This window comes from Macaca mulatta, chromosome 1 (assembly GCF_049350105.2).
Source record: "Macaca mulatta isolate MMU2019108-1 chromosome 1, T2T-MMU8v2.0, whole genome shotgun sequence".
Lineage (NCBI taxonomy): Eukaryota > Metazoa > Chordata > Mammalia > Primates > Cercopithecidae > Macaca > Macaca mulatta.
The window spans coordinates 10,619,439-10,763,617 of record NC_133406.1 but is presented as its reverse complement, the minus strand read 5'-3'; positions in this window follow the sequence as shown (position 1 = coordinate 10,763,617).

Here is a 144,179-nt window from a genome sequence, read left to right as displayed (position 1 = left end):
TGGGTTGTTTAAAAAAACACACATTTAGAAGCTACCCCAGTCTTCCTTCTATGAAATCTAACAATCCATTTGTGTCGCTTGCACACTTTCAGTTTTTCATCTTGTGAATACGTACTAAGATAGGTTGACTGCTGAGAGAAAATGCTCAGCATCTCAGTGGCTTCTCCCATGATAGTTTGCTTATCACTCACACGAAGTCCATGCATCTGTTCCTGGTCATGTGGCTTTCCTGGATAGCTTCTCTTCAAGCAATGCTTTAGAGATACAGATCACTTTCTTGATGTGAGGTCATCTGCAACATGTGGCTTCTGTGGTTACCATAGAGGCAAAAGAAGATGGAGAAGGCATAACTGCTTCAGCTCAGAAGTGACACTTTCTTTCTTTATTCCCTTCGTGGGAATCAATCTCATGGCCCTACCTGGAAGAAAGACAGCTGTAAGCAACAGTTGTCTGATGGGGAAGAGGAGCTGCCTTGGTTGCATGGTCAGTCACATTGTGAATGAATTCTTGTTCATTTAAAGTGCAACTCCTTCTTCACTTGTGTCCTGTGCTCTATTCTCACTCAACTTCCTGGACCTTTGTTCTGGAAATTATTACTTCTCCCTGTTGAGCAATTTCTCTTCTTCTATTAGTTCATTACTATTAGTATATAAACGTGCTCTAATATCACCTATCATAAAAGACAAAAACATTGAAAAAGAATGCTTATTTAGTCCCTTTTTCCTTTCCAACTACCACTTAATTTTTAAATAACACTCAAACTTCTTCAAACATAATCCCATTTCAATGTGTTTTTTGTTTCTTGGTAGTATGCTAATTTACAGAAAAATTTTGTCCGGTAGAAACCAGCTTTTAATTTTTCCCCTCGTTCTCACTTGGCTACATTTTAGAACTTACATTTTTTCCCCATTTTGTCTCTGATTTCCATTGTAATTTCCTCACCTGTAAGAATAAATCAATGTCTATTTTTATCTTCATAATAAATTGTAGCTTTTAATAGTTAAGAAATAAGAATTGCATAGGAATCCTTCAATATTTCTGCTAAAATAAATGTTATATTTACTTGTTTTCATTTAAACAAATCAAAGTAAAACAAATAAATGACTAATTTTTCTCTTCTTAAGCTGACTTTCATGTGTACCTGTGATATGGTTTGGCTGTGTCCCCATGCAAATCTCATCTTGAATTGTAGTTCCCATAGTCCCCACATGTTCTGGGAAGGACCTGGTGCGAGGTAATTGAATCATGGGAGCGGTTACCCTCATGCCGTTCTCGTGATAGTGAATGAGTTCTCATGAGTTCTTACGGTTTTATAAGGGGCTTTCCCCCCTTTTGCTTGGCACTTTTCCATGTTGTTGGCATGTGAAGAAGGACGTGTTTGCTTCCCTTTCCACCGTGTAAGTTTCCTGAGGCTTCCCCAGCCATGATGAACTGTCAGTCAATTAAACCTCTTTCCTTTATAAGTTACCCAGTCTCGGGTATGTCTTTATTAGCAGTGTGAGAACAGACTAATTACAACATGGTATGCTGGACCTTTGGCCTCTCCATTTCTTCCTGCTCCCCCCACACTGGCCAGCATGCTACCCTTTTGCATGTTTAATAAGTGACATATTGAAGAAGGAAAGGTACTGACTATTTGCTTCTTGTTGGCAAGACTAATAAAAGTCACTCTAGTGATGCATTTGTCTAAAATGAGGCTTTTTGGATTACTAGCAGATTTCATTTATCATAATATCCCTGTCCTCCATAACCATGAGTAACATAATTGACTCTGATTTAATCCTCTATTTCAAATATGCAGGTCATTCCAGAGTTAAACTCCTGTAAGTAAGAAAAATGAATATTGCTGTAATTGAATAGCTAAATTGGCAGAGCATTCAACATGAGATAAATTAGGAAGAAATTGACAGTAAGAACTATCTTTTCCCTGACACCAGAAGCACAACATGAAGAAAGCCAATTAAATCGAACATCTCATCAACCCATTAACAAGTGTAGAATTACACTTTAGGGTTTATTTTTCTAACGCAACACTTCATTTAAAGCACAGTGTTAGGGAACTGGAGAGATATTTTTAAATAGACATACATATACGTGTGTGTGCATATATATCTGTATTTGAACTTATAATAAACATACATATATCTATATTTTAAGTTGACAGTCTAAATAATTTGTTATTATGCAGCTTGGAGATTTAAAACAAATTAAGTCAAGCTATGAAAATATTATCCATGATGTACCAGATAAGGGTAGCATGCTACAACCTTCCATTATACGTTAATAACATGTTGTTCTCTGACCATACCAGGGTTAAAACCAATTGGGAATCTGAGTGACTTTAAATAGGACATGCACTCTTTTACACCCTCAAATTTCATTCATTTATATTCTGACCCCTGAAGTTGTTTGAGTTTATACTGTCTGTTTCAGATAATTCAGGTTTTCATGAAATAATTCAAGGCCCCATCTGCTATGTCTTTGGCCGGGGGATGTGGGGGAGGCATCAGTTGAAACTATCACAGTTCCTCACCTAACCCACCTGAGGTGTAATTTTAATAGTCAAAAGATGAGAGTAAAGTATTATGTACTAGAGCATGGCTTAGAAATAAAAGGACCCGAGGGAAGAAAAAAGAGGACATAGCAAAAGTTTAATTCCTTTCTTTGAACTCTTCCAAACCAAACAAGACAGAACAAACTCACTTTTCCCTTGATAAAAATGTAAATAGTATCATTAAACACTTATCCAGAGAAAATATAAAATACAGGAAAGATGCTTCCTATTTCCTTCTCTGTTTCTAAGTTCTAGGTATCATCCTTACAGCTGAGACTATAAAGACAAGCAAGACGCTCATTCATTCAGTCATCATTCAATCATTTACACATATGTATTTACTATGACTAGGGTTTTGGAGAGCACAGTGAGCAAAACTAGAAATGGATCCTGCCTTTGTGAAGTATACAGTCCCTAGGGACTTGGGAGGCTGGGATGAGGGAATGACTTGAGGCCAGGAGTTTGAGACCAGCCTGGGCAACATAGTGAGACCCATGCCTCTAAAAAATATTTTTAAAACTTAGCTGGGCATGGTGGTGATGCCTGCAGTCCTAACTGAAAGGAGTTAATCAGCTTACTTTAGGCAAATAGTGAGGAAAGGGTTCCCGGAGAACCTCCAGTCTGTGTTTTGTGCAAATAAGGCACCTTGCACAGGGGCTTGCCTTAACATGCCCACAGCCGACTAGGTCCCTTATATGCACTGGGGGGATGGGGGGGAGCCACCAGGAATTCACGCCTTATACAAATAGGGAACCCAGCCCCATCAGCTTGTATGTAAAAGCCCTTGTATTCAACTGTGCAGGAGGCAACAAGGACCCTGCTTTCAGGTCTGCACTCTTTGCTGACAGCTTTACTTTCACTTAATAAACTACTCCAGGACTGGGTGCGGTGGCTCACGCCTGTAATCCCAGTACTTTGGGAGGCCAAGGCCGGCAGATCACGAGGTCAAGAGATTGAGACTATCCTGGCTAACATGGTGAAACCCCATCTCTACTAAAAATACAAAAAATTAGCCAGGTGTGGTGGCGGGCACCCATAGTCCCAGCTACTCGGGAGGCTGAGGCAGGAGAATCACTCGAACCCTCAAGGCAGAGGTTGCCGTGAGCCAAGATCACGCCACTGCACTCCAGCCTGAGCGACAGAGCGAGACTCTGTCTCAAAATAAATAAATAAATAAAATAAAATAAATAAGCTCTATTCCACTCACTCTCCAGTGTCCGTGTGCCTAATTTTTCCTGGTTATGAGACAAGAACCTGCACCTAGCTGAGCTAAGGAGTAAAAAGTCCTGCATAATTTGTACTTGAGAGGCTGAGGCAGGATGATTGCTTGAACCCAAGTGTTCAAGGCTGCAGTGAACTATGGTGATGGCACTGTACTCCAGCCTGGCTGAGCAAACAAGACCCCTACTCAAAATAATAATAATAATAATAAGTCTAGATTGTGAACTCTATCTAGGGGGATACAAGTGAAATTACCATATGCAATGAAATAAATGCTCAAATGGTGGTCAACTGAAAATCTCTAATAGGGAGATTTGACTCATGGAAGTCAGAAAATGTCTTCCTTGAGAAGGTGGTACTTGAGCTGAGAGTTCAAGGATAAACAGGCATTGAGCAGATAAAGCCAGGTTTTTGTTTTTTGTTTTTTGTTTTTTGTTTTTTTGAGACGGAGTCTTCTCCGTCGCCCAGGCTGGAGTGCAGTGGCGCGATCTCGACTCACTGCAACCTCCACCTCCCGGGTTCACGCCATTCTCCTGCCTCAGCCTCCCGAGTAGCTGGGACTACAGGCGCCTGCCACCACACCTGAAAACCAAGTATTTTTGATGAATAGACATTGGCAGGTTGAGCTCAGAATTTGGATCTCCATCATTAGATTAACGGGAAATAATTGCTAGAATTTAAACAGAAGTAATAGTAAAGTTTTTTATTTTCAGAAAGAACACTGACTGAAATGTTGAGAACGGTCAGAGTATCTGCAGCCAGCCTGGTTAGAATGCTGTAGATTCAGTCCATATGAGAGATGGCTATTGCTTGGACTTTGGTGGAGATAACAGAAGTGAGGATTCAGAAGGTAAAATCTAAAATTTTGTGATAGGGTGAAGTGGGAAAAGGTGAGAGAGAGGGAAGAGTCGAGAATGATAGCTGGTTTCCGACTTTTTCAGCAGAAGCTCTTGCTTCTGTTCTTTGAGATGGGCACTGCTGGAATAGGACTAGGATTTTTCTTGGAGGAGGCTGAGCTCAAAAAATATGTCCTTTTGGACATATTTAAACATATTCTCAAAGATCTGAGTCTGATGAGGGACACAGATAAACCTACATATACAGTAAAATGCCACAGACGCTACAATGGAGGTGTGTGTGAGGTGCGCGCTCACAGAATAGGAGTGAAAAGCTTATCCTCCCTGCGTGGAGAAGGCCTTTAGTGAGGGTAGCACCTGATCTAGGATTTCAAGGATAAGCTGGAGCTTTCCAGGTGGATAAATGAGTATAGGGTTAGGGATGAGAAAGAAGACTTAAAGGCTGTCAAAATAGTGCACGTTGTGCAAAATAAAGAATACAGAAATGGAACTACTTGGTGTGTTCCAAAATTATGACACATTCCACATGTTTGAAGGAGTTTCGAAGAAATAGCAGGATATGAGGCTGAACATGTTTGAGATATTAAAGTCTTTACATTTGTGATGACTATATGATTTATATCCAAACTGCTCTGCTTTTTAGGGTGAAAGTGAAAGCTATAAGTAATTTTGACAAGATAGTCAGTGTGAACGGAGACTGTCTGGGGAAAACTGGGATGTGAAGCTACTCTACACTCTGAAAGTGACTGATTTCCAGAAGCCATGGGGAGCTGTCAGAGATCTTTTAAGCAGGGCAGGGAAACAACTTGATGAAAATTTTAGGAAGGTCATGTCACTGAGACGCCTTTGTGCAGGTGGATACAGAATTGGCTTGGTCCTTTTGAGATCTAAATTATTATTATATAAATAAACCTTATTTACCATGTGGCTATCACATACTTTCTCAGGTTCTATTTATTGTGATGAAACCAAAATTAACACTTGTTTAGGCCAGGTGTGGTGGCTCATGCCTGTAAGCCTAGCACTTAGGGAGCCTGAGGCAGGTGGATCATGTGAAGTCAGGAGTTCAAGACCAGCCCAGCCAACATGGTGAAACCCCGTCTCTACTGAAAATACAAAAATTAGCCAGGTGTGGTGGCAGGTGCCTTTAGTCCCAGCTACTCTGGAGGCTGAGGCAGAAGAATCGCTTGAACCCGGGAGGCAGACATTGCAGTGAGCCAAGATTGCACCACTGCACTCCAGCCTGGGCAACAGAGTGACACTTTCTGTCCAAAAACAAAACAAACAAAAAAACTTGTTTGTTGTTTAAAGTGGCAAGATTATTTATTAAGGTATTTGAACATTAAGAAAAAACGTGTATGTAAACTTGCATAAATCTTAGGTATCTGGAGAGGACAACACAGTTTTAACCTACTTTGGGGTTCTATAGCCATCTGCCACTCTCCATTGTGGCCCAGGCTAATCTGTGTTTTCTAGTCCTTCTACATAAGCACCCTTTGCCCAGCCGTAGAGCAAGCTTTCATATGTCTTGAATACCTGTGATTCTTACCCACTGTTCTCTCCATAATCTGCCTTCTGCCACTATTCTGGTATATTGTAGCATCACACTGATGCTATTTTGCTCTGTGTATTAGCCAGAAGCTGGGGAGGGTAGAGAGGACGCCCAAGCAGAAAAAGAAACATGAATCAGAACCAGCTAATACAGGATGGGAGAGCACATGTGCCATTATCAAACACACAGAGGTGTGAATAAGAAGCAAAGGTAACAGATATTAAGAACTAAGCTTTGAAGATACTGGTATACCTTGAGTCCAGAGAAGGAGCTAAGATTAGAAGCTGGGAGGGCATAGCTGGGTTGGCGTGTGCTTTCACTCTTTCACTCTCAGTTTCTGCCCTGACAGAGTGTTTGCACGCTTTCACAGTTCCTCCAATTCTTCAATTTCATTCAAACTCTGTCCCTCAGTCAAGGTGCCTCCAGGGACCTTGGCCACCCCCTTGATTGTGCCATAAACTCATCCCTCCTTTTACCTTTCTCAACTGTTTTCTTCCATGAACTCTACTCTTTATTGCCTCTCTCACCCGTGATCTATCAACTCTATTGCTCTAGTCTATCAGTTACCATGTCTATATTTTACCACAGGTAAGCACCTCTTCTAACTGATAGTCATTTAAAAAAGCATTTTGCAGCATTTCTACACCATGCCTTGTAATTGTTACTCGATTTGCTTTTCACGGCTCTCAAAGGACGAATCCCATTTTCCATGATAGCATATTTTACTATCCCCACAAAAAGAGAATGAAGCAATTTGATTTGAACATTTAGAACTTTTTCCTTCTTCTTAAAATTCCCCAGTATCATTACCATTAATTACTCTACCTTTCTTGTTTCAAAAAAAAGAAGGAGAAAAAGAGAGAGAAAGGTATTTTCCATTCTAAAGTTTAGTCACCTGCTTGTGCTTTAGCTACTCTGGACCTACAGCCACCAAACATTCTCCTTTTTTTCTATTAAATCTTAAACTTTGCCTTGCCCGTGGCTCTGTACCAAGTTGTTCGAGTTTTCTCCCTCCTTTCCTCTGTACACAGGCACAAAAACTTCCCTTGATTTTAGCCAGCTTCCCTTTGAGGCCATCACTTTTTCTTTCCCTTTAACCACCTGCTTTCTTACAACAGTTTTACATAATGTCTTCTCTTTTCTCTCCTTAGGAAATCAACATAACAGAAATATTTTCCCTTCTAACATTCTCCTCATTTTAACTGCACGTTCTCATTATATCAGCAAGTAAGATTGTTCCTATCTTTTCCATTTGTTCTTTCCATGTTTTCAGGGCTTTGGCATCTCTCCTAACTGAAGTGGGAATTGTCATGATAAAATATGACAACATAGATAGCATTTGAGTTAAAGAGAAAGGAAACATATGGTTAGTTGACAACACACATATTTCACTTACACCAGGACCACACTGGAGAAGCCAGTTCTCTCAACTATGGTCACTGGTTTTATACAAGATCAAGCTAATTCTTTTTTAAGTCAGTTTGGGAAATGACTTTGAGCAAATGTATTTATTCTCAGTATATTTTCAACAGACAGTTTTGTTTCAAAAAATAATCTTTTGGCTGTTCTTCTAGACAAAGCAGATTCACTAATAGGTATTTTGAGATCTGATCTGCCCATGGCATAAGCATACAGCTGTTGGGCCAACAGGTCTGTAGTTAGTAAATGAGGCAAAGGTCAATTTAAATGTCTTTTATGTAGTATTTAAGCCTGGAAAGAACCTGGACAGAACAAAGAAGACCCGTTAGCGCAGCAGCAATCCCAAGTGGGGATGAGTCCAAGGGCTCCTGACTTATTCCCTGAGACTCTAAGGCTCAACTTCTCTACTTATTTTTCTTCTTATTTGAAAAGCCTCAGTGACTTTTCATTTTCTTTTTTTAATCTTTTGCCACAGGGGAGAAGCTCCTTTAAAAAATATATATGTGTGTGTATATATATATACACACACACACATATATGTGTGTGTACATATACACACACACATACATATGTGTATGTATGTACACACACACATACATATGTGTATGTATGTACACACACACACATACATATGTGTATGTATGTATACACACATATTTTTGAGGAAAAATATATATACACATATATTTTTTGAGGAAAAATTATATACATAGAGTTATAATTGTTACTCAATTTGTTTTTCATGCCTCTCAAAGGATGAATCTCACCTAATCTGCCTGAAGTGCAATTTTAATAACTTTAATGCTCTTTAAGCAATGCTTTAGAGATTCAGATCACTTTCTTGATGTGAGGTCGTCTGCAGCATGTGGCTTCTGTGGTCACCACAGAGTCAAAAGATGGTGAAGAAGGCATAACCACTTCAGCTCAGAAGTGACACTTTATTTCTTTGTTCCTTTTGTGAGAATTAATCTCATGGCCCTACCTGGAAGAAAGACAGCTGTAAACAGTTGTTCTGTTTTTCTTTCTTGTTTTGAGACAGAGTGTCACTCTGTCACCCAGGCTGGAATGCAGTGGCGTGATCTCTGTCACTACAGCTTCCGCCTCCCAGATTCAAACAATTCTCCTGCCTCAGCCTCGCAAGTAGCTGGGGTTACAGGTGCCGGCCACGACGCCCAGGTAATTTTTGTATTTTTAGTAGAGACGAGGTTTCACTATGTTGGTCAGGCTCGTCTTGCACTCCTGACCTCAGGTGATCCACCTGCCTCAGCCTCCTGAGGTGCTGGGATTACAGGCATGAGCCACCGCACCCAGCCTAAAAATTATATTTTAATGTGTATGTTTAAAGTATGCAGCATGACGTTGTAGGATACATATAGACAGTAAAATGGTTGCCATCGTGAGGCAAATTCACACATCTACCATCTCAGAAAGTTACACCTATTTTTTGTGTGTGTGTGGCAAGAGCAGGTAAAATCTACTCATCTAGCAGGAATCCCACATACCGTACAATTTTATTAACTCTAGCCCTCATCTTGTGCCATAGATCTCTAGACTCTCATCCTGGTACTGCTACTTTGTATTCTCTGATCTGCGTGTCCCTACTTCCTTCCCACTACCCTGTCCACTGTTTTATTCTCTATCTCTGTGTATTTGACTTTTTTAAAAAGAAAAATCCCACTTAGAAGTAAAATTGTGCAATATTTTTCTTTCTGTGGCTGGCTTATTTTACTTAGCATAATCTTTAGCATATACTTTCTCTCTTCTCTTTACTACCTCTCCTGTGAAGAAAGGCCTCCTGTAACTTGCAAAAAAAGATTTTAAGAGTATCATTAAGAAAATGTATTGTTGCCTCCAAAAAAGTTAGGATATCGGAGTAGTAAGACTCCTAGAACTATAAAAGGTTCATTTCTTAATCTATTTTACTAAAGGTTATTCAAATAATTAAAGTAGCTGGGAAGAAGTTTTTGGTGAAAAACCTCAATTCACTTATCTCCTGTAGATAATAAGTTTGTCATTTCCCTTAAAACTTTACAGAACTCATTCAATACATTCCAATTGCTTTTTCTTCCTAGCAAGATATCATAACATTGGCTCATTGGCTTTTTTTTTTTTTTAATGGAAACCTCTTTGATTATTGCCCTGTGTACACTTTTCATTTAGAAAATTATTCATTGAAAACATTTTCTAGGGTCAGACCCAGTGCTGCTCTTCTTTCTGTGTTCTTATACTAGGAGAATTTGCCCACTCCCTAAATTTCAAATTCCATGGCCACCTAAGTATGTGACCCTAGCCTTCATATTTTAGATAATTCACACTTTTATGTAATTTTTTTCTCCATAAGATCAATATGTGTAAAATGAGACACCATTCTTCCTTGATTAGTGGGGATTACAAAATTATAAATTGTGGTCCTTAATGAGAACATTGATTGAAACCTTTTAATAAAGATATTTATTAAAAATACTTACTCCTGGCTGGGTGTGGTGACTCACACTTGCAGTGCCAATAGTCTGGGACAACTAGGCGAGGGGATCACTTGAGGCCAGGAGTTCCAGACCAGTGGGGGCAGCATGACGAGACCCTGTCTCTACAAAATAAAGATAAAAATAATTAGCCAGGCATGGTGGAGCGTGCCTGTAGTCCTAACTACATGGGAGGCTGAGGCAGGAGGAACACTTGAGCCCAGGAATTCTATGATCACAACACTGCACTTCAGTCTGGGCAAGAGAATGAGACCCTATCTCTAAAATAAAGTAAACTATGATAAAATAAAACCATTTACTCCTGTAACAAAGGATATTTTTGTTCCATGTGGACGGCGCGAATGTCTGAGGTAAGTCAGTGCTGGGGTTTGGCTGTGCAGCCCCCAGTCTCCTGTACCCTGAAGCCGCATCAGGTCACACCCTGCTGAATGCAGCCCGTGTGAAGTGGGTTTGCCAGGGTGAGAAGTAGCATCGTGTTAGTGAACCAGCTTTTAGAATAAAATGCTCCTGCTGTTAGGTAGAGAGACTACTTGGAAAATCAGAGCATTTTTCCCAAGGTTACCTCTCTATTATTAGAAAATAAAAAATAAAAAAAAAACTCTTGCACATTTGCACCAGATTGAAAGTTAATAGAAAGTTCATCCTCTAGACGTCTCTTTAGGTGAATCTGCCATATATGCTACAAATTAGATTCTCTCTTCAATTTTCCTTGTCTCTTCTAAGGATATTACCATTTTTCCAATTACTTTCACTCAAAACCTAGGAGTTCTCTGTGACAGATCTCTCTCCTTTACTCACTATGTCAAAAATTAAAAATGTCTTGCAGTTTCCCGTGACACCTTCCAAATCCCAGCCTCCAATGATTCATTTTCATGCCACTCAGCAAACCACTTGACTGGATTTCAAGAATGTTGTTCCCACACCGCAACTCTTCTCTAATTATGGCACCAAATAGGAATCTCTCAAGGAACGTGTCACTCCTTGGCTGAAAAATCCAAATTGTGTCTCTGTAACATTTTGAAAGCAAAATCCTCCTTTCAAAGGTCCACATGCTGTCCATTGGTCCTTATTTTCCATCTTATCTCCCCCTGTTTTCCAATGTGAATGTGAGGTTTCTACTCTGATTTGACCACTATCTTTATTCTCCTTGAATTCCGCGTTTTCTCTTTTTCATTAAATTCACTTTAGTTTTATCTCATCTCAAATTTGAAGCTTAGACAACTAGCCTGGTTTTCAACAGTCTCTCATAGCTTCCAACTGTGGTATTAACCCCAGCCGGGTTCTCGTTAGGCACTAAATTATACCCCTAAGATAGTGCTAGTGTTACCCAGTGAAAAGCTTGCCTGAGCACATGTACTTTAACCTGGGATCCGCTGGATACTGGAGGTTTTAGTCCCTTGTATCGTATTTGCTGGTGACCTTCCTCTTGAGCCCTATCTGTTGTTTTTGAAACCGCAGCCTGTTCCTTCTCTTTACTAAATTTGATCACATCTAAAAATAAAATTCCTTTGAGTTCCTCCTTCTCATCCCAGCTTCTGAGCCTAATCTAGAAACATGATTTTACCCTACAACTGTTTCTGATGTGAACTATTTTGGGCATAATTAGTCAATAGGATGGTATGATTGTTTTCCTGTAACTGACCTAGGCTGAAGTCTTGAACAAACTGGATACATTGAAAACAAGACACAACAAAACCCTAATGTGTTAGTTAAAGTCTGAAGCAACACATCAAAATGAGATGAAGTCAGATTAAGAGTGGGTTCCTAATTCAATTTAGATACTAAGTCCAAGGCTAAAATTTGAGACTAAAATCTTGGTATAATTTCTTTAACATAAATCTTGTACGTTGGTAAACTCTTTGCTTTTTGTGTTTGTTTTTGAAAGCAAGAAGCATCCATTTTCCATGTATGTGTCTTCATAAGTCCTGGCACAGAGTGTAATACCCCTTCACTATTTTATATTTTTATATTATTTATCTAAGGTGGATGTTTTTAATCTGTAGCCTGCAACAAATTCTGGCTATCTGATTGTTTTTGTAAATAAATGTTATTGGAACACAGCCATACCCATGTTGTCTGTGGCTGCTTACCCTGGATTGCACAGTTGAGTAGATGTGACAGAGCTGATGTGGTTGCAAAGTCTAAAATTTTTTCCATCTGGTTCTCTAGAGAAAAGTTTGTCTATCCCAGATTTAAGAAGACACTATGACAAAAAAATCTGTATACCTTTGGCCTTCTGAAATTGAAATGATATGCATCACAAGGCAACAATTTTGAGTTGGCAAGTGTAAAATGAATAACAGTGCAAATAATCACTTGGGAACCAAATCAAATCTTTCCTCTTCCATCAGGTTTTCCTTCCTATCATCCCCACAAAGTTAATTGCCCCCCACCTTTGTGCTACAACATGTTGTTGTAACAATGAAAACATTAATGATTGTTTATGTATGTGGCTTCCTAATTAAATTATGATCTTTACAGGGAGAAGGAGCATATTATATTTATCTTGACTCACTCTAATGCCTACAATTGTGGTGTGTAGGTGCTCAATAATTTCTCATTGCAAGAAAAGGTGAGTAGATGGTTTTTGTAAGTAAGAAATTACAGTCCAGTGAAAAACAGCTTTTAGCATTGCTACTTATTTTATTCCCTCAAAATTAATACTTATTTTATTCTCTTGGAACTTTGAGAAATATTCTCAATAAATGGGCTAACCATGCAGGGTTAGAGATGATGATGCAATCTTACTTTTTAAATTTGTTTTAGAGACAAGGTCTTGCTTTGTCACCCAGCCTGAAATGCAGTGACTTAATCCTAACCCACTGCAGTCTCAAACTCCTGATTTCATGTGATCCTTCTGCCTCAGCCTTCCAAGAAGCTAGGATTATAGGCACACGCCACCATCCCTCACTAGTTTCTTTTTTTTATTTGTATTTTTTTTGTAGCGACAAGGTCTTGCTACATTGCCCAGGCTTATCTCGAATTCCTGCCCTAAAGCAATCCTCTTGCTTCAGCCTCTCAAGGTGCTGGGATTATAGGTGTGAGCCACCATGCCTGGCCATACAATCTTATTTATAGACATTACCTGAAGAGAAGACACAGGTTGAAATCACTAATAGTTTCGTGATAAAAGGTTTTAAAAGGCTTGTAGATAACTTCAGTTAATTTAATATAGGATAATGGTAGGATATACCTGTCCTACTTTGAAAATAGCAATTTGTCTTTTTGTCAAGCAGGTTGACTGTAAACATCAAAAGCAAATTACTGTTTGGGATTGAATATTGTTCAATCCTAATTGTAGAAACCTAATGTTCCTATAAATTGGGCCATGTGTCCAATCTTAGTCACTTTCCATTTGTTTCCTTGTCTATTTCTTTATTTATTTAACCATCAAGGATAGATTAAGTATCATGTATCAGAGACTGGATTATGTGCATTTACTTAAAAAATTATCCAAAAAGTCTGTGAAGTAAACATGTTTAGTTTTCGTTTTTAGGTTGGAAACCCTTATAAAATACATAATTTCCTGTAGGTATAGTGGCTAGAGAGAGATCAGATCTTACTATCATCACGTGGTTTTTGCTATCATTGTCCATCAAGGTAAATTCAGTTAATTCATTTAATCCTACTGGAAAGGTACATGTCTCCTACTAGCTCATGCTCATTACTCCTTAAACTGTAAAATTGGTATATTATTTTTACTATCCCTGTTATAACAAATTAACACACATTTAGTTGGTAGAAAAGACACAAATGTATTATCTCACAGTTCTGGTAGGTGGGAATGTTGGATACAGTCTGGCTCAGCAAGGTCCTTTGCTTGGATATCATAAGGCCCAAATCAATGTTCCTTGATTCCTACATTCTTCTGGAGGGTCTGGAAATTAATCTGCTTCCAAGCTCATTGAGGTAATTGGCCGAGTTCAGTTGCTTATTCTCCTAGGTCTGAGGTCCCTGTTTCCTTGCTGGCTGGCTGCTGACTGGGAGGCCATCTCTGCTCCTTAAGGTGGGCTGTGATCCCCTTTACTCATCTCCCCCTCTTTAAATGAGCACTGACCAGAAGAGTCCTCATGCTTTGCATTAACTCTCCAACTTCCTCTTCTGCTGCACCCTTCTTGCATCCAAAGAGAGAAACGTCTTTGTTTTTAAGGGCACGTGTGACTAAATTGTGCCCACTTGGATCATTAACAAAAACCTGCCTTCCTTAAGGTTCATAGCTTCAGATGACATCTGCAAAGTCCCCTTTGTTATGTAAAGTAACATTTTCACAGGTTCCAGGGATTAGGGAACATCTTTGGCACAGACATCTTTGGGGGTCATTCTGCCTACGACATTTGGTAGGACTCCTTTCTTAAAGAATTCTTTGGACTCAGGTATATATGTTAGAAATGACTTGACTGTGCCGTAAGAATAAATGACCTCAAAGTCTTATGAAAACATAGGTTTATTTCCTGTTCATGCTTCATCAAAGTTTGGTTCCTGTTCTGCTCTGCATCATCTTCTCTCAATGCAACACCCAAGGTGGCAAAGCTTCCTTTATCTGGTACGTTGTTAGTAACCATGGCCAAGTTAAAAGGGACAAACCTTCTGGCCAGAAATGACACACACACATCGCTTCTCACATGTCATTGGCTGAGGCGTGTCACATTTTGCATACCCACCTCCCCCATGAAAGTCAAGGCAAAAAGGAAATTTTGATATTTGGTGCAAAATAATATAATCTACCCTAAAAAACAAGCTTCTTATCATTGCTAAATCTTCTGTTGAAGACTAGTATTGTCAATCTACACCAATTCCTTCCTATTAGCTGAGAATACATAGTGTTACAAAGGAATCTTATTTCTAGTACTGAGACTTTATGTAGAATATTCAGACTATTCATAGCAAACCAGTACCCAGGGGATAAAACGATGAACGAAATAGAAGGAAAGACTTCAGTAAGGACACCAAAGAAGTCCAGAGTTACAGACATGTTGCACGTAAAAACAACATGGACATTATTTTGCTTATATTTTAGGAAGTCCTAAATAAAAACAAACCCAGAAAATATCAAAAAATAATTGAGAAAATGCTGACAATCCTCCAAATTAAAGACATTTTAAAATGTTAAGGATTAGAGTTGAGTTGTTCTATATGTTATCCGAATAGTCTTCCCATTTTAACTTTTGATATCAAGACAATTGCTCTAATCTCAAACAAATACTAGTTTTTCTTTACAGAGGGAAAAACAATCCAAAAGGAGTGACTTAACATTTACTTAACACCTCCCGTGAGCCTTACGAATGGAAGGAAAAGTTTTTGTTTGCTCTTTCTGCTTTGCACCAAGCACAGCTGGTATTATTCAAACATTGTGAGATGATTACTGTCAATTACAGTTCAGTTTAGTAGGGTGGCTGCAAGATTCATACCTATTGTCTGACTGTAGGTGGCCATGAGAGGAAACCATTGAAGGAAGGAGCTTCTGTGTATCTTTGTAATAGACAATTGATGTTCTACTAGTATGTGGAAGACCAGGTTGTTGTGGAGGTTGCAGAGATAAATACGCAACTGTCCTAGACTTTGAGAAACATTTTTATCTCTACTATCTTGAAGTCTTTGGTAGTTAATGTCAATTGAGTTACTACCATTTTGTGGATCTTTGTTATATATTTATTAACTATTATCTTCTTGTGAACATGCAGGAAAACCTGGCTCAACTGTTCCCTCTTTTGACGTGCTCTCTGCCTCCCTTGTCACTCTGAGTGATGAAGACTCACATCTTCTCTGCTCCTTTAGGACCATTTATCAGTCGCCTATTGTAGCACCTTTGTCTGACTTGTGAGGTTATACATACTGTTATCTCCCTGCCCAACCCAGAGTGTGAGCTCTTTGGCACAATCTTGGAATCAACATCTAGTGCTGGCAAAATATCTTGTACTTAAAAACAGCAATAGCAACAACAACGTTAGATTCAACTGCCTTTTTTATGGAATCAAATGCCACAAATCAAATATGGAATCAAATTAATGCAGAATTGCAGAGATGGTGGCCCATTTCTGGAGGCACTATCAAATCAAAAGGATTACTAAGTATAGGTCATGATTAACTGTTTGAAGAGCTACATAAGATAGAGCTGAATGCCAAAAATAGGGGTGCAACTGGCCAGGCGTGGTGGCTCATGCCTGTAATCCCAGCACTTTGGGAGGCTGAGGCAGGTGGATCATGACATCCCGGCTAACACGGCGAAACCCTGTATCTACTAAAAAAATAGAAAAAAAGAAAAAGAATAGCCGGCCGTGGTGGCTGGCACCTGTAATCCCAGCTACTCGGGAGGCTGAGGCAGGAGAATTGCTTGAACCCGGGAGGCGGAGGTTACAGAGTTGCAGTGAGCGGAGGTAGCGCCACTGCACTCCAGCCTGGGCAACAGACCGAGACTCCGTCAACAACAACAAAAAAGAATAGGATGCGATATTATGGCCTCTTCCTTTTGGGGCCTTACAGAATAAAAGCTGCAAAGTAAATTCAGAGGTTGGCAGGCCGGGCTAGTGCAGAAACGATCTCTTGTCAGACGTTCCTGATGATACTTAGCGTTGTATGCACTCCAGGATTAACGAGTGTCCAGAGAGTAGGCACATGCAAAGACATGTTTCTTCAGACAAAGTCTCTTAGCTTGGGATTCCCAGGAAGCACATCTCCAGGCAGAGAGTTTATGCACTGCCGTTTTATTGGAGAGTCCACCAATCGCAGGAAGCAGAAGTGAGAGGTGAGAAAAGTGAGAGCCAATACAAATGCTTTTTACTAAACTGAAAACTTCGAACGTGACTGACTACGTAGTCCTATGGCACCACACAGGGCGGGACCATCCCTCAGGAGAGCAAAGGAGAAATAATGTGTCCACTAACCCACCCTCTTTTCCAATTTGGTAAACGTTCACCCTAGGAGATGCTAGCATCTCCAGACTTCCAGACTTCACATGCAGCAACAGGCATAAGCCCCAGGCAGAGTCCTGCAGCGGCCTTGAGAAGGAAGCCCCTTGGTGGATGAGGCGTATGCCACGCAGGCAGGGCGCCAAGGTCTGCTAGACTGCATCTGTGAAGACAATTAGAGCACAATCCGAGTAGAACGAGAGAGAGCAAGGCCAAGTGCATAGAAGATACATGGAATCCGCTTTGGCATTTCACAGGAATAGCTCACTTGTTCATGCCTGTTTCTGTGCGTGCTCATGCAGTCCATGAGTAGGAATCCTTTTCCAAACCCTCCAGCATTTCTTTTTCTTTTTATTGAGAGGACTCTTGCTCTGTCACCCAGGCTGGAGTGCGGTGGCGCGATCTCGGCTCACTGCCAACCTCTTCTGCCCAGGTTCAAGTGATTCTCCTGCCTCAGCCTCCCCAGTAGCTGGGATTACAGGCGCATGTCACCACCCCCGGCTAATTTTTGTATTTTTAGTAGAGATGGGGTTTTGCCCTGTTGGCCAGGCTGGTCTCAAACTCCTGACCTCAAGTAATCTGCCTGCCTCGGACTCCCAAAGTGCTGGGATTAAAGGCGTGAGCCACCGCACCCAGCCCCTCCACCTTTTATAAACAGAAAATTTAATTAGACTTCTGAAACGTATTTCTGAAGGAATAAGTTGTAAGTGTAATGTTTAAGGCAAATACAGTTTAATGCAATTCTAGTAGCAATATCTGAAGCTCTTTAATTAGTGGAAATGAGCTAACACTTTTCACTTGGGATAAGGTCCAAGAGTAACTTCTTTAAAGACTAAACAGTGAGGAAATAGTTCATGTGTGAAAATAAAATGTCTGATTACTTATTTTAATTTGGGGTCTGTAAGAAAATCTTGATTGTAAAGGATAATTGCAGCCATAGGTGTATGATAATACTGTCATTTAAAATCATTCTAATAGGGAAAACTAGGATAATGGATTCGGAGTGTTGACAAATCACAGGTCACAAAGTGCTCTGTCTTTTAATTCATTTTTTCATTAATTATTGAGTGCATATTAAGTCACAGGCACTGTTCTAGGCTCATAATATTAACAATGATAATAAAATTTGGGCCAGACACGGTGGCTCACTCCTGTAATCCCAGCACTTTGGGAGGCCAAGGCTGGTGGATCACCTGAGGTCAGGAGTTTGAGACGAGCCTGATCAACATGGTGAAACCTCATCTCTACCAAAAATACAAAAATTAGCCGAGCATGGAGGCCCATACCTGTTATCCCAGCTACTCAAGAAACTGAGGCATAAGAGTTGCAAGAACCCAGGAGGCGGGGGTTGCAGTGAGCCAAGATCATGCCATTGTACTCCAGCCTGGACGACAGAGTGAGACTTTGCCTCAAAATAAATAAATAAATAAATAAATAAGGCTGTGTCTTAGAATCTGATTGCACGCTCCTGTGGGAGAGCACGTAAATAATTAAGCAATTATAAACCAGCATGGAAAGTGATACAGTGAAGATGATGAAAAGTCTGGGGATCGGTGGATGGAGCACCAATACCAGGCTTTCCAAGTGTGGTCTCTGGAGCACCAAACAGCCAGACATAAACCTGAAGGAGAGTTGGAGATTGGCAGCCAATGGCATTGAAGAAGGGGAGATGGGATGTCTCCTTGGAGAGGAAGCCATTTCAGAACAATGTGACCTCAAAAAACTGCAAATGCACACTGGGGCTGGAAATCCGAGTAGGAGTTGTATCAGGAAGGGCAAGCCATAAGGTGCTTTCATGCATGAAGTCGTGAGTCACTGGAAGATTTCAAGGAAGAGAATGAAACAATCGGATTTGTGACTTTGACAGATCACTTTGACAGTTCAGTGGAGTGAGATGGGAATCAGGAAGATAAATTTTGAGGTAATCTCTATAACCCAGTAAAGAAACAATAAAGTCTTAAACTGAAGTTTCAACAGTGGAAATAGAGATAAGTGATTTGTTTAATGAGAATTCACATCACTTGGGGACATAAAGAACTGAATTTGGAGAAAATGAGCCAAAATTATTCCCAAAATTCTGGCTTGAGCAACTCAGTGGGTAATATTACTTTTCACCAAATACAGGCTATAGGAAGAGATACAAGTTTAGGGGAAGGGAAGGGAGTGTGGGTATGAAGGTAAGAAATAGGATAATTTAAAATAATTTCACTTGTTTAATCATATTTAATAATTACTTGTCAATAGAGTAAACAAGGGTGATTTTCTCAGTACATTTAAAATAAAATAATTTTTATATGGCTCTACTAGTAAAATTGATGTTGACGTGAAATAGTCATGAAATTGTCAACCATTTAAATCCATGCAACTTTTAAACATTTAAACCCAATGTTTGTCACGTATACACAAGTGATTCTGAACTGCCATTCATTTTCCATAGCTTTCTAAACAGATGTTGAATTGTATTTTTGCTGAATTATTTAAACTTACTTATTGTCTTGTGCGACACCACCACAGTGATTTTCTTGTCCTGCAACACTTATTAGAATTGATGTAGCTCAAAATCAGATTTAATTTTTGTATTTATTGCTGGATCTTGCCTGTGGCCATTATTACTAGGATGTTTTAGTGGTGATTTTCTTTTTTATTTTATTTTATTTAATTAATTAATTTTTTTTTTTGAGACAGAGTCTCGCTGTGTCACCCAAGCTGGAGTGCAATGGTGCGATCTCCGCTCACTGCAAGCTCTGCCTCCCAGGTTCACACCATTCTCCTGCCTCAGCCTCCTGAGTAGCTGGGACTACAGGCGCCCGCCACCACACCTAGCTAGTATTTTTGTGTTTTTAGTAGAGATGGGGTTTCACTGTGTTAGCCAGGATGGTCTCGATTTCCTGACCTCGTGATCCACCCGCCTCAGCCTCCCAAAGTGCTGGGATTACAGGCTTGAGCCACCATGCCTGGCCTTTAATGGTGATTTTCTATTTTTTTGTTAACACTCTTGCTCTTCCTCTCTCTCTCTCTTTCATATATCTGTATGTGTCTCTTTCTCTCTGTCTTCTCTATATGTATTTCATTTTTTTAACACTTCCTTACTTTCTAGTGATATATTTTTTTCCTGCTGCAGTTCTGGAATCAGCCACTTCACTTGAGCCCTGGTGCCTTTTGCTGGTGAGTGGTATTTAAAATCAAAGATCCAGGCACCAGGTGTGCTCACTGCTAGAGTGGTACTGCCTCTATCCTCTCTCAGTGAAGAAAGCTGGGACACACATGTAGCTAAACTAACTCATGCATACACACATAACTATATCTGCATCTATGTGTTGACATATATACTTCAAAATATGAGTCCATATTAAGACCTCTGACCACAATTTAGCACTGCAAAGTTCATTCTAGCCCTTCTCCTTTTTTATTTGTAGCTTCCTTCTTCAATAATGAGAAACCTGGCTTTATTATTTATCACATCTTTACTAATCTGTTCAACTCTAGTGTACAACTAAAGCAGTTTCAGAATTCTTAACCAAAACCCCTGTGAGAAACAAATTTATCAACTAGGATACAGTGTTTGTGTACAGTTCCTTTTTTTCCTTAGCCTTACAGTATCCAGTCAAAATAGCATTTTTCCAGAGTTAATTACATCAGTTTCTTCCTCCTGCAGCCCCCTTAAGTATGAGCATGTGGTTCATTTGTAAGACAATTTCTTCACATTCTGGTAAATTTTAAAATTAATGTGTAATAAAATTCACTTGTTGTGGTGTTCAGGTCTGTTGGTTTAGACAAATCCATAGAGTTGTATATCCACTGCAACACTTCAAACAACAATTTTGTTAAAATCTCTGTGTTTTATATAAAGATGAGGTTTCACTTTGTTGCTCAGGCTGGAGTACAGTCATGCAATCGTAGTTTATTGTAGCCTCAAACTCCTGGGTTCAAGCAATCCTCCTGTCTCAACCTCCTGAGTAGCTGCAGACTACAGGTGTGCACCATCATGCCCGGCTCAAACAAAGCAATTCTATCACCCCAAAATTTCTCCTTTGCTATTCTTTTATAGATTATCTCTTGCTTCCATCCCCCAACCCCAGCAACCACTGATTGCCTTGGGATAATTCTTCCTTTTTTAAAGAGTGTCATATAAAATTGAATCATATAATATGTGGTTTTTTTCATCTTGCTACTTAGTTCACTAGCAAAATGCATTTAAGATTCATCTTTGTTACGTAAATCAATAGCATGTCTATTTTTTGCCTACTATAGATGTATTAACAGTTTGCTTTTCCATTCACTAGTTGAAGGACATTGGGAGTACTTTAAAGTTTTGTCAACTATGAATAAAGCTGCTATAAATAGTTGGGTAAGACTTTGCGGGAACATAGATTTTTATTTCTCTTGGTTATATAGTTAGGTTTGGTATTGATTTTCTACAGATCCTTTGAGATTTTCTATATAAACAGTCATGTTGTCTGTGAATAGAGAATTTTGCTTTTTCATGTTCTTATCTGTATGATTTTATTTTTATTGTCTTATCGCATTGACAAGAAATTTTAGTACAATGTAAAATAGGAGTTTAGAGAGAAGATTTCCTTCCCTCATTCCCAAACTTAATAGAAAATTTTCAGTCTCACCATTAAGTATGATGTGAACTCTAACTTTTTAAAATTGTATTTTGTAGATATCTTCATCAGATTAGGAAGTTCCCTTCTATTCGTAGGTTGCTACAGAATTTTGTTTGTTTTACCAGGAATGTTAAATTTTGTCCAGTGATGTTTCGGCATCTGTTGAAATGGTCATTTATTTTCTTCTTCAATAGTCTGTTAGTATGGTGAATTAATTGATTGATTTTTTGAAAGTTAAAGCAGGATGGTTTAAGTTTACTGTTTGCTTTCTTACTTCCCATTCGCCTCTCAACAGATTGCTGTCTGTCATCCATACCTCTCATGACACGTAGCTCTCTTGCTATGCTAATGCTCTTCATTTTGTATAACGTTTTCACTCTTTATTTTACATGATGTCTATTAAACATGGCCACCTTCTAGAAATATACTTTCCTGGTTTTCTTTTTTTGTTTTATGGTCACTGCTCCCAATTTCCCTTGTCCTCCTAGAGATGTGTGCCCCCTTGGATTTCATTTTCCTGCTCTATCTATGTATCTATTTATCTGTCTATTTATTTTATCTGCAAGCCTATGTTTCCAATAATCATATACAATTAGGTGACTGCCAAATATAAATCCCCAGTCTAGAACTGTCTCTGGCGAGATCTATATCCAACACATTTACCTGCATATTATTTGTAATCAATGTGTATAACCAAATTGACCATGTTGCTCTGCCTCAATTCTTCAAAGCCCCTTACTACTTTTAGCCTAAAAGTTATTAACCTGTGAACTCTAAGCCCTATTTAACCTTTCAGATTTATGTCTTGTTTCTTCCCTAGCTATACTGTTGGCTTAATTTTATGGAATATTATCTGTTTCTAGATCAAATCATATTATGCTTTGTCATGACTCTGAGGCTTTGTACATATTGTTTTCTCTCTGTGTAATGCTCCTCCCTCTTTAAATTACTTCTCATTTTTCAAATATTAGTCTATTTCACCCTTTGTGAGGCCTCATATCTACATCTCTCTTTACTGTTCAATGTCAGGCCACTGATGATTTACTTATCTGTGCTTTCATATAATCTATTCACAACCCACACTATTATGCTGTAATGTTGTAATTATTTTACATGTTGTTGTTTTTTTTCACACCCTTCTCCCTATACATACCTCTTGACTGTTGGATTTTGATAGCAAGGACTAGATATTGATCCTTTGGCACCTATAAAGGCCCTGATACATAGTTGGCAATAAATCCACATTTGTTGAATGAATAGTCTTAGACAATCTTGAGTCCTAAAAATTTCAGCACTGTAGGTTTAAATCAGACCTTTGTATAGCAAATATTTGCCAGAATATAACCAGCAAACTAAGGTGGGAGGTTCTGGCTGTATGCTGAAAAAGAGAGAAAATGTCAGTGACAAGGTGGAGTGTTGAGGGCTAAGTCCAACCTTAAGAAACATCACATAAATCTGGGTCAGATGAGGGATTTGTAGGAATTGAACATCACCATGGAAAAATTTTTCAGATAAAGAGGGCACCGGAAATGTGATGGGGTTCTGCCAATGGACAACAGTGTAGAAGATGTCAACAGCATATATACGTCAATTTAAAATGACTGTTGCTCAGCTAATGGCTTCCTATATCGTATTCCTCTATGACAAATTTCTGGAGGCTACGAGTATGAAATGACTCACATCCTAAAGATGAAGTATCATTTCTAATGAACCCTTGATGACTGATACATCGTAAAATCGATGCTGCATTGCAATCCAACTTCCTTCTTGCAAAAGTTTTGGAGGGTCATTTTTTAAACTTTACCCCTTATGCCCAAAGAAAGTTAAACTTTTGGTTTAACTTTTAAAATCTATGTTTTAAAAAAATACAATTTAAATACAGAAGTAACTTTGGAAAGCATTTGCTTAATTAAATTAGGCCGTAGGCCAAAGACAAAATAAGGGTCAAAGAGCTCAGACTGGAAAAGAAGCAAAGCGTGAATCAGCATCTAATTTATAATCACACTCGAAAATCAAGGTCATTTTTGTTCTGGTAGTATGAAGGAAGCTCTGGGTTTCAATAAGAACTGTAGTAGAAACCTCTTAACTGTCCTCCACTTAATCTACTTTCTGGAGTAACTGACGCTTTGTATTCCCTGTTTAAAAGGTAATGACTGGGGCCAGTGACACACTGAAGCTTGTGACTATGCCCCAAAACCGGGGTTAGCAAATATGGCCCACGAAGAAAATCTGGCTCTGGCACACTGCCTGTTTGGCTTTTATTTCATTTTTTTAAAAATTGTGATGAAATACACATGAGATTTACCGTCTTAAACATGTTAAGATACAGTTCAGTGGTATTAAATATATTCATAATATTGAACAACCATCACACCATTTATCTCCCACTTTTCATTTTAGAAAACTGAAACTCTGTATCCATTGAATAATGACTTTCTAATGTGTCCGTCAACCACCATTCTACTTGCTGTCACTGTGATTTTGACTACTCTAAAAACCTCATATAAGTAGAACCATACTACAGTACTTGTCTGTTTGCGACTGGCTTATTTCAATTAGCATAGTGTCCTCAAGATTCATCCATGTTGTAACGTGTGTCAGAATTCCCTTCCTTCTTAAGACTGAATAATATTTCATCATTATGTATATGCCACATTGTATTTATTTTATTCCTTCATCAACAGACACTTGGGTTTACTTCCATGTTTTAGCTACTGTGAATAATGCTGCATGAGTGTACACATATTTCTTCAAGATGATGCTTTCACATCTTTTGGGTACATATCCAGAAGTGGAATTACTGGATCCTATGGTAGTTGTATTTTTAATTTTTATTTTGTTTTGTTTTTTGTTTTTGGTTTTGATATGGAGTCTCACTCTGTCGCCCAGGCTGGAGTGCAGTGGTGCCATCTTGGCTTACTGCAAGCTCCACCTCCCGGATTCACACCATTCTCCTGCCTCAGCCTCCTGAGTAGCTGGGACTACAGGTACCCGCCACCGTGCTTGATGAACTGTCGTGAGTGTTTTCCATAGTGACCATAGGATAACATCCTGATAAACAGTGCAGAAGGGTTTCAGCTATGCCAGGGCTTTCCAATGCTGTCATTTTCACTTTTTAAATTTTATTTTTGATACTAGCTATCCTAGTGTGAGGTAGTATCTCATTAGTAGTTTTGATTTGTATTTCTCTAATGATTAGCAATGCTAAGCATCTTTTCATGTGCTTATTGGCCATTTATATATCTTCTTTGAAGAAATGTACGTTCAAATCCTTTGCCGATGCCTGAATCAAGGTGTTTTTTGTATTCGTTTTTTTTTTTTTTTTAGTTTTAGAAATTGTCTATATGTTGTGGATATTAATCCCTTATCAGATATATGATTTGCAAATATTTTCTTCCAGTCTGTAGGTTACCTTTTTACTCTATTGATAGTGAATTTTTGTATAATATATTAGAAATTTTGTGAAATCCAATTTATTTTTGTTGTTGCCTGTGCCTTTGAATACACATCCCATAAATCATCACCAAATGCAATGTTGTGAAGTATTGTCCTATGCTTTCTTCTAAGAGTCTTACAGTTTAAAATCTTACCACTTAGGCCTTTGATCCATTTTGAGTTAGTTTTTGTATATGGCATAAGGGCCCAACTTTATTCCTCTGCATGCGAATATCCAGTTTTCCCAGAACCATTATTGAAGAGAGTGTCCTCTCCCCATTGATTGGTCTTGGCACACTTGTCAAAGATCATTTGACTGTATATGCAATAGTTTATTTCTGGGATCTCTATTCTATTCCATTCCGTTGGTCTATATGTCTGTCTTCATGCTAGTACCACACTCTCTCGACTACCCTAGCTTTGTAGCTTTGAAATCAGGAAATGTGAGTCCTCCAACTGTTTTCTTCTTTTGAGATTGTTTTGGCTGTTTGGAGTCCTTTGGGATGCCATATGAATTTTAGAATGTGTTTTTCTAGTTCCCCCCAAAATATATGGGATCTGGATAGGAATTTCATTGAATCTATAAACTGCCTTGGTAATGTTGATATCTTAACAATGTTAAATCTTTCTATCATGAACATAGTGTTTCCATTTATGTATGTCCTCTTTAATTTCTCTTAACAATTTTTTTCTTGTTTTTTTTTTGTTCCCTCCTTTCCTTCCTTCCTTCCTTCCTTCCTTCCTTCCTTCCTTCCTTCCTTCCTTCCTTCCTTCTTTTTTTCAGTTTTCATTGTGCATATCTTTCACCTACCTGGTTAAATTATTCTTTTTTGATGCTTTTGTAAACGAAATTCTTTTCTTAATTTTGGGGGGGTTGTTTATCGTTACTCTATAAAAATCCTACTGACTTTTGTGTGTTGACATAGTATCCTACTACTTTTTTGAATTCATTTATTTGTTATAACAATGTTTGTTAAATACTTAGGCTTTTCCAAATACTAGATTTTATCATGTGCAAACAGAGATAATTTTATCCTTTTCCATTTGATGCCTTTTATTTCTTTTTCTTGCATAATTTCTCTGACTAGAACTTTCAGTACTGTCATGAATAGAAGTGACAACATAAAGGCATGTTTGCCTTGCTCCTTTTCTTAGAAAAAAGGCTTTCAGTCTTTCACCATCGAGAATAGTGTTCATTGTGAGTTTTTCACAAATGGCTTTTTTTATATTGAGATAGTTTTCCTCTATTCCCAGTTTGTTGGGTATTTAACACTCATGAAAAGGTGTTACGTTTTGTCAAATGCTTTTTCCGCATCAATTGAGATGATCATGGTTTTTGTTTTCTTTGGTGTAATAACGTGGTGTATTACATTAGTTAATTTTCCCGTATTGCATCTTCCTTCCATTTCAGAAACAAACCCCACTTGGTTACAGTGTATAATTCTATATGCTGCTGAATTTGGTTTTCTAATATTTTATTGAGAATTCTGCATTGATCTTCATAAGGGATATTGGTCTATAGTTTTCTTTGCTTGTTTCTTTCTTTCTTTCTTTTGTTCTTTCTTTCTTTCTTTCTTTCTTTCTTTCTTTCTTTCTTTCTTTCTTTTTTTGAGAGGGAGTCTTGCTCTGTTGCTAGGCTGGAGTGCAGTGGCATGATCTCAGTGCACTGCAACCTCCGCCTCCTGGGTTCAAGAGATTCCCCTGCCTCAGCCTCCCAAGTAGCTGGGATTACAGACACACACCACCAGGCCTAGTTAATTTTTTGTATTTTAGTAGACACGGGGTTTCACTGTGTTGGCCAAGACTGTCTTGATCTCCTGACCTCGTGATCCGCCCGCCTCAGCCTTAAGGCACCACCACGCCTGGCCTCTTTGCTTGTATTTGATTTGACTTTGGTATCTGGGTAATACTGGACACAGCATAAGTTAGGAAGTGTTCTCTTTTTCTTTTTTTGGAAAAGTTTAAGAAGGTTTCGTGTTATGTTTTTCTTTAAATATTTGGTAGAATTCATCAGGGAAGCCATCAAATCCTGGGCTTTTCTTCGTTGGGAGATTTTTGAGTATTGATTCAATCTCCTCACCAGTGTAGATCTTTACAGATTTTATATTTCTTCATGATTTCATCTTGATAGGTTTTATGTTGCTAGGAATTTGTTCATTTCATCTAGGTTATTCAATCTGCTGATATACTTGTTTATAGTTCTCTCTTATAATCCTTTTATTTATGTAGAATTGATAACAATGCATGTCCCACTTTCATTCTGATTTTGGTTTAATAATTCGAGCCTTCTTTTTTTTTGATTAGTTCATGTGAACTAAAGTTTTGCCATTTTTTACATCTTTTCAAAGAAGAAAATTTTGTTTTATTGATTTTTTTATACTGTTTTTTCTCTATTTCATTCATCTCTGCTCTAGTCTGTGTTACTTCCTTTCTTCTACTTGCTTTGGGTTTAGTTTATTCTTTCTATAGTTCCTTAAGGTGTAAAGTTAGGTTGTTGACTTGAGAGCTCTCTTGTTTTTTAATGTAAGCATTTATAGCTGTAGATTATCCCTTCCACTGTGTTCCATATATTTTGGTGTATTTGCTTTTCATGCCTCTCTAAGGACACTGCACCAAAACAACAGAGTTGAGTTATTGTGTCAAGGACATTCTTGCTCTCAAAGCCAAAAGTAGTTATTTATGAACATTAACAGAAAGTTTGCCAACACTTCCCCTAGAAGATTTCCACTTTATGAAATGTATGAGGCAGTTACGTTGTTCCTAATCCTTAATATCACTTGTGTTTGCTATTGGAGGCATGCTAAGTTAAGTAAACATTTAAGAACCTGATAATACATGAGTGCAACAATAAAAACTGTTATTATTTGAACAAAATAAGTAGTGATTTAGAAAAATACAACATAAGCAATTGCCTAAAATATTGATATTAAATTAGGTATAAAATCATGTTAAAAAGCTAAGATTTTAAGATTCCTTTACAACTTTCTCCTATTTTCACTCCATACCATAGATAGAAGCTGAAAATTGTAAACAATACATTCTACATACAATTTGTTGGCACACACAAGAATAATGTGGAATTCAATTAATAGAACTATAGTCAATGAACAAGCTTTGGCCTGTGATTATCGATTGCCTGGGTCAATGTTTATGTTTAACATCAAAATATCGTTGGTTTAGGCATTAGGGGAAGTTTATTGAGCACTAATAAGATAATAAAATTATCCACGGAATTAACTGTGCTCAAGAATAAAATTTGAAGGTGATTAATCTGCATTGAATGTTAAAATATGACTAAATGAGAGGTTCTTCCCTTCCTAAATAATAAAATAAAAATCAAAGCAGAATAAAAAATTATAAATTATAAATCATAGTAGCCACTGAAATCTATGCTGAACTCACAACTTATAGATTTGTTTTTTTCTTTTTTTGTATTGTTATTGTTTTCAGAAAAATCACTAAATCTTAAGGCTTCTAAAACTTTTTATTGTTCATCTTTACCAGTTTTCTGTCCTCACAAAAACAAGGATGAATTGAATCTAGATTATTGAAAGATAATTGTATCCGTCCTGTTTTCACACTGCTATAGGGAACTGCCTGAGACTGGAAAGGAAAGAGGTTTAATTAACTCATAGTTCAGCATGGCTGGGGAGGCCTCAGGAAACTGACAATCATGGTGGAAGGGGAAGGGGAAGCAGGCACCTGCTTCACAAGGCAGCAGGAAGGAGAAGTGCCAAGCAAATGGGGAAGAGCCCCTTATAAAACCATCAGATTTTGTGAGAAGTCACTCACTAGCATGAGAATGTCATGGGAGAAACCACCCCCGTGATCTAATTACCTCGACCCTGTCTGTCCTTTGACATGTGGGGATGATGGGAATTATAATTGAAAATGACATTTGGGTGGGTACACAAAACCTAACCATATCAATAGTCATAGACTTACACATTGTGTAAAACACTTGAAGAAAAAATAATTTCAGTAAAAAGTTATTTCTAATTAGCACTTTCCTGTTTTTTTTTTTTTTACCCGCGAAGAACTAAAAAAAATTTATTTATTTATCATAAAATATAGCTGTTAATTTAGCTAGTTTAAGAAGCCCTGGAAATGTTGAAAAAGATGCTATAAGTATGAATGTCTGAGGTATATAATTTTTAAATTAGAAGAAAATTCTTACAGACGTATTAAAAAGTCATCAAGATACAACACTTTGTTTACTTTTGTTACATTAGTGGAGAATGAAATTCAAATAAATTTGTTAAATCTTATAGAAAACTTGGGCTGAGGTTGAAAACTACAGAAGATTCTACATACAAAGAGATAATCAAGAATGTAATGTAACTAATCTCACATAAACTGGAAGTTCCATTTACAGAAATGTGGCACACAATAATATATTGGTGGTAATACTTTTTTTTCTAAAATTAAGAATGAAGTTGGAATCACGTAGTTTGTGATAGAAACAAATCAAAGTATGGAAAGTAATTAGAAGAAGAGGAATTTAAAAGAGGATGAGGAGAGACCAAATAAGGTAAAAGATTTATAAATTAGGAGCTGAAGACAGTCCAGATATCACTTTATTTTAAATTGAACAAGAACACAAAGCAAGTCAATAATATTCATTTTATAAATGGAGATATTATGTTGGAAAAACTGAATTTAATTCATAAGCAGCTGTACTGAAATCTTAATATATAGAAACAATAGCCAAAATCACCACTTTAAGGTAAGTATGTAAAATATAACTTTAAATCAATCAATTAGTTACTAGTATCATTTAAGAATTTGAAAAGTAGGCCGGGCGTGGTGGCTCGCGCCTGTAATCCCAGCACTTTGGGAGGCCGAGGCAGGTGGATCACGAGGTCAGGAGATCGAGACCATCCTGGCTAACACGGTGAAACCCCGTCTCTACTTAAAATACAAAAAAAATTAGCCGGGCGAGGTGGCGGCGCCTGTAGTCCCAGCTACTTGGGAGCTGAGGCAGGAGAATGGCGTGAACCCGGGAGGCGGAGCTTGCAGAGAGCCGAGATCGCGTCACTGCACTCCAGCCTGAGTGACAGAGCAAGACTCCATTTCAAAAAAAAAAAAAAAATTGAAAACGATTTTCAGTAAAATGCAAGGAATACTAACTATAAAATGATAGAACCTTAGACTGAGTAGGGACTTTGTAAGTCACCTAACTCAATCTACCATATAGTAGTGTCAATACAATCCCACTTAAGTGCTGGCTCTTGAGACTGCGTCATACTTTACTAAGGACTTTCCAGAGGGGAAAGAACCACTGGGACTAGCCCCAGCCCAAAGGATTGAAGGAGAACAAGAAGTCAGATTCTGGGAATGCAAATATTAATATCAAATACAAAGACAGGGACCATTCTGAATGGGAGCTGGAGCCAGGAGTGAGAAACCCAGAATATTTGGAAGAGAAAAGGAAGACTCTCTTGCATTGGATCACAGAGACTTTGTGATGGTGGTTCACATTTGTTACTCAATGGGCACATGGGCATCTGGATATTCTGGGCTGGCTTAAGGAATCTCAAATCAGAGTAGACGAATGTAGTGGTTTCCTTCATTACATCTCTAAAAATCATGCAGCCTCTGCTTTGACACTTCCAGTAACAAAATCACAGCGTTTACTCCTTCGTTAGGAAGCTGTTTGTTACACTGACCCCAAATTCTCATTTTGACACTCCTTTTACCTGTGAAGAACTAAAAAAAAAAAGTTATTTATTTACCTTAAAATATAGCTGTTGATTCAGCTAGATTAGGAAGCCCTGGAAACACTGACAAAGATGATATAAGTATGAATGTCTATCAGATAGACCTGAAATCTGTACTTATATTTTACCCATTGTATAAACACTCTTTGCCTATACTTCAGTTTCTCTATATATTATAAAGAAATGAAAATCATAGAGTTGTACCTTATCAGATGAAGTAGAATTATTACTTATAATAAATTATAGCAGATATTATTAGAAGTCAGTCAAACTGTCTCAGATTAAGCTAAAAGTTCATAATCTTTTTTTTTTTTTTTGAGTTGGAGTCTCGCTCTATCACCCAGGCTGGAGTTCAGTGGTGCGATCTCAGCTCACTGAAACCTCTGCCTCCTGGGTTCAAGCAATTCTCCTGCCCCAGCGTCCTGAGTAGCTGGGATTACAGGCGCGCACCACCATGGCCAGCAAATTTTTGTATTTTTAGTAGAGATGAGTTTTCACCATGTCTCAAACTCCTGATCTCAAGTGATCTGCCTGCCTCGGCCTCCCAACGTGCCATAATAATTTTTTGCACTACGCAGTATGCACACACTGCCACTGCTCAGAAAGCTAAGTTTCTCTCATCCTGTATATATGCCGCTGAACATTTGGGCATATTGATTTCGCTTGAGTCAATATGTAAAAAGCCCTTAGGAATATTAGTTTGTCAAATCCTATTAAAATTCAGAATTTTGATGTGGCTATCAAGAAAGTTAATATGATGAAAATAATTGAGGACATTTTGTCTGGATAAATAGAGAGGAAAATTTGTCTTCAAATATTGAAAGATGAGTCAGATGAAGAGGAATTAAATGTTAAAGTGTCCTTAGCATCAGAGGATAAACATGATAGTAGGATATCTGGGTTTAATAACATATCATGCTCTCTTACCCTCTTTGTACATTTGAACAGCACATGTCCTCTCTGAACTTTATATTTCTAGTTTGCAAAACAGAAACTAAAAAAGATTCATGCCTCAAAGCATTGATGAAATAATGTACTTGAAATTGTTTAACACAATGTAAGTGTGCTTACTTGGGCGTCACATGGCTTCTCTAAGCATGTCTTTCTCATCTGCCAAATATTTGTTCCTTCATTCATGCACCTTTGTAGCACCTTTCACCTCACTGAACAATGCTCTCTGTCTCCTCAAATCACAGAGACCACCGTTTCCTCCTGTGTTTTCTTCCTTCATGGAGTAGCCTGGGATAATGGCAGAAATCATAGCTCCTGCTATGATTTTTTCTTGGGTTACTAGTTTCTAAGGGACGAGAGTAATTCTGACAACTTTTAATCCTTCATGAGCAAAAGTGGAAGTCTCTGGTATTCTTTATTGATGTATATATGTGTAAATGTATGTTTAATGTATTTATTAATAATTCCTTACCAAACGTGGCAGTGTGCTGGCATATTTGATTGAATGTGAATAAGATACAATTTTTTTTCCCAAAAATCTTAACATCCCAGGAAGAGAAGACCAAAACAGGCAAATACAGTAATAAGTATAATATGATGCATTATATACCAACTGGCCTATGTCACATGTAAAATTATTTGCAAAAGGAGTGCCACAATGTCACTTGAGTGAAGAAGATCTTGGAGAAGCCTTCAGAAGGAGGTGATATATTTGATACAGATCTTGACGCACAAAAGGCATTTTAACTGATGGAGAAGAAATGGAAACTTTTCCATTAAGCCTTCCCCAATCCCTTCAGTCAGAATTTGCTACTCACTCTGCTGTATTTTGTTTTCAGATTTATTGTATCAATTATCCATGATGACTTTGTAGTGTAACTGTGTAGGTGGATCACTTTATCACCTCTATAATAGCAGGCTCCTTCAAAGCAGGAGCTAGAGTGAAAGTGATTCATCTTCACTCTCCTTCCAATCTGAGTGTAAAGTCCTCTTAATCTAGTAATGCATCTTCTGCCTTCTTGCCAAATGCAACAAATCTGAGAAAATGATATTTAAGAAATGTGACCGAAACTGGGTGTTGAATTGAATTGGGGAGAAATGATTAGGGAAGGATTAATAGCATAAAATGTCACTAAATTCCAAGTCAAGTCTCATTATAATATGCTTGAAGGGAATTGGCCAAATTTTCTGTATTGTATTGTATTTTGTTATATTAAGAACTACTTGAAATAAGTAGATCAGTGATAGATTTTTGGTATTTTTTTCCTAACCCAGGATGTTTAATGTTGTAGTATTTGTTTGAACTGGTTTGATCTGCACAAAACTTGGTTATTTATGTGAGATGTTTTCTAGAAAAACAGACATATGCTTGTAATGACATGAGAAGGTTGGAAAATGAGGTAGGAGTTCCCTCTAGCATTCTTGAGGGAATTTGGAGGAGGAGTTATCAGGAAAAACATACATACAACTATAGCCTTCAGTTTGTCTAAACTTTGAAGTTCAGGAAAAATGTAACATAAATAAATTAAAAATGGGGGAATTACAGATTCGAGTCCTAACAGAGCAGGAAAATCATGTATTAGGCTTAAAATTGTAACTCACCAAACATCACAATCAGTAAATATTTAGAAATTAGTGCATTTTAGCTAATAAAATGATGCATACAGTTTTGAACAATAATCAATAATGTGATTAATATGGGGTATTATAACTGTGTTTTAGTGAGAGAAGCAGTAGTAGGTTGAATAATGGCTACATTAAAATACCAAGTCTTAATTTCTGGAAAATGTAAAAATTCCCCATTATTAATTTTTACATTACATTTTTAAACATTTTACATCTATAAACATTTTTATACATTTTACTTTTATAAAACTCCCATTCTGAGTTTTATAAATTGAAGATCATGTGAATAATTACAATCAAAATATTAAGATTAAATTTTAAACAACACTGTGTAACATAAACATCAGTAATATTATAGGCTTTTATTATGAAACTTTTGATATAGAGAGTCATTTATTGTATCATGAGTGTGTGGTTATCAGTATGGGATTGGATGAACTGAAGTTTAGATCGGGGAAGCTAAAATGGCCTATAGATCTGACATGAAACTCTCCAATGAGAAGCCTACCTTGTCCTTTTTAGGGCATATTCTTGAAAAGTTATGTATATGTTTAATATTGTCAATCAAATCATGTTTCAATTGTCTCGTGGTTAAATCTGGGGTAAAATGTCAAATATATTGACTATTTAATTTTCACTAACTATATTGTCATTTGAAATTTTATATAAAAATTTTAGGCATAATTAGGAAGATAGATATTTTCATACTTTTGATTAAGTTTATGAGAATGTTAGTCTATCAAAATGGTACCATTTTAACTAGCAGTTCAATAAACACCTGTAAGTTACAAAATGGCTGTCAGTGAATTTGTTTTCTATGAAATAGTTTATTAGAAATCACTTTTATTCCATAGTCCAGGATTAGTTTGAGATATCCAGCTGTGCATTGTTTAAAGGGTTCAAAGCGGACCTGACGTCCTAGGGCTGATAATGCACAGGCTGGTCTTCATAGAGAGGAGGTGGTTGGTATGAAGAATAATGGTGCTTCTACTGTGTTAGGTTGGTATACTTTGCGTGGAATAGGTTGTTTTAATCATTTAACTGATACACGTGTTTGTTTTATTATTATTTTTCCCTTTTTCAACTTTTATTTTAGGTTCAGGGTGTATGTATGCAAGTTCGTTACATGGGTAAATTGCAGGTAGCTGGGGTTTGGTGTACAAATGATGTTGTCACCCAGGTAGTAAGAATAGTACTTGATAGGCAGTTTTTAGACCCTCACACTCCTCCCAGCCTCCATGCCCAACTAGCCCCTGGGGTCTGTTGTTCCCCTCTTTGTGTCTATGTGTACTCAATGTTTAGTTACCACTTCTAAGTAAGAACATACAATATTTGTTTTCTGTTTGGCATAAATTTGCTTAGGATAATGGCCTTCAGTTGCATCCACATTGCTGCAAAAACCATGATTTCATTCTTTTTTATGATTATGTAGTATTATATGGTGTATATGCCCCCCATTTTTTTTATCCCGTCCACCAGTGACGGGCATCTAGTTTGATTTCATGTCTTGGCTCCTGTGAATAGCGCTGTGATGAATATATGAGTGTGTGTATATTTTTGGTAGAACAATGTATGTTTCTTTCGGTAAATACGCACAGTAATAGGATTGCTGGGTCAAATGGTAGTTCTATGTTAAGTTCTTTGAGAAATCCCCAAGTTGCTCTCTACAGTGGCTGAACTAATTTACACTCCCTCCAGCAGTACCTAAGAGTTCCCTTTTTTATGTAAATGACGAGTTGATGGGTGCAGCACACCAACATGGCACAAGTATACATATGTAACAAACCTGCACGTTATGCACATGTACCCTACAACTTAAAGTATAATATTAATAAATAAATTAAAAAAAAAAAAAGAGTTCCCTTTTTTACACAACCTCACCAGCATCTGTTTGCTTTTGTTGTTGGTTCTTTGTTGTTTGTTTTTGTTTTGGCCATTTGATAATAGCCGTTCTGACTTATGTGAGAGGACATCTCATTGTGGCTTTGATTTGCATTGCCCTAATGATTAGTGATGTTTGAGCATTTTTAAATTTGTTTTTTTGGCTGTGTGTATGTCTTCTTTGTAGAAGTGTCTAGTAATGTCCTTTGCTCATTTTTTTCAGAGGTTGTCTGATTTTGCTTGTTAAGTTTCTTATATATTCTGAATGTTATACCTCTGTTGGATGCAAAGTTTGCAAATATTTTCTCTCATTCTGTAAGTTTTCTGTTTACTCTTTGATAGTTTCTTTTGCTGTGCAGAAGCTCGTTAGTTTAATTATGTCCCATCTGTCTATTTTTGTTTTAGTTGCAATTGCTTTTGGAGACTTCATCATGAAATCTTTGCTAAGGCCTATGTCCAGAATAATATTTCTTAGATTTTCTTCTAGGGTTTCTATAATTTTACGTTTTCATTTAAGGCTTTAATCCATCTCGAGCTGATTTTTGTATATGATGAAAGGAGGGAATCTGGTTTCAATCTGCTGCATATGGCTCATCAGTGATCCCAGCACCATTTGTTGAACAGGGAATCCTTTCCCCATTGCTTGTTATCATTGACTTTGTCAGAGATCAGATGGTTGTAGGTGTATAGCTATATTTCTGGGTTCTTTAACGTGTTTCATTGGTCTGTATGTCTGCTTTCGTACCAGTACCATGCATTTTGGTTACTGTAGGCTTAGAGTATAGTTTGAATTTCAGTAGTGTGATGCTTCAGGCATTGTTCTCTTTGCTTAGGATTTCTTTGGCTATTTGGGCTCTTAGTTGGTTCCATATAAATTTTAGAATAGTTTTTTCTAATTCTGTGAAAAATGTCATTGGTAGTTTGATAGGAATAGTATTAAATCTATAAATTGCTCTGAGCAGTATGGCCATTTTAACAATATTGATTCTCCCTCAAGAGTATAGAAAGTTTTCCATTTGCTTGTGTCATCTCTTATTTCTTTCAGCAGTGTTTTGTAATTCTCACTGTAGAAATTTCTTACCTCTCTGCTTAGCTATATTCCTAAGTATTTTATTCTTTTTGTGACTGTTGTGAATGGGATTGTGTTCTAGATTTTGTTCTCAGCTTGGATGTTATTAATGTATAGAAATGCTACTAATTTGTGTACATTGATTTTTGTACCCTGAAACTTTACTGAAATTGTTTATCAGTTCTAGGAGCCTTTTGGCAGAGACTCCAGGGTTTTCTAGCTATAGAATCATAATGTCTGTAAAGAGAGGTAGTTTAACCTCCTCTCTTTCTATTTAGATGTCTTTTTTAAATGTATCTTGCCAGGTTGCTGTAGCTAGTGAGAGGTGAAGCCAGCTGGGCTTCTGGGTCAGGTGGGGACTTGGAGAACTTTTCTAACTAGAAGATTGTAAACACCAATCAGTGCTCTGTGTCTAGCTAAAGGACTGTAAATGCACCAATCAGCACTCTGTAAAAATGCACCAAGCAGTACTCTGTAAAATGGACCAATCAGCAGGACGTGGGTGGGGATAAATAAGGGAATAAAAGCCAGCCACCCCAGTCAGCAGTGGCAACCCGCTCAGGTTCCCTTCCACACTGTGGAAGCCTTGTTCTTTTGTTCTTCACAATAAATCTTGCTACTGCTCACCCTTTGGCTCTGCACTACCTTTATGAGCTGTAGCACTCACTGCGAGGGTCTGTGGCTTCATTCCTGAAGTCAGTGAGACCACGAACCCACCGGGAGGAACAAACAGCTCCAGACCTGCCACCTTTAAGAGCTGTAACACTCACTGTGAAGGTCCGCAGCTTCGCTCCTAAAGTCAGCGAGACCGTGAACCCACCAGGAGGAATAAACAACTCTGGACGTGCCACCTTTAAGAGCTGTGACACTCACTGTGAAGGTCTGCGGCTTCACTCTTGAAGCCAGCAAGACCACAAACCCACCGGAAGGAAGAAACTCTGGACACACCATCTTTCAGAACTGTAATACTCACCGCAAGGGTCCACGACTTCATTCTTGAAGTCAGCAAGACCAAGAACCCACAGGAAGGAACCAATTCCAGACACACTAGGACTTCCAGAACTATGTTGAATAGAAGTGGTGAGAGTGGGCATCCTTGTCTTGTTCCAGTTAGTTTTTTTAAGTAACTACAGTTGATCCTTGAACAACATGGTTTTGAACTGCATGGGTCCAACTATATGTGGATGTTTTTCAGTAAAAATTACAACAAGTGTGCCTGCCTCTCCTGCCTCCCCTTCCATCTCTTCCACGTCTTCTGCCTCTGCTACCCATGAGATAGCAAGACGAATCCCTCTTCTTCTTCCTCCTCCTCAGCCTACTCAATGCGAAGACAGTAAGAATGACGACCTTTATGATGATCAACTTCCAAATAGTAAATACATTTTCTTTCTTACAGTTTTCTTAATAACATTATCTTTTCTCTAGCTTACTTTATTGTATATAAAGAAATACAGTATATAATAGATAACCAGGATCCTTTTTAAAAGAATAATTAGGCCGGGTGCAGTGGCTTATGCCTGTAATCCCAACATTTAGGGAGGTTGAGGTGGGCGGATCATGAGGTCAGGCATTCGAGACCAGCCTGGCCAACATGGTGAAACCGTCTCTACTGAAAATACAAAAATTAGCCGGGCTTGGTGGTGGGCTCCTGTAATCCCAACTACTGGGGAGGCTGACGCAGGAGAATCGCTTGAACCTGGGAGGCTGAAGTTGCAGTGAGCTGAGATTGCACCATTGCACTCCAGCCTGGGTAACAGAACAAGACTCCATCTCAAAAAAAAAATAATTAAATACAAGATTATAGTATATAATACCTATGTAAGATGTTAATCAACTCTTTGCATTATTGGTAAGGCTTCTGGCAAACAGGAAGATACTAATAGTCAAGTTTGGGGGGAGTCAAAAGTTTTATGTGGATCTTCAGCTGTGCAAAGGGTCAGCCTTAACCCCCATGTTGTTCAAGGGTCAACTATAATTAAAATTTTCTTCTTATGTGAGATTTGATATAGTAGAGTATTTGTTTTTTTACACTGAATGTGTATTAGTATGCTAGAGCTGCTATAACAAATGCCACAGACTGGATGGCTTTAACAACAACCAAAAAATATTGTCTCAAAATTTTGTATGCTAGAAGCCCAAGATAAAGATGTCATAAAATATTAGTTTCTTCTGAGGCCTTCTTCTTCGGCACATAGATGGCCAGCTTCCTAGTGTCTTCACATCACATTCCTGGTGTTTGTGTCTGTGTCCTAATCTCCTTACAAGAACACAAGTCAACTTGGTTTAGAGTTCAGTGTAATGACCTCTTTTAACCTTGATTTTATCATTAAAGTCCTTTTGTCCAAGTACTACCACATGCTGAGGAGGATTAGAACTTCAGTGTGTAAATTTTGGGCAAACACAATTAAACCACATGGATAGTTACCTTTGGATAAGAAACATTTGTATTTATGTACTGTAAGAGTACACACATCTACTATACAAATGTAGTTATTCATGTAAAAAGGATACTGGTTACCTATGGTTCTATCACATGGAAAAACACACTGGAAAGATAGTAAAATTTACTATGTGTTTTCCCTCCCTTTATTGTATAGGTTATGGAAATGCCCAGTTTTATAAAAGACAACAATATTCTTCAGTGATGTGTTCTATAAAGAATACTTAAATCTTCATTCACCACAACATATGAACCAATATCTCTTCAGATCAAATTATCCTCGGAATTCATAGTCTACTCTATAATCAATGGTAGTTTCAACTGTGCTTCTCCCAGACTGTACTAACGTGAACAATGATACCATTTAAAGTCTGTCACCATTTTCAGGTGGTGTATTATCAATGTTTCAAAAAGAGCAAGTTGTGGCAATATTTCATAAGCCATATGCTGTTAGATACTAATACATGCTACATGAAAAATGGTTTCTATTGTCAAGTAATTTTGGAAATTCTTCATTAAAGCTGTTTCCATGTGGAAGCATTTCTTATAGTTTTAAATGTTCTAAAGTGAAATAATGATGGAATATAACGTGATCTGAAACTATAATATAACAGATCTGAAACTTATTCGATCATAGAAGATTTTGTGGAATAAGCATCTCAGAACACATATTTTGAATCAGGAAGTCCAGGAAGTCTTTCCGTTACTACATACGATCCCTCCCTCTTTCAGAACTTCATGGGTCTTCATCTTGTATTTATTTTACTTATTATATGATGCCTTTTATTATTAGCATCTCTGCAGGCAAAGTGATTTTGTAATTGACCCAAAGCAAACAGCTACTAAAACACACAAGCAAAATTTGAATACAAGGTTAGTGTTTTATTTCGTTTTTACTTTAAAACCCTCACTCTTTTCAGTCTACAATTAATCTGGGCTTTCAGTCCAGCCCCTGTGGCATCCTCCTGTATTCTCAGCTACTTGGGGGCTGTGGTAGGAAGATCCCTTGAGCCCAGAAGTTGGAGGTCAGCCTGGGCAACATAGTAAGTCTCTGTCTCAAAAAATAAAATAAAATAAAAATAAGCATTCAAACGTGATTGTAGAGCTACAGAAATCTTAGCTTCCTTATAACTTACACTAGCTAGTTAAACTAACTAGTTAATGGCTAGGTTAACACGTATGGCTTTCCTACAAAAGAGCACTTCCACACCTTGAAGAAATCTTATCTAGTTATGAAGTGCTGTGTTTGCTAGGCAGCATTGCCGTTCAGATGCATTGTTTATTATCTATAAGTTTTTGAGAGTCTAAATTTAGACAGGATTTTGAGACTTGGTGAACTCCAATGATTCATCATAGATAAATTATGTAAAACCTACAAAAATTTTAAGACACAAGGTAGAAACATTTTTGAAACATGGAGGTGTTTTGTGATATAAAAGCTGTAAAACTGGGACTTTGTCTTCAAGAGACGACGATGACATGAACACTAGAATGTGCTCATTTTCTGGCATGATTCTGATATTCCTATTTGTTGACATAACATCTCTAGTTATCCGCTCCACCTATTATTCAATAGTATTGCTTCAATGAACAAATATTAATGACTAGAGAAAAGAGACTTTAGTATTCATAATTATTCTCAAATTTTAATTATGTCAGTTCATATTTATTACTGTGCCTGAATTTCAGCTATGATTGAGGAAGCAGTAGTATTTATTATTACATTATGATTTCCAGTAATTTATAAGATGAGAGTTGGCCACATAAAGACTGCTAATAGTAGTATTTGTAAAAACTCACCAAAATGCTTCATTTGAAATCTAATTAAGGCAATCCGTGAAGTAATTAATATAAACTTACAGTTTTGAACAAAAAGGAAAAATGAAAACCTTTCTCAGTTTGATACCTTGTAGTAGAAGCAATTTCAGTCCTTTTCATCGAAATAGAATCTTTTGCTCAATAAAGACTGTATTAAAAAACATGAGGTTTCATATTTATTTTCTTCTATCTTCTAAGGTCCTTATTATTACACATGAGGATTTCAGTCTTCAGAATCCACAGGATCATGACAGGAAGAATGAAATAACTGAAACATCAGTTTAGACACAGGCTACGATTTATAACCTCAGCCAAAATAGCGTTTGTAATAGTTTGTTACTTGAAATTCAGACTTAAATTACTATTTAGCCACACATTGAAATGTAACAATTTAAATTGATTAAATTACAGTTAAACAATAGCATCTCAATAGCATCTATCATAAATCATTGCATATTTAAAATGACTCTGGTAAACAAGTCAATGAATATTTCTTCCTCATATTTTTCACAGCTGAAAATGAATGTTTAGGCATACCAATTCATATATGCCTGTTTCTAATAAATGAAACCTGAGAACAAGAAGTAACCTAACTAAATTAGCTCCTAAATCAACCTAGCGGTAATCTGGGTAGCTGACTGAAAGAAAATAGAGCCCCAAAGAATATTCCTGTATGACAAAAATCAAAGAGCCCTGGAAAAGAAATCAGGACAGTGGGGATCTAGTTACTGAATATGTTTCTTTTTTCTTTTCTTTTTCTTTCTTATTTTTTTGAGACACGTTCTCGCTCTGTTGCCCAGGCTGGAGTGCAGTGGCACAATCTTGGCTCACTGCAACCTCCACCTCCCGGGTTCAAGCCATTCTTGTGCCTCAGCCACCCGAGTAGCTAAGATTACAGGCACGGCCTCCATGCCCAGCTAATTTTTGTATTTTTAGTAGAGACAGGTTTTCGCCATTTTGGCCAGGATGGTCTTGATCTCCTGACCTCAACGGATCTGCCCACCTCAGCCTCCCAAAGTGTTGGGATTACAGGTGTGAACCACTGAGCCCAGCCCTCTTGAATATGCTTCCATTACTGATGTGAAAAGGAAAATCACTTCAGCTCCCTGAATATCAGTTCTCCATCAGTTAGATAAAGAGGATAAGGTAAAGTTTACTGATATCCAGTTTCAAATACTCTATAATTCTTAATTGAATTTTTTTTAGTGTTCTGAGTATAGAATTCTATGTATAGCATTTAACTTTGTGACAGGCACTCTTATAAATATTAAATGGGAACATTTGTTATGACTGTTTTTTCAAACAGGTTTGTTAACTGAGAAATAATTCGCATATCCAATTCACCCATCTAAAGTGTGCAGTAAATGTTTTTTTTGTGTATTCATAGAGTTATGCAGACATCACCACAATCAAGTTTAGAACACTTTCATTACCCAGAAAAAAAAACCGTATACACTTTGACCGTCACCCTCATCCCAAAATTTCCCATCCCTCCCAGCCTTAGGCCACCACTAAAGCACTTCTGTCTCTATAGATTTGACAATTCTGGTGTTTAATATAAACAGAATCATGCAATATGTGGTACTTTGTAAATGGTTTATTTTTTGATGACAAAATATGTTTAAGGTTCATTCATCTTATAGCATATTTCAGTGCTTTATTTCTATTTCTATTCCTAGTTATATACCCAAAAGAAATAAAAACAAATACTGTCAAAAAGTTTTTATGTGAATGTTCATAGCAGCACTATGAATGGAAAAATAAAATGTGAGTATATCCATTAGGAATAATGGAATATTATTAGTTAGATAATTATTAATTATAATTAATAATTTAATTATAATAGTCAATGGTAACATTAACAATGGAGCATTATTTCTGAATAATGTTCTCAATGTTATTTCTGCATAATATTCTAAATAATTCCTTGTATGGATATACTCTCATTTTATTTTTCCATTCATAAAACTGCTATGAACAGTCACATAAAAGTTTTTTTGGTAATATTTGTTTTTATTTCTTTTGGGTGTATAGGTAGGAGTAGAATTGCTGGTTCATATGGTAATTCTATGGTTAGCCTTTTGAGGAAAATCTAGTCTGTTTTCTAAAGTGGCTGCACCATTGTACATTCCTGCCATCAGCGTACCAGAGTTCCAACGTCACTACATTCTCATTCTTGCCAACACTTGCTATCATCTTCTTTTTGTTTATTGACATCTTAGTGGGTATAAAGTGGTATCTCACCATGGTTTTCATTTCCATTTCTTTGATTAATAATGTTAAATGTCTTTTCATTTGTTTTTTGGTCAATTACATATATTCTTTAAAAAATGTCAATTCAAAGTCTTTGCCAATTTTGACAATTAGAATTTATGTCTTTATATTATTGAGTGGTAAGAATTCTTTATATAGCTTAGACACAATTCTCTTATCAACCATATGATTTGCAAAACTTCTCTCCCATTATGTAGGTTTTCTTTCCACTTTCCTTATGGTGTTTTTGGAAGCACAAAGTTTTTTATTTTGGTGTGAAGTCCAGCACACACACACACACACATATACATACACAGACACATACGTAAATACACACACATATATGTGTATCTATATTTGTGCCTATACTTTTGCTGTCATATTAAAGAGAGCTTTGTCCAATCTAAGGCCTAATTGAATTTTCAATTTTCACCTCAACATGAAAATGGAATAAAAAAACTCACAATACCAAACATGTGCTTCCGACTGTCAAATTAAATTTCAAGTTTACACAATGACATAAAACCTCATATTAATGTATGTATAACTTTTGGTAGTAAAATGCAAATATAGATGTCTTATACATATGCATTTTGAGATAATTTAACCATCAATAACTTTTTATGTTTTAATTTTTTTTATTTTAGAAGTTTTAGATTCACAGAAAAGTTACTAAGATAGCAGTTTTTTTTTTTTTTTTTGAGATGGAAGATGGAGTCTCACTCTGTCACCCTGGCTGGAGTGCAGTGGCACGATCTCAGCTCACTGCAACCTCCACCTCCTGGGTTCAAGCAATTCTCCTGCCTCAGCCTTTGAGTAGCTGGGATTACAGGCGCCCGCCACCACACCCAGTTAATTTATGTATGTTTTAGTAGAGACGGGGTTTCACCATGGTAGTCAGGCTAGTCTCGGACTCCTGACCTCGTGATCCACCCGCCTCTGCCTCCCAAAGTGCTGGGATTACAGGCGTGAGTCACCGCTCCCGGCCCTTGTTTTTTTTGTTTTGTTTTGTTTTTTTGTTTTCAGACAGAGTCTTGCTCTGTCACCAGACTGGAGTGTAGTGGCAGGATCTCAGCTCACTGCAACCTCCACCTCCCAGGTTCAAGCGATTCTCCTGCCTCAGTCTCCCGAGTAGCTGGGACTAAAGGTGCCTGGCACCACACCTGGCTAATTTTGTATTTTTAGTAGAAGCAGGGTTTCACCACGTTGGCCAGGGTGGTCTCGAACTCCTGACTTCAATAGATCCACCCACCTTGGCCTCCCAAAGTGCTGGGATTACAGATGTGAGCTACCCAGCCACACAGAGAGTTTTCATGTACTTTGCACCCAGTTTCCCCTATTCCTAACCTCTAACTCAGGTGCACTGGCTCACACCTGTAATCCCAGTGCTTTGGGAGGCTGAGGCAGGAGGATTGCCTGAGTTCAGGAGTTAGAGACCAGCCTGAGCTATATAGCAAGACCTGATGTCTACTTAAATAAAAAATAAAAACCTCGCCAGGCATGGTGGGATGCCTGCAATCCTAGCTACTCAACAGGCTGAGGCAGGAGGATCACTTGAGCCCAGAAGGCCAAGGCTGCAGTGAGCTACGGTCACTCTAGCCTGGGTGAAGGAGCAAGACTTTGTCTAAAAAAAAAAAAAAAAAAAAAAAAAAGATTCTTATATTAGTATGTTGCATTTTTCTCAATTAATGAGCCAACATTGATATAGTATTATTAGCTAATATTCATATATTGTTTAAATTTCCTTAGTTTTTATGTAATGTCCTTTTTAACAGAAAACCACACTGCATTTAGTCATCCTGTCTCCTTACGTTGCTCTTATCTGCCACAGTTTCTCACACTATTCCTTGTTTTTGATTACCTTGTCCTTTTGAAAAGTACTGGTCAGATATTTTATAGAATGATCTTTAGTTGGTATTTGCTTGATGATTTTCTCATGATTAGACTGAGGTTCTGAGTCTCCGGGAGGAAGACTACAGAGGTAAAATGCCATTTTAATCCATTATAACAAGCATACATTCTATCAACGTGATTTCTTTGTCATGGCATACTGTTATCCTTGATCAAGGGGCTGGGGTAGTATTTATCTGATTTCTCCACTGAAAAGTTACTCTTTTTTCACCTGTTCATACTGTAATCTTTGGAATAAAGTCACTATGCATGGTCCACCTTATGTTCCACCACCCTGAGAGCAGAATATCCTCAGATATTTTTTTGAATTATTCTGCATAGAAGATTTGTCTGAGGCCGGGCGTGGTGGCTCACACCTGTAATCCCAGGACTTTGGGAGGCTGAGGCGGGCAGATCACCTGAGGTCAGGAGTTTGAGACCATCCTGACCAACATGGTGAAACCCCATCTCTACTAAAGATACAAAAATTAGCCAGGCATGGTGGCAGGTGCCTGTGGTCCCATTTATTCAGGAGGCTGAGGCAGGAGAATCACTTGAACGCGGGAGGTGGAGGTTGCAGTGACCTGAGATCATGCCACTGCACTCCAGCCTGGGCGACAGAGCAAGACTGTCTAAAAAAAAAAAGAAAAAAAAGGTACTAGAAAGGATCTGGGCACTAGATAGACCAGTTGTGAACAAGGTGTCTTTGCTTCTAAAACCTATCAGCTGATATGCAATGATGTTTTGGTCAGTGACCAACTGCATTTATGATGGTGGCCCAATAAGATTATAATGGAGCTGAAAAATTCTTAGCGCCTAGTCACATTGTAGACATGGTAATGTCTTGAGGCAATGCATTACCTTTTCTATATTTGATACATGTAGATACACAAATATTTACAATTGTGTTACAATTGCCTACAGTATTCAGTGCAGTAACAGGCTGTACAGATTTGTAGCTTAGGAGGAATAGGCTTTACCATATAGCCTACGTGTGTAGTAGGCTGAACCACCTAGTTTGTGTAAGTACATTCCATGATTTTTACACAATGATGAAATGCATTTCTCAGTGTGTAGTACTGTCATTAAGCAATATAGGACTGCATATGTATCCATATGTTACTATATTAAGCTAAACATGGGGTAATATTAAGGTCTCCAACTAAAACTCACCACCACGTTGATCATTCTAGCTGTTTTTCTTGCTTATCTGTAACCTCCCACTCCAACAGCCACAAAGCATGGCTCTCACCATCTGTGACGCATTTATTTACTCAATTCTGGTGTACAAGTACAGTGGTTTCAGAACTCCTTAGCCATACATCTATGAGGAATACCCCTATCAACCACAATTGATTTCCAAAGTTGCTGGGGTCAGCACTGATTCCCTTTAGTGAGGTTTTAATAGTATACATAGTAAGATCCTTTTGTCCCAGTCTGCATGTCATACTGAGAACCTCCAGTCTTCTAAATATATATTTTAAATTTGCATACATTAATAGTCACCCTGTGTGTAAAGGTCTGTGTGTTTTGACAAACTAATCGTGCCGTGTGTCCACCATTAGGCTACTACAGAATAATTTTCCCACTCTAAAATAATCCCCTTAGCTTCACCAAGTTAACCCGACCGTTCTTTCAACCCTGCCAAACACTGCTCTGTTTACCATTTGCACAGTTCTGTCTTGACACAAATGTAATTATGAAGGATATAATTTTTTCATGCTGTCTTCTTTCAACTAAAAATAAACATATAAGATGTATCCATGTATTTTCATGACTTGGTAGCTCATTCCTTTTTATCTCTGAAAAATATTCCGTTGTATGGTATACCATAGTTGTCCATTTGTAGGACATCTTTGTTGCCTCCAAGTTTTGACAATTATGAATAAAGCAGCTATAAAATTTTGCTTACAGGCATTTATATGAACATAAGTTTTCAAATAAGTGGGGAGAATACCAAAACGTGTGATTGCTGGATGTTATGGTGATCCTACGCTAGCTTTGTAAGAAACTACCACACTGCTTTCTAAATCCCATTTTGAAATCTCACCACCAATTAATGAAAGTTCCAGTTGGGTCTTCACCAACAATTAATATTATTTGTTTTTTCTTGTTTTGTTTTGTTTAATGTTAGCCATTCTATGTAGTGTTATTTAATTTTTGTTTTTATTTGTGGTTTTAATGACAAATGATGTTGGAAATCCTTTTCCTATGCTTTTTTAAAATCTATCATCTATCTGTTTATTTTTTCTATTGATATCATATTGGTGATGTGGATAGTTAAATATTTGCCAATTTTTTAGTTGGATTGTTAATTTTTTATTATGGAGTTTTAAGAGTTCTTTCTGTAGTTAATACACAAATCTTTTGTCAGATACATGTTATTCAAATATTTTCTACTAGTCTGTGGTTTTAACTTTTCATTCCCTTAACTCTATACTTCATTTGTCAGAATTTTAAGTTTTACTCAATTCAAACATTATTTTCCCCTTTACTATTGAAATTGTTCTGTTGAATCTAAAGTCTCATCACCAAACCCAAGGTCATATAAATAAGTTTTTTTTCCTTTGTTTTCTTCTAGAAGCTTTCAAGTTTTGCATTTTCAAGTTAATGATTCAGTTTAAGTTAATTTTAGTGTAAAGTGTGGATTCTATGCCTAGATTTATTTGTTTGTTTTTGCATATGAGCGTCCAAGTCCAATTGTTCCAGCAGTTTTTTGAAAACACCATACTTTCTCCATTGAAGTGCCTTTGCTTATTTGTCAAAAATCAGTTGGTTATATTTTTATTGGTCTATTTCTGGGCTCTCTCTGTGTTCCACAGTTCTGTGTCTATTCTTTCATCAAAATCACGTTATCTTGATTTCTGTAAGTTTTACGATGTCTTAAAATCAGGTAGTGGGGGGGGGGTCTTCCAACTTTGTTCTTTCTAGGTATTGTGTTAATTATTCTTGACATTTTGTCTTTCCATACACATTTTACAATCAGTTTGTCTATATTCTACTAATAGTTTGCTGGGCTTTTGACAATGGTTGCAAGGAGTCTACAGATGAATTGGAAAGAACTGATGTTTTACCAATCTTGTGTCTTCCAATCTATTTATTAATATTGTATTTAATTTTTTCATCAGTGTTTTGTAGTTTCCACATATTTACTTTGTTAATGCTATATTTTGGCGCTATTATGTATTTTATGATTTTTTTAATTTTCAAATTTCAATTATTCATTGCTAGTATATAGAGAAACAACTGACTTTTGTATATTGACCTTGTATTCTAGGACATTGTTATTTTTCCTTATTTGTTTCAGTTTTGTTTTGTTTTGTTTTCCTGGGCAGAGATTTGGGTAGGGTAGATACTTTGCAATTTTGTATGTAGACAACCATATCTTTAGGATGTTGACTAGGAGTTGTGAGAGAGGACATCATGGCTTTGTTCCCAGTCCTGAAGGGAAAGAGTCTCTTACCATTAAGCATATTAACTATGTCTCGGCACAGTGGCTCACACCTATAATCCCAGCACTTTGGGAGGGCGAGGTGGGTGGATCACCTGAGGTCAGGAGCTAGAGACCAACCTGATCAATATGGTGAAACCCAGTCTTTACTAAAAATACGAAAATTAGCCAGGTATGATGGCGGGCGCCTGTAATCCCAGTTACTCGGGAGGCTGAGGCAGGCGAATCACTTGAACCCGGGAGGTGGATGTTGCAGTGAGCTGAGATTGTGCCACTGTACTCCAGCCTGGGTGACAGATTGAGACGCTGTCTCAATAAATAAATACATACATACATAAATACATAAATAAATAAACTATAAGATTTTTATTTATTTTAAAAACCAAGTTGAGAACTTCTGTCTATTCCTAGTAGTCTGAGAGTTTTAATATAAATGGATGTTGAATTTTTTCAAATGATTTTAATGTCAAATTATATGGTCATGAAACTTTCTTCAATAGTTTGTGGATTGCATTAGTGATTTACTAATGTTGAACCTGTTTTGAATACCTGGAATAAATCCTGCTTGGTTATGGTGTGTAATGATTGTTATACATGATTGGATTTGGTTTGATAATTTGTAAAGGATTTTTATGTCTGCATGAATGAGAAAGATTGGTCTGTAGTTTTCTTTTTCTGTAATGTCTTTATCTGATTTTGGCATTAAAATAATTCGGAATTAAGACAATTTTGGAATTAAGATAATTCTAGCCTCATAGAGTAAGTCAGGAAGTATTCCTTCTGCTTCATTTCTGAGGAAAATTGGTATTATTTCTTCCTAAATGTCTGATAGAGCACAGCAATGAAATTATTTGGATCTGGTGCTTTTTTATTTTTAAAGCTTATCAATTTTTTATTCAATTTATTTGACAGATATAGAGCTGTTTATATTATACTTCTCCTAATATAGTTTTGATTGTTTATGTCTTTTAAGAAATGGGTCCATTTAAGTTATCAAATGTGTGGGAATATAATTGTTCATAGTATTTCTTTGTCTTTTAAAATCCTTGAAATTATTAGTAGTGATGCCTCCTTTTTCATAACTGATTTTAATAATTCATGTCTTTCTCTCTTTTCATGGTTATCCTGGCTAGAGTCTTATTTATTGTATTGATCTTTTTTAGTCTTTCCCACTAGTTTCCTAAGACAGAGGTTAAGTTATTAATTTTAGATCTTAATTATTTTAAATGTATAAATTTAGTGCTGTAATTTTCTATCTAGGCACTGTTTTTGCAGCAGCTCAAAATGTTATGTTATACTTTTGATTCCATTTAACACACTGTATTTTTCTTTTTATCCTCAAATTATCTTATTTACTTATTATCTTACGATCTATATCTTATTTAGAAGTATGTTGCTTAAGGCCAGGCGCAGTGGCTCAAGCATGTATTCCCAGCACTTTGGGAGGCCAAGGTGGGTGGATCATGAGGTCAGGAGTTTGAGACCAGCCTGGCCAATATGGTGAAGCCCAATCTCTACTAAAAACACAAAAATTAGCCAGGCGTGGTGGCGGGCGCCTGTAGTTCCAGCTACTCAGGAGGCTGAGGCAGAAGAATCACTTGAACCCAGGAGGCAGAGGTTACAGTGAGCCGAGATTGTGCCACTGCACTCCAGCCTGGTGGCAGAGCGAGACTCTGTCTCAAAAAAAAAAAAAGAAAGAAAGAAAAAGAAAAAGGAGTATGTTGCTTAATCTCTATTTATTTTTGGATTTTCCAAATATCTTTCTGTTACTGATTTCCAATTTAACTCCATTGCAGAAAAAGAACAAACTTTGTGTAATTTCCATGATTTTAATTGGCTGAAGGGTCCTTTATGACCCAGGATGGGCTTTATCTATATTGGTGAATGTTCTGTGCAAACTTGAGAAGAATGTATAGTCTGCTGCTGTTGAATGGAATATTCAACAAATGTCAATTACATTAAATTCATTGATAGTGCTCTTTAAATCCCCTGTATTCTTACTGATTTTCTGCTTGCTTGATTTATTGAACACTGACTAAGGGGTGTCAAAGTATCTAATTATAGTAGTGGAATTATCAATTCCTCCTTTTAATTTTTCTCTCTCTCTTTTTTTTTTTTTTTTTTTTTTTTTGAGAGAAAGTCTCACGATTTTGCCCAGGCTGGAGTGCAGTGGCATGGTCTCAGCTCACTGCAACCTCCACCTCCCGAGTTCAAGTGATTCTCCCACCTCAGCTTTCTGAGTAGCTTGGATTACAGGCATTTGCCACCATGCCCAGCTAATTTTTGTCTTTTAGTAGAGATGGGGTTTTGCCATGTTGGCCAGGCTGATCTCAAATTCCTGACCTCAGGTGATCCTCTCACCTTGGACTCCCAAAGTGTCATGTATTTTCGCATATATATTTTGGGCTGTTATGTAGATCCAAGTCTCTCACCTATACTATTTCTTTCTATTTGAAAAACATGTAACTTTATTGTAGAAAGATCTGCTGGTGATTAATTAGTTTGTGTTAGTCTGAATACGTCTTTATTTCTCCTTTAATTTTAAAGAAGAATTGCCGTAGATATAGCTATAGATCTAGGTTGGTGAGGTATTTTTTCTTTAACAAGATAAGTGTTTTATTCTACTCTCTTCTGTTTACATTGCTTCCAATAGATGTCTTGTGTAACTTCCAATTCTTTCCCTTCTTTAGTTAACATTTCCCTCTTCATCTCAAAATATTCACTACTGGTATTCAAATCACACCTATGTTGCACCTTTTAAAATTGCTCTGAAATTCTTTCATGTTCTATCATGTTTTCCCCATTCATTTTTTTCTCTTTGCATTTCTGTTGAGGACGTTTTTTATTGACCAATGTTCAAGTTCACTGACTCTTTCCTTGGTCCTGTCAAATCTACTAATGAGCCTGTTAAAGGCACCCTTTATTTCTCTTAGGATACTTTTTATTTCTAGTATTTCCTTTTGGAACCTTGTTAGAGTTCTCATCTTGATGTCTGCTTGCATTGCCCATTTGTTTTTAAACTTTGTTAATTTTTTTTTTTGTTAGAGCCCCATATTAGTTTATTCTCACACTGCTAATAAAGACATACCCGAGACTGGGTAATTTATAAAGAAAAAGAGGTTTAACAGACTTACAGTTCCACATGGCTGGGGAGGCCTCACAATCATGGCAGAAGGCAAAGGAAGAGAAAATCGTGTCTTACGTGGTGGCAGGCAAGAGAGAGCATGTGCAGGGGAAGTCCCCTTTATAAAACCATCAGATCTCATGAGACTTATTCACTATCACAAGAACAGCCTGGGAAAGACCTGCTCCCATAATTTAATTACCTCCCACGGGGTCCCTCCCATGACATGTGGAAATTATGGGAGCTGCAATTAGAGATTTGAGTGATTATACAGCCAAACCATATCCAGCCTTTGACTGATTAATCATAATTTAAAATATTTATCTGATAATTTCATCATCTGTGTCATAGCTGAGTCTGGTTCTGAACCTTTTCTGTGTCTCCTGATTTTTTTTTTTTTTTTTTTTTTTTTGGCCATTTAGCAAGTCTTGTAATATTTTTAATACTGTTTAGTTAATAGGAACTAAGGAACTGAGGTACATAGGTGAATAGCGTGGGGACATCTGTGAATTTGTCTAAGATTTAGCCTGTATTTAGTATCAAATATAGCTAAGGTGCCGGGGGTCTCATCTTTCTCTAATGTCCCTATTTGTGTTCCCTTTCTTACCTTTCAGCCTCCCTAAGTACTCTTCATCCAAGAATCTGTGTCCTGCAGCTCTTTCAGCTGTAATCTTGTTTTATTATACTGAAGGTCTGTCACTGTGGTGGAAAGTTGTGGCGGAGGGGGAATGTTTTATAATCTTATGAGTAATCTTGGTCTTTTAATGGGCCTGTGTCTCTGGTCTAGAACCTTCACACATGTTTCTCTGGTGATTTTTGTTTACTTGTTTGTTTCATTTTGGGATCCTCATTCCCTCCACTCTCTTCCCATACTGCAGTCTTCCCAATCTATTTCTATGAATCTTTGCCTTCCCATTGACTATGTTTTTATCCTTCCATAAGAGAGACAGAAAGGCTAAAGTGGACAGGAGTAGAAGGAATAATGGATAATCCTTGGCCAAAGTCATTTACCCTAGAAAGAAGGCCTTTGTTAAGGAGAAAGGTGAGATATGTTTCACAATGATTACTTTTTCCCTCCCTCTAACAGAGCCAGGAGGTGAACTTTGTTCTTCACTCTGAGAACCTGGTGTGGTTCCTGGAGTTAAAACCCATGGAAATTTGGCCTACAAGCCTATGGTCCTCCGGAGACTCTCACTTTCCACATCAGTCCACTTCCACACCAGTCCACTTCCAGCAATTTATCATACCCATCCACTTCCAGCAATTTATCAGAATTACCATTTAAGTGCTCCTACTGGTTCATGGCTATGGTAGCTTCAATTCCAGTTAAGCAAATCTCATCTGTGTCTCTCTAGATGCATCTGTTTCCGCAGATTTTGGAATGGCTATTTGCCCTGCAATCTCATTTCTTTGATAGGTCCATGATAGATCCATGATAAGCCCAGTTCTTTTTTTTTATAAGAAGGGATTACTTACAAGGACTTTGAAGCTAAGACTAATAGTACCACCAATGACTTTATTTAAAAAATAAGAGAACAGTAAAGATAAGGTAATATGTATTCTTGATCCTCAACAAGATAGAAAGAGACATAGAAAGAGAGATAAACACATACACAGAGAGAGAGATCCTTTAAAGACTATGGTACTTTAAATACTAAAACACTAGACACCACAGGCTTAATCAGGCTTCATCATGAAGTCATGATTATTTGTGGATATTAATAGAGTAAAAGGTGAATAGCTCATAAAGAGTTAATTGATTTAATGAATAGAAACATAACAATAGGGATATACAACATGTAAGTCAAAGACATAGGCAGATGAGATATAATAATACAAATAAATAATTTTTATATTCTACCTCTGTTGATTTGATGGACACACTGTAAGTTGATCCCTGATAATTCCTTTTTCCTAGTGTCTACATTTGATTGTAATTCCTTGCTATTAATGTGAGTGGATTATGTGACTTGCTTCTAACCAGTAATATAGATTAATAGTACAGGTGATAAGATGCCACTTCCATGATATCTTATAAAAAAAAAAATACTGTCTTTGCAGACTGGTGGGACACTCCCCTGCTGAACCTGAAAAAGCAAGATACTATGACATACTACATACCACCTATGCAGAGGAACATGTGACAAGAAACCATGGTAGTCTACTCCAGCCTTAGGCAGGACCTGAGGGTGGCCCCCAAGCAACAGTTTGCAAAAAGCAGGGTGCTCAGTCCTACTGAGGAAATGAATTCTTCCAATTCCCTGGTTTAGCTTGGATCTGGATTCTTCCCCACCTGACCGTCCAGATGAAAACACACCCAGGCCAACACCTTGATTGCAATTGCAGCCTTTTGAAACATTGGGTAGAGAGTCCTGCTACACCATGCCCAGACTTCTGACCCACAGAAACTATGAGGGGATAAGCACACATTTTGTGGTATGTTTGTGATAATTTGTTACACAGCAATAAAAAGCCAATGTAGTTGATAACATAAATGTTTATGGGATGGTCTTTTTGAGAAAATAAAAAAGTTAAATTTAAGGGAATGAAGAAAAAATAACTGGAGATCCAATTTGACTTTTATGAAGACTCCAAATATAAATTTTGTTTTTATGCTGTAGAAGACTCAGTTGCTTTATGCAATGATTGTTATGATTTTCAGGGCATATTGGAAAGAGGAATGCTACAGGCTCTGGGTAGATATGACCTATAGCAGCTGTCATTGCTGCTTCCCAAATGTTTCCAACTTTCTGAATTACACTTCCTGACCTCCCTGTGAGTCAAGAATGGGACCATACGGCCTCATTGACCATGATCATGTGATTGTCAGGGTAAGGGACATGGTTCAGCTCTGTGCCAAAGCATTTAATTGCTGTTTTAAGATTTCTTGTTCCCTCTGTTACCAAAACTAGCGGACTTGGAGATACTACGTTCTCTATTGCCCTGGATCCTTAAAAAATGGGGATAAGCAGGTGTCTGTTATCAGTCCATAATGGGCATGTCACGTGAAATTACTCAACTTTTATTATGTTTCCTCAATTATACAGTGGGAGAAATAATAATATCCTACTCTTAAGGTTCTTAGGACTAAATGAGAGAAGTCAAATTTTTTAGAGTAATGACTTCCAGGCTCATACATGTTGTCACAATGGCATGACTTCCTTCTCGTTAAAGGCTGGCTAGCATTCTGTTCTGTATATATGCTATATTTTCTTACTTACATTTAAAGTATTGTATTCCATGCTAAAGTCAAGTATTCCATTCTGTATGTGTGCCTTATTTTTTATGCCGTTCATCTGGTGATTAGCGCTCACATTGATTCTATATTTTGGTTATTGTCAATCATGCTGCACTAAACATGGGAGAGTAGACAGCCCTTCAACATATTGATCTAATTTTTCTTTTATATACTCCCAGAAGTGGGGTTGCTGGGTCATATGGCAGTTCTATTTCTAGTTTTTTGAAGAACCTCCACAGCATTTTCCTTAATGGCTGTACTAATTTACATTCCCACTATCAGCTTACAGGTATTTCCTTTTCTACATTTTTGCCAACACGTATGTTTCATCTTTGAGAGAAATAAACTAAGCACAGAAAGACAGATATCACATGATCTCACTTATATGTGGAATCTAAAAAAATTCAACTCATGAAAGTAGAGAGTAGAATAATGGTTACCACATGCTGGGGGCAAGGTCAAGAGGAAAGGAATAGGAAGTTGTTAGTCAGAGGGCACAAGGTTTCAGCTGTATAGGAGGGATGAGTTGTGAGATGTATTGCACACCGGGTTGAACACAGTTAATAACCTGTTGTATATTTCAAAATAACTAGGACTGCACATTTCAAAGGTCTCATCACAAAAAGGGATGTGAGGTGATGAGTATGTTAACTAAGTTGATTTAATAATTCTACATTGTATCCATGTATTAAATCTTCACATTATACACCGCAAATTTGTGCAAGTATGATTTGCCAATTGAAAATAACATTAATGGCCGGGCGCGGTGGCTCAAGCCTGTAATCCCAGCACTTTGGGAGGCCGAGACGGGCGGATCACGAGGTCAGGAGATCAAGACCATCCGGGCTAACACGGTGAAACCCCGTCTCTACTAAAAAAATACAAAAAATTAGCCGGGCGTGGTGGCGGGCGCCTGTAATCCCAGCTACTCGGGAGGCTGAGGCAGGAGAATGGCGTAAACCCGGGAGGCGGAGCTTGCAGTGAGCTGAGATCCGGCCACTGTACTCCAGCCTGGGTGACAGAGCGAGACTCCGTCTCAAAAAAAAAAAAAAAAAAAAAGAAAATAACATTAATTTAAAAAGATAAATTTAAGAAACAGAACAGTACAGTTCTTGGTATGTAGCAGGTGTTGTTGCTGTTGTCATAATCATAGTACTCTGACACCTGCTTGCTTCTGAAATCTGGTATTTGGTCAAGACAAAAAGACAAAGAATTCAAAGAGCACACAATTCAAACCAGTGTGTCTGAAGTTGCCTACAAAGTAGTTCCTAAAGTTGATTGTAGAATATCCTTTCTTATTCCAGGGACTTGCATTTGATTGGATTTTATAAACAGTCTTGAATTGGCTGTTGAATTCCAAAGAAAAGAGTGTGTGTGTGTGTGTGTGTGTGTGTGTGTGTGTGTGTGTGTGTTTACACACACATTTATTTTTATTTTTTTACTTAGTTTGGGAAATATTTCTATCTACATACATTTATATAAAGAAAATATATAGATTTCTCTACATATACTTAGTTATTTTGGGAAATGAGGACTACCGTGTGATAAGGAAGATAAACTAAATAGTCAAGAAAGGGAAAGGGAGTTCCAGTATTTTGGCCACTTGAGGCAAAGGCTATGCTTTGGGTTCTTCTTCAGGCTTTTGCCCTCTGAAGTTCATTATTTTCCTGCTTCTACAAATAGTATTGGTCAAGTGAGATCTGACATTTTATAATCTCATATAAATATATATAATACTCAGCTGCATTTACTGGTTAGAAAAGTAAAAACATTTTCTGGCAACTTCTTAGATGTTAGCATGAAAACAAAAGATAGAAATAACTTTGCATAATAAAAATGACTTACATTACTTTGTGAGAAATAGATGTATCAAATTTTTTGAAAATTCACTTGAAGTCTGAAGAACAGTGCAACCTTCTAATGTATCATCAGATATATTACAAAACATTTTCTATATTACCCAAACTTTTCTGAAACAAATATCTGGATACAAATTTTTAGTATTAATATTTTCATATCCACTCTTTATCTACGGTTTACTCGCTAGAAAAGTAAAAACATTTTCAGGCAACTTCTTAGATCTTAGTATGAAAACAAATGATAGAAGTAACTTGTATAATAAAGATAGGTGTTGAAACACGTAACTTTTTAAGAAATAGATGAATTAATTTTTTTTTGAAATAGAAAACCACGCTGGGAGGTAGGAAAGGCATTCTTCTAATTTTACAGATAAAGCAGGGTATTTAGAGAGATGAGGTGACTAGCCCAAGGCCCCAGGAAGACTTAACCTGAAACCAAGGTTCCCCACTCGAGGCTTGCAGGCATGTGGGTCAAGAAGGGCCTTTACAGATGGAAGTGGGGGAATCAGATTCCCTCAGAACATAAAATTACCTTGGATTCCTTATCCAGCCTTCCACCACCGACTATAGCCTGTCAGTCACCAAGTTCTGCTATTTTACCTCCCAAATATTTTTTCCACTCTATTGTTTTCATCTCCCTTCTGAGGTCCTGTGAAATAAAAGAAGTAATGAAGCGCTTGACTTGGTCTAGGCTCTGGCTCTCAGTTAACTTTGCTTTTGAGGCAGTTCATGGAAGGTTTAGAGCTTATGCTTTGGTGTCTGGAAAACCTAGTTGCAGTCTGGCCATGATGGCTCATGCCTGTAATCCTAGCACTTTGGAAGGCCAAGGTAGGCAGACCTCTTGAGCCCAAGAGTTCAAGACCAGCCTGGGCAACACGACAAAAACCCTTCTCTACCAAAATATACAAAAATTAGACAAGTGTGATGGCACACACCTGTAGTCCCAGCTACTTGGGAGGCTGAGGTGGGAGGATTGATTAAGCCAGGATGTCAAGGCTGCAGTCAGCCGTGAGCTGCCATTGCACACTAGCCTACGTGACAGGGGACCCTGTCTCAATAAAAAACAACTTTTTTTTTTTAATTGAAGACCTATTTTGAGTCACTAACTACAGATAAAATTGTGAGATGAACTCATCATTCGTCTTTCTGTGTTTCTTCTATTTTAAATTGTAGCTAACATCTAGTACATGCAACAGGGGTTGTTTTAAGAAGTAAATGAGATTCTAGGAGGTAAAGTGATTAGTAGAGTGCAGATGAATAGTAAGTGCTTAATTCATGTCAGTTATTTTTATCATTTTATCACTGGTTTTGATTATCTCCCTTGTTTCCTGGTTTATAATTTTTAATGCTTTTTTTTTTTGCAAATTTACTGCAAATTATTTGATCGTTTATAAAAAAGATTCCTGACCTTTGTGAAAATAAAGATCAACCAAATGAGGTATCAAAGGCTATTTTATTAATAACTTGCTATAACAAGAGAGTCAGCTGCCATTACATGTGTTTGGCGGAGGCTGAAAAGCAGGCAGACGAGCAGGAAAACTATGTGGTGGGCAAAAGGGAAGCCTCCAGGTGTGCCCTGATTGGAGGCTGTTGGTGTGAGGAAGTTGTCTGCTAGCAATGAGCATCCCATGTGATTGGTTAGGAGAACAGATTCAGCCTCCTCTAGTTTGTCCCAAGTTGGAAGTGGGAGCTCAAATTAGGGAAGCTGCCAGTTATTAATCAAGTCCTGGCCACTTGGAGACAATTTTACAGATGTTATTGCTTGTCTTCATGGACCGCTGCTAGAGACACCAGTCTGAGTATCTGCAACTTGACTTTAACAGGCTGGCTTACTGGGTTAATTATTGAACACGAAGTTGGTTTAATATGCGGGTTGCTGCAGGTTGCAGTTTAGAGTTCTAGTTTTGTACATGGTTTAGCTGTTGTCCACTAGTATGTGTAGACTCTCACCTTGCTGTCATGGTGATACATCCAAAACACAAATCGTATTGGTGATTTCTCTGCTTAAAATCCTTCAGTAGTTTCCTGTGTCTCCAGGATAAGTGCAAAGGCTCTGAGCAGGACACTAATGGTGCTCAATGGTCCCAGCTTTTCCTGTGTTTATGGTTTTATCCAAGATCATGCTTGGCAGGAGGTTGTGCTTTATTCTAGAGGAATAACAACATCATTTGCATTTCCAATGCATACACTAGACTGCTTGACAGCTCTGTTGATTGCTGTCCTTACAGGGAACACCCTCCACCCACTTGCTTTGCTCTTTATTGCCTTCATTTCAGCCTGCTCAGCCACCACCCTCTCTGGAAGCCTGCAGTGAAGGTGTTCAACTCCTCATCTGTGCTCCCAGAACACCACGTGTCAACTTCGGCCCCAGGACTCAGCACATCGCTTTCCAATTCCATCTTCATGTGTGTCTCTCTCCCATTCCAGACTGTGAGCTTCCCAAAGGCAAAATCTGTTTTCTTTGTCCTCTTCGCTGGCACTTTGAGCAGGTCCTGGCACATATTTTATGTACTGTGCTGAATAAGACAGGTAGGGGGTTAGGACCAACATTTTCCAACTTCTGTTTGAGAGTTCTTTCCAGTAAGAAACGTCTTATGAAAATGTGACATTAAAACTGAATGCTGGAAAGTAATTGCGAGTGGTTCAATGGAACCAAATATGATTAAGGCATTTTCAGTCTGTCCTCGCTGGCATTTCCAAAAATGTCTCTATCCTGAGCTTAAGTGTGGTGAGTAGTCTGCAACAGCTATTGGAAGGCAAATCCTGTTCTTTGCCTGACAATAAAAACGGGATAAAGGAGCTCTTTTTGAAGCATCTGTTTGTGTCCTGGAATGTAAATATCTGCCACTTTTCTAATTAAGACTTCAGTAGGAGAACTCTGACACTATGAGCAAAGATCCGACCTTAAGACAAAGAGAAACAGCAAATCTCAATGGTACAAGTGGTAAAAATGGCCCCGAGAGTTGATGGCATACTTTTGAAGTGGTACCTTTCTGCCGAGGCCAATAGCTGCAGGGAATGTGAAGGTTATTCTCGAAGACTAGGGAAATGTCACCAGGACCTTTGTCTCTTAGAACTGCCTCCTGCCGGCTGTGCACAGTGGCTCAGGCCTGTAATCCCGGCACTTTGGGAGGCCAAGGCGAGGGGATCACGAGGTCAGGAGACTGAGACCATCCTGGCTAACACAGTGAAACCCCGTCTCACTAAAAAAAAAAAAACTTAGCCGGGTGTGGTGGCACGTGCCTGTAGTCCCAGCTACTCAGGAGACTGAGGCAGGAGAATATCTTGAATCTGGGAGGCAGAGGTTGCAGTGAGCTGAGATCGCACCACTGCACTCCAGCCTGGGTGACAGAGCCTCAAAATAATAATAATTATTATTATAACTGCCTTGTTCTTTCCCTCCTCCCTGACTCTAGATAAGTGCTCTCTCCCAAAAGGCAGTTACAATTGTTCTGTAAATTAGTCTTTCCCTTTCCCTTCTTGCCCCACCAATCCGAAGATTGACGCTTCCTAAGGCATGCTTTTTATCTTGTCATTCATCTGCTCAAAATGTCGCAGTTTCTAAAGGCCCAACCAGTAGGCGTGCGTCCAAGATGATCTGTCCTAAGTCCACAACTTGTCTTTCCATTTCTAGTTCGCTATACAGTCTTTGAGTCATACTCCAGCAATTTCAGAATATGCCTTGCATGGTCCCACGTCCGTAAGTTTCTTGACTTGAAATTTTCTACGTGTCTATGATGGTTTTGCTGATCTCTTTATCTTAGAGTTTTCTAGACTCACCTGAAGGGGCTGGGGAGAAAGAGTTTATTAAATATACAGATTCCTTGGTCTGGAAGCAGCTCATTACTTCTACAAAAAGTGTGCTTAAGGGAAGCAGTATTTGGGGGGAAAACTTTTGTGAGTGGAAATGCCTAAAGAACCTGTCTTCAAGTGGTGTCAGTATATGATGAAAATTGGTTTTACTTGGATTGGATGACACAGATTAATAAAAATAGCAGACTCTCTAAATGACGTTTTATTCAGACATCATAGAAGAGGACAGCAATCAGTGACCTAGATCACACATTATGATGATTTTCATTTGGATTTGGTAGTCTTTAAGAAGATTGATTGCAGCATCCAAATCTATAGTACAGACTTTTGGGTGTGTCTAGATGCTGCATTTGTAAGAAGCACCCAAAGGGATTATTCTTTTTTTTTTTTTTTGAGACTGAGTCTCACTCTGTCACTTAGGCTGGAGTGCAGTGGTGTGATCTCGGCTCACTGCAACCTCTGCCTTCCGGGTTCAAGCAATTCTCCTGCCTCAGCCTCCCGAGTAGCTGGGACTACAGGTGCCCGCCACCACACCTGACTAATTTTTTGTATTTTTTTGGTAGAGACGAGTTTTCACCATGTTAGCCAGGATGGTCTCGATCTGACCTCATGATCCGCCCACCTCAGCCTCCCAAAGTGTTGGGATTACAGGTGTGACCCACCGCACCCAGCCAAGATTACTCTTTAGACTAAATTTTAAAGAGTCCTTGTGAGAAATAATCCAGTATCTTTCATAATGTTTTTTTGTAGTTGGTAAAACTTTATACCTGGGTAATTATTTTTTCTAGTGGATTATCAGTACAACAGAAGGCCCTGCATTACTTATTATTTTTATTTATTTATTTATTTATTTATTTTCTTTAGAGACAGGGTTTTGCTTTGTCACCTAGGCTGGAGTACAGTGGTGTGATCATAGCTCACTGCAGCCTCAAACTCCTGGTAACAAGTGATCCACCTGCCTCAGCTTCCCAAAGTATTGAAATTACAGGCATGAGTCACCTGCATTACAGGCATAATACACTTGAAGGCCATGTATTATTTCCCTTGAATCTCCACAGAACATGGCAGTGCTCCTTTTAGACCAGAAATCAACCATCAAATGTTAAATTCTTGGACTACAGCAGTTTGAGGGAACACAGGTTGTTTGATATTGTTACAGAGCAATAATTTGGGGGTAATAACAGGGTATTTTAATGCAATTTTATTCAATTGAGAAGATACATTCCTGAAAAAACTCAACTGCGCTCATCATTTGTAGCCTTACTAGGAAAATAAAGTTTATTCTAAGCAGGCATGTTAAACGTGCAGTTTAACAGAATGTGCTTTGAAATAATTTGACTCGAAAGACTGTAATTTCTGAACTTTCAGTAATTTAGGTGACAGATATTTGTCTGAAATTTGTTGTATTTGTAATGGCACAAGAATATTCTCAGTCCAAGCTGAAAAGCATGTATCATCCTGGATCATAGAAAATCACCAACAATATGCAGGAAAAGAAGGAACCAAAAGGACATAGATGGTTTTGAAGTAACAAACATTCTTGCTTCAAGGAGTTACCAACTGGACATAAAGCCAGGCTGAATTGTCTTGAGGAATGTACATTAATTGTGGTTTGAAACTGTGCTTTGTCAATGCTGTGTCTTTTATTTTATAAATGCAGGCACCTGTTTAAATAATTTATAGATGACCTTAAGCAGTCAATGGTCTTCTAGTGGAGATGCTTGTTAAATTAGTAAAACAGATAGATCTACAGAGAACTATTTTAGGTAGATCAAAAGAGATCCACAAAATTTTGGTTGGAGAATGAATTGAAAGTACAGTGGGTGTTCCACAACAGGGAACACTCAATGAGCTGCATAGAATTTCTCGGTGTTGGGTGTTCTGATTTGAAGCCTCATTACTTCCTCTGTATCATTAGGTAGCAAATTTACTTCATCCAAATTAAATTAATCAGTTATCTAATTAATACTTATATAATATTTTTAACAGTTGAGCGAAATCGAGGGAGGGGAGAGGATGACCGATGTCAATGTGCCGTAATTAGTAATGCACCAGTTAAGCCAATCCGATATGACAAATTGGATTAAAACCTAACAGATCCAGGGATGTGTTTTGCCTTTTTTCCCCCTACAGCTGTAATGCAAAGTGAAAAAAAAATAATTCAGTGTGTACAAATGAACCTTCGGATTAGTCATGACTGTTTCATGTTGTGCTATACAGTTGAGCAACATCTTCAGGATGTGACGTTAATTGGGAGGGAAAGAACAGGTTATTTGTTCTACCAAGGCAAGGTCTAACATGTTATCATATGTGGCTCCTACACGTTGTTCCATGACATGCAAATTGTCCTACAACAACAACAACGTGGTTTATTAGGAATATTCTGGTCTCTAAATTTGGTGAATCCTTATATAAGTGGTGATCTAAACTGGAGAAAAATGGTAATTTAGTTTTAAGTAGACAGATAGGGACAGCACGAGTCTCAAAAGTTGCTCTTATTTCACCAAGTGTAAACACAACGATGGCGGATTGTGACTAAAGCTTGTCTGTCCCTCTCTCACACACAACAGGCATGGCCGCTTGGCAGCAGCAATGTTTTCCACCAGAGATTAATATCATTTTACAAATCTTCTACGCACAGATTTCCAGGGAGCCATTACCCACCGGGTGCATACAACCTACTTTGATTGTGAATTTACTATCCATGTTATATTACATTAGACCAACCTATCAAAAATCACTCAAGTCCTCTGCTTGTGTATTTTCTAGCATTTCTTGTCTTCATCAATACACTAGGTGTTGAAGATGGTGACTGAGTAACTCTAGAAGTCATAAATAGGTGACAATGACCATATAGAGTTTCTGATTGTAATAGGACGGGAGAAGACAAACTGCAAAGACCTAATGTCACTCCAAGCCTCTTTTTGTGAGACGGAGTCACTGTCACCCAGGCTGGAGCACAGTGGCACAATTTCAGCTCACTGCAGCCTCCGCCTCCTGGGTTCAAGCGATTCTCTTGCCTCAGCCTCCTGAGTAGCTGGGACTACAGGCGTGCACTACCACACCTGGCTAATTTTTTTTTTTTTTTTTTTTTTTTTGAGGTGGATTCTTACTCTGTCACCAGGCTGGAGTGCAGTGGTGTGATCTTGACTCATTGCAACCTCCAGCTCCGGGGTTCAAACGATTCTCCAGCCTCAGCCTCCCGAGTAGCTGGGACTACAGGCGTGCACCACCATGCCCAGCTAATTTTTGTATTTTTAGTAGAGACAGAGTTTTCCATGTTGGCCAGGATGGTCTCAATCTCTTGACCTCGTGATCCACCCACCTCAGCCTCCCAAAGTGCTGGGATTGCAGGTGTTAATTTTTCTAATTTTAATAGAGATGGGGTTTCACCATGTTGGCCAGGCTGGTCTCAAACTCCTGACCTCAAGTGATCCACCCAGTTCAGCCTCCCAAAGTACTGGGATTACAGGCGTGAGTCACCACACCCAGCCAAAGCCTCATTTCTTGAAGAAAATCTTAGCTTCTAAATCTTTTTGTCTCCAAATCCCACACATCAGACTTTGAGGGAAGGTGGGGGGTGTGTACACGTGTGCTAAAGATTACAGTGGTGCAGTCTGCATACACTCAGGCCTGCAGCATTTGAGTAATATTCACTAAATTAGAACTAAACAATGTTTCTGACTTTTTCCCCTAACGTCTCATCTGTGCCACTAGCATGCAGGGGGCTAAGTGGTGAAAAGGTATGTGATATTCATATTTCACATTCTGGCATGATAATGTCATAATGTTTCCTGCCCTCTCCATTCCCACCCTGAGCCTTAAGTCAGCCAGGACCAATCCGGACCACCCAGCTGCCAGAATCCCAACAGCAATGACATCTCAAGAGTCCTGCTTTTTCTGCGGCTCACATCCCAACCCATCCCCTTCCCAAGTTTCGTACTCTCTCTTTACCTGCTCTAGTTGCCGTCTTTGACCTCCTGTCTCTTTTGTGTCCTGCACACAAGATGCTGATTCTCTGGCATTGATGACAGCTCCTCTCCTAGGTCACACTTTCCCCTTGCCCTTCAGTTTGTGCTTGCTTTTGATGTCACCGTGTGTAACACAACTGGAGTTCCTGGCTTCCCTTTACCCGGCCAGTGTTTCCCCTGAGTTTGCCATTCATCTCACAGAAGTTTTTCTTGTAATCTTAAGAGTTTTTCTTCTCTTCCCTTTGTACCAAGAAAAAAAAAAAAAGTCACTGCTTAGGTCCCAACTCCTTCTTTTCTGGTGCCCTCACTTGTCAAAGTGACATCTGGCTATTGGAAAGTGGCAATGTGAATGGGCTAATTTGAGGGGTACTGCCCCATTTCCTGTTTAGAACTTCCCAAAGAGGCACGTGTTTTTTGAAAATTGCTTTCAGAGAAAAGCCTTCTAGAACAAGCTTGTCCAACCCGTGGCATGCAGGCTGCATGCGGCCCAGGACAGCTCTGAATGCAGCCCAACACAAATTCCTAAATTTTCTTAAAACATTATAATATTTTGTGTGTGTAAATTTTTTTTTAACTCATCAGCTGTCATTAGTATTAAGTTTATGTGTGGTCCAAGACAATTCTTTCTCTTCCAAATGTAGCCCAAAGAAGTCAAAAGATTGAGCACCCATGTTCTAGACTTTTATTAAGCTTAAGTTCATAGGTTTCCTTAGTTATTCAGGTTTCCTTAGTTTTTCACCCTAGTGTTATTTTTCTGTGCAAGGATTTGATCCTGGATACCATATTTCATTCAATCATCCTATCTCCCTAGGCTCCTCTCATCTGCGGCACTTTCTCACAGTTTCCTTGTGTTTGATGACTTTGCCAGTTTTGGGCAGTCTTGATCAAGTATTTTGGAGTGTCTCTTAATTGATTTTCTTCATGTTTTTCTCATGATGAGACTGAGATTCTGAGTTTTGAGAAAGCTCACAGACGTAAGTTCTGTTTTCTTTACATCATGTCAAGGGTACACAACATCAACATGGCTTTTCACTGTTGATGTGAATCCTGGTCACCTGGCCACAGGAATGTTTGTGAGGTTTCCCCACTGCAAAGTTATTCCCCAGCCGCTTTTCAGCAGTGTTTGGGATTCTGGCATAAGTCATAGATGTTGGCCTCCTTTGAACTGTCTCCCACGCTTTCGGTACTGGTCCCTATGAACTGGGCAATCAAATCGTGCTTCAAACAGGTCTGTTGTCTAAGAACTTAGGGTTCTAATAGTTTTACTTTGTTGGAGATGAAAAAAAAAACTTCTTAGAGTTGTTGTTTATTTTTATTTATGTTTTTAGTAGATGCCAGGCAAGGAAGGAAAATAGCTGTGATCCTTGTGGTGAAACTCTTCTGCATCTTGGCTGTAAACCACATCTGATAAAATCACATCGAATGAATCATACACACACACACACATACACACAAGTGCATGTAAAACTGATGAGATCTGAGCACAGTCAATAGTTTGTGTCAATGTCACTTTCCTGCTTGTGACATTATACTCTACTTGTGCAAAATATTACCACTGGGGAAAGCTGAGTAAAGGATGCATCTTTCTGTATTATTTCTTACAACCTGCAGGTGAAGCTACAATTATCACAAAATAACAAGTTTGAAAAGATTAAACTATTAAATACAATTTAAAGTATCTGTGTAGTTCTTTTTGTCTTTAGAATACACCTCACTAAGCCTATATAGTCAAAAAATATATATTTTAAAGTCACTTTAAAAAACGTACTGTGGGCTTATATTATTAATGCAATATTCAGTTAGAGTTATTTGCTCATTTACTGTCATTTGTTTTCAATATCAGGGATTTCTTACTAAACTGAGTTGTGTTTTCTTAATAGGTAATGTATTTACATGATTCAAAAGTTAACAATAATATGAAGAGATGCCTAGAAAATCTTGCTTCCTTTAGTGCCTCTTTGTTTTCCTTCTCAACCCCTTATAGGTAAATGTTTTCTTATGTTATGCTTACCCTTCCAGAGTTTGTTTATATGAACAAATAATTGCCTTATCTTACTAAAGAAATCGACATACAATATATGCTATGATGCATGTTGCTCATTTCCCCAGTATATTTTAGAATAACAATATATTCTCTCTTTATCATAATACATAGAGAACATCCTTATTCTTTTTAAAAACTATATTATATTGTATTCCACCACAAGGATGTACCATAGTTTACTCAGTTTTCTTTTGCAGAACATTAAGCTAACAGGTAATACCACAATGAGTAGCCTGGTACATATGAAATTTCTTACTTATTCAGGAATAACTGTAGTGTGCATTGCTGGAAGTTTGATTGTCAGGTTTAAAAATTAAAGAATTTGCAGTGTTATTAGATACTGTCAGATTTTCCTCCATAGGTATTGAACCATTTTGCGCTTCTTCCAGAAATTACAAGTGTCTCTTCAACAGCATTATTTTCAAACTTCTGTATTTTCCCCAATTTGATAGCTAGGAAATGATTATTACCATAGTTAATTTTTATTCATTTTATTATGAATGACGTTGCACATCTTCACAAATGCTTAAATGTTATTTGTAATTTGTTTTTTGTGTGATTTGTCTTTTTATATCCTTTGTTTAGGTTTTTCCATTAGGGTGCTCTTCTATTTCTAGAAGTTTAAAATGTATATATTACATATATATACACACTATATATAATTGATATATATTTTAAATACATTTATTTGTATTTAAAAACATGTATTTAAATACATGTATTTAAAACATTTAAAATATATATATATTATTTTAAATATATGTTTATTATGTTTATTATATATTATATATTTTATAAATATATGTATATATCATACAATATATTATGTGACATATATGAATATATTATATGCAGTTTATATATAATGTATATGTTTAACTTACATATTATATAGCATAATATATATTAATAGACTATAGGAAACGCTTAGAAATTCAGGTGTGTATACATATCTATGTAATCATATATATATGTATATATACTTATATATTTACTTCTTTGGGTTTTTAAACCGACATCCTGTGGCTCAAAAGGAGATACAGTGAGTGTTGAACAAGTCAAATCCTCCATTTGTAACCATTCCCAAACTAGAGGATGAACACAATCAATACATCTATTATGATTAGACAACAAAGGTTAACACAATCAGTTCCAGGTACTGATCTCAAAGCTCAGAATAACAAACACATTCCATTATGAATCATAAAACATTCCATTAGGTAATAAATGAACCCCATACAATGCCTGGTGATGTAGTGGATACTTAATAAATATTTATTGAAATAATTAATGATATTTGGAATGTTTTATTTATTTTAAAACATATTACTGATTGACTAAAATATGTTAGCTATGTTAATCCAAGTTCTGTGTGTCCCAGTTTTGAGTTCCTTTTACCTTGTATTAACTACATCGGTTCCTCCAGGTAGACACCTAACAATTGTTATTGTTGACGTGATTGCAACTATGTAAAAAAGGTACATACAGCAGAGTCTTGTATGAAATACACCAGAATGGTTGTCACTTTTCTAGATGCCGAGACAATAGATGATTCTCAACTTCATTCTTCTTTTATATATTATCACATTTTCCGTAATAAATTTCACTACACTGTTAATGGTTAAACATTCCTTATTTTTGTAAAAATGCAAATGCGGCCAGGTGCAGTGGCTCATGCCTGTAATCCCAGCACTTTGGGAGGCTAAAGCAGACAGATCACCTGAGGTCAGGAGTTCGAGACCAGCCTGGCCAACATGGTGAAACCCCGTCTCTACTAAAAATACAAAAATTAGCTGGGCATGGTGGCAGGCACCTGTAATTCCAGCTACTTGGGAGGCTGAGGCAGGAGAATCGCTTGAACCTGAGAGGTGGAGGTTACAGTGAGCCAAGGTCACGCTATTGGACTTCAGCCTGGGGGACAAGAGCAAGATTTTGTCTCAAAAAAAAAAAAAAAAAAAAAAGCAAATACTTCTACTACTGATACATTTGGGCAGTGAGCCATATACAGGCAGTTTTTCCATATTTTGGCAGTTGTTCCATATTTTGGTCCCATTGCAATGGAAGCTATAAAATTTCTAACTGGGGAAGTTTAGGTAAATAACAAAAAGTATTACAACCATTAACAAGACTTTAACCCCAGTGCAATGGGTTTATTAAAAACAAGCAATACAAGGATGCAAGGGTATGATTATATACCTTAGTTTCTGATAGCCATTCTTGATATGAAAATAACTGAAAAGAGATCCCAGAGCAACCAGGGATTCTTCTATAATAAACTATGGCTGTCAAGATGAAAGCAAATTCATCCATTCTCTGCAGAGTAACTCTTATTAATTATATGAGCATGATTTTCTTCCCGGAGAGTTATTTAAGTGAGCATTTTGTCCCACCACTGTGGGATGTGGTCAGGCACACTTGAACTTTGAGGAGTGTGCCTTTGATTCTCTTATTTCTGACTAAATTGCTAAAAGTCAGACATTGTGTGGAAATGGATTTTGGTACCAGCCGACATGAAGCAAGATCACTTAGCATCCTCCTGGTGCGCCGAGGTTTTCCTTTGAAGTCTGTTCGAGGGAAAGGTTGTGCTTTCCGACAACATAGAAATTATTCTCCTGGACTGTGCTTTGAGTTTATCAATTTGTGGAGGTCATATCCTGAGCAAAACTACAAAGAATTGCATTCAGCCAGCATCGAAGACCTTTGCCATGTAGAGACACTATATGCTGAGATGATCTAGGGTAGAGGGGAAAGGGTATTTTTAAAAAGGGGAGAATCGAGGGCATGATAAACGTTACTGCCCTAAATGCATACTTTACTTTTTTCCTTCAATGTATACATCAAAGTATTAAATTATACAACTATTTATAATCCTTTCATTTGCAAGTCTTTCTACTGCTGTTGATGGTGCTGATGACAATGATGATTGTATTTTCCCTAAACACGACTCATCCCTATAATTCTTTGAACCTTTTCATACTTCATGCTTCAGACCACATAGTGGTTAAATTACACCAAATTAGTGATAGCTCTTACTATTTCGACACTTATTTTCACTAGCCCTTGCTGAGTCTGCAAGCTTTGTGCAATATCTGCATTTATCTGGGATTCCCCCGGGCAAGCTTTAAGGATACTCATGAAGAGACCTGATCAAGTTCCCAGTGCTATCACGAATTAATTCTCCCATCATGGCCCTAGTGCTGCTTTTTTTTGACACCACTAACACCACCACTAAAGACACATCAAATTTTGGAGAGTGTCAAAGCAGCACACTCTTGGTCTCCATACCCACCTTGTGAAGATGGAGCTAAACTCTGAGATGAGAAGGCTGCCTTCATTACTGATTTGTTTGACACTTTTATACATAGACCTATACCCTGAAGTCTCATAAGTGGAACATGCCTCTTTATTTGGATTTTAGCCCCTTTCCTCACTAGGGTTTAGAAAGCAGCCTGGAGGTTGGCATAAGGAGATGACTGATTTCTGAGACTGACCTGGGCTGCATTCTCTGCTTTCATGCCGTCCAATGGTCGAGCCCCTTCCATGTGAGTCTCACTTCCTTCTTTAGGTTTAGCTTGCCATCCCCTAGGGTGCCATCATCAAATGCTTTGACAAAGGCAATGGGTCACTTCCTAACTTCCTCTATATTGTAGCATGAGCTATATGTCAGAAAGCATGGTCATATTCTTAACTTTACTAATTATTCACTTCCATGAGCCTACACTGTTTCTTACCTCTGAGTTTCTGTTTTCTCATTTGTAAAACAGGGCAGAAATACCTCCCCAAGAGAGTTATAAAAATGACATGACATAATATACGCAACATTTAAAATGCCCTTCTACCCATTACAGACCCTAATATGGTAATGCATTAGTATTGGGTAACTTAGTGAGCTGAGAATCTTCTGGATGAAAGCAGGGAAAATAGGAAGTTCTCTGGCCAAATGAAGGAAAGGATTAGGTTCTCTGTATCTCTCTCTACTCCAGAAAATTCCCTTCTGGAGGAAAAAGTGAGTATGAGTAGGAAATAGATACAAGCATTGAAGTAGTTTTGAGAAAAGGTAAAGTGATCACCCATGATGCAACTAAGAACATGATATCAACCTCAAGTCTGTGGAAATTCTGGATTTTTTCCTTCCCACACTTGTCAAATTCACATTTTATATGTATTCACATAAAATACACATTTTATGTAAAATTCACATAAAATACACATTTTATGAACTATGCCAGGTGAGTGGGACTCTAGATGCTTCAAGATTTCACAGCCTAGAAAGGTGGGAAAATATCACTGGTAGCAGCAGAGGCAAAAGAATTTACAATGAAGCATGTAGAAGGTCTCAACGTCTGTATACAGTCTTGGGTTTGAGATATTTCCAGGACTGCTGAGAAAGGGAAATGTCTTCTCAAATAAAATACATCAACAAAGTAGCTACCTGGGAGCATCACAACAAGTTGCGTGCATCATGGTATTGTCATTATCTCATCTCTATTGTAAGAGAGAAAGAAACATATCTTAATTTTCTTTGTTTCTCTCAAAGTATGAGCTCATAACCCTGTACATAAAAGGCTACAATAATTTTATAATTAATTTTATAATTGTTGAAATAAAACATCCAAAGACTAAATTTGCCTTAGAATAGTCATTTGACTATTGTGTATCTGACTATGACAATTCCACATTGTACTTTTGACAGCTTCTCATTGTCCCAGCACTATGACAGTTCCACATCGTACTTTTGACAGCTTATTGTTCCGGCAGCTACTTCCAGACCTGCTGTCCAGCAGTCTGCTGCATCTGAAACTCACAGGGAGCAGGGCTCTTTGCCACAGAGGAAAGAGCCATTGTTCTGAATGCTCTGTGAATGGGGTAGAGTTGCCCTGTGATTTCTTCATTATGAATATGCTGGTGACCTTGGCAGAATTATGCTACTATGATGTGTTCCTTACACACTTCTTTTTCCTGGCTTTTGTCCAATTACCTTCATTCAATTCACCAAGGTGGCTGCTCCTGTATATTTATCTTATTTTTTCCATGTTTAGTCTAGTGTAGCCAGAGACCAATAAACACGTCCTTCATTCCTAGAAACTGATGGCAATTCAGAACCTCATTTACTGAGGGCGTTGTCCTGCCACTTTCTGTTAAATAGAACTGGTAGAAAAGCAGGGGAAAGTTGGCCTGACTCTGGCTTTGAAACTGCATTTTCAGAGCTCACATTCTGTTGGAAAGAACAATCATTAAATGGGTCAGGCAAGCTCAGGATTTCAATTTGGGGAGTTTTGCTGAATTTGAATTAGTTCTAAGGTTGTGAGAAAAAGGATTTGCTGTGATATTCCATACCAGCAGTGTAAGTCTAAGAAGATGACGGCAGGCTCTTGGGGAAGAATTCTAATGGGAGCCTATTGATTAAAGAAAATGTTCAGTTCTTATGCCATATAAAGATCTTCCTCTTTTAAAAATCCATCAAAGGGTCATATTTTGGAAAAATACTTGCAGAGAAGCAAATTATGAGTAGTCACTACATCAACATTTTGTATAGTGCCTACTTAGAACAAAGGCAATGCCAACTTTCAACAAATTTTTATTCATGAATACTTGCTGTATCCAATCTGTTCTTAATGAAATGTGATGTGAAATGGAGGCAAGTTAGATTACTGACAGCCAAGAATCCCTGAAATACTATCTCACCTCTTGAAGGTCAGTTTTTGTAGGGATAAAATGAGACAATCATTCTTACTTCCGTTGTTAAATAAGACTTTCTCCATTGTCTTGGAGTTTCTGCAAAAGTTGCAAAGCTGAAGACAATAGATGATAGTTGAATCCTTCCTTGTTCTAAAGATTAAGCTGAACAGGAGCCTAGGAGCCTCTCCAGTGTTTACTGTGACCCTCAACCTCCCATTGTGGGGAAAAGAAAGATCAGACTGTTACTGTGTCTATCTAGAAAGAAGTAGATATAAGAGACTCCATTTTGTTCTGTATTTGAGATGCTGTTAATCTATGACCCTTCCCCCAACCTTGTCCTTGCAAGAGACATGTGCTGTGGTGACTCAAGGTTTAAAGGATTTTGGGCTGTGCAGGGTGTGCTTTGTTAAACAAGTGCCCGAAGGCAGTATGCTTGTGAAAAGTCATCACCATTCTCTTAATCTCAAGTACCCAGGGACACATACACTGCCCAAGGTCGCAGGGACCTCTGCCTAGGAAAGCTAGCTATTGTCCAAGGTTTCTCCCCATGTGATAGTCTGAAATATGGCCTCGTGGGAAGGGAAAGACCTGATCATCCCCCAGCCTGACACCCGTGAATGGTCTGTGCTGAGGAGGACTAGTATAAGAAGAAAGAAGGCCTCTTGGCAGTTGAGATAGAGAAAAGCATCTGTCTCCTGCCCATCCCTGGACAATGGAACATCTCCGTGTAAAACCCGATTGTATGTTCTGTTTACTGAGAAAGGAGAAAACTGCCTTAGGGCGAAAGGTGGGACTTGCTAGCCCAATGCTGCTCTTTATGCACTAAAAAGGTTTATGGAGATGTTTACATATGCATATCAAGGCACAGCACTTTTCCTTAAACTTGTGTCACAGAGATCTTTATTCATATGTCTTACTGCTGACCTTCTCCCTACGATGATCCTATTATCCTGCCACTTCCCTTTGTCTAAGATGGTAAAGATAATGATCAATAAATACTGAGGGAACTCAGAGACCGGTGCCGGGATGGGTCCTCTGTATGCTGAGCGCCGGTCCCCTGGGCCCACTTTTTCTTTCTCTATACTTTGTCTCTGTGTCTCATTTCTTTTCTCAAGTCTCTTGTTCCACCTAATGAGAAACGCCCACAGGTATGGAGGGGGCAGGCCACCCCTTCATCCCATCTCAATAGAACAAGAGAGAAGACTAGGGAATTTGGGAAACATTCCTAGAATGTCAACCCAGTAGAAGTTCTGGGCCATTTTCTCTCCTCCCTCTGCCAGGGAGTGGAGAGCATGACCCCCAGGTCAATCAGTTGGAGGGACTTTAAAAGGATGTTCACAGAGATGTCCTGGCTGGAGGTGTTTTAAGTTGTACAAAATCATGGTGAGGTGGAAGTGAGAGGCTTCTGGGAAGGCCTTGAGTTGTTCCCTGAAAAGTGAGGCCCATAGAGGATGCAGAGACTCTTTGCTGGGAGAGTGCTGGAGTGAGAGGTCTGGAGAGAGAGGAGGAAAGGATCAGGGTGGGGCCTGCCCTTCTCTCCATTTGGCAAGAATACGTACATTTCCTGTGAGCCAGAAGGATGCTGTTAAATTCAGTCAGTCCTGAAGCAGGAGATTTTGGCAATAAGTAGAGGGTTGGTGGCAGGGAAGCCTACATAGGCCAGGCAGTGACCCTTTGGGGACTCTTTTGGGAAACTGCAATATAAAAGACACTGTGTGTGTGTGTGTGTGTGTGTGTGTGTGTGTGTGTGTGTGTGTGTGTGTGTGTGTGTGTGTGTGTGTGTGTGTGTGTGTGTGTGTGTGTTTGGGAGTGCCTCCTGAAGAACCACCCCCACCACCCCCTGACAAGCAGCCTTTCATTCATGAGTATTGATAAGTGAGTATGTCAGTGTCCAAAACTTCCTGTGATTTTCTTCTAATTGGCAACACGTTTGCCCCTACTCAACTGCAGCCCCACCCGCACTGGTCAGTACCTCGAGGCCATGAGGGTCACGATTTTCCTCTAATTTGCCACACATGCGCCCCTCCCCAGGTGCAGCCCCACCCGCACTGGTCAGAGGCCATGAGCATCAAGACTGAATGTAAAACACACCAGTGCATAATGAAAAGCTCAGAAAGGAAAGCTCTTATGAGCATGATCACAAGGACTTTGTGAAGGAAGATTGTGGTACATATAAAGTCATTGTAAGTATTTCCATGTTACTCTGATAGAAATATTTCTGAAAAAATCCATCAAGTAGTGTTTATTTTAATAGAGTGCACACCTTGCTCCTGACTTAAATGATCAAACTAAAATTCTATTGCCCTGAAAACATTTTCCCAAAGTATTATTAAAGCAAATAAGTAATTTAATTTAATAAATGATTAAGATCGTAGAAACAAAAATAGAGATAAACAAGGTATAAATGTTTATTATTTTAAATCATTTCAGTTCATTTTCAGTTCTGGTTCATTGGCACTAAAATTTAAAGGAAAAATATGGGCTAGAAAATATTGAACAGAAAAATCACTTATCTGCCGTGATATCTTCTGAATTATTCTTGTTTGTTTTTCACACCCCCTTTTCCAGTATTTTAAAATTATATTTTCATGATGTCGTGTTCATTTATTCAAATACTGACAGATTTTTCCACGTGTGTTGTAACCTGTGTTTATGCTACACCAAAAGAGCATGGAGAGAGAGCAAGACAGCAATTCAAAAACGTGGCCAGGGATGACTTGAAAAAATGCAGAACTCCACAACACAATGGGTAGCACTTTTAATTAAATTTGTAGTCGACTGATAATAAAATTGATAATTTGACTTGTATTTTCTTTTAAATCTCCTTTAATTCTTAAAAATAAGATACAGTAGTATCATTTTCTATTCTGAGTTATACTTGTTCAGATTCAAGCTCAGGGCATTGTTGTTTCTGAGGCATCTGCCACGGAAAAATACATAGGACATATATTCTAAACCTTTGCAATAATCTCCACAAAGATGTATCTGATCAGTTACATACAGCTGGAACTTACACGGGCCTGCAGGCCCTTTGTTCAAATGACTAATCATTTTTTCCTGGTGTATCAAGTGATAAGGGTAGAAATCACTCCTTTTCTTGACACCAGGTCAAGAGAGGCAGGCTTATTTCTTTAAGCTTGTAGAGATCTACTTTGAAAAGAACTGAATGGTATGCAGCATTTTTCAATGCCAAATGGCCTACTTAAGATTTTTATCAGAGATTCTTATTTCTAGTAATGTCAAGTTTGGATATGCAGATCAAACCTTCAGTGAAAATGCCTAAAACTCCTTAGACATAGTAAAGAGCTGACAAGAAAGGAAGGAGCTCCCTGGCCAGCATCTAAGAGGAAATGAGAGAGAGAGAGTGCACCAGGGCACCAGCTGGCTAGAGCCACTTTAGCCCGGAGGGTATTTGTGGAGCTTGGTGATGTGGGGCCCACAGCTGCTCAAGGAGAGGAGTCAAATGGGGAATGCTCTGCATTAGTCTGAGATCCCAAAGGCACCCCTCTCAGAGTAGAAGTGAATTAGATTTACACCTCCACCTCATACCACAGGGAACAGCAGGGAAATGGCTGCTTTGTGTCTTAGGTTGAGTTTTCACACAGCTGACTTTAAAGACTGTGTTAGTCAGCAATCTAGGAGAAATGGAACCAATGAGAGATTATCATTGGTTCATAGATATACCTATGAATCATCTGTCTCTCTATTTCAATATCTATTCATTATAAGAAATTGTCTCATGTGATTACGAAGGCTGGGAAGTCCAATGATCTGCCTTCTGCAAACTGGAGACCCAGAAAAGCTGGTACTATAATTCAGTCCAAGTCCGAAGGCCTGAGAAGCAGGGAAGCTGAAGGTACAAATGCCAGTACAAACGCTGGAGAAACTGACGAACGGTGTCCTAACTCAAGCAGTGGGGCAGGACCAAAAGGGACAGATTTTGTCCATTTCTGACTTTGGTTCTATTCGAGTCCTCAACAGATTGGATGATGCTCCCCACAGTGGCTGGGTGATTTACTTTACTGGGCCCACTGCTTCCAATGCTGATCTCATCCAGAAACACCTTCACAGACTCACTCGTAAACAATGTTTAATGTGAGCACCACATGGCCCAATAAAGTTGACCACCACAGAGGCAGATTTGAGTACAAATAGTTTAGTGGCAGCCTTGGTGGATGCTGTATCATGCAACCGATATTCCCCCTTCATGAAAGACACTCATTCCGCTACATCTATGAGTGCAGGTGGCAGCTGGCTCTCTCTCAGGTGAGTGCCTCTCCAGGATTTGCCCTCAGCTGAAGAGAGCTCCTCATCCATGGTCACCCCTTCCCTGGTATCAGCCACATCCAGTGACTTGTTGGTGCAGGGGTTATACAGGCCCGGCCTCCTTGTCTGAAGGGGAGAAATCTGTGAAGGTCATTTCTATTCTGAAGCTCCCTGTGGGGTCATTTGAGGCCTCTGTGGAAACTGCATTGTGGTTTAGCTTTTCTCTCTGCTCAATTCTGCTGAATCTGCCTTCACAGATCCTTCAATAAGCCTCTTTTATATAAAATCTCAGAGACTTGGAGTTTGTTCCCTGGGGAACCAAATGACAAGAAGCAATTCCAGAGAATGTGGAAATAAGCTAAGAACGGGAAGAAGATGAACAGATCGTGTTAGGCAACCGATGACTGCTCAGGGAAACTGCGCTTAATCCCACTGCGAGCCCTGTGAGATGGCACAGAACATGCCTCAGAGGGACAAGGACATTTGACTATTTTTCACCAACTTTCATTCATGATCAATTGAGAGTTGTTTTCAGGACTGTCCACTGTCATGTCCCCAGCATCACCAGCCTGCCTGGAAAATATGTCAGCACTCTTCCACGATCCCGGGAATGTCAGTGGACATGCAGTAAGAACCACTGCAGGAATGGAAATGAGGAGTTTTGATGGGATGTGATCAAAACATCAATGACAGTCACTATAATTTGATTCTGAAGGAGCAGAGTAAAATAGGAGAAGGGAAATAACCTCAGTAGTTGTGGCAAAGATCCAGTTCCAATGTGAATTCACGCCCCTTGCGCACACTACCTCTCCATGGTCCGTGGACTTGACACCCTGTAAACTTGCTTTAACTGGTTCTAGACTAGTACTGACTCCAACAGCCTGAAAGAAGGAAGTTCAAATCTGCTATAAAAGAAGAATCCATCATCCTAGGTATTGGTAAATACCCACGTATGTATTTTTAAAGAACAAGATAAAGAAAAAAGTAAACATAAATTCAAATGGAGAAGTTGAGAAGGCACAGAGAGGGAAAACCTGTTGAAGCAATAAAAAAGAAAACCTAGACGTATAAGGACTCTGGCTATTGGACTTGCAAGAGATTGCACAAAAACTAGTTTATTATGAATACAGGGAAAAACATAAGCTTGAGTATATTTGCAGCAATAGAACTTTATAAGATGACTAGGCATATTTGAAAAAATAGAATGTCTGGAAATGAAAACAAAAATTTCAATGAATCTGAAATTCAATACTCAGTAGAAAGATTAACAGCTGACTAGAATGTGCTGATAAGGAAATGACAGATGTGTCATAAGAAATTATGAAGAATATAAAATTGAAGAATGTTAAAACGTGTGGTAAGAAGACAAGGAAAGTATGCTTGTAATTCAAGTTCCAGAGTAAAAGAAGTGGGAGCAAAAAACATTTGAAAAATTAGTGGCCAAAATTTGCTGAAAGCTAAAACCCACAGATCAGAAAATCTCAATAAATCCCAAGAAGAATAAATATAAAGAAAACCACACCAAGTCACAAAAACTCTTGCTTAAACTATGTGATAAAGAAAACCTTCTGAGGCAGAAAAAAAGACTACTTATAGAAGAGTGAAGATAACAATTATAACCTGCCTTATTACCAGAAACTGTGCAACCCAGAAAAAAAAAAGAAAATAAAATATTTGAAGTTCCAGAAAAAAGGAAAGGTTGTCAAACTCGAATTTTATAGCTAGAATGAATATTTTTTAAACATGAAGGTGAAATAAAGGTGAGAGACTCCTTTGCCAGCAGATCTGTACTACAAGAAATGTTAAGGAAAGTTCTTTAGGCAGTAAGAAAATGACACCAGATACAATTTAGATCCATGCAAAAGGATTAATAGTGTCAGAATAGTAAACTGTGGCATATTCATACAACAGAATGCTATTAACAATCTAAAGGAACAAACTATAAATACACATAAAATGTAAATGAAGAATATAAAATCTTTAAAAAGATTTGCTGAATGGTACATATTGATACTGAAAAATGTATGTAAAGTTGTAAAACAGACAAAACTAATCTATGGTGAAAAATATCAGAACAGTAATTTTTTTGGAAGTGTGAGTGAAGGATTGGCTGAGAAGGAACATGAGATTACTTTCTGAGTTCATGGTAATATTTTATATTTCTATAGAGGTTTGGGTTTCAGTGGTGTATATGCTTGTCAAAATTGAATAAATGTACACATTAGATGTGTTCATTTCATTTAAGTAAATATACATCTAGAGATAAAACTAAACAAATATTGGACTCTGGTTAATAAGATGCATGCTGATTATCTCTAGGGAGGTCTGCCATCTGCAATTTATTTTGAAATGTATCAAAAAGCAATTAATAAATTGATAGAAAAGTAAGTAGACATATAGTAATATGGGAAGATAGAATAAAGATGGAAGCTAAACAGGTGCTCACTGACTTCAACTTTGCTCTATATTGGAAATTGTTCATAATAAAATTTTAAAGAACAATGAGGAAAAATGTTAAAACCCAAATTATAAATCTTTTAGAAACTAATATTGAAAAACGCTTCATGACATTGTGGATTTCTTAATGCAAGGCACAAAGAGAATGAACCATAAAGTAACAGAGTAATGAATTCAACTACATTGTATTCAAGAACTTCCCTTCATCAAAAGACAGGATGAATAGAGCACGAAGATGAGTTACTGGGCGCAGGATATCTGCAACATGTAACTGACCTAATTTCCAGATCCTACAGAGAACTACAAGTCAAATTAATTGGTTTAATTTAAATCAATTAACGAAGAAAAGTCAGGAAGCATAATAGAAATATTGAGTCAAATAACTGCTTGGGAATTTCACCAAAAAGGCAGTTTGAAGAATGCTTGGTAACATGTAATTAACCAATGTAAATTAACACCCCCATACCAAAATATCTCAACAGACCATGTATATTTACGAAGTCTAAAACACATCATGCTGCTGAAGACGTGGACCAGTGAAACTATCCACTGTTGCTGTATTTGGTAAAATTCCATCAGGAAACTATCTGACATTATCTAATAAATTCAAATATGGAAAAATATGAAAAAATAAATTCATCCCTATATGTATAGAGAAAACCTCACATATATGTGCCAGTATGGTGGATGTATAATACATTTCATTTCAGGCTTGTATACCCCTTCCCTAAAAATACAAAAAAAAAAAAAAAAATTCAATGAACCCACCAACTCGGAAAGAAACAGAAACATAATGTTGAACAAGAGAATCAAGACACAAAGAAAATACGTTGTATGAGTCATTCACATAAAGTTCAAAATGAGGCGAAACAAATCCATATTCAGAATGCATATCTCATTGGTGAAGCCATATAGAAAAAATCACCATCATCAGCAGCAGCATGAAGACAAGGGTTGCCCTTAGAGGGCAGTGACGTCACTGTGCCTGGGGAGGGCTCGCAATGACTGTGCCCCTGGGACGCTGGCAACGTTCTATTTATTTCTTCACTTGAGTGGCAACGACGTGCTTGGTCATTTTATTAGTTAAAATACACAGATATGTATAAACACAAATATATTTGATTCACTTTTCTATAGTCATGCTATATTTTACAAGGAAAAATCAGGCCAGGCTCAGTGGCTCATGCCTGTAATCCCAGCACTTTGGGAGGCCGAGGCGGGCAGATCACTTGAGGTCAGGAGTTTGAGACCAGCCTGACCAACATGAAGAAATCCCATCTCTACTAAAAATACAGACAATTAGCCGAGCGTGGTGGCTCATGCCTGTAATCCCCGCTACTTGGGGGCTGAGGCAGGAGAATTGCTTGAAACTGGGAGGCGGAGGTTGCGGTGAGCTGATTTTGCGCCATTGCACTCCAGCCTGGGCAACAAGAATGAAACTCCATCTCGAAAAGAAAAAAAGAATCAAAATATTGCTTTTCATAAAACAATATTATTGATAATGATTCTATATTTTGACATAAGCATCACAAAATGGCATTTTTGTTGAAAAAGAATTTATCCTCTGACTTTTGACAATCTCTTTAATGTCCTTTAGTCGCCTCTATCTGCACTCTCCCTCTGACACACTTTTTCCATGGACTGTTGTGAAGAAGAGGGGGTTCAGCCTAGGAAAGGATACCCCCAAAATACACACTTGGTACTATGTCAGTTGATGACTTGCCCCAAAGAGACACAGTTTGTCCATAAACCCTGATGTACACCTCCAAAGAGAAACTGAGGCATTCGGTTACACCAGTGGTTCTGTGTGATCTAGATGATGCTGGCACCTTTCCACCACTAGGGTTCTCTCTCACATTTGATTCAGGGTCATTAAACACCAGAGAAGGCGGTAGGCATCAAGGATGCATAATGAGGTAGTAATAACCAAGCCATAGTAATAACTATAAAAACAACAGCTAATTCTTATTAAGTACTTATTATGAGCAGTGTATTAGTCAGTGTTCTCTAGAGGGACAGAATATTAGAGATGTATATATGAAGGGAAGTTTGTTCGGAGAATTGACTCACAAGATCACAAGGTGAAGTCCCATGAAAGGCCATCTGCAAGCTGAGGAACAAGGAAGCCAGTCCGAGTCCCAAAACCTCAAAAGTGGGGAAGCCGACAGTGCAGCCTTCAGTCTGTGGCCAAAGGCCCAAGAGCCCCTGGCAAGTCACTGGTATAAATCCAAGAGTCCTAAGGCTGAAAAACTTGGAGTCTGATGTTCGAGGGCAGGAAGCATCCAGCGTGGGAGAAAGATGAACGCCGGAAGACTCAGCCAGTCAAATCCTTCCAACTTCTGCCTGCTTTATTCTAGCCACGATGGCAGCTAATTAGATGGTGCTCACCCAAATTGAGGGTGGGTCTGCCTCTCCCAGTCCACTGACTCAAATGTTCATCTCCTTTGGCAACCCCCTCACAGACACACCCAGGAACAATACTTTGCATCCTTCAATCCAATCAAGTTGACACTCAATATTAGCTATCACAGGCAGGCAGTGTTGTAAGTACTTCATGTATGTTACTTCATTCTGTCCTTAATACTTCTTTGAAGTAGGCACTGTTGTATTTCCCACTTTTCAGCTCAGGAAACTGAGGCACAAGTCAGTCGCTTGAGGTAATAGAGCGTGTGAGTGTCACAGCTGGATTTCAGACTCAGACGTTTTCCCTCACACTTCCTGCTCTTGACTACCATGCTATGTGGTAGGAAACAAGTTTTAAAATATTGTCTAACTGTTAAGCTTGTGTGACTGTTATTTCTAATACAACATAGGGAATTAAGTAATGCTTACATGTCTTTAAATCTTCAACAATGTTGCACATAACATATGTCTTCAAAATCAATAGTTGAGTGATGAGAAAGCATATATGGAAGAATGAATAATGAGGGGTGAGTTTTGAATTGAGGTGAATATAACCAAATCTAGATAACTTTACTGCCAAATGAATATTTGATTCATTTGAATCAATGGATGACTATAAATGGCTCTATAGTCCCACAAATAATTCAATAAACTAATCTTCAACTCTATGAAGAAGGATAAAATGTGACATGGAGTAAGCAAGCTATCTCCAATTCAGATCAGTCACAGTTTCAGATTTTGTGCTTTTGCTTTTACTCATCTCTACTTTATTTTTCAGTTATAATACAAATATTCTTTTTCCAGCATCACTTTTAGAGTTGCCAAAATGTTAATTTACAGTTGGATTTTTTTTTTCTGTTATCATTATTATGACACACTTGGCTCCTGGCTCTGTACTTCCAGATACTAATGAATCTAGCATTGCTGCACTGTTTCCAAACCCAACATGAGTATAGTAACTGTGTACACTTCTCAATGGGGCTTGAAAACTCAACCAGGGTGCAAATAAGCCAGCTCCAAGCAACAGCTCCTCTTAGGAGGTGGAGAGGAAGACAGCCAAATCGTACTTGCCGGAGGGATATCATTAATGCATAACGTTTCTATGAAGTGTTGGAACTAGGAGTCAAAACTCCTTAACAGTTTTGTTGCAAGCCAGCCCCCTCCACAGGTTTCAACTCCAGCCCCAGTTATGTGGCTGCTGATCCTCTGAAGGCCTGAGAACTGAACTGTTGTGAAATTAAAGAAGAGAGTTGTGTTAGTCAGTTCTTGCACTGCTAGAAAGAAATATTTGAGACTGGGTAATTTATAAAGAAAAGAGGTTTAATTGGCTCATGGAATTATAATGCTGGTATTATAGTACCAGCCGTACAGGAATTATAATGCTGGCATATGCTGGGCTTCTGGGGAGGCCTCGGGAAACTTATAATCATGGCAAAAGGCGAAGGGGGAGCTGGCACCTCACACAGCTGGAGCAGGGGGAAGAGGGTGGGAGGAGATGCCACACACTTTTAAATGGCCAGATCTCCCGAGAACTCACTCACTCACTATCACACAGAACAGCACCAAGGGGGAGCTCTGTCCCCAAGATCCAATCACCTCCCACCAGGCCCCACCTCCAACACTGGGGATTACAATTGGTCATGAGATTTGAATGGGAACACAGATCCAAACCATATCAGGAGTGAACAGTTCTTACTCATTAATTTGTGGAGAGGCCACAGAAGTTAAGTGCCACTCTTGAAACGTATGTCTAAGGGAAAAAGTTGAACTTCAGAAATCAAGCAAACTTTCTGGCTGTCAGCCAATGAATGATACAATTGGCAGGCAAGGGCAAGGTAATCTGAGTTGAAATGATGGAAGTAAATGTTGCTATCAATAATAAAAATCAGAGGAAAGATTATATTTTTAGACTGCCAACTCTGTTAGCTTATGTTGTTATTTTTAATCTTTAATATTTTTACAAATGAAGAAAGTGAAATTAATATTTACACCAGAGAGAATGAAACATTAAGTACGCATTCGGTCCATGATTGAACTCAGTGTTCTCTACCTCACAGTACATTATACCCGCTCCTTTAATTAATTATTACTATTATTATCATTATTTTTTGAGACGGAGTTTCTCTCTTGTTGCCCAGGCTGGAGTACAATGGCACGATCTTGGCTCATTGCAACCTCTGCCTCCTGGGTTCAAGCGATTCTCCTGCCTCAGTCTCCCAAGTGCCTGGGATTACAGGCCCCCACCACCACACCCGGCTAATTTTTTATATTTTTAGTGGAGACGGAGTTTCATCATGTTGGCCAGACTGGTCTCAAACTCCTGACCTCAGATGATTTGCCCGCCTCAGCCTCCCAAAGTGCTGGGATTACAGGCGTGAGTCACTGCACCAGGCCCACTCCTTTAATTTCAGGAACACTAACCTCACAGAGGGCCTCAGTAGGCCCTTCAGTCCTCTCATACTTTCTCTTCTCTTCACCTTTCTCTCACCTAATGGTTGTCCCTGACTAGCGGTGTGACTTCAAGCAAGTCACTTAACCTCTGTATATCTCAGTTGTTTCCTCTGTAAGCTGAGGAGAATAACAATACCTCATATGATTGTTAAGAGCATTAAAGACTATTAAAATTACAGCCCTTTGAATTTGCCTAAACCATAGCAAAAGCTATGGAAATTTGTGGTTGTGATTCTTATTTCACTGAGAAAAGTTCATCAGAGGAGCATTTCCTCATGCTCTGTCATCTGACCATCTGCATCCTATGCCAGTCCTCTTGTCACTGTGGTAAAGGTCTTTATCCCTATGTAGGGTTGATCTTTGCACTTTTAAGCTATAATGTGCTCCCCGAGCAAGACCATTACTTCAGCAACTCATCCTTGTTTCATTGAATTTTCCTTCCCTGCTGGATAATTGCAAACAACCTAAAGGCATACTGCAACGTCTTTCATCTCAAAAACAGATAAGCAAACGCGAACTCCATTTCCTCCAACCTTTGTCCTATCTGCCTTGCCCCAATCCCTGCAATAAAACTCCATGAAAGAGTTAGTGTTATGGTATTTCACTACACTAATTCTTCTCCTTTCTCAATTGCATTCAAATTAATTTTCCTCTTTCTCGTTCTGCCAAACTGTTCTTTTCATCATCACCCTAACACCTATGTTGCTAAATCCAGTAATTAATTTTTCTCTTTGTGACTTGATTTATCATCATGATGCATGTAACTAGTACCTCTCAGGCCCCCTTGAAAGACTCTTTTTCACTCGACTTCCAGGACATCACAATCTTCTATTTTTCTTCTACTGATCTGGTTTTGCAGGTTTCTCCTCATCTCTTCCAAATGCTTAAGTACCATAGTGTTGGGTCCATGAATTTCTGATTGTTTTCCTTTATCCATGCTCATTCTCATGGTTCCAATCTAATTCTTTTAAAATGCTTTGTGTAAACTGGTACCTACTAAGTATACAGCTCTAGACTGGCGCTTTCCCGGAACTCCCAGCAAATACTCTAATTGTGCTGTCAGTGTTTCCTCCTACATATCTTTTCAGCCCTTTCCAATTTGTATATTCAAATCCAAATTCTCAAGCCTAATCCTTCAGTTTCACCCTTTTCAGTAAATAGCTACTTAATCTTCTTGTTGCTCCACCCAATGGTGCTATCTGTGACTCTTATCTTTTCTTCAAAGGTCACGTGCAACCAACCAGGTTATCCTCTTGATCCTATTTTTAGAGTTTATCTGGAGGCCAGGCATGGTGGCTCGCGCCTGTAATCTCAGCACTTTGAGAGACCCAGGTGAGTGGATCACGAGGTCAGGAGATCGAGACCATCCTGGCCAACATCTCTACTAAAGTTACAAAAATTAGCTGGGCATGGTGGCCTGCGCCTGTAATCCCAGCTACTCAGGAGGCTGAGGCAGGAGAATGGCTTGAACCTGGGAGGCGGAGATTGCAATGAGCCAGGATTGTGCCACTGCACTCCAGCCTGGTGACAGAGAGAGACTCTGTTAAAAAAACAAACAAACAAACAAACAAAAAACATGTGTCTGGAGTCTAAACCCCTTTTCACCACCTTGAATGTAGCCATCCTGATCTAAGCCACCACCACCTCTCCCCTTGGTTTTTGCAATAAATCTTAAGTGATCTTCTTCTTTCCACCTTCGTCTCATTTCAGTTTATCAATACAACTGTCAGAGAGATCCTTCAGAATATAAAAAGAGATCATGTGTCTCCTCTGCTGGCATTCATCTCTGGGAGGGAAAATGCAAATCTTTACAGGAGCTTCCAAGGACTTATGAAGCCAACATGAGTTCCCTGATGGTTCTGCGGCAGCAGCACTGCCTTCCTGCTCTCACTGAACACACGAGGCACGTTGCCAAATCAAGGCATTTGCATTTTCTGTTTCCTTTGCCTGGGATTTTCGCCCATCAGATATCAGCATAACTCGTTCTTTATCTTTTTCCATCTGTGGTGAAATATCATCATTTCACCCTCTTTCTTTCACCCACTTTAAATGTGCAAACCTCCCTAACCTCAGTGTTTCTTATCCCCTTTCCCTGTTTTAAAAACAGAGGCTAATACCATCTGACATACTGTGTGTTTTACTTACTTGTTTATTGCTACTCTCATCCTCCAGAACCTAAGATCTTTGAGTGTAGAGATTTTGATCTATTTTGTTCATTAGTTTATCAAGTCTAAGAATATTATGCAACATAGAACAGTTCTCAATAAATATTTGCTGTAGGAATGACTCCAAAAAATTGTGTATCTTTTCTTCACATGTTCTTATGGTGTACTCTCTGATTTCTTAACATTTTTACAATATGAGCTTATTCTATTCTCATAACAAAGCTGCAACCTACATTATGCAAATGTATCTCCATTTCACATATAAATGTTATACTTTAAAGGGATTAAGCGAGTTGCTTAAGATTAGTCAGATGGTCCTCAGTGCTATCATTCTAAATCTGTGCTACTGCATAATTCAATAAAAATAATGCTAAATTTTTGCTTTATAAAATTTGTAAAAAATAAACTCCCCTAAACTTTTTGTCCACTGGTTGATAATAAAAGAAAAAAGAATCCTACAGATACAAATACTCAGATTTTTTTTTCATTTCTTTCTTTCTCAGCATTTATGATTGATTCACGAAAGATTATTGAGTACTTCCTTGAATTATTCACTGGCATTAGAGCACATAACGTGTGGGGTTTACTGCTTTTTATGTCCACATATACCTTCACAAATTGAATATTCTGGTAGATGTCTAACAGTATTGTGTTCATGATCATATTCAAAATGATTACTTATAAGCTAAGTCTTTGGATGTGCATGCTTATTTGATTTTAAACCAGTTGAACATTACAATTCAAATGCTTTTTGTTTTACCTAAACAATAACCTATTAACTTTTCATAGAAATGTACAGAATCAAGCAATACCAAAATAAATAACATTGAGAAGCACTATTAGAATCAGGATGAGTAAAGGACTGGAGTGAACTCAGTATGATTTGGGAGCAGGTCTTAAATAGACAAGAATCTACCATAGTCCCTTAAAGCAGTATTGCAGTACATCTCTGGTTCCTGCACTATTTATATTTCCATTCCTTTCATATTTTCTCAGATGTTTCTATCTACTGTTACTCAAGTCATTCCCAGTTATGAATTCTCCTTTGACTTTGATTACAGGATGTAATCTGCTGCATTATATAGTAGACATGAATATAATCTGCTGCATTATATAGCTACTAATAGGAGGTTCTCACTATTTTTAGGCAAATTCTTGTTGTTCCCTTTTCTTTTTGGACACAAATCTTTGACCTCCCTTTAATTGCATAGATTGTTTCTAACCCTGGCTGCCTTCTCTGTATCCATTGTCTTATAGGCCAGTGCACTACAGCTGTCTCATTTCTATAATTCAATAAATGTTCAGAGAGATAGGATTGTGAACACCATTCTTTCTAGCTGTAAATAGAAGCAAATTGCTTTGTGCGTTTCTGGGTAATTTCATCTGTGGTTTCCATTCAGATACTCTTACAAATGGTCTTGTTTCAGAAGCAATTTAGTTCCTCCCTCCTCAGCCGTATCTCACTAAAATGTATGTGATACATAAACTTAGCAAAAACTCACTTCTATTTAAATGTGCTAGTTCTAGCTCTTTGTTCTGTTCACCTTTATCGTCTGCTTATCTCCTTGTATTGCTCTGATTTATGTAAGTAAAGATCTTGAACACTGGAAGGCAGCAAATTACACAGGACCTGTGTAGTCTTGAAGGGCAGATGTGATGTCTTACTTTTGTAATCCCACAGCTCCTAGCACAGTGTGTGCAGATTGAATAAGTAGATGTCTGTGAGTTATATTACAACATTTTAAAATTCCGCCACACTTATCAAAGTGGGGACAGGATGCACATTTCAACCTGCAACCTCATTTTTTTCTTTTTTCTTATTTGTTTACCTTTCAGTTGTCACTTTCAAGTTTCACTTGCACAGTGTAAGCCTGTAACAGTGAGCAATAAGCTTTTCTCTATACATTATTACCCAAGTTAATGGCATACATATTGATTAAAATATGAAAGGTGAGAAACACATCATTTGCCTTGTAGAAGTTTTGAGAAATATTTGAGGTGTTCATCAGTCAAATGATAATGAATACCAACTATCTAGTAACTGATAACTTCATCTACTGATAGTAATAATACTTTACGTTTGTTATCCCATTTAATCCTCAAGACAGCTTCATGCTGAGTATAATATTATTACTGTTATTTTACCAATGAACTAAATTAGGTTTACAGTGGTTAAATAACTTGCCAAAGATCACAGAGCAGTCAAAAAACCGAGTCGAATTGAAACCAAAAGTGTATCTGAGTCCAGAGACTGTCCTCTTCCAAACTGTGATACTTCAAACAATATTACATTAAGGTTTATACTTTTGAGTGGCTTCATAGGTTATATATAATGTGTCCAAATCCAGGTTAGAAAGAACAATTCAAGTTAATAATTTCTATTTTGAAAATATGTGTAGCACGGTACATTCATTAAGAGAATTTATAATCAATAACCTTTCCATATGAAGGTTAAAAATATTTGGACAAGGCCATGCACGGTGGCTCACGCCTGTAATCCCAGCACATTTGGAGGCGGAGGTGGGCGGATCATGAGGTCAGGAGATTGAGACCATCCTGGCTAACATGGTGAAACTCAGTCTCTACTAAAAATACAAAAAATTAGCCGGGCGTGGTGGCGGCGCCTGTAGTCCCCGCTACTCGGGAGGCTGAGGCAGGAGAATGGCGTGAACCTGGGAGGCAGAGGTTGCAGTGAGCCGAGATCGCACCACTGCACTCCAGCCTGGGCGACAGAGCCAGACTCTGTCTCCAAAAAAGAAAAAAATATTTGGACAAGCACAAACAGGGCTCTGGTAGAAGGCAGATTGTGGTAAGTTTGATTAAGGATATTTGTAATGCCCTAGGGAATCTTGAGGAAGGAGAGAAGTGTCACGATCTTTTAGAGAGTGTCACTCCCTGGGCGTTGGGGTGAAGAAAGAGAGAGGAAGAGACAAATATCCTTGTTAACAGTGGTAGAACAGCTCACTAAATGGGCAGGAGTCTAACAAAAGGGAAGAGAAAATAAAGTGAGAAAAAACATTTCAGACAGAAGAAAGAGGATGGAGTGAGGTACAGAAATGAGAAATTTATAAACCCTAAAAGCATAAATTAGTCATGAGACTAGAAAGAGCTAAGAGCCTAGTTTTGGAAAAGAAAGAAAAATATCTGATAGTTATTCTTTAATGTGGCTTAGGAAAGAAGAAGCAAGTCAAATATAAAAACAACAGCCAAATGCTTCATGTAGTCTGTGATACAGACCAAGGCTATGATTAGAAGATGTTTCAGGGTATTGAGAAGAGTATACAACTTGGAAATAACTCTAGATATAACTTAGAAATAACTCTAAGTTGTATACTCTTCTCAATACCCTGAAACATCTAATCATAGTCTTAGTCTCTATCACTTAGAAATAACTCTAAGCCAGGCACGGTGGCTCATGCCTGTAATCCCAGCACTTTGAGAGGCCGAGGTGGGTGGATCACTTTAGGTTAGGAGTTTGATACCAGGCTGGCCAACATGGTGAAACTCTGTCTCTACTAAAAATACAAAAATTAGCCAGGCATGATGGCATGCACCTGTAATCCCAGCCACTTGGGGGCTGAGGCACAAGAATCATTTGAATCCAGGAAAGGGAGGTTGCAGTGAGCCGAGATCGAGCCACTGCACTCCAGCCTGGGTGACAGAGCAAGACTCCATCTCAAAATTTAAAAAAAAAAGAAATAACACTAGCTTCCTTAATACACATAGTGTTGAATATGAAATGGTATTCATTTAATGCCAATTTTATTGACATCCATTAACTTTATTAAATGCCAAGTGTAGTTTGACATATCCAGTTACTCTTGTGTTACTAAAAACAGCCGTTACAACACCACAACTGTTCTGTGGAGCAGATTTAAAGATCTGGAACCAGTAGCCAGTAAAGCTCTTTGAAGGAAGGCCATGGTTCCCATCTCCCTCAACTGAAACCCCTTTTGCAAAATGATGACAGTGAGAGAAATCTGACATAGCTGACTCCATGTTGCTTCTTACTCCCAAGCTGTTCATGGTCATTCCTGGGCATGGACCAAGCTGACTTTGGGAGTACTTTAGTTTATAGTTTAACCTTAAAGCAAGGATGATTATAGCCCTTCCCAAAACTAAATCAGTTTTATAAAACTAATAAAAGTCCACAACGTTAATATTAGGAGAGGGACCTGAATTCTGCTAAGATGTAGGTGTAGTTAAAGGATAACCAGTCATTGTTCTGGAGGTCACAAGATGTGTCACAAGATGTGTAGCAAGATGCGTAACTTCCCCAGTTACTCCTGTAGATAACGTCACTATTGTAGAATATACACTGGCCTTTTGAGAGGTCTTTTCAGACTTTTTGCATTTCTGATGACCAGCTGACTCTACCCAGGCCAGGGTTTCATGATTCAATCAGTCCTGTGGCTCCCACTCAGAGGGTGAGTCAGCCGGTGTGGACTGTTTTCCACACCTCTATGATTTCATTTCCAGCCATACAACATTCCCCATTCCCTAGCCTTGACCACCAAAATATCCTTGAGAAACCCGAACCTCCTGAGCCTTCCGTGAGAAATTGATTCAAGTAAATAACTCTGTCTCCCAAGTGGTATTGCTGGCCTTGCCTCAATTATACTGTTCTTCACGGAAGTGCCATGGTCTCGGTGAACTGGTTTTGTCTTTGCAGTGGGCAGGAAGATCCCACTGGACGATTACACAACTTGGATGTCACAGCCACTCAGGGACTGCCATAGGTGGGTGACTCATTTCAGTTTCTGAGGTCACCCATTTAGTGGCAATTAAATAATCATTTCTGCTTTTCCTTCCTGTGAGTCCACTACTCCCACTGCTGGAATATTAATTCAGTTGGAGCTACAAGATGCAAAGATCATAGAGCAGGCTTAAAGCTGATCCATGCCATTCTTTTAAAAAGGTTGGAAAGTGAATTTGTAACTGTGGCAATAATTAGACATTTTTCAATCACAATTTACAGAAGTATCTTGGTTTTATTGTTGTCCTTTGGTAAGTTAAAGCATGTTGTGCAAAAATGTTACTCCCTAAGAACTAAGAATTGCCTCAATAAATTCTGTGTTATGCCTATTACCCATACTCGCGTGGGAACTTTGTAAATATTATTCTAATTAGAAAGCCTTGAATATCTATTGCTCTAGGAGACTCAGGATCCTTTATTAATTCATGATGTGGTTCAAGCTAGCTGTGAAGTTATGGGAGTGGGAAGATAAGTATCATCAACTCCAGATGTCTTATGTAATACAGACCACAGTGAAAAATGAGACCTTCCTGCAGTCCTACCAAACAATCTGTCGAGAGACGTTGATTTAATAACTTTTTTTGAGGAAAGCACAGTGCAAGCTACCAGCTGGGGGAGAGGGAGAAGAATTAGACATGGATCCTACCCCAGAGAAATACAAACTAGTGCAACAGAGAAGTGTGCTTCTGTGTTTCAAATGGCACCGATCGTTTTCCCCTAAGCAGTATGTGAAATGTGAGGACTCTAGTAAACCCATTGTTTGCTTCCTTTTGGATTGCTGAGAGTCCAAAGAAATTAATGCAACTTTTAAAGTATTCTAGGCAAATGTTTTACCTAATGAGAAAAAACAACAACAAATTTGTATTTGCTCATTTATCGATGAGAAAGCAATTGAACTCTAATAAGGGTTTGTTGTTGTTGTTGTTTTTCTCAGATTACTGAATATTTTATCTTTAATTCGTAAGTCACAATAAGCTGGAGAATGTTAATTAGTTCATTTGGTTCTTCTATAAATATTTTCTTTTTAAGAGGTACAGTGGCCTGGTGCGGTCGCTCAAACCTGTAATCCCAGCACTTTGGGAGGCCAAGGCGGGTAGATCACGAGGTCAGGAGTTCAAGACCAGCCTGACCAATATGGTGAAACCCTGTCTCTACTAAAAATACAAAAATTAGCCAGGTGTGGTGTCACGCGCCTGTAGTCCCAGCTATTCAGGAAGCTGAGAGAGAATAATTGCTTGAACCTGGGGTTGCAGTGAGCCAAGATCATACCACTGCACTCCAGCCTGGGTGACAGAATGAGACTCCACCAAAAAGTGCAATGTCTGATGCACACAACATTCTGGTTCAAGGTAGAAATTGTACATACACACACATACACACACACATTAACGAAAGGAAACATGACGATGGGGTCCTTGATGGACAACAGTATCAGTTGGGAATGCCACCATAAGCCAGTTTTCCAGTTTGTTCTGTTTAATTATTGCTCTATTAAAAACCCATTCTATTTTAGTTTAGTAAAGACAGTAAAAAAAATGGGAAATTTTATTTTGAACCTTGAAAGAGCATTGGTTCTCCCACAATTACTACTGATGCAAAGAACGGAATGGCACTCATAACTTGTGACAGATAATGTGAAATACAGGGTAACATTAGCAGGCTTCCTCATGTAAGTTCACACCAGACACCTTACTATTGTGGAAATGATATTTTCAGACTTTTAGTGCTAGACTTTCAGACTTTTAGTGCTAGGAATTCCATTAAATTAACCTAAAGATGCTTAGAGGATGCAGAGATATTAATAAAGCTCATAAATAATGAAACATTTTGGTTAATGTTTCATTGACTAAGGCTAGTTCCATCCTGGGTGCAGAGTCAGTTTGGAAATGCACTACAAAGATATACGACAGAAGGAAGGAATATAGGGAGGGTAAAGAATTCTGTCCATTAATGCAATCAATCTACCATATGTAACAATTAATTAACACCAAATTTATGTCAACACTAAGGAAATTTCTCATGTAAATACTGGAAGAAAAAATGAACTAGTGTATTCACACTCTATAATTGTGACCTACAGTATAATACAGTGCAATATAAAATACACTACGTAGGAATGGGTGCAGTGTTTTATGTCAACTCTGTTTGGGTTGTGTACTCATTTTCCTGTTGTTCATTAAGCTTTTAAAGCACTAGAAGGCATGTTTCTGGTGTGATGTTGACTACCATGATGGAACAAATATAAATTATATATTTCAAATTATGTTCTCAGAAATGTCCACTGACAATGAGACAGCCAGGTGGGAGGAGGTCCCTGGAGAAACTCCAACCAGCCTGCCCACTAGGGTGGAGCCTCAGGAAGTTCGCACCGTTTGCAGTGAGGAGAAGCCTGGCTCCTCCTCTTCCTGTGTGGAACCTGGGAGTCGAATGGCGGGCAGGAAGCACTCTGACAGGGATTCTGGCCTAATGAGAGTCCCTATTTCCCCCTTTTCTTCCTTTTCAACCAATAAAACCCTGTCTTACTCACCATTCAAATGGTCCGTGAGCCTGAAGTTTCGTGACTGTGGGACAAAGAACCCTGTCTTTAGCTGAACTGAGGAAAAGTCCTGTAACAAGTTTGCCACAGCTGGGGATCTATTAAAACAGCTTTAAGAATGTAACAGACTGTGGTAGATCAATTCCTACAAAATATGATTGTTACAAATTCCACAAAATGCCCTTTTTTTTTCCCACAGTGTCCCTTTTAGTAACCATGGCCTTTTACTATGATGTCTCATAGTAAATTACAAGAAGACATTTCGATAATAACAACTTTGCATATATTATCTTGTGTAGCAAACAAAATGTATATATATCCTTGTGTAAAGTCCAGGTATGAGACATGCAACTGATTTCCTCAAAATGTTTTAAAAATGTTTCATTTAAGACCAAGAATTAGAAAGCTTACAAATGCCTCCTTTCCTCTAATAGAACATTTTATTGTTAACTCGCCATTCATTTAGCAAAGCAATAGGGATGACCCAAATAGCTGATACTGAAGCCCTCAGTGTAATAGCAAAGCTTCACAAAAGCCCTGGAAATATGAACATTTGATGAGAACAGATGAAAATCTACCGGCTGCCCATGGACATGGACTCTCTACATTCCTCTCCAAACAAAGTTGGTGCTTACAACCTAAAAACGTGAGACTGTCTCCAGCCATTATCTCTTTACCTTGAGGGTTTAAAGGCATAATCCTAACCAGAGTAGTTGCCTAAAGGAGTCAACAACAGTGTAGCAGAGGTGGTTTTGGCTCTTTCCACTGGGATGCATTCTTTTCCTTCTATTTAGATGGGCTTTCCCCAATATATAATACCAGATAGAATAGCTATACCTCTAAGGATCATAAGCAGATAGGCCAAAATCATTACAATATTAAAGAAAATTACTCTATCCGTCAGAATAAAATAGGTTTTGCAGTGTTAAAAAAAATACATAAAAATCCCAAACTAAACATTCTCATACCATATGCTCTCTCAATGTTGGTCCTTAGAATTTACCCAAAGAAGTTAAAAAGTTATGTCCACAAAAAATCCAACACGATACTAGTAGAAGCTTTATTCATCATTGCCAAAACTTGCAAGCAAGCAAGATGTCCTTTAGTAGGTGAATAAACAACAAACTGTGGGATATCCAAACAATGGAACATTGTTCAGCACTGAAAATAAATGAGCTATCAAGCCATGAAAAGACATGGCATCAACCTTAAGTGCATATGATTAATTGAAAGAAATCCATCTTAAAAGATTAGTTATTGCATCATTTCAACTATGTGACATTCTGTAAAAGGCGAAACTAGAGAGAAAATAAAAAGATTGGCCAGGTGTGGTGGCTAACACCTGTAATCCCAGCACTTTGGGAGGCCAAGGCAGGCAAGTCACCTTAGGTCAGGAGTTCAAGACTAGTCTGGCCAACACGGTGAAAATCCATTTCTACAAAAATACAAAAAATCAGGCGTGATGGCAAGTGCCTGTAATCCCAGCTACTCAGGAGACTGAAGTGGGAGAATTTCTTGAACCCAGGAGGCAGAGGTTGCAGTGAGCCAAGATCACAACAGTACACACCAGCCTGGATTGAGTGAGACTCCCTCACAAACAACCAAACAAACAAAGCCAAAAGAAAATAAAAAGATCACTAGTTGTCAGAGGTCAAGGTGGAGGTGGCAGATGAAGAAGTAGATCTCACACAGGATATTTAGGGCAGTGAAACTACTCTGTATGATACTATAATGGTGGATACATGTCATTATACACTTATCCGACTCCATAAAATGTACAACATCAGGAGTGAACTCTAATGCCAACTAGAGTCTTTGGGTGATAATGATGTGTCAGCATAGATTCATCAGTTTTAACAAATGTACCACTCTTATGGAGATACTGTTAACAGCAAAGGCTATTCACATGTGGAGTCAGATGACATATGGGAAATATTTATCCTTCCTCTAAATTTTGCTGTAAACCTAAACTGCTCTAAACACTAAAGTCAATTAAATAATGCAAAAATCTTAGGTAAAAATAAAATAAAGACTATACTAACTTCCAGATTTTCTTCATTGCTTTGATCAAAATATGTTTTCATGTATTTGTGAATTTCTGCTCCTCTCTTGTGTGCTTGGCAGGGTTCCAGGTACTAGAGACACAGCAGGGAGTAGAACAAGGACTCCCCATGGCACTTAATTCTAGTCCAGCAAACAAAGAAAAACTGAACAAAGAAATGGGCACAAAGTTTACTCTTAGTTAGTAATGAATGTGTGCTAGGAGGAAAACATTTTTACTGAGCTGTGTTTCTCTGCCTCATTGTTCCTTAAGTTGTTGTTTCATTAATTAGAAAACACTGAGAGCTGGGCACGGTGACTCACACCTGTGATCTCAGCACTTTGGGAGGCCAAGGCAGGCAGATCACTTGAGGTCAGGAGTTTGAAACCAGCCTGGCCAACATGGCGAAACCCTGTCTCTACTAAATATACAGAAATTAGCCGGGTATGGTGGTGCGTGCCTGTAACCCCAGCTACTTGGGAGGCTGAGGCAGGAGAATGGCGCCCCCGGGGGGGGCGGAGCTTGCAGTGAGCTAGGGTTGCACTACTGCATTCCAGTCTGGGTGACAGAGGGGGACTGTCAAAGAAAAGAAAAGAAAAGAAAAGAAGAGAAGGGAAGAGAAGATAACAGAAACACAAGACTGATGCTCTTACAAAGCTGAACTCATTCATTAGGAAGCACATGGGAATGGGTGTAGGCACACGTGTACAGACACATACACACACACTCGCGGGACACTTTCAAATTTTTTTTTAAAACATACATGATTTCACTTATTTTATATTTCATCTCAAACTCTTTAGGAAGCTAGTCTCAGCCAACTAGACACCAAGGAAGCAAGCCATCCATCTGCAGTAATGAGGAAAATCATTAGATAATTCATTTTATTTTATGTTCCTACACATCAATCTTCTCTGAAAAGCCATTAAGATTTAATCCAAAAATTTATTCTCAAAGGAATGTAATAGGACTTCAGAAACTAACAAGGTTAACAATAAGAAAATATATCATTTCTAAATTACAGGGCTTTGTTGATCTGACCCGGAAATGAGTTCTAAGGGTTGAAATGCACACTGCACTAAACCATTGGATTTGTAAAAGCCAACAAGAAATCATTGGACTTTTACAATTTAATTTCTAAATTGAATGATTTTCCATCCCTTTTCTTCATATATTTCTCCATTCTTTTGTTTCCTTTTAATTTTAGTGCCTAGTTATCAGAAGCAATACTAGTATATATGTATATACTTCTGATATATATGTATGGTGATAACTGTATATATAGTGTGTACACGTGTTTATGTCATATATATGTTTATATATCTATATAGATAGATAGCTATATATGTGTATGTATATATGGCTCAGGCCTATATATAAATATATAACTATATATAAAACTATCTTCAAGGAAACTATTTTCAAAATTTATACCGTAAAGGATACTTAGTCAAAGGAAAATCTCCAACACATCTTTCCTTTAATCTCTTCTCAACAACAAAAGGTGTAATGTTTTTGAGCAGATCAATAGTTGCTTTTGGAAAATGAGTCTAATCTGAGGAACCCTTGTTCAATCTCCTTTTGTTGTTCATTTTCATTAATTCTTAAACTCAAGCTATTTGTGCAACACTTATGGAGGAGAAAACAGTTGAAGAATAATCTCAGAAACTGACAGGACATGATGAAATGCCTGTCAATCCTTTTGGTATTTTTTTTTTCCTTTTTAGTCAAATTTCCATGTGCTTTTTCTAAGAAGAAAGAAGCAATAAGAAACAACTGTCATTTCTGATTTCTTATAGTGAAGCAATGATCTGCCATAGGATATGAACTTCTCACAATAGGCTTCAATAATTTGACCCAGAATGGAGTGCAGGATCACCACCCAGAAACTTATGAAAAGTCAATAAACACCAGATAGGCATTTATAACTGCCAAAGCACTTGTGAGGATAAAATGACCTAGCACATGGCCAGGCACTGGCAGGTGCTGTTAAAGGCAGAACAGATAACTATCTGTTGGCTCTAGCACAGCCGTCTGTCCTCATTAGATGTCCTACTGTCCTTGTAATATGGGTCGGCCGTGTCCCCACCCCAATCTCATCTTGAACCGTAGCACCCATAATTCCTACATGTTGTGGGAGGGACCTGGTGGGAAATAACTGAATCATGAGGCCAGTTTCACTTACACTGTTCCTTTGGTAGTGACTAAGTCTCCCAAGATCTGATGGTTTTATAAGGGGAAGTCCTTTTGGCTTGGCTCTCATTCTCTCTCTCGCCTGCTGTGATGTAAGGCGTGCCTTTCGCCTCCGCCATGATTGTGAGGGCTCCCCAGCTGCGTGGAACTGAGTCTATTAAACTTCTTTTTCTTTATAGATTACCCAGTCTTGATTATGTCTTTTTCAACAGTGTGAAAAGGAACTAATACACCTTGCCATGCCTTCAATTTTTTTTTTTTTTTTAATAAAGATCATTCTATTTTAGCTTTCCTATCCAAGTCCCTACCCCGATCATTTTAGTGTAGAGAAGAGGCAGCTTAGGGCTCCGGCAGAGAATCCCGGGATTATTAGATTTGGCAGTAATCAACAAAACCAGGAGAAAACCGGTATTCTTGTTTTAGTCCAGACTTGGTATCATATCTTCCTTTCAGTGACACATTTCCCTTCTTCTCTGTCTTTTCTTCCATTCCTCAGTGAACACTTGCTATTCTTCTGTTCCCTTTGCTTTCCTTCTACTACCTAAAGTCTCATATCTATGCCCACACTCAATTCACTTTGTTTTGAAATTGCTCCTCCTTCTACTCTACTACTGCTTCGAAAGAAGAAATAATTCAATAAATTATTGATGGCAAAGTATTTGACTAACATTTCATGAAAATAGACTTTTAGTCACAACTTTTAGTTTAATCTAAGGAGTAGATTTGCAAGAATAAGATTTCAGAAACACTTATGTATTTAAAGAGTTATTTCCCAAAATATCTCATGATGTAAGCAAAATATTTTGAGGCATGAGGACTTTTTCATACACCTTAAGTCAAAAATATTGGCAGGGAATTCCTTCCACTGTAAGTAAGTTCGGTCTAGTCTAGGACCATAAATGATCTTACATTTGCGCATTAAATACAAGACAACAGGCACACATCATTTCTTTGAATTTAAAAAATGACAAATTCAGTAGGAATGTCAGTTTACCTTCTCCCAGGTGTATACCTAAAATAATAATTTCCGTATTTAAAACATCAGCTTCTTTCTGCTTTTCATCCTTCATCTGTAAGTGATGATTCTGTGCTGAAGGAAAATTCAGTCTCAGTCACATTGTCATCTTCGCTACACTCCGTTCCTCAGTCGTTGGTTTTCACTGAGTTCAGGGTAGCCATGTTATGTTGTCTGAGGCCACCTAACCCCACCACGGCTTGAAATTCGCTGCTTGACAGCCACCCATAGGAAAGAGGACGCTTTGATGGGATTGGCAGCGTCTGTGCCAGGTTACAGCCTCCCTAAGGGTGTCACACAGCCATTCTTGTTTAGGGGTTGCCACCTCACCAATGCGATTAGGATGGGGAAGAGGGTGGCCAGATGCGGGGGGAAATTTGCTGATCTGTCTCCCTTGTTCCCACTCGAGTTTCATTCAGGGAAAGTCACCTTCCTGCCTGTCACTTCACAACATCACCATCGCTCCTAATCTACCTCCAGAATAACCCACAAGAAGTCTTTGACAGCATTAGGCCCTTAGAAAATGCAGGCAGAGTCATTGACCTCAAGTTGATTCTTCTTTATAACTTGGCTAAATCATAGGAACAACGAATTGTAAAAAGTTACTGCTTGCTTGAAATGGATGAGAGGCCGTGGAGAAAAATAGTGTTTTACGTGTATAACCCAAGATTTGTACGAGATAACATAAGAGACCGACAGTGTCTTCCTAACTTCACTTGATGCCAAGAATACACATCTGGAAAGTGCAGCAAACACTCAAAAAATCATCTTGTTCTCCATATTGTGTTAGTGCATAATATAAAGTAGAATTCGATACTGTGGATGGCTCTCTTTTTCTTGCCATATTCTGCCCTCTTGCTTCTCTGATGTGCATCCGGTATAATACGTTACAGTTTCTCTTTGGTGCTGTTCCTTCAGGGTTTCTGTTGCTGGTTTTCATTTTACTTGATCTCTATATGTCACAGCTCCACAAGACTCAGTCTTTACCCCGTGCTGTTCTCTGTATTGCAATATCATCAATCCTATGATTTTAAATACAACATGCAGTCACGCACCACATAACAATCTTTCAGCCAGTGATGGACCCCATATACAATGGTGGCTCCATAAGATTATAATATCATTTTTTACTGTACCTTTTTATGTTTAGATACACAAACACTTACCATTGTGTTATACTTGCCTGCAGTATTCAGAACAGTAACATGCTGTACAGGCCTGTAACCTACAAGCAACAGGCTGTACCATGTAGCCTAGGTGTGCAGTAGCCTATACTGCCTAGGATTATGTAAGTCCATTCTATAATGTTCACACAATGAATATTATAGGAACATATAGGAAGTTGCCTAATGATGCATTTCTCAGAACATATCCCTGTCATTCTGTAAAGCATGACCTTATATTTTCACAATTCCTCATTTTATTTTTCCCTCAGATGCTCTCTAAGATTCTGATTAATGAACAATTATCTACTTAAAATGTCCGACATAATTCCTCCAGACACTTCAGTCTAAATCCTTGAGATGCTTCCCTCCAACACCTTATCCTCATCATTTTCCTGATCTCATTTGTCTCTTATTTTTCCTTTCTTCACCCCTTATATCCAATCATTCAGTAAATCCTTAATTTGTCTCCCTAAATACATCTCAAATCCATCCATAGTTTTGGTCTCCATGAGGGCTGGAACTTGACTATTTTGCTTAGAAAATATATTATTTTATAATATATTCCATCTGTTTACTTAATCCTTTAAAAATATATCCTTTCTTATCGAAAGAAGAATGGGGAACAGAATATGCGACACTGGCCTAATTAATAAGTATGTTGGATTAGAGTAGGAAGTGGGTTGAATTCAAGTCACTTCAGATTTTTATTCTAAAAATAAACTTTCACTTACGATTTAACCAGTTTTCCAGAGATTAAGCATCATGGAATTGGCCACCTTTCCCTACCCTTCCTGAATAATATCATATTCCTTATGTATGCATTATGAATCTTTTCATCAATAGGGAATGTAGGAGAAGTGGTATTAATTAAACAGCATAAAATGAAATACTAAAAAATAAACTTTGGGAGATTATTTCTACATGTATGGATAAAGGCTTTTTTTTTTTAACTTTTTAAAGACAGGATCTTGCTATGTTGCCCTTCAAATTTCCCTTTTCTGTTGGAAAGAAGGAAGGGAGGAAGGAAGGGAGGGAGGGAGGGAGGGAAGAAGGGAGGGAGGGAGGGAGGGAGGGAGGAAGGGAGGGAGGGAGGGAGGAAGGGAGAAACTAGGTATATCCACACAAGAAAATACTACTCAGTGATAGAATGGAATACTGATATGTTCACCAGCATATGCAATAAATGCACCATGCTAAGTGAAACAAGCAAATAAAAAGTATACGTATGTATGCCATGATTTCATTTCAGTGACTTCCTGGAAAAGGCAAATGCGTAGAAGAAACAGAAAGCAGTGCAGTGTTTTCCAGAGGACAGAATGGGGATAATGTTGTCTAAAGAAGGAGATGAGATACTATTTTGGGTTATGGAAATTTTCCATAGCTCGATGGTGCATTTGTCAAAACTCACTCAAAAGCATATATTTTACTGGATGTAACTTATATTTCAATAAAATATACTGGGAAAGTCCATTTGTTCAATCAATCAATCCTACAATCAGTAAGTTAAGAAATACTGATGTGTCACTATTAGGTATATGATTGATATTTTAGCAGTAATACTACAGTGAAAAATCAATATGATAAAACGTGTGATAACATCTCAATTTATATGAATTTCAGATTATGTTACTTTTAATTATCTTCTTACAGTAAAGTATATATCTGGTGCAAATATGTAAATAAAGGGGACAGGTGAAATTTTGATGGTAAATTGCCCAAATAAGAAAATGGGTTTTTGTGTTGGCTCTAAATCATGGATCCACACAACAGAAAACTCAGTAATGAGGACTTTATCTGAAAGCCAACCCATAGCTCTGCTAGAGAAATTCTGAGTCCTTCTGTTGCCTGTGCTGGGTAAGAGGGGAAGGTCCGTTTCTCATGAGAGAAACTCAGTGATTAACACGTAAAAACAGTGACAGGCAGTCTGGAAAGTACACACATACATCTATTAAATGTATCAAATATTGGTCTCTGTGACCTTCAAGAGATGATATTAAGGAAAAAAAAAAACAAGTTGTAAAGGAAGAGAACACTCTTCGCTCCTGTACACTCCCAGAGCAGTCATGCCAGGAGCTTTGCTTCAAGCAACACACTTACAAAGCACAGGCAAGTTTAATTACTCCCCTTCGGCACTAGAGATCTGAAGCCTTCAAATTTCCCTTTTCTATTAAAGCAAAAATCTGAGCATTTTCTATTTTATAAAATAATGAATAATTAAATGTAGACATTTATTTTCCATTGACCTTTCTGAAGCACCAACAGATAGACACCTCCCTCTGCCTTTCTCACCCTCTGTCTGGTGTTCCAGGTTTTCCAAACAGTGTGCTTGCTTGTGGTGGTCCATGAAGTGGACAGAATATGTCTGCATCCAAATAGCAGTTTTTTACGCTTTTGCTTTTCAGCATGAAATCAAGCTTAAATCAACAAATTATAATCTGACAAAATTTTTAAAATAATCTCTGTGGTACATAATATTAAAAGTGTAAGAATTTGTCATAGTAAACATATGTGACTCAAAAGATAGGTATGGTAACAAGAAGGAATAAACAATCTCTTATTTTTGGGTTGTAATTTTTTGAGACAGGGTCTTGCTCTGTCACCCAGACTGGAGTGCAGTGGTGCGATCATGACTCACTGCAGCCTCGACCTCCTGGTCTCAAGTGAGCCTCCCACATCAGCCCCAGAGTAGCTGGAACTACAGGCATGCACCACCATGCCTAGTTAATTTTATTTAAATTATATTGCCCAGGATTAAAATCTCTATTTTTATTAGCCATCTTTGAATAAAACACCCTTTGTTATCACCCAATTCCCTTTCTTTTGGACACCATGATCACAATTAACTGTATTCGTATGAAGCTTTTCCAGATATAATACAAAATAAAACATTGCTTTTTCACACCCATCTCTTGTGGGTTTCATTAGAAAGTGCCACTTCCTAAGGGCATGAGATACTTTTAGGACACTGACATAATTCCATTTCTGGATGAAAAATTCTGAAGGACACACCGTGGTTTTTGGAGACAGCACCAAACACTGCAGCGATAAATTGCCTTCCCAGAGCAGGAACAAGTCCCCCGTAGTAACCCATTCTCTTTTGCAATGGTATGATTTCTTTCTTCACTATAAATATACATCTGTACTGTCAAATCTCATGCAACAATAGTATATTTTTATTGCTTTCAACAAAAATGTAATGACAAAAAAACTATAGGAAGGAATTTTTGGCTTTCAGATATAAATATGAACACTTCATTTGAAAGAAAAAGCAAAACCTCTAAAATCAATGGAACCTTTTGCAAAATTTTTGCATTTTTCTTAAATTGATGTGAAATTCTCATGCAACAAAGTACACAGACTTTAAGAGTACCATGCAATGAGTCATACGTACACTCTTGTAACCATCTGACAATAAAGATGTAAACCATTTTATTCATTCCAGAAGGTTATCTCATGCCCACCTTCTAGTCAGTTTCTCTACTCCATACTTAGGGGTCATTACTGTTCTAATTTTTTTCTCCACAGCTTAGCTGTGTGCGCTCCAGAACTTCGTACATATGGATTTTATAAGCATGTACTAGTTTGTATTGGATTCTTTCACTCTAATGTTTCCAGTCATCTTCCATGCTGTTGGGTGCATCGAAGTCATTATTTTATTGCTAAGTAACCTACAGCAAAGTTAGTTTATTCATTAAAATACTGATGGACATTTGAGTTATTTCTAGTCTATGATCATTTAAATAAAGTTTCTATTTGTGGGCATATGTTTTCATTTTTCTTGAGTAAATGCCGAGAGTGAAATTACTGGATATGTGTATGTCTCACTTTACCGGAAAGAGACTCAATGATATCTCATTTTTTTTACACTATGAGTTTTACACTATGAGGTTTTACACTATGAGTAATGAAGTCAAGGATCATTTCAGTGAGTATAGTCAGAATTTCTCTTGTTCAGTGTCTGTTCAAGTATTTGACTCTCGATTATATTGAGTTGTGTCTTCTTATTTATTTGTAGAAGTTAATGATAAATCCTGACTACAATATGTACGTACATGTACACACACACACACACACACACACACACATATATATATGAAAAGGCAATTCATGGAATGGAAGAATATATTTACCATATATTGTGTGTCTCGAAGAGCTGAAGTTTTAAATTTTCATAAAGCCTTTTATGGTTAGTGCTTTTTATATTCTAAGAATATTTTGCTTACTGCCGTTCATAAAATTTCTGCTGTGCTTTCTTCTAACTGTAATCTCCACCTCATGGGTTCAAGCGATTCTCCTGCCTCAACCTCCTGAGTAACTGGGATTACAGGCATGTGCCACTACACCCAGCTAATTTTTGTATTTTTAGTAGAGACGGGGTTTCACTATGTTGGCCAGGATGGTCTCGATCTCCTGACCTCATGATCCACCCACCTTCGCGTCTTAAAGTGCTGGGATTACAGGCATAAGCGACCGTGCCTGGCCAAGGCTTCCTATTTTTAACTTTCAGTGTTTGGTCTGTGATCAATCTCTAGTTAATTTTTGTGCATGATAGGAGATAAGGGTCAATACTTACTTTGTGCTATATGGTTATCAAGGTGTTCCAATGCTATTTGTTGAAAAACCTATAATTTGCTCCTGGAACTACATTGACATTTTTGTCAAAATCAATTGATCATAAATATGATCTTGCAAAATCTAGAGCTAATGATCTCAATTATTTTTATTTCCAAATCAATTATTAGGCTCATCAATTATTTCACTCATGGATGAGTGAAATAGCTTTCCTTGGAATTCACTCTTTTTATGTTTTGTTTCCTGCAAAATAAATTTTTATCTTCCTCCTTCATTTTTCTTCCTACCTTAGTCAGTAAGCTTCATTTCTCTAAATTTCCAAAGATCACCTTGAAGAAAAAAAATATGGAATCTGTCAACAGGCGTATTGTAAAGGTTGGGTGACTACATGCTGTGGTTTACTCAGATACGTTATATACCTGGGTTATCTGCTCACTAAATTCCCGAGAGGGTATAGAAAACTGAATAGGAAATCTTGCAGACCTTTTTATTCCTATACATTTTTCTTTCTGTTTCAATTTGTGATAAAATAATGTGAGAAAACATTTATTTATTTATTTTTTATCAAGTAGTGACTCTCAGTAATTCTTAATGGCAAATAAAAGAAATTGAGGGAAGGATAAAAATTCACAGACGTAAAGATGATTTGGTTAATAACAATCTAAATAATCCTTAATTATCTCATAAGCCAAGCTCAAATGGATATTTTAATGTATTTTATATTTCATTTCAACTAGTTTGCTTATATATATGATATTTATATGGTAATTTATATACATATAAATCATTGTTGAATCTACAGTTATCCGTTTAAATTATGCCACATTAAATAATGTTCACTTATGCTTGTGTGCAGTTTTTCCAGTGGTATTATTTTCTGAGGTTGAGTTATCACCATATACAGTTCACAAAAGAGGTGTATACAGATATGCTTGATATGTAAAAATATTTAAGTGTACAAATAATTACTATGCCTATACTTGTCATAGTGTAACTTACAAACTGACAAAAAGAAAAAAATGAAGCAAGTAACTGACAATGTATTTGGCAAACTTTTAAATGATAATGTTAGATAAAATATTTCCATGTATATGGAACTCTGTGAAACAATAATTATAAACATATGAATATTTTTATTATATGAAAAGCCAGCTTGTTATGTATACAGTATAAAAATAATTTTATATTATAAATACGGAGTCTGGCTTATTTAATAAAAGATGTTTGTTGTTTGTTTCCTTTTTTTGCCTTTAATTTTAACTGAAGCTGTTATTTATAGATTCAGCTTCATTACCTTGTGTTTAAATTTTCAATTACTCCATTGTTTTTCACATTGCTATATGTACATGACATCTTGAGTTTTCTACAGTTAGAAAGTGTCTGTAATTATAAGTAAATTTTTTCTCATTACAAATATAATACACATTCTACTTTATACATTCTGAATGTATATAAATGTATGTAAGATACGTATATGTATATAAGATGTATATGAATGTATATAAGAATGGAAGGGTTTCTATTGAGTTTTCTACACCCTCTTGGGAGTTAATGAGCAGATAACCCATGTACAAGGGTATCTGAGTAAATCATAGCACGTAATCACCCAACGTTTACAATACGCCTGTTGACACATTCCATATTTTTTTTCCTTCAAGGTGATCTTTGGAAATTTAGAAACATGAAGCTTACTGGCTAAGGTAGGAATGAAAAAAAGGATGCAGAGAAGGAATAGAATACATATTCTATTTTATACTCAGTATAACCTTTTTCCTTATTGCATAAAAATGGTTTGCTTTGTATTCTCCCTAATGCAGACCAATATGGTATTTTTTATAACACATTTATTTTAAACAAATTATAAAAAGCTACACACGGTTTCAGTAAAATTACCTCCCGTCTTGTAGTTTAGTATGATCATCATTCAGATATATGATTGACCAGATCATACTGTTTAATAAAGTCATCATGATAAATGATATGTGCAGGGACTATTAGTTTTTTTCAATAATTACAAAAAAGGGAAAAATGTAATGATTAATTTTCAATACAGTATACAGATTGAAATTCAGAAGTTATAATTAATTACCAAATAGTATGTTTATGTGCACACACACACACACACACACACACACCTGGGCTGCAAGAGAGGATGGTTAATCAGTGAGAGAATGGAGTTGGCATGTATTCCTCACATCAAGAGGAAAAGAAGCAATGATCCCTTAAATTAAAATTATGTAAACCCAAAAGTAAATTGGAGCCTGTGGGGTTTTGGAATTTACTTTGAAATAATTTGTTTCCAATACCTTGTCCTCAAAACTGAGTTGGAGCAATTAAAACAGGAAGCCAGTATTATATAATCATTTTGTCTATCAGAATTTGAAACAGGAAATTTCAGATAATTTAATAAACATAAAATGGAATGATAAAAGGAACTCAATTATGAGAACGAACACTCTCAACCATCAGCAAGGAATGCCAAGATAATTGAATAATTCCAAAGAGTATGAATGGCAAACTTTAAATAGCAAATCATTTAATCGTACTTCAGAATGATTGAGAAATAAAAAGAAATTGAGGAGAAGGTTATTTGACTGTTTACAAAACTATAAAGTTAACTTCTGGGAAGGGTAGTTCATGAGAATGTAAAAACATGGATGTTCTGCTTCAGTGAATATGAAGAGTAAAAACACAATAAATAGATAGCTAATGATGGATTTGTTCTGGTCACTGAAGTCACTCTGGTTAATCTCCAACTAAATTGCTCATTTCTATTTTGCTTTGCTCTGCTTCCTTGCCTACTTCTCTTCACCAAACATGTGTAAAACAACTAATCTTGTGATCCCTATGATTTTTATTTGTCTACTTTTGAACTTTTTCCTATTTCTATTTTGCCTGTCAAATTCCATCTACTTATGGAAATATGCTATCTTATATCTCCATGCATTTTCTCATGTGTTTCAGCTCTTCCTTAAATATATAAACATGTATCAAAAAACATGTATGTACGTGACATAATTAATTCTGTTTTATACTTTTCCCCCTTAAGTATCAGGATATTTCCTTACATAATCCGAAAATTCTATTCCTTGTCTTTTTTGGAAAAAACAAACAAACAAAAATATCCTAAGCTTTTCTCATTTGCACATTCAATGATTGATTAAATTCTATTTTAATCTAAAGCCCTCTGAGGGCTTTCACTATAACACCATGAATTTATTCACAAGGAATGGAAGAATAACAGATCTCTGATATTATAGAGGGATTAGCAGGCACACCGGGACACGTTGTCCCAGACCCATCAAGAACGGCAGTTACAGCATGCTGACTACCTCTGCCTGCCAGCGCCTCAGCCTCCCTAATCCCATAAGATCAGGGCAATCTGACTGCTTTCAATTCATTGCTCTGATACAGTTAGTTAACACATAATTTTGTTCTATTTATGAACCCGAATCTTTGTGCTTCATTGTAAAGCCCATATTTAACTATGAGCTAGTTACTTAAAAAGGTGAAGCATACTACATTATCCACAGGCTTTTTATGAAGTAGTTGATTAAAATAATTTCAAGCTTATATTACTCCCACTGTCTTGTGGACAACTGAAATTCAATAAGCTATCAGTAATTCTAATTGTAAACATCAAAATGCAGTTGGCCAACTTTCCTCTAATAGTCTTATGTAAATATGCTCATCTTCAGATTGGTAAGACTGTATTCATGTACATATCATTAATCACATTCCAATTATGTAATCGAAATATAATTTTAAGTGATTTTTCTTCTTTACCTTTATTCCATGACTGGCTTGTTCCCCTTCTTAATGAACAAAAAAATTGATCTAATGTCAAAATGAAACTCCGTCAGATGCCCAGTGAGCTTTAGGCTAATAGTATTCTTCTCTCTGTCATCAGTTGACTATTGCCTTTCCTTTAAGAATCCTTCACATGTCCCCATTGCACTGTGGATCCTATCCTAGATCTTCCTATAGGTTTCTTCTTAATTGATGCTCTTCAAGATACTATGTGTACTCTAATACTCTTTTCATCTTCTATATCTTATACTCATTATTATTGATTCTGAATACATTTGTTTTACTTCTTACAGTGTCTTTTGGTAATGTTTGTGATCCAAAGACAGTTGCGTGTGTGTGTGCGTGCGTGTGTGTGTATGTGTGTGTGTGTGTGTGTGTGGTGTTGGGGGCTGGGGGGGAGGTATGGTTCAGTGGCAGATGAATGTAATTCGCCCATCCATCTTTAATTAAATGTATCAAAGTAATTTAAGCGCTTTAGACATTGCTTTTAGTAGAATACTTGAAAGCAGTTATATTATTTTATTGAAGAAATTTCATTTAATTATTAATTTTTCTAATCCAGATGTTACCAAACTAAATAAATGTTACTGGAGATGAGACTAGTTTTAAATGAAAACTTTCTTGGTAATGAAATAAAGGAGGTGATAATATTTATACAAACTGCTTAATGTCATTCCTAATACTGAAAACTCTAGGAACAATTTGATAATAAATTAACCTAACATATAATTAGTAGCAGTGAACCTCTTTGACAGTATTTCGTAAGGCACTAAAAAAATCAATATATGTAAAAATGTCTATACTGGGAAGGCTACCATTGTGTATATCACACTAAATATTATAAGGAAAAACACAGAGGTATTGTTGAAAGACATACTGAAAATTGATATAAGGCCAAAAGAATGTGATTTTTCAAGAAAAGAAAAAACTTCATTCAAATTCCCACTTTGTTATTTGTCATTCTCAGTCATTTTATTTTGAGCTTCCTGAATTTCCTCATGTTAGCTGGAGATAAAAATATCTAGAAAACTGTAGCTTCAGTTATGTGAGGATTAAATGAATTAAACTGTATAAAATCCCTTTGGAAAATTAAGATGATATGAATATATTAGTTGTAATCAACAATTTGTATGTTGATATTTAATGAGTGCTTCCTGCATTCATTTTATTTATTTTCCATCACAATTGCAGAACAGAATCTATGATATTCCATAATAAAATATTATAAAGACAGAGAAATGTGTATATATTAGTATAGCAATTCAGGTTTATTCTGTCATGTATCCATTTGTCTTTCCATCCATCTGTATACTCATTAATCAAAGCAATCATGAAGTCATCTATGTTTTCATCCAGTAGGTGTTTGTTGAGCACTTACTCTATGACAAGTAGCTTGCAAAGTTCTGGTGACAAAAAACTACGAATACGATTTTGTCTCTACCTTCAAAATTGGTCATGGACCTATTTTTATGAGACAAGGATACTATAAGACAATAAATGACCACTGGAAAGTTTTAGCAGAGGTGTAACACAGTTATTTTCTGTTTGTTTGTTTTGTTTTCGGAAGCAAGTAGAGGATAGGCTGAGTGAGAGGACAGACACAGTACTCGAAGATTGGAGACAATATCAGTAATGATTCAATGTAACATAGAAATTATTCTAGGTATTTTAATCAAGAAGGGAATTAGTACAGAAAATAAGGGCTTACAATACAGCTGCAAATTGGCTAATGGGACTTGTTCTAGGCAAGGCTACCACAAATGATTTCCAAAATAATAGAACTTTAGGATTACCTGTAGCTCACAATGTCCTTGATTGACAGCAGCAGTAACCAACTGCTAAAAGTAAGGGATATTGCCTCTACCACACTTTTGCCTTTCTAAGATCATGTGAGTGCATCCAGTTGGCTGAACCCATTGAAATTGTAGACTCCTGGCTTCAAGGAAGTCTGGGAAATGTATTTCAGCTTTCTAAATTCTTCAATTAGGTTGAAGAAAAAAAGTTGAAATTGAGTTGGGCCAGCCAATCAACCTTCTCCAGCACAGAAGACATAGGATGGATAGGAGATGATGAGTGCCTGAATTAACCTAACAGTAGTTGAAATGAAGAGGAAGGAATAGATTCTTGTAACATTTCTTAGTGAGCTACTTCTTAGAGGGAATAAAACTTTGGGTTTCTTATTGGAACATGAAGGGTAGACTTTGGGTTTCTTATCAGAACATGAAGGCACTAACTAATACAGAGAATGTATAAAATGGATTAGTGGCAGACTGTGAGTTCTCCATTTGCAAAACATTTTAATCAGATAAAAGGCTAAATCATTGACTTTTTTAGTTACTTATTACTGTGTAACATCTTACCCCCACATTTAATAGCTTAAAATATTTCTGTTATCTCACAGTTTCTCTGGATCAAGAATCCAGACACAGCTTAGCTGGGTCCTTGGCTCCAATCTCTCCATCCCCTTAATTGAGGATGTTTGGTACCTTTGTACTGCCGTTAGATTCTATTGTCACAATCTGCCTTTCTTCCTGAGATATTGTGACCTCTTATTGATTTTTAAAATTTGCATACATTAATAATGGTTCACTCTTTTTGCTATAAACATCATGGGTTTTGACAAATCTATTATGTCATATATCCTCTGTTAAAGGGAAAACTTTAACTGGATTAAATATAAAAGAGTTTAAAGGAGCAAAGAAAGATTTACCATTTGGGTGAGGGTAGGCTCAGAGACTCCAGCACAGCCATGTGGTGAAAGATTTATGGACAGAAAAAGGAAAATGATATACAGAAAATGGAAGCGAGGTGCAGAAACAGCCAGATTGGTACAGCTCAGCGTTTGCCTTATTTGAACATGGTTTGAACAGTTGGCTAGTTTTGATTGGCCAAAACTCAGAGATTGGCACAAAAGTAGACCTCAGTCCGTATAAAATTCCGTTTCAGTTGTAGTTCACGATGTGCAAAGAAACGTTTAGGCCAAACTTAAAATATGTAAGGAGTCTCTCCTTAACATATTCGTAATGTAGCTCTTTCAAGCCGGCGTCTTGCACTTTGCAGTATGAACGTAAAGTTCCTCCAAGTCTTTGTGTGACTGACTCTTTTCTTTGTGTCACTGAATAATATTACGTTGCACAGATGCACTACAGTTTGTTTAGCCTTTGACTTATTGAAGGATATGTTGGTTGCTTCCAGATTTTGGCCATTATAAATAAAGCTACTGTAAACATTTGCATGCAGGATTTTGTGCTTCAAAATTAACTCAATTTATAATTGAATTGAACTATATACCTAGCAGCACAATTGTTAAATTTTATGATAAGACTATGTTATCTTTGTAAGAAACGTACAAGCAGTCTTCCAAAGTGGCTGCACCATATTGCATTCTCATCAGCTGTGAATGAGGGTTCCTGATGCTTTTGGTCCTCACTAGCATTTGATAATGTCAGCGTTTTTTTGATTTCAGAAATTGTTATACTTTTAATTTGAATTTCCCTGATAACAAATGATGTTAGGTATCCTTTGCCATCTGCACGTCTTTGGTGAGGTGTGTGTTTATATTTTGACCATTTTAAATTTTGGTTGTTTGTTTTCTTGTTGAGTTTTAAATTTTCTTCATATATTCCAAATACAAGTTCTTTATCAAGTATATGTTTTGCAATTACTCTCTCCCCATATCTAGCTTATCATTTTATTCTCTTAACACTGTATGTTGCAGAGCAGATGTATTTACTTTTAATATAGCCTAATTTATCACCTTTTTGTTTCATAAATTATGCATTTGAGGTTACATCTAAAAACTCACCACCAAATCCATGGTCACGTTCTCCTAGATTTTCATCTAGAAATATTGTAGTTTTGCGTTTTACTTTTAGGTCTATGATCAACTCTAAGCTCATTTTTTGAAAGGTGTGACGTCTATGTCTAGATTTTCTTTTCGTATTGATATTCAACTGTTTCTGCGACAGTTATTGAAGAGACTATTATCCAATGACTTACCTTTCCTCATTTGTCAAAGAGCAGTTAATTATTTTTATGTGAATCTTTTCTGATCTTTCTATTTTAGTCTATTTATTTATGCATTTTCCCCCGTAGTGCTGATAGGGACAGGTGGTAGAGATATTCCAGGCAGAAAAGGGCAGGGTCCTTGGTGAGGGCTCCCCTCCCCTCAAGCCTGGAACCGTGGCCCAAAGTGAGAACTTTACATCCCTGTTTTCTGATTGGAATGTTGCCTTTTCCAAAACCACCCCTCGCTTGCTCTGCCCCCGATTCTGTACCCGTAATAACTCCAGGCTCCACGGCAGAGAGCAGAGAAGGGGAGAAGAGGAAAAGCAGCTAGATGTCGGAGACTGCGGGTTGACGTCAGAGAGGAGCAGCTTGATTTCAGAGGGACAGCTTGACAGCTTTGCTTTGAAGAGGAATCTGGCTGGGGATGGCTGGACTCCAGGGGAAGATAGTCTTCCTGCTCCATCCCTTTTCCAGCTCCCCTCCCACCGAGAGCCACTTTCATTGGCAATAAAAATCCTCCATGTTCACCACCCTTCAATTCGTTCGTGCGACCTGATTTTTCCTGGATGCCAAACAAGAGCCCAGGTGCCACAGATGTGGATACTAAAGGCTGTCAACACTGACCCTCTGACCTTGCTGGCAGAGAGCAACCACTTCTTGCAAATAGGCAGAGGGCCTACTGAGGTGTTTAACACTTAAGCTCTCCGTGGACAGCCAAGCTAAAAGAACGCTGTGACACACCCCCTCTGGGGCTTCTGGGGTCCCCGGTACTCCCCACGAGACACTGTCATGGGGCCTGCAGGGAGCTTTGCTCCTGCCAACACCCAGAAGCACTCATTCTGGCTCCTGTACTCGCTCACCGGCGTGCTCCCCACTCCCTCAAGAGGTTGAGAATTGCAGGCTGAGTAAGTAGGCACCCCTGTCCCAAGGTCCAAAAAGGGATCAAGGAAAATTTCCTGTTTCAGTGCTTTGGCAAAAACTTGAGTCAATGATAAAGAAAAGTTATGAGAGTTGAAATCCTTGTCTAGTTCCCACTCATAATTCACTGATTTTTATTTCTGTAGTTTATAATCTGCGGTTAATTCTATCCAGTAATACTTTCATTGTAGTAACTGGATAATTTTTATATTTAGATATTGCTTTTGGTTTCCTTTTTGTAACTTCCGGTTCTCCATTTTTTGGTAGTTATAAATACATATAATAACTCTTCTAATGTTATTATTTGATAATTTAATCATCTCTGTCAATTCTATGTCTATATTGACTATTTTTCCCCCAATTGTAAGTCTAATTTTCTTGTTTGTATGTTCTATAGTTACAAAATTCAGATAAAAAATACTGCAAATTTCTGGCCGGGGATGGTGGCTCATGCCTGTAATCCCAGCATTTTGGGAGGTGGAGGCAGGCAAATCACTTGAGGCCTGGAGTTCTTCAGCCTAGCCAACAAGGTGAAACCCGTCTCTACTAAAAATACAAAAATTAGCCAGGCATGGTGGTGGGTGCCCGTAATCCCAGCTACTCAGGAGTCAGAGGCTTGAGCCCAAGAGGTGGAGGTTGTAGTAAGCTGAGATCGCCCTACTGCACTCATATATATATATGTGTGTGTGTGTGTGTGTGTGTGTGTGTGTGTATGTATGTGTGTATGATATGTGTGTGTGTATATATGTGTGTGTGTGTATATATGTATATGTGTATATATATAGCAATTTAGAATATTTATCTTCTAGAATATTTTCTGGCCAATAGATAAGTGACTTGTAGATTACCTATATGTTTTTGAGGCTTGCTTTGAAGCTACTCTTTTGGTGGGTTTGCAATAATATTAACTTTAAGGCTAAGTTAGTTATATTTCTACAGTGTGCCATTCTGCTGTCTCTACTGTAGATCCCATGTACTCAATACATTTTAATTTAAATTATTCTTGGCTCTCTATGTGCTATGGGAATTACTAATCCTACACTTTCCAGGTAATTGTTTTTTCCTCAGAAATGTTTCTTGCTAGGTGGCATGGGTTTTCATTCTATGCATGCACAGATTAGTGGTCTGCTAATAACTCAGTGGCACACTATGATAATTTCTGTTCCTCAAATCCTAGATATCTGGCCCTCTCCTTGTCTCCTAGGGATGCTAGATTTCATCTTGCACTGCAATGCAGCGATTTTCTCCAGTTTGAAGGTATTAGCAGTGGCAAGATCTTCATTTTCTTTACAGTCACATAGTCCTATGATACAAATTGGCCAATGTTTGAGTTCTTTCTTAATATTTTTCAGCTTTCTAGTTGTTTCCAGTTAGAGGACAATTTGGTGATTTGTTATTCTCCCACAGCTGGAATTGGAAATTGCCCTGAGCACTTCCTTTGAACTTCCTTCATGTATCAGGAAAATTTTGTCCATTATGAATACAATTGTTCAAAATTGGAAACAATAGCTCATTTCTCATTGTTTGAAATTCTTGCATAGACATGAGACTTATATTCTGTAAATAGTGATTTTTAAATAGTAGTGTAAGAAAATCTATAGTCAGTGAAATCCATTTTCTGGATAAAGTGAAGTAGACGTTCTGAATTTAGGGTGTGGTGTTGCCGGAGTTTCTGACATTCGAAGCCAGAGTAGTCGCAGAACTCTCTACTGTTATCAGCAGCAATGGAGCGTTCACTGAACAAGCACAGCTCAAAATGGAATTAATACTGTATTTAGACAGCTGATGAAAATAGTAATTTTAAAAATTACACAGTATATAGTAAACTGTCAATAATTGGTAACTTTTATTGCATAATTGATAGGGTGATGGTGTTTAGGAAAATAGATCTTAATTTTCAAACAAAAGCTAAATTTTGTTTTGTCTGTCTATTACCATTCTTTATTTCTTCTTCACTCTTTCCCTTTCCTTCCTTTTTCCTTTCTGTGCTGCCTTTAATGAAAGCTGTGGATTGGTTCCTTTGTGCCTGTTCTGTCTACAGCCTGTGAACTTAATTAAACTTTGCACATTTAGCATGAATTCCAACTGAAATATGACAGTTTTTACTTAGTATACTATTTTCCCAAAATACAAGCAATGCAAAGTAAAGCTTCACCTGAATGGTGAATAGAAAATGCTCTGAGACCAGCCTGGCCAACATGATGAAACCCCATCTCTACTAAAAATACAAACATTTTAGTAGAGAGAGCTCTTCAGATTTAGCAATCCAATACTCCCATTGTTCTTTGAAGAGGCCATCTTATACCATACAAGCCCCTTTAGGCTGCCCTGAGTAGGTTTTCTGCCTTGTTAACGTTAGGGTCCCTCAAGCTCTAGTGTCCTATATTGACGGTCTTCTAGATTGGAGAAAGATGGGGCAGGCACATCCGCATTAAATCACATACTTGCTACAACACAGTTATGTATGAACTCAGGCACTGGATTTTCTACTATTTCATAAGGTCTCTTTGAAGTTTCAGTGTGGTTGTCAGTCCTGGTGAAGATCTATCCAAACCTTATATTCCTTAGTTTCCTTCACAGCATTGGGAGAAGTTGACTTTCCTCATTAAAGATCATTTGTTCTGTGAGAATCTTAGTCATATTTTATTATTTAATTGAATTTTTGATTACTGAATAAATTCATTCATGCATATATTCATTTCATGCGCTCATAAACTGTATACATTATTGTAATATAAAAATAATGAAAAAGCATAAAATACAAATTCCTCAAAGGAGTTTGTATTTTATGTACTCAATATAGACTTAAATAAATTTTGTTTCATTCTATAGGAATTTCCAAATCTCCCTTTCGTTTTGTGTGTGTGTGTGTATGTGTGTTTATCTCAAATTTATGTCACAATGTTTTAACCCTACATTTCAATACTTGATCAAATAATGTCGCATCCAACCTGTATTTCTTATTATCTAATACAAACATTCTCTAGAGCTGCCTTATCAACTTTAAAGTGATTCTGACATATTTTGAATAAAAGTGATTGAAAATGTCTTTTTTTCTCCTGAAAATGTTTGACATCATTTCTATGCACCTATAAATGTGATCTATATATGTATGTGTGTATACATACATTTTTATATATTATGGATATATAAAAAATCTTTCGTGTATATGATATATAACACATACCTATATGTATATATCCACACACATATATATTATTTATATATCTATTTTTCTATAGAATATACTTCTTCCTGAGGTAAAATTCATCATGTTAAAATAACTATTTATAAAAAGCATTTAGTGGTGTTTCAGATGAGAAAATGATGGCATTGCCCTATGTGAATTAATTCCCCCTAACACAACCAGTCTGGTGTTTCAAAAAGTATATAGTTCTCCTGAATGTGTTAACATTTTTAAATTCAATAAGAAATATCTGGCAAATAAAAATGCAAATAAGCAATACATATGATTTATATGCAATAATCCTATTCCATTGAAAACATTTTTTCTGCTCAAGAAACTGAAGATCTGCACAGAATTAAGGGTTTAGAATATATTTTTCTATTTCCTAATCAAACTTTATATTGTTTATATTAATTATAATGAGTCTCAGAACCATTTACAATAAGCTGTTGTTACTTTCTTTCATATTAATGCATTCTCTCCAAAATGTTATATCTCCTCTTTTTCGCTAATCTGTTTTTCCACTAATTATTTACATTTTTCCTAGAATGTTCAACATAGTAAGGGAATATATATTCAAAATGATAACTTTGTATTATACGGATTCTCAAAGCATATTCCTTATAGTGCATAGTTATACATACACACATATATATTTTAATATATGCATATATATGTATCCACATTAACCCTAGGGGAGTATGGGTTGCAATTTACATGAAATGAATTTTGAAAGTCGAACTAACTTTGAAAGAAAGGCAACATATCACATCCTACATGCTAATCATGAATAGACAGCACTAGAACATAAAATGTCATAAAATAATTTTTAATTATTTGCAGTTTAAATAACCGAATTGTTAACTAAAGCAAAATAGTAATTAACAATTGTATTGAATACAAGCAATAAATGAATAAAGCCTCAAAATGTGGCATTCTTGTATACTAAATCCTTGATATCCCTGATACATTGATTCTAACTCCTAAATCCTCAATACACATCATTTTGTCATGACAATATTTTGTGCTGTATTATTTTGAATAATATACTCATGTGAACATCAGTTTTCTCATTTCTTAGTGCCACACATTACACCCTGAGCTATCGTACATGGTCTTCTCTACCTGTTCTTACCGAGCTGGTGAGAATGCTTTTCACTTTTCCTCCCAATACTTTGTTAAGACCCAAGGTTAGTTTGAGATTTAAGGAAGGCATTCTTAGACTAGGAAAAGGGTATGTCTGTTTTCTGTGGCGAGCACATTGAACTTCTACTGTGAATTCTGAGGAAAGGTTTCAGCTATTGATAAAATGTCACTCTATGTCTTATTAGGCGGTGCTATTCCACGTGTAGAACATATATACATCTACAAGTTCTGTATACATATGTTTATATTTCCTCAGGGGCATTAAAACAAAATTAATTTGTTTAGGATAAAGAAAATTCTATCATCTGCTGTTATCACATAACACTAGTACTCCGTTTGGTATATTAACAGTGAGTAGGATCTATCTATACATTATATATATTACTTATATTATATATATTATATGTATATACAATAAGGTTATTACAACCCCTACTCTGACTTAATCTTTTTTCTATTTTGTTTTTTTCTTTCAATATTCTAACATTTGTTTGCTTTAAATTTATCTAAGTTTAGTCATTGAAATCAAGCTAATTTATTTAAATATTGAAAAATTATATTTATAAATCTCAAATTCTTGCCTCGAATATCTAATATGAACCTCACCTGCAGATTACACCAAATGATAATGTGGGTACAAATAAAATAAGAGACAAAGTCTATGCTTCCTAATTATTGGATTTCACAATGTTTAAATGATGGCAAGTTGAGGTCTTACAATCTAAGAGGAATTCAGATATGATTGCTGTTCAGGTTTTGTCATAATGTGTTTGTTTCTAAAAAGAAAAAATGAAATTAATTTTAAGTAAATAATTTTGTTGGATGAAAGAGTAGCTCTAGATATTATTTATGGGGAAGTTATTAAAATGGACGTAGGAAGTTAATGAATTTAAATGAGTAATATTATCTCTGTGTCTTAGTTATAGCCAATGTATTTACACATCCTCAAGAAGTTGATAAAAAGTTTTTGTGGCCAATATGAACATTTCAATAAGTTATTTAAAATTATTTTTATTGCATTTTTATTTTGCTTACACAATCCAGAACATTTGCCTGATTGCACTGATCTCTAAGTCCCTTAAATTCACTTAATGGGCTGAAATGACAGCTGATTCTAATGAAATTTATGAATACTGCCTCAAAGCATGAGTAGTGGGTGCCATAGCCAGTTTCTTCCATTCTCATAGTTTCTAGGTAATTTTGTCTCTAAACTGTAAAGAGCAGTTAAAACGGGCCATTACTTATTTTTCTACCATAGAGCATCAGTGAAAGTATAAAATGCAAGTTGTAAAATATACATTCAAGTGAAACCTGTAATCTGTGTAATGCCTCGTCACATTAATACTTCCACTGTCAGGCGTTCCTAAGGACTTGCATCGACTATGATGCACAATCTTAAATGTAAAACTTATTCTACATTAACACATGAATTCTTCATGTTTCCAGCAAACAACAGATGTCTTTTTCTCACCATCTGAATTAGTAAAATGAGAAGTAACTTGTTTGATAATTAAGATTCCTGTGTTATTATGTTGGTGTGCCATTAATACATAAAGTAGTCAATCTGTAGAATTGGTAATGCATGTATGATTATGATTTATGAGCATAAATCAATTTATAGTTTATATGGTGTTGATTTTATTTCAAAAGAAAAATAACTAAGAAATCATCTCAAAATTATTTATATAATATAAATATAAGGGAAAACTTACATAACACATAGCAAAAACATTTCATTAAATCCTTTTTAAAAATTGAACTATCTAAATATTCTGAATCTGTGGTCTGTTACGGAACTGGTACATACACATTTTGAAAAATTCCACAGGTAAATGGTAACCATAATCTAGGTTGGAAACCACAGCCCTGACTTAGTGTTCAAAAGAGAAATTCTCAGGTGGATTGGTCTTGAATAAGATATAAAATATAATCACATGTAGGAGACGACAAGAAGAAGGGTGACTTTACCTTGACCAGAAACAGATAGTCTGGCTATCATTGGAGGCTGCCAGAAAAATAAAATATTCATTTAGTACAGTAATAATAAGACAGGTTTTCCTGGTGAAAAGAAATCAAGGAGCAGTTATATGCTTGAGGCTACCTCAGATTTTGCAGCTTCATCTGCCGAGGGTCCCTATCTCTAAAAGCATGATACAGTATTTATCAGCCATATGTTTAGTGAATTGAATATATCTGAAACAGTGCCAATAGTTATGTACATTCTGCAGCAAAAAGACTGCTGGGCAAACATGATAAGTGCCAACAGAAGGTTGGAAATTTCACAATATATTACAAAGTTTTCCCGCTACAAATTAAATAAGCTTTAATTATTAACTGTAAGACTCAGCTATCTGGAATTATACGTTTTATGGGAGTAATATATAGCATTTCCATTTACGCTAAAATGAGATTTTCATAGAAGAAGTAGGTTGGGAATTTTAGTAATTTCCATTGATTTACCAAACAATCCAAGGCACAAGTTCTCCCCAACCTTCTTCAGAATAAGATAACCTTTCTTCCTTAGCCCCACTGGAAATGGACCGAAGCAAATAGAAAAACTGTGAAATGTGGGTTTGCTTTGTGGGGTAATCTGGTTATGTGATTTAATTTTACATTTTTGTGCTATATTTTCTCACTTTGATTCTTTTAAAGATTGGAGTGAGCTACAAAAGGCATTTCAGCCCCAATATTACAAAAAATGTTTTTGAGTTTGACAGGGTAAAAAATACAAGGCTACATGTGTAAACTTAGTAATTTCATTAAGTTATTCATACCAATAAAATATAGCATAAATTAAGAATTTATTGATTATTGAGAAAATGAGTTCTTTAGAAATTTAAAGTATGGGGTTGTTTCGGAGAGTTGAATATATTTAAATACATATGTCTAATTAAACATTTGAACTGGGAATCCGATAACATGTAGGACTAAAGTAAATGTTCCTTATTAAATTGTGACCCTGCCTCTTTTTATGTTCTAATGAATAAAAAAATTCCTTTCACCTTTTGTATGTTTAAATTTATGTAATTACTGAGATGATGACTGGAGGTGGAGGGTGAGCCTAAAATCTACCAACCGACTTTGGTAGAGTCGGGTCAGTTTTTGTCCTTTATTTTCTTGGGTTATAATAGTAATATAATCTGTACATTTGTGATGAAAAATATATAAGATGTGACTATTTTAATTGGGACTAATCCTAAATTTTGTGGGCAACAGTGATACCCCACATTTTAATCAAAATGATTATATCTCAAACATAGTCAATCTCTTTATCTTAATTACCTATACAGTAATCCATCAGATTGTCAACAATACTACTAAATTATACACTCATGTAGATAGACAGATAGATAGATAGATGATAGATAGATTGATTGATTGATAAATAGTATTGACTTGCTGTTTTGACACTGTCCCATCATACTGCTGTAATCGTATTTTCACAGTTTAAATGCACCGTCTTCAAAAAATTGCGAGGTTCAATATTCTCCCCTGGCAATTCCCACAGATTTTTTAAAAATGTTTCTTTTAAAATGTTAAAAATATGTGGACTTCAAAAATAACAATGTTTCAAATAGAAAATAGTGGCCAATAAAATCTATAAAGTAACTATTAGGAAAACAATAACCATGAGAGAAGATTGCCTTTATCATATGTTTTCAGTTGAGTTTGTGTCTCTCAGGTTATGACCTCAGGCCTTGATAAGCAAGCTATGTTTTGATTGATAGCTTCTTTCTTTTATCCCACAAATATGTATCATGGACTTATTATGTGCTTATATTCTAGTGGGGTGATACAAAATAACTCCATTAGTCCACAAATAAATGTGGAGTTTCTCAGTGAGAAATCTGTAAACAAAACAAAACCAAAGGAAAATAATGCAGATCAGTTTCAGCTAGGAAAATGGATTCCTCTTTGCTTTCAATCAGTCTTTAATATATTTTTACTAATGATTTTTCAATAAGATTGTGAATATTTCATTATGATGATGAATATGGTTTGGCTGTGTCCCCACTCAAATCTCAGGTTGAATTGTAATAATCTCCACTTGCCAAGGGTGGGGCCAGATGGAGATAATTGAATCATGGCAGGCAGTTTCCCCCATACTGTTCTCATGGCAATGTATAAGTCTCTTGAGATCTGGTTTTATAAATGGGAGTTCCCCTGCACAAGCTCTCTTGCCTGCCACTATGTAAGACATGACTTCCGCCATGATTGCGAAGCCTCCCTAGCCGTGTGAAACTGTGATTCCATTAAACTTCTTTTTCATTCTAAATTACCCAGTCTCGGGTATGTCTTTATTAGCAGTGTGAGAATGGACTAATACAAAGATGATACTTAAGGCACATGGCTTTCTTATTTTCTGATAGAAAATAATATTTCTGAAGAGAATTCTGAGATTTGTGAGGACACTATTTTTTTCCCGATGATCAAGTCAATGATCGACATTTAGCACATTCTCAATAGTGTTTATGTTTGTTGAATAAATGAATCTAGTGTGTTTTGTGATAAATAAAATACTCAGCTATGTACATGTGAAGGGCATCCATTTTTATTTTATAATGTGAATAAGAAATTTCAATTATATAATAATTCATCCTGTTGTTAACAATCATAACAATATAAAATGAAAGTAAAAGGAACGTTTTTTACATAAAATATGTATTCAAACTGGTTCAATAAATTCTATCATCAAATTCTATGCTTATAGAATTTGTTATTGTACTTTAAGAAGTTCTTAGAAACTTTGGACAGAATTATAGCTTTAGAAGTCAAAGTGGTCTAAGGCTTTGACACAATATATTATTAGTATCCTAAGTAGCATACCCTAACTACCTAGACTTTTAAAAATTGTTTTGTAAACTTAAATATGGAATGCAGTGAAAATGTTTTGCATGCAAAAAGTACATGTTGTGTGAGCTTTTAAGTTAGCTAAAAATGAGGTAAACAAATGTAGAAACAAATATTCATTATTCTGCAATAAAATGCAAAATCATAATACACTAACTATTCTTTGCAATATATCTTTGTGTTAGTCTTGTATTCATCCTTATTCATATAAATGAACTTATTACTGTTATGAAATGTATAATGCATTGCAACGTATGATTCTAAAACTTCTCTGAATTTCCATTTATAATGCAGCTTCTAACTCATTTTTAATTGCTTAGAAAACTATGACTAAAAAGAAAAATGCTCCAAGAGGCTCTTTTATTTCAAGTCACTGACAATATGAATTCTCAGTGTAAATATTATTCAATGACAATCAAGACAGAGGAATGTTCAACCAGCTCGCAATTCTCATTCAGTGTCTCACACTGCCTCTGTAAAAGCTTTTAAAACATGGATATTTAATCATTGAGAAGATTTTGCAGAAGCTGAATATTTGAGAAAGAATATTTGGATATTAGAATGCATGGATGCCTTATTATGCAGTTATTTTTCATGAATAAGTCACTCATGCATTTTTAGTATTCTAATTTCAAGACCATAATTCCATTTTAGAGCTGTATTTATTTAGTAAGTGCAAGCCTGAAAGTTCTTTCAAATTTAAAGAAATGTCATATAAAAACTCTTCAAGTATACATACCATGGCTATACTCCACTGAGGCTTATGTTCACTTTATCATTTAATCACATAATTTCAAAATAAGCAAAAAAAATACTTGTAATTCTCTAGACTGTGGATTTCCAAATTGCTGATTACCATTTCCTTGCCCATATCTCAATCATATATAATGTCACTGTATGTCATGTAGAACATAAACTATGGAAAATCTAGGTACGTACATATCTATTCAAAAGCAAGGATAGTATTGGTGCACTTTGAAATCCTTAAGATGCATTTCTAAAAATGAGAATAAATTATTTGTAAAATACCATGTGACTCCAAGGAAACCGGATAGTAAAATGTGGTGCAGCCTTTGATTTAGTGAGGAACCTTTTTATCACATCAATAAATCTCTTCCAACACATCTCTTCTGTAAAACTGGTATTTTTCGAAGGATAAATATTTAAAGACAGAGACATGTATCTTAAAATCAGAACTGGGTGAGTCTAAGATCTGGGCCATGTTACAGCCATTGCAACAAAATCCTCCAAGTCACCTTCTGTGAACCTGAGAGAGGCACCTAATAATTTATGCAAGTGTATTATCAGGAAACTGCTATCCAATTGCTACTACCAGTGAATAAATGAGGCCTCCAAGGTTTACTTCCGGTTTTCTCTCTGATATTAGACAAATTTTGATGCATTCCAATGGGAATCAAAAACTAAATTTAACATTCAAAAATATTAGATTATTTATCACATTTTGGCCCCGCTGCATATTTACTGTTATTGAAATTCAGGCTGCTTATTGCAGTCTGCAACCTGAGAGCAGGTTTGCAGGGAGTTTCCAAATGGAATTATGTGTACAAACTATTAAAATAACCCAAACTATTTACTACAGTGGCCTTGGTGTTTGCTCTCTTTAGCTCATTTGTCAGTAATCTCCATCCCCTTTTGCGTCTGTTTATATTTTTACCCTGAAGGATTTGTTTGAAAACAATAGGAAGCCATCAAATTTTAAAAATTCTGCTGGAGTATTAAAGTACCAGCATTATATAAAGCTGTGGAATCCTATATATGGTATGTAAAAACCCATTTAAATATTTGCTGAATTAGAAGCAATGTGAAGTGAACTTTGGTTCAGATAATTGAGAAACATACATAAAAATAGTAGAAGAAAATGAATTTTATCAGCTGGAAACTTCCATGACTCTGATTTTGATGGTGGTAATGCAGATGAGCAATAATTGACTATGTGACCGGAGACAGGCACCTTTCATGCCTGTGTCAAATAAGAATATTTGATGAAGTTACTTCCATTACTGAAGCTTGTGACTCGTATCTTCCCCATTCTTACTTTGAAAATTCAATTTGAAAATATTTGAGATAATCTTTTAAAATGCAACCCACAATTTTTGTGCTCTATAAAAATACTTTATCTCAATACAGAATGAGATCAAATGATGTATGAAATCCTGAGGAATAACAAATGGAAAAACAATCTTTAAAGAGATAGGCTTACATATATTTCTACAAATAGAAAAGTGTGTTGAAATACCAACTACCTAGCATACCAAATATTCTTTGATAATTACTAAACATTAACAATATATAATAGGTTGCATTTTAAAAACAAAACTCTAAAGCCCTGTTTTCACATTTCCTTAAATGGATAGCATTCATTGTAGCCAAGTGTGTATTTGCTTAAGAAGCTTAATGTGCTGAGGGAAAGTAGCTCCTTTCCCAGTCTTGAGCTTTGATTTCTCTACGATAGTAACCAACAGAGCGAAAATTAACTTGTGTATGTCAATCCCAATAAATTAAAATTCACAGTTTTCTATGCTGATGTGTTAAGAGCCTACTTTCCTTTCCCATCTAAGCTCAGACATGTGAGCTAAGCAAACATGCCAAAATTGCTAGTCCCTTAAATCTGGACATTACTAATGAATAGACCGTGATCCTTATACCAAGGTTAATAAACCTATTTATATTATATTATATTATATTATATTATATTATATTGAAGAGGAACATAAGAATAAATATAAACCATAGACTGAGAGCATATCCTATTCTAGAACACATTATTTTCAAGTATTCTGGAGGAATCTGCACCATTTTAGTTCAAAGAAAAGCTAATGAACATTGGATACATAGTTTGGTATTGTAATTTAAAGTAAGCATATGCATTTTCATAACCAATGAAGGAAGTAGGCTTACTTGAAGATATTACATGTGTGTAAAACTATGTACATATTATTTTAGAAAGTCAAAGGAAAGTCCCATTCCTTTCCATTAAGCAGATCAGGAAAAGGATATGAAGAAGGAAGAACCTGACTAGTACAGATTACTTCAAGAAGACAAGTTGGTGCCTGTTGCTTCTCTGCTTTGGCATTTGAGTGTTAAAGGAAAATGTACTAATCTTTTTTCTCTCAAATTTAATTGTACAGATTTGCCTCTATGAGCCAATATTTGTTCCAGGCATTGAGATAACAAGTGCATTACTGTCCCAAGAAGATTAGATAATACCTAGAGTTGATGAGTAAGAAAGATCAAAGATAAGACACATCTTATAATAATGAAACTTTGGAATTTATTATTAGAAGTTCTCAAGAGCTGAATCAACATTTTCTAACATAAAATTTGGTTGTTCTGAAAACACACAAAATCAAAAGTCTGCCTAGAATCCTCTCAAGTGAATTAGCACCTCCACACATAATTCAGAGCTCTTTGGGGATATAAGTAATCAATTTATCTTCTGTTTACTCAGCACATTAAGCATGTGCTCAGACATGCGAGCTAAGCTTGTTCCTTAGAGGAAATATGATTCTTTCAGTGAGACAGAAAAGAAAACTAAGTAGCTCCTTTCCAAATCTTGAGCTTTGATTTCTCTACAATAGTAACCAAGAGAGTGAAAATTAACTTGTGTATGTTAATCCCAATAAATTAAAATTCACAGTTTTCTATGCTGATGTGTTAAGAGCCTACTTTCCTTTCCCATCTAAGCTCAGACATGAGAGCTAAGCAAACATGCCAAAATTGCTAGTCCCTTAAATCTGGACATTACTAATGAATAGACCATGATCCTTATAGCAAGATTAATAAACTCATTTATATTATATTATATTATATGGAAGAGGAATATAAAAATAAATATAAACCATAGACTGAGAGCATATCCTTTTCTAGAACACATTATTTTCAAGTCCTCTGGAGAAATGTGCACTATTTTAGTTCAAAGAAAAGCTAATGAACATTAGATACATAGTTTGATATTTTAATTTAAACTAAGCATATGCATTTGAATAACCAATGAAGGAAGTTCTCAAGAGCTAAATCAACATTTTCTAACATAAAATTTGGTTGTTCTGAAAACAGACAAAATCAAAAGTCTGTCTAGAATCCTCTTAAGAAGTGAATTAGCACCTCCACACGTAATTCAGAGCTCTTTAGGGATATAAGTAATCAATTTATCTTCTATTTGCTTGTGAATGTATTAATTATTTACTTATCTTTCTTTTCTGTCTCACTGAAAGAATCATATTTCCTCTTAGCAAATCTAAAATCACTTTACCTTTTGTTTTGGCCTGATTCTTTCTGTCAGATAAAAAATATTTATTAACGTCATATATTCAATATATGTTAGCACTGTTATCTATCAGAAAAGAAAAACAAATCCCAGACCATTATTCCATTTTTTTTTTCACATGATTTCAGGCCATGTCCAGAATTAGGAAAGTAAGAGAGCTTGAATACTATACTTTAATAAACTAGAACTGGAATAACATTGATAAACATACAATTAGATTATATTAGGTTCTTGACTTGCGAAAAATACTCTCCATAATAAATATACAGAAATAATTTTATTTTGAACATCTTATATGTCCTTTACATTAGCTTTGCTGCTTCCGTAAGCTGTATTTCAATAGCATGCATATTGGAGTCAACTTTTATTATGTGAGAAGGATCAGATGCTTGATATTAAGCAAATGTATTACTTGAAGGTATTTTATAGTCTGTCAGGCAAATAGTTTTTAATTTAACCCCCCAACAAGACTGTTAAAACTTAAGAAATGTAATTTTCCATTCTTACCAAGAAATACTGATATTTGCCAGCAAATACATGAGTAAATACCAAGGTTGCTGAATTGTTTTATTAACAGCGTTTTCAGCAAGCATTGCTACAGAGGCGTTTCAGGCAAGGAAACATTTCTTAGCAGATGAGCATTTTTGAACTTGCCCACACTGCTTACTCTATTCCACAGAATCCTATGGGAGAAGGAGTGTGTATGAAAAAAGATAATTTGAAACTATTGTAAGTGGTACAATGGAAATAAATTCAGTTGGAACTGGTTCATTTCAACATTAATCAGGCTTCATGGGGTGCTTCCTCAGCGACAGAAAAGATTGCCCAGGGAACAAAGCCTCATCACAATGCTGCTAAGGGAAAAGCATTTCTATGCTACAAAGCTGCAACTGAAATATTTACTGGTCAAGAGAGGCAACTTATCTTTACTAGAGTCAAGGAAGAAATTTGTTTTTCTACTGTAGAAAGCAAGCATTAAATTGCCTAGTTACCCTCTGGTTAGCTGAACATCTGGCATCAGTTTTGTGTAAGTTGATCAGAGATCATTTGTTTCTCTTGGTAAACTGATTCACATACTCGAAAATGCTTGATAGTGCCAATGTCTGAGAGAGTATTTGAGTGACAGAAAGCTATTTCTTGACCAGAACAGCCATGGCACTAGTAGATATGTTACTGTATAGATGTATATCGATATGTTACTATATGGACATACAGTTGACTATTGAACAATGTGAAGGTTAGGTGCTCCAACTCCCATGCAGTAGAAAATTCATGTATACTCTTTGACTCCCCCAAAACTTAACTACTAATAGCCTACTGTTGACCAGAAGCCTTACTAATAACATAAACAGTCAATTAACACAAGTTTGCATGTTATATGTGTTATATTATTATAAGAAAGTGAGCTAGAGAAAAAGAAAATATTATTAAGAAAATCATAAGGAAGAGAAAATATATTTACAATTCATTACATGGAAGTGTGTCTTCATATACATCTTCATCCTTGCTGTCTTCACATTAAGTAGGCTAAAGAGGAGGAGGAAAAGGAGGAGTTGGTTTTGCTATCTCAGGGGTGGCCGAAGTGGAAGTGGAAGGGGAGGGAGGAGACACGGGCACATTTAGAAGTTTTATTGAAAAAGATCTCCATATAAGTGAACCTGCACAGTTCAAATCCATGTTGTTTAAGGGTCAACTGTACATCTAGAAGAATCACTATTGAATATTAGGCATGCTTCCTCTTACAAATAAAGAGTGGGGGAGGAAAAAAACATAAACCAAGACCCATTATGTTAGGCTTTTACAAAATGCAAATCTGTCTTGATTTTCATTCAGAGTATCTTCTAAGACCCTTCTCCGAGGGTGTCACTTTTACCTGCTCTTGCTGCCCAGTACTATCAGCCATAATCCTCTGATTAAGAAGGCAGATTGAGGTGCCTTCTTATTCAGAGAGATTATTCATGTGATGATGGGCACATGCCAATTCTTACAGGGATCAGAGAAAAAAAATAGAGAAGTCCTGGAGAATGAGTGTCCTCACTTTTGCGAACCAGTATTTTTAAAAACTTAAAGGAGAAAAGTTTTCATCAGTAAACTCTGGTCCTTTCCTACTTTGTATTGACCACAAAGAACATTCAGTTGGAAAGGCAATCAGATTTTATTCAGTGGCCAAAGAACGAAGAGGAGCTTGTGCTCCAAAGGCACCTTCTACCCGGGCAGTGGGAAGTATGGGAGTTTTGAAGAGTTGGATGCAGGTTCGGGTAGGAATGTAAGCATGTACAGGGTGGAGTTCCAGACATTCAGTTACAGTTAATGACATGCTTCTTCATACATCATATGTACACAAAATGGCAGCAATCTTCTCTTGGGGAAGAGCTTTTTGGTATTACAATAATATGTTACTGATCCAACAATAACAAGGTCACCTGCTCTGGTGTGCACCAATGTCTAGTAGGTTTGGATGTCTGATATTTGGCATGGGGTCCGGAGAGTTAGGCAGTTTGTGGCATTCAGGCCACCTGGTTTCCTTAAGCAGCTGTGTCTATAGATACACAGACTAAAGAAAAACTGTTAAACTTTGTCTACAGTCTCTGCTCTCGTTTTTCCCAGTGACAAGGTTAGGCTTGACTTTACTTAGGATTTCCCTTAAAGTTTCATTGCTGGTCATTTGGGGACAATAAATAACCTTCCCTTTGACTCTGGCCTGAATGAATCTAATAAATAAATAAATACTGGAGTTTATTTAATGTAGTTTTTTTATAATTTTTTTTTTTTTTTGAGATAGAGTCTTGCTCTGTCGCCCAGGCTGAAGTGCAGTGGTATGGTCTTGGCTCACGGAAACCTCCCCCTCCTGGGTTCAAGCAATTCTTCTGCCTCGGCCTCCCTAGTAGCTGGGATTATAGGCGTGCACCACCATGCCTAGCTAATTTTTGTACTTTTAGTAGAGACGGGGTTTCACCATATTGGCCAGGCTGTTCTTGAATTCCTGGTCTCCTGATCTGCCCACCTCGGCCTCCCAACGTGCTGGGATTACAAGCGTGAGCCACCATGCCCAGTCATTTACGATTTTTTATTCTTTTCAATTGCTAATTGTATTTGCCATAAATTGCACTTATCTGCAAAATTGATGACAGTGATAATTTATTTTTGAGTTTAGAAGTGGAGGTTTAACAGGCAAAAGAAAAAAAGGAGAACAGTCCTCTCTCTTGCAAGAGAAAGGGATAGCCAAATGGAAATCTGGCAATTCTAATTTTAAAAAATGTATCTGCCATATTTTGGACACCACTACACAGCAGACACTGTGACAGGTCCTTTGTATATATTTCCTGTAAGCTTCTTAACAAACAAATTAGGTAAGTATTGATAACCCCACTTTAAACATCATGGGCCAAGGAGAAAATTGGTTATAATTTATGTATTCATGCACTTCATTAATTTATATTAAAATAATTTTTTGTGGTAGGTGAGGGATTTAATAGGAAACAAATGTTTGTTTTCATGAGGTTTGCATTGTTGTTTTTGTTTGGAGACAGAAATAACTCAGAGTCAAGCAAATGAAATAATTACAAAATATAAAGGCTGTAGAGGAAATAAAATGTTCCATATTACCATTTTCATATTACAATTTTCATATTAACAAGTAAATATTCATATTAACAAGTAAATATTCATATTAACAAGTAACATTTAAGGGACTAATAAATTGATAGGCAAATAACAGGTTGATATGTAATTTGGAGAGAAGGAAATTATAGGCAATGTAAATATCATGGACAAAGACCCTGAACTATACAAAAGCATGGCAAACTCAAACAATAGAAAGAAACCCAAAGTGGGTGAGGAAGAGAGGTACACTCTGAGGGATTATTAAGCTAGTCGGGTGTGCTGTCAAGCTGTTCTAGGTTGGAAAAATATTTCAATTTACTTTTTGAAGTGAGGCCTTGATTGGGACAATTTTACGGTCTTATTCACATTTTAAAAAACATGGATCTTGCTACTTAGTGGAAAACGGCATGATACAATCATGAAGTTAGAGGACTCACTAAAACAAGGGCCTACGATCAGTCCTTGAAGAGTAACGTCATGCAAAAGTTGGATGGAGTGGAGAACAAGGGAGTATCAGAAAGAACAAGAAAAGGAGGTGACATTAAGACAAAAAATCAATAATATTTTAAGGAAAGGGTGGTCATCTGTAACATTATGCTTAGGTCACCTAATAGTAAGATAAAACAATTTACAGTGATCTCCCCTTCCTCGTGGGAAATATGTTCCAAGGCCCCAGGTGGTGCCTGAAACCTTGGATAGGACCAGCCCTGGCGTATACTGTTTTCTTTCAGTCTGAGAACCAAGAGAACTGCTAAGTAACTAAGAGGAGGGTAGCATCTAGAGAGTGGATCCACCGGACAGAGGTAATTCGCATCCTGGGAAGGACAAAGCAGGACAGTGAGAGATTTCGTCATGCAAGTCAGAACAGAGTGGAATTTAAAACTTAGGAATGGTTTATTTCTGGAATTTTCCATTTAGTATTTTCAGACTATACTTGACCATGGGTAACTGAAACCATGGAAAGTCAAATTGCAGATGAGAGATATGGGGGACTACTGTGCATCATCAAAGGTATTTTTGCAATGAGAACATCAGTTTCAAAGACTTGAAGGTGTGGGTCTGGTAAGGCACAGCCTACTACTACAGGATAGGACCTTCTTTACTAGACACACAGCAAATGATTCCCTCCCAAACCCTGTCCGACTTACCACTTGCTTTCTTGGACACTCCTGGTACTTGAAGGTGTGGGTCTGGTAAGGCACAGCCTACTACTACAGGATAGGACCTTCTTTACTAGACACACACCCTCCCAAACCCTGTCCGACTTACCACTTGCTTTCTTGGACACTCCTGGTACTAACCCTGGAGTGTTGGGTTCTTTGGAAATTGAGGCTGAGGTAGAGTTAGAAGTGTAAAAGATTTAGTGGAGATCAAAGCTCCACCTTTCATCCCTCAGAAAGATTTTTCTTTTTTTTTTTTTTTTTGTTCATAGTGACAGGGTCTCACTTTGTTGCGCAGGCTGGTCTCCAACTTCTGACCTCAATCAATCCTCCATCCTTGGCCTCCCCAAATTTTAGGATTACAGGCATGAGCCACTGTGCCTGGCCTAGAGAGATTATTTCACTAAGAAAATCAGAACAAGTAAGAAGAGAAAAGAACTAGTTCATTTGTTCACCATCAGCATAATCAGAGTTAGTTGTTTTTTTTTTCCCTTTGCTGGTGGATCATTTCTGTTAAATAATAAAATAGTGCAATGTCTACCAATAATTTTGATTTCACATGTGGTCCCCATATACCTCTAATTTCTTCCAAATTTCTCTTTTCCCTTTGGACAAAAAATGTCTCCAAATGTGTCACCTTACACCCAACTTTCCTCCTACCTTTCTGAGTCCCTCGCCTCTCCATTCCTCTAAAATGTAGGTGTCCGATGTAGCCACTAACCACATGGATCTAATTTGATTCGAAATAATTAAAATTAAACATATTTAAAGTGAAGTTCCTGAGTCACACATGAATCACATTTAAAGTGCATTTAAGGCTGGGCACAGTAGCTCATGCCTGTAATCCCAACACTTTGAGGGACTGAGGCAAGAGGCTTGCTTCAGGCCACGAGTTTGAGACAAGCTTCAACATAGGGAGACTCCATCATAGTGACCTCAACATAGTGAGACCCCATCTCTACAAAAAATAAAAAATAAAAATAAATAGGTGAATAAAGTGCATTTAATTACCCCATGTGCCTAATGAATACTCTATTGCTCATTTCTCTCATTGCACCAAATTCTGCTGGACAGTTCAGAATATCACCTACTCAGAATCTCAACTGATACATTTTTTTAAGATACCCACAGCTAATCCATCACCATCAGAAGTTCGTTTACCCCTTCGTCAAGATTGCCATGGCCAGCCCTATCTCATTAAATGGCACCAGCAGCTACCCAGTTAATCAACACGCCCCTCCCACAAAAACAAACAAATAAAAAACAACAACAAAAACAGGTCTACTGTTGTTTCAACTTCCCCACTTACCACCTGACATTAAATTTATCAGCAAATCTCAGGAGCTCTACCTTTCAAATATATTCAGCATTCAACTAGATCTCATTAACTTCATTGCCAAAATTTTAATAATTTACCATTATTCTTACCTAATAACATTCGCATTTGCATCCATTCTTCTGTTCTCTTCTATATTCCTTTTCATACACAGCAGCAGAGTAATCTTTCAAAAATTTAAATCAAACTACATCATTTGCTTTTTCAAAACTCTCCAAAGGCTTGCCAGCATATTTGGGGAAAAAAAATCCACACTCTGCACATAGCTTATAAATTCTACATAAAATTGTCCTTTCCTAAATTCCAGCCATCTTATGCCACATGTGAGCTCTTGCCCAGCCTTGTGGGCTACCTGTTGGTTCCTCTAACACTTCCTTGCTTTTGCGCTGGCTGCTCTCACTGCCTGAACTTTCTTCCCCCAGATCAATATCTAGTTTATTCTTTTATTTTAATTCTGTCTCTGTTTATATATTGTTTCCTCAGACTGGTCTTCCATGAGGACACCATGTAAAATAACATTTCCTCCATTCGGGTGGGTAGCTTCATATCAGTTTACCTGCTTCATTTTTCTTCTTAGCACTCACCACTTCCTTCAGTTATATTTCCTTATTTACTGCCTATCTCTCACACTAGAATGCCAACCCAGAAAGAACTGGAACTTTCCCTTTCTCATTCAGTGTTGGCCTATGGTGTGTGCTCCATAAATATCTGTGGCATTACTGAGTAAATGAGAGCATTACCATGAGATTGCAGAACCCCAGTAAAAGTATATAGTCCAAGGAGACTTGCATCCTTGGGATTTTGTTAGGCTATTAACAGGAAATGAGGCATCATTCTGATTAATGCCAAAAAAGAGAAGATCCATTCCTTTCCTGTTTGTCTGGTACAGCGTTGTGTTTCTTATTCCTTCATTTTTCTAAATTTTATCTTATTAAATATTGACAAATTATAATTCTATATATTTATGGGATACCAAGTGATGCTTTGATACATGCAGATAATGTGGAAGAACTGGCCCAAGCTAATTAACATACCTTCCACCTCACCTACTTACCATTTATTCATCCTTTCTGAAACTTTGTGTGCTTTGAGTAACACTTCCCTATTCTCCCCACCCTCAGCCTCAGGTAACCACCATTCTGTTCTCTGCCTTTATGAGCTGGATTCTTTTAGATTCCACGGATTTACATTCCAACATAAAGGTGTCCGTGCTTTGGACTCAAGGCCATGTACAATGTGTTGTTGTTTTCAATAAAAACACTAGAATGGAAGCAGTTGTTATAACTGATGAACACCAGATGTTACATTTCTCACTAGTCTATAAGACCAGACACACAAAGATCTAATTATGTCCCATCGCTTCGAGCAGTGTCTGACTGTTTTACCCATGAACAACATCCTGCATCCCTGTGAGTAGCAGAAATTCTAAATATTTAAAAACTGCCGAAGTTATAGGGAGCTATTGTTAAAATATTTTATTTTACTGGGATAATTATTATTATAATGATGATGCTGTCCATACCTTATTTTCAACATGTATTATTAGTTGTAGTAGACAGAGCTTTGTGTTTATGCTTACTTAGAGTCAGGTTGGTTATTTAAAGTAATCTAGACCCAAATAATTAGATAGACTTCTACATCGTATTGTCTATAGGAAAGTTAATTACATCCATCCAGTGCACACGTTTATTATTAGCTGATAAAAAGGAAATGGCAAAGGGAAATTGAATTTTTATGCATAAATGATTGCTAACAATCTAGAGGATGCAAGTGAGATTTAGGATTTCATTTATAGTTACTTCTTGGCTTCTTCCAATTATTTTCTCCAGTTTCAAGATTCTAGAATTATTCATTTTCCTTCTATTACATTACTATTAAAAAAGCAGACTTTAGTAACCATTTATATTCAATGGTTCATTCAACAGATAAAATAAAGATGAGTTTACTTTCAGTATTATGCCATTTTTTCCTCCCCCCAGACAAAACAAAACATGAAAATATAGACATTCCATAATGTCAAATTTTGTTTTTAAGTTTGAAAAATGCTTTGATATTTATGGCCTGAAACCCTCATTACCATTTGTTTAATATGTGTCAACTTTTATTTTGTATGAGGAAAATCATTTGTTTAGAACTGATTTAATATAAGATGTTGAAGCCGCGTCATATGATAAAACTTGGGAAAATAATCCATTGAATATTTTTCACAGAGCATATAGATGTTAAAATGCAGAACCAGAAACACATTAGATTTGGAACTTAACATGCAAAATGAGGATATTTGTTTTCCTTCCTCAAAGCTGCAGTTCAGAGCTTGGGAACGCTAACAGACGACTCACTGTTAGAGCCATTGGGTCTCGATTTTCTTCCCCCAAATTAGATGTCCCTAATTATACTAGCAGTTTTATGGCTCCCAGTGTTTCAGTCTTTGTTTTAGCTGTGTTGTGCTTGGAATGCCAAATTATTAGGACCCTGAATAGTAGATCATCGAGGGCACCTTTGCCTGGGGAACCATTGTCCACAGTTTAATCACCTGCCACACATAGTAGAAATGAGAATGAGAGCTTTACCTGCTTAACCCTTACATTCTCGCATTTAAAACTTAGTTAAGACGGAAACTAAAAAGCACAGAAATAATGCAAATGTGAGAATCATGTAGTGAAAACTCCATTGTAAAACTTCTTACCCCGCCCCCACGGGTAATACTATACAAAATGCATAAAGCTCCTGAAATGCATACAACAGTTTAAAACTTTTATAAAGATATGGATGTTGTGTTAGGAAGAGTCCTGAAACAAAGTCAGAATCCCTGGTGTCCAGTTCCGTTCCTGCTTCTGAAAGGGTATATGGCTGGGTAAGATGTTAAGCCTTTCTTTCATGAACTTCCTTTATGAAAGAAACTTTCATGAAAACTTTCTTTCTGTTTCCATGTGAGCTGTAAGTTTTCATATGAGTAACATAAAGGGGGTGACTAGATTTCCTCGAAGGTTGCCATCGTTTTTGGAACCTAGTGGGTGCATTAAACTGAGCCTGAGGCTGCGCCTGCGCTATCAAGAAACAAATGGTGGAAAAAAGGAAATGAATACAATCGGGGGGTTTTCCTTGTGACACAAAAATGTATTTCAGACTTGTAAAAGATAAAACGAGGATAACAATGTATGTTTTTTATAAAGTTCCTGCATGTTCCGGTAAGTCTGTTTGTGCGTCATCTGATATTTGTTGTGACAGTTAATTTGGCCAACAGTCCATAGTCAAGGTTAGAATTTAATCTGCAGAAATGTATAAAACACTGTGATTTCACCACCTGTAAAAAGTCAACCAGTCTTCTAACTAATTTAGCAATTTCGTTTACACATCCCTTATACAAATGACTACATAGATCTCAATTTTTTCAAATGTTGTTGAATATTCCCCTTAATCTACCCTCTGGTTCTTTCATTAACAAGTTACATAAAGTGTAGACAGGCACAAACATATAACTTTTGGCTTGAGAACTGTACTTTATCAATATTCTGGATCCACTTTGCACCAAATGCCACTTAGACTCTATTCACTAAGTAAAGTAACCTACTGTCTTAGCATTTTGATGCTTTGGCATGATGACATTTGCCTTATTATAATTTATTTAACTATATGCCTGTGTTAAAATATTTCAGGGAGCCAAAAAGTTGTTTCCAACACATCAGCACAGGCCAGATACCAGGGCCACTGTGTGTGAATTTGCCTTGTCTCTTTCAAAGCTGATTTTTTTGATGCTGAGAGCTTGACCGTGGTGTTGTGATGTGCCAACATTTAATTTACAAATCGCGTTACGTCTTGATTCTGTCACCCCGCATGTCTGGAGGTGAAGGGCTGAGGTATGGAAGTGAAGTAGATCTGGATCCCTTCCACGTTCCTGCAGTGCTCAGCCATCTGTGAAAAGCATTGTCTTGCTGTGTTGTGAAATGTGCATTTCCTATCTGTTTTCCCATTACTAAATTGTGTAACTTCATTGTATAATGAGAAACCAAGAGCATTGTAGTGGTAGCACGGAGAAGAAATACTTTTCTTATAATTCTGGACTCTTACCATTGTTCTTTCATTTTTTCCTTCTACAGAATCAAGGGTGGCCACCCTGTTTTATGAAAAGAAGTGAATTAGGTGTGAAATACTGGAATACAACATACCATTACAGACATGTCGCCCTGGCATCCTGAAAGCCTAATTTGACTTGCCATATGGCCAATGTGACAGAGAGAGTGATCATTGAATACTGACAGAGCCCTGACTGCAGACTCCACTGTGCCCCTCCTGGCTCAGTGTCCTTCTAATGACACAACTTTTCAATGTATTTCCAGGCCAATCAATTTCATCTTCTCTACAGTCACATGTGTGCATTTAAAATGTCAAGTATATGTTCTAGATTGAGCTTCCTATCTTATCTGTCTTATTTCTCCTTACCACCCACTGTTGATTCATCGTCAAAGCAAAAATGTTTGTGGAACCAAAATGATGACAGGTTCCCACTGTTTTCTTTATATCGGTTACTGTAGGAATAGAGTTTATTGCAGCAACCCTAGTACCTCGTTCAGTGTCTTCCATTTAGTGTACCTATATGTATAAATTAAATTGAATTGAATTCTCTTTTCTATAGCAATGGTTTTTGTTTTCTTATTGCAATGTCGTGTTTTTCTAATTATCCTCTCCCTATTCTTCTGTGTCTTTTACCTAGGCATTATTGGCACTGGACTGCCAACTTTGGATATGTTTTCTCATTTTGTACTTGTTTCTGTGTTTTATATTTCTGCTTATATTGCAAAGGCTTTCAATTCATGGCACTATCTTTAGCCCTCTCGTTACTCAGTATAGTGCACACTGTAGAATGGCCATTCTGTATATTGTCTGGATGACATGCTGCTGTATGAACATAACCCAAGCTTTTTCTTTCCCAGGCTTCACTTTCATTTCCTTTCTGTTTCATTTCAAGTCCACATAATACTCCTTATTTCCAGGGATCATTTTCTGAAGCTGTGGGTAGACTTCAGGAGAGAGCTAATTTAGTACGCCTAAAGCAGCATAATTTAAATGTGGAAGGCACTGTTTTTGTATTCAGTTGGTTAATGGGTGTACTTTTTCAATGCTGAAGCAGGAATAGTGCCAGCAAGCAAACTTTACGGAGAGTACATGACATGCTTTTCTGTTTTCTAGTTTCTACTGATTCATCAGAAAGGGGCATTGTTCTATGATCCTTACTGCAGTTTCAAAGCAGATCTACATTCCATAGCTTCCTCATTTCAAATGACCAGTTTATCGCTAACTTCAAAAATGTGCTCTGTGTCACTTTTTAAAACAAATCAGAATCTTCCATGTGCTAACTTTTCCATGCTTTTGAAGTTGCTAGAAGCTTGATAACATGTCTTCTGTAACTCTTAGCTCTCTTTATTTCTAGAGCACAGTGTGGTATTGACAAACATAACCGTTTACTATTCTAACACTTTGTACCTAACTGAAAGAAGGGGATCTGATTTTGCAAGGAAAAACCCAGAAAATGTATCACACATCAGAGGATAAGCAAGGGCTGCCTGAAAGCATTTCATATAATATTTATTGGAAAAGTTAAAAACAAAACTACTGAATTGATCTCTCAAAGCAGATTTCTAAGTTACAAAATACAAAGGATTAATACTGTGTGCAGTACTAGAGTTCTGTTGTATGAATATGGTAGCTCAGAGCTCAAAACCCACAGTAACGTGGATTTCACAAAAGGCCTTATCATTTAGTTGGGGAGAATTTTTACACAGCCAACAGTGTTCCTTTAAAGCGTGTTCATGAATGCTGTCCGATCACCCCACAGATGATGAAAATGTGTCCCCCTTCTGAATAAGAAGCGAGCACCCAGCAGGGTTTATAGGAGGGTTTCAGTTCTAATTGGAGGCAAGTAGTTCTATATCTCCTGGTTCACCAGCATATTCATGGAGATCAATTTTTTTTTAAGAGATGGTGTGTCACTCTGTCACTGAGGTTGGGATACAGTGGCACAATCACAGCTCACTGCAGCTTTGACTTTCTGGGTTCAAGCAATCCTCCCACCTCAGCCTCCCAAGTGGCTGGGATTATAGGCACAAGCCACTGTTCGTGGCGGGAAATCAATTTGGAGACAAAAAGGTATAAAGTTAACCTATTTTCTTATCCAAGGAATCAATAATATTTCAAAAACCAGTGAATATATATGTCTGAGAAAAAGTGTTCCTCATTTTTTCCTTGTCTCTCTGCTGACTGAACTGAGAATCTAGGTCTGAAGAACTGCAAAGGATCTTTAAAATTAAGCACTTTTAAAAGCCTTGGTATTTTGTATAATTATTCAGATGGACCTCTTGTTCACATTTCTTAAAGGTATTGATAGTTAACTGGATATCCGCAAGTCTGACTCTCTCTACCATAAGTGGAAAAAGAGACTGGAGAGTAATGAGTTTCTGTAAGACTGAAAGGAAACCCTGTATATATTGATCTGCTCTCATACTGCTGAGTTCTTTGACAGGTTCTTAAAGACACAAAGAACTCATGGGCTGGTTGCATAGGAGGTCTGCAACAAGCTCCTGAAATCACATCTTTAAAAAGGCAGCTCAGAACATTGGCTGTTTGGAGAAAGCAGGTCCTCCCAGGGAGGAAGAGCAACACTTCTCCTGAGCCTCATACTGTTAGATAGATCCCCAAGCAACGGAAGCAGCTTCAGATGTACTTGCTATCCGTAACTGGTCATTTTCTCCACAAAGCAAGGTGACATGATTTGGAACTCTCTATGAGAAGCCAAGGAGGTAATTCTGAATCATGTCATCTCACAGTTATGGCAAGAAGATTCTGTAGGGGAGAACACATAATTTCTTTTCTTTCCCTTTTTGGGTTCTTAGTTGAGACACTCTGCTGAAAACAAAAGTCAGTTTAAGAAAACAAAAACAAGTGGCTGGGCGCGGTGGCTCACGCCTGTAATCCCAGCAGTTTGGGAGGCCAGGTGAGTGATCACCTGAGGTCGGGTGTTCGAGACCAGCCTGACCAACATGGAGAAACCCCATCTCTACTAAAAATACAAAATTAGCCAGGCATGGTGGCCCATGCCTGTAATCCCAACTACTGGGGAGGCTGAGGCAGGAGAATTGCTTGAACCCAGGAGGTGGAGGTTGCTGTGAGCCGAGATCGAGCCATTGCACTCTAGCCTGGGCAACAAGAGTGAAATTCCATCTTAAAAACAAAAACAAAACAAAACAAACAAAAAAACCAAGCAGAACTTTATTAACCCGTGTTGTACCCATTATGCAGGAGAGAGAGACCTCAGTTCAAAAATTATTTCTCTTTCAAGTCAGTGGCTTAAGGGCTTTGCTCAAATAGTATTTTTTTTTCCCCAACAAACGATGCTAGAACAACCAGATAACCATATGCAAGTAATGAAACTGGACCCCTGTCTCATAACATATACAAACATTAACTCAAAATTGATCAAAAAGCTAATTGTAAGAGCTAAAACTATATAATTCTTGGAGAAAATATTGAAGTAAAGACAACACTGAATTCTTTTTTTTTTTTTTTTGAGACGAAATCTTGCTCTGTTTCCCAAGCTGGAGTGCAGTAGCACGATCTCGGCTCACTGCAACCTCTGCCTCCCAAGTTCAAGCGATTCTCCTGCCTCAGCCTCCCCGGTAGCTGGGACTACAGGTGCCCGCCACTATGCCCAGCTAATTTTTGTATTTTTAGTAGAGACGGGATTTCACCATATTGACCAGGCTGGTCTCGAACTCCTGACCTTGTAATCTGCCCTCCTTGGCCTCCCAAAGTGCTGGGATTACAGGCGGGAGCCACCGTGCTGGGCCTGCTCCAATAGTATTTTAACAAAGAGCCATAAATCCTATATAGCAACAAGACAAAGGAGAGAGCAGTTTGAGTGTTTTAAAAGATAGGAAAATGTGGGAAGGTAGTAAAATCTGTTCTCAGATTCCTCCGGTGCCTGCTGGTGCCTTTTCTGGGTCAATAAACAAATGCCGTCTCCAGTAAGGAAGGATTGGTGTCCTGTCACCAGGCAAGTAGAGGCTGAAACAAGAGTGTCTCCCTACATTTTTTGTGTCTTTAACAGTCCTCAATATGTTGGGGAGAAATATTTTGATTTCCTTTGATTCCTAGAGATCACTTTTACCAAGTGAAGAGTTGGAATCTCAAGATTCTAGGTGACTTTCCCATGGCCACACTGTTAGGGAATGTTGAAGGTATTCGGTATCCTGGTCTCCCAAGCAGGGCTGCTTTACCACATCATGCCCATTTTCTTACCCAGGAGATAGTCTTGTGTAATTTAAGAGAAATGTCTCTTCCAGCAAATGCTTGTCTCCTAAGGCTGTCCACTTCCTTAGTTCAGGCATCTGTGAGGAGGTCTGGAATCCTGGAGGGAAGAGTTGGCCAAGCTTTAGGGTGGATCAAGGAGGCCACATCTCTACATAGTTACCTGCTTTGTATCCATTGCTCCAATAGGGTCTTCTACCTTCTGGTCATCTCCGTAATACCAGAGGGATCAGGATTACTTCCTTGTATGCAAATCTTCACTAAATCCCAGTGCTTACTGAAGAAAGTGGCAAACTTCTTAAGCTGATTTTTAGTTTTTTAGTGTAAAAGACCTCTCCAGCTACTTTCTTAAGATAAATTACCTTTTAATATGTTGGTTTTTGCTCCCACATCTTACCATAACTTCCATATTCGTCTCTCTGTGAATTCTATAAAATAGTAAGAATACGCAGTACAAAAAGGCACACTCAAAGCCAGAGAGAGAGAGTGAAGAAGGAGAGAGAGAGATTGAGAGAGCGAGAGAGAGAACTTAAGAGAGAGCTATAAAGTGTTGTAAAATTGTGAAATGATACTTACACTCTCCCAAAAAAAGAGTGTGGCATATATGAATACTTCCTATTCCTCATGCACCCACAACAGACTATAATCCCTTTGCCTTTCTCAATTTCCCTTGAATTTCTCTTGTATATTGTCTGACCTATGTGGAAATTAAGACAAATGTATGATACCCAACATTCTCAAACTAACAAATAAAACTGCTTATACATATATAAAGAGCCATAACTGGGTAGATTAAAATTATATAGATGTTTGTGTTTGCAATGAATAGATAGAAATAGCCACTGTTATTATTTAGAAGAAAAAAATGCGATGACCTGCCTAGTTTTCCAAAAACTTACAACACAACAAATGGATTTATTTTTGTGTAATTCACAGCTTATTTTGGCATCACACAAACTGCATATTAAATCAAACGTAACATTTTGTCATTGTTGTGAACATAACATTAAATTAAGTATGTTCCTGTTGGGCTTCATATTATAAATAATAGCATCAACAATATTATAATTCCTGGTTTATTATTATTTTTTTAAAATGAACAATGATATGAAAATTTATAGTAGAAAGACCATATCGCCACATAATTCTGTGGAGTGATATAAAAGATCCATTTATTGATTGTGATCATCTTAGAGGCCTGTGTTACTTTATTGTCAAAGTTTTAAAAGAGGTAAGAAAGGAGAAATTTCTTACTGGAGCCTTAATGAGACAGTTTCAGGGAGATGAAAATTAAAGGAATGCATTAAACTTGAAAGTCAGGCTTCATCTATCTAGTGGAAAAAAATCTTTTTAAAAGGTTCCAAAATACTCAACACAGATCAACTCACTGATTAAGTTATATTTCTCATGCATCCTATTTTATTCACCCAACAATGGGGATCGCTGAAATCTTGGGTCATCATATTATGATTGCAGTAGCCGCCCATGGGCTGGGTCCACTCTTTTTTTTTTAAATAATTCTTTTTAAACAGCCTCCCAGGAAAGAATAAAGACAAGCCAGTGAAATGTCTGACAGATGGAAACCCAGATGCAAAGCCAAGTCACAGAGGAGTCAAGATTTCAATGCAGATGAATTTGGTTGTGCTCCCAGGGACAGAGATTAAACCACTCAACCATAGCCCTCAGTGCCCAGATAAAGGATTCAGATTAATTTCAGGTCCACAGAGGTAGAGGATAAGATTTCAGAATCTACCAGACAGGCATAAAAAAATCAGATGTAAATTAAATATGTTAAATACTCAAAATACCCAACTAAGAGATTAAAATTTGCTTGTATTAGAATATATGGGAAATATTTTCACATCACTGTTCTCAAAGGAGGCTAAATGTTTCAAATAATGTGTTAAAATAATTTTTCCCAATTATTCTCGACTATATCAATTGCAAAGTGTCTCCCCTATTTCTATGTTTAATAATATGTAGTCAAAAATGATAATAATTCTAAAAACGAGCATCTACACTGAAGCTCTTTTAACATCAAATTGAAAGCTTGATCCTTATCATTTAATAGTAAATGAACAATTTATTTTTTGTGTTAAGAAACTGTTTCTTAAATTTAATCTTCTATTTTGTAAAACAATGCCAGGAGGAAAATTTACTTGAAGCAATTCATTGCTAGAATCATCATTTCTTGGCATTTCAACACAACGAGGCCTATACTTTGTCATAAATATGTCAATTCTACAACTTTTAAGAGTACATACTTTAAACCATGTGCAAAAAAATGAATCTCTACAATGTTTTCCTTTAGTTACACTTGTGAAGCATTTCATATTCTCAAACTTGAGGTAGCGAAAACTCTGATTTCCTTAAAACATCTTAACATTTAACAACTTTAGTCATACATGCAATGTGAATAAATACAATCTCTGAAGAAATGTAATCATTCCAAATGCCTGTCATAGTACCTGACACATGATATGTGTTCAATAAATGCTTATTAAAAGTTAAATTGTCTCCTAGATACAAAGATGGGAAGAGGTAGCATTAGGAAAATGCCATGTACAGAGATGTACAGATTTGTGTGTGTATTGATTACTGTGTCTAATGAGTAAAGTATTTTAGACAGCCATTTGAAGCCAAAAGAAATAGGAGACTGTATCATCTCCCTTTTACACTTGGGCCAAGGGATAAAGGGAATCTTGTATCACACAAAAGGAAATAGTAAAACTTACGCCTGAGAAACTATACACTCATATTTTACAAACAGACATTATCTTCTCTATTAAATTTGTGTGTGTGTGCATCTATGAGTCAATGTGCATATAATTATCTGATAAAAAATTATTTAAAATGTGTATGCATATATTAATGTGAATAACAGGGATAGCTTCCCAAGGATATATATTTGGTACTTATTTATTTAACAAAATTATTTTAAATATCCAGTAGCTGCCTTGATAAACGGTAGCTTTTTAGAGAAGAAAAGATTATTCTTTGGCTGAAACTCATTACTGTCTCTTTATCCAGGACTTAGAAGAACTGCTAGCCAGGCCAAATCTCTCTGAATAAATATCTTATGCTGTCTGAGGAATAAATCACGCCCTAACATTTCTAACTCTGTGTAACCGTTTGAAGGGTTGCACTGCATGTTGCACATTCTATAAGTGCTTCTCTTCCTTATTGTTCTTCACCAAGATGTAAATGGACCCCAGATGGACAACAGCAGGTGCCTTCCTCATGCATCTCTCCCATATGAAGAAGAGCAAGCGTCTCTTTCTAGTGTGCTTTGGGAATGGATAATTGCCCTCTCTTCTCGCTAAGCTAATTTTATGTAAAATGGACTTAAGTATGATAGAAAGAAACACAGAAAGAGATTCTATGAGAAACAGTACAAAATTGAAGTGGATTATGTGGGGGACAACAGTGCTGTAGTAAATTAACAAAAATATATTTTCATTCTACTTATGTGCAAAGCATTATCTTGTTTCCAAATCATTACTGCATAAAAAACTCCAGTTTATGCCTTATCTTTGCCAGCTTAAAAACTTTATTATTAGACAATACAACTTATCAAATCAAATCAGAGTCACAGGAATCATAATCTAACTAATAACAAATGTTACTGATAACGTGAAGGATACTGGTAATTGTAACAAACAGGAGAAAAAAAATAGAGAAATCTGA